A 121,300-nucleotide genomic window follows, 5' to 3' on the forward strand; every position below is an offset into this window, starting at 1 on the left:
GCAAATAAAAGATAAGTTTATGCACAAAAAGTCTAAACTCTTAGTGGTCAGCCGGTCTATGCTGAGGCTGGAGGGGGAAAGGAGCCAGTTTGTAGCTTAGTACAGTGCTCTGCACACAGTAAGTGCTCAATAAATATGATTGAATGAGCTTGTGTTGTCCTTTCTTGAGATTGGGTTGTTGAATTGTATTGTTTTGAGGAAAGCCCTCTAAACTGTAAGCTGCCTCTAAACCGTAAGCTCCTTGTGAGTAGGGATCATGCCTACCAACTCCATTGTACTGCACTCTCCCAAGGGCTAGTCTAGTGCTCTGTACACAGTAAATATCATGACAATAAAAATAATTGATTGATTGACTAAGGCTGGGCCTGAATTGTCCCTCACTAGAAAGCCTATGCTTTCAGCACAAGATCAGTTCCAACAGCATTTATTGAGGTCCTGCCTGCTGTGAGGAGAACCTTGCACTAGAGCCTTGGAGTACATATAAGAGAAGTTTCAGATGCAATCTTTGCCTATGAAGACTTTAAAGGACAGAGGGTGCAATTATCCATGGAATTCAGTCAAGCAGCCTAATAGTGAAGAAAAAGTTGTTCTGGGGAAAATAATTATCCAGATAGGTTTCTTCACTGACTAAATTCATGGGATAATCACCTAAATTCTTCATTTTGTCTGTGTAGAACTAGGTTACATTCCTTTGGGCATTAGGCAGAAACAGTGCCAGAACTACTTGTAACTCATGAATTCTTAATAGAGAGGACAGTAAAGAGGTATACGGGGTTTTTTGTTGTTGTTGTTTTTGAATGAACTGCTGTCCAATGACCAGAGCAGGCAGCTCTACAAATATGCAAACTCTTAACTTAAAATGCTGCTAATCAAGCTTCCTGCACCTTCTGCTCATGAATCAAAATAGTCATACGTTTTGCCTTCTGGGTGTACCTACCTGGAACCACAACTACCTCAACTGGACTCTTCCCCTATCCACAGTCGGCTTCAGTTGTGGCTCTCCATTTCCCTTGATGCAAGGACGACTAGAATAAAGCTGTTAGACTCATTGTTCTATAAAACATCCACCTGTATTAGAACCAACTTCATTTTCTGTTGTGCTTAGACCTTTGCTCCCATTCAGACCAAATTCTATTTTAATATTGACTTGCCCTGTTTGTTTCAGGAAGAGGCCAAGAAGCGGTTGGTCACGTACGCTTCATGGCCAACTATGCTAGAGGCAACCAGAATATTGGGAACAATCTTCTGGGGGAAGAATTGTCAGGATGGAGAGGGGGTCAGCCAACATAAATACTGTTTGGCTAGACATTTAACTGATGCATCTTTGGTGTGAAGGGAAGTTGTAGCATTTACAGAGTTGTTAAAGAGCATAGAAAATGGACAGTTTTATCGTTTGGGATTATTACCCCATCATCTCTGTTTGTTTAAATAAACTGGTCTCCTTGAAAAGCAAATGCTTTTTTTTAAAATGTTATACTCTCTATTTGACTACTATGTTCTGCTGACAGGGAAGGAATCAAGTTTAACTCTTAAATATACTGGTGGACTAATACGCTTACATAGTTCCTGCCTTAATGGATGAAAACATACTGTGAGTGAGCCCAGCTGGGCTAAAAATGAAAATACATAACTTTTAGTAGAGTCATTGCAGTATATGACTGCAGAGAAGCAGTGTGGCTCAGTGGAAACAGCATGGGCTTGGGAGCCAGAGGTCATGGGTTCTAATCCTGGCTCCATCACTTGTCAGGTGTGTGACTTTGGGCAAGTCACTTGACTTCTCTGTGCCTCAGTTACTTCATCTGTAAAATGGGGATTAAGACTGAGCCCCATGTGGGACAACCTGATTACCTTGTATCCCCCCTCAGTGCTTAGAACAGTGCTTGGCACATAGTAAGCACTTAACAAATGCAATTATTATTATTATTATTAAATAGCAGGTAAATCTCAACCTACTGAAATGAACATAGAGAATAAGTGGGAATGTTGAATTTATTTACATGTGTGAAATTTGACATTTATTTAACGATAAAGTTAACCCTCTACCTTCCAAAGAAGAAAGTGATCAATTAATCAATCAGTCAATCCTGTTTATTGAATGCTTTCTCTGTGCAGAGGACTCTACTAAGCACTTGGGAAAGTATAATACAATAAACTTGGTAGATATGATCCCAGCTCATAAGGAACTTACAGTCTGAAGGGGAGACAGGCATTAAAATAAATTATAGATAGAGAAAACGGCAGTGTGCAAGGATAGGTGCATAAGTGCTGTGGGGCTGAGGGTGGGGTGAATATCAAGTGCTTGAATGCAGTATTTGCTTTAATAGGTGAGGAAATGAAATTCCCCTCTCTTACCCTCAGTTCCTGGGAGGCTAGTTCTGTTCATGGTTGCCCCTTCCATGTACACTTGTATCCCCAGAGCTCCATAATGATGTTGATGATGATGACAATGATGATAACAAAAACATTTCTTAAATTCTTACTATGTAGAGGAAGTAGCCTGTGGTAGGGCAGTGGCGGGAGGGGAAGAGTCTGGGAGCCCATTGCCTCTGGGATTCTCCTGGAGTTCAACTTAGCTCTTTAAAGATGATGATGATAATAAATATTGCTACTTGTTAAGTTTTTACTATGTTCCAAGAGCTGTACTAAGCACTGGGGTAGATACAAGATAATCAGGTGGGACAAAGTCCCTGACCCACAGGGGCTCACAGTCTAAGTAGGAAGGAGAACAGGTATTGAATTCCCATTTTATAGATGAGGTAACAGGCACAGAGAAGTTAAGTGACTTGCCCAAGGTCACCCAGGAGACAACTGGTGGAGATGGGATTAGAACCCTGGTCCTCTGATGTTGCTGCATCCCTACCCCAGTTTGGATCTGTTGCACACAGAATCAGCCAGTCAATGGAATAATTGAGTGCCTATTGCGTGCAGAGTTGGTAGATGCGTCATTACCTACCCACAAGGACCTTGCAGTCTAGAAGATGTGGGTTTTTTTTCAATATCGCCCGAAGTAAGAGAATCGCTGTTCTATTAGCCTCAATAACTACTACTGATGGATGAATCCATCAGGGGATTCGTTAAGACATTATCTGGCCTTCCTCAGGGACAGCATGGTTCAGTGGAAAGAGCATGGGCTTTGGAGTCAGAGATCATGGGTTCAAATTCCGGCTCCGCCAATTGTCAGCTGTGTGGCTTTGGACAAGTCTCTGAACTTCTCTGTGCCTCAGTTACCTCATCTGTAAAATAGGGATTAAGACTGTGAGCCCCCCATGGGACAACCTGATCACCTTGTAACCTCCCCAGCGCTTAGAACAGTGCTTTGCACATAGTAAGTGCTTAATAAATGCCATCATCATTATTATTATTATTATCTTCTGTGCCCAGAGAAGAGGTGGATGCTGGGACCCTGCTCAACACTAGATGGAGAAACAAACTCATCACGCCACTCAGGTCCTTATTATCTGCACAAATGGAAGGCCAGAATGGAGCCTGCCTATAACACAAAACCAGAAAGGTGACCAGCAGTATGTTGAGGCAGTGGTGAAAGCAGCCCCATAACCCATCTGGTAACAGGAAAAGGCAGACTTGGGTCAATGGAGCTATGAGATAACCAACGAATGTTGCAACTGTGGGGTCCCAAGCACAGAAGATGTTGAAAGTAAAGCCCGGCTTGAGAGGACGAGATCTTTAAAGCTGCAGTGGGTAATAAAAGGAATTTTCTGGTTGTAGATAATGCAGAGTTAATGGAGCATACTGTGTACCACTGGAGGAACACGTAGAAGGGCTGGTGGAACTGGGAATAACTTCAAGTTGGAAATCAGGCCTGAAAATGATGAAAGGAGTTGTGCAGAATCATTCAGTACAGAAAGCAAATCCGGGAAATTTAAGGTCCCACTTGCTCTTTTCAGCCAAAGAAACTGAGCTTTTTCTCTAGACTGTAAGCTCCATGTGGGCCAGGAACATGTCTGTCGTCTCTTTTGTACTGTACTCCCCCAAGCACTTAGCATAGTGCTCAGCACCCCGTAAGAGTTCAATAAATATGATGAATTGATTGGAGCCATTTGCCATTGTAAAATCTTCATTTGCTCCCCACTTACACCTGCCTTGGTGCTATCCACCTTGGCATGATAGTCCATGGAAGAAAAGACCTCTTCCCTGCTACCCCCATCCCCTCCAAGGCCCTTAGGATTAATCTTGGCATATCTTTCCTAGAGGCCCAGCAGCTCTCTGGAGAAAAGGGGTACAAGTGTCTGCATACAAGTCCAATATATAAATATGCATACGGTGAGCTTAATAAATATTAATACATGAAGAGGAAGGTATTGAGTTTCCTATGGCTCAAATAGAGTACTTCTACTCTACCTTATATTTGTTAAAGCTCTTTCTCCTGGCAAAACCACCAATGACAAAGTGCAGTTTTTCTTAATTTTAGTAATTTTGTCCTCTCTCTTCAGGTGTTTTCTGATAAATGAATTTATTATAATTGGGCTTCAAGTAAACATTTTTCCAAAGCAGAAACCTTTTAAAATTCTTAGAAACAGGTAGAAATGTTAATTATTAAAAGAGATATTTTCTGAATTTGTTGATAAGGAAGGAACAAAAAGATACGTTCAGCTGGAACAGATGGCAGTTAGCCAGCGGGTTCAAAAAATATAATATACTCTGTCTTGTTTCAATCATCCTTTTGCTTGGTTTTGAGGGGGGATCTGGGTGTGTGCAGGAACACTGAGTACATTTGTTGTAAGTACAGGTTTGTGTTCTTCAAGCCTAAAGAAGGTGGGGAAGAAGAAGAAGAAGTAGAGGAGGAAAACAAAACATTGGGGAATGTTAGCCCACTGTACTTTTTTTTTAGGTTCAGTACAGGTTTTGTGATCCTTGTAGGTTTTGAAATTATATGCAACATTAATTTAGAGTTCCTTTTTATAATCTAGAGAAAATTGCTTTTTTTTTTCTCCTGTTCAGGCAGGTCATTCCCTGGGAAGGGCTAATCAATTTCCCTGTATCCTGCACCTTAGGGGACCCACACTTCCCAGCTGGTGGGATCCAGACACCTGCTGCTGTTTGGGATACCTGGGAGAGGCAGGAGGGGAGTTGGGCCCACAGCCCTTGTATATATATATTTGTACAGATTTATTACTCTATTTATTTTACTTGTACAGATTTACTGTTCTATTTATTTTGTTAATGATGCACATTGAGCTTTAATTCTATTTGTTCTGACGACTTTGACACCTGTCTACAAGCTTTGTTTTGTTGTCTGTCTCCCCCTTCTAGACTGGGAGTCCGTTAGTTGGGTAGGGACCGTCTCACAGTGCTGCTGACTTGGACTTCCCAAGCGCTTAGTCCAGTGCTCTGCACACAGTAAGCGCTCAATAAATACGATTGAATGAATGAATGAATGAATCTAGCTTCAATTCTATTTTGTTCTGACGACTTTAACACCTGTCTACATGTTTTGTTTTGTTGTCTGTCTCCCCCTTCTAGACTGGGAGTCCGTTAGTTGGGTAGGGACCGTCTCTCTGTGCTGCCAACTTGGACTTCCCAAGCGCTTAGTCCAGTGCTCTGCACACAGTAAGCGCTCAATAAATACGATTGATTGATTGAATGAATGAATGAATGAATGAATGAATGAATGAATGAATGAATGAATGAGAGTGAGGGGGCCGGGCGGGCCCGCCAATCGATCCCTCTTCCTCCCACCGCCCTGGCCGTGCCCGGGGCGGTGCCCCCAGCGCGGGGGGCACCGACGGGCAATGCAGGGGCAATAGAGGGCTCCCTGCCGGGGCGATTCAGGGGGCACTGACAGGGCAATGCAGAGGGCACTGACGGGGGCACTGCGGGAGCGATGCAGGGGGCACCTGCAGAGCAATGGAGGGGGCACTGAGGGGGCGATGCAGAGGGCACCTACAGAGCAATGCAGGGGGCACTGACGGGGCAAAGCAGGGAACGCTGATGGGGACACTGCGGGGGCGATGCAGGGGGCACTGACGGGGACACTGCGGGGGCGATGCAGGGGGCACCTACAGAGCAATGCAGGGGGCACTGACGGGGCAAAGCAGGGAACGCTGATGGGGACACTGCGTGTGAGCCCACTGTTGGGTAGGGACTGTCTCTATATGTTGCCAATTTGTACTTCCCAAGCGCTTAGTACAGTGCTCTGCACACAGTAAGCGCTCAATAAATACGATTGATGATGATGATGATGCAGGGGGCACCTACAGAGCAATGCAGGGGGCACTGACGGGGACACTGCCGGGGCGATGCAGGGGGCACTGACGGGGCAAAGCAGGGGTCGCTGATGGGGACGCTGCGGGGGCGATGCAGGGGGCACCTACAGAGCAGTGCAGGGGGCACTGACGGGAGCGATGCAGAGGGCACCTACAGAGCAATGCAGGGGGCACTGACAGGGCAAAGCAGGAAGCGCTGATGGGGACACTGCGGGGGCGATGCAGGGGGCACCTACAGAGCAGTGCAGGGGACACTGACGGGGCAATGCAGAGGGCACTGACGGGGACGCTGCGGGGGCGATGCAGAGGGCACCTACAGAGCAATGCAGGGGGCACTGACAGGGCAAAGCAGGGAGCGCTGATGGGGACACGGCGGGGGCGATGCAGGGGGCACTGACGGGGACACTGCGGGGGCGATGCAGGGGGCACCTACAGAGCAATGCATGGGGGCACTGATGGGGCACTGACGGGGACACTGCGGGGGCGATGCAGGGGGCACTGACGGGGCAATGCAGGGGGCACTGATGGGGACACTGCGGGGGCGATGCAGGGGGCACCTACAGAGCAGTGCAGGGGGCACTGACGGGGACACTGCGGGGGCGATGCAGGGGGCACCTACAGAGCAATGCAGGGGGGCACTGACGGGGACACTGCGGGGGCGATGCAGGGGGCACCTACAGAGCAATGCAGGGGGGGCACTGACGGGGACACTGCGGGGGCGATGCAGGGGGCACCTACAGAGCAACGCAGGGGGCACTGACGGGGCAATGCAGGGGGCACTGATGGGGACACTGCGGGGGCGATGCAGGGGGCACCTACAGAGCAGTGCAGGGGGCGATGCAGGGGGCACTGACGGGGCAAAGCCGAGTGGGCTGTCGAGGGCACTCCCGGGAACACTGCCGTGGCAATGCAGGGGGCACTGACGGGGACACGGCCGAAGCAGTGATGGGGGCACTGACGAGGGCCCTGCCAGGGCAATGCCGGCCACACTGCCAGGGCAATGCAGGGGAAACTGACGATGCAAAGGGGGCAAAGCAGAAAGTCAGAGGCAATGTAGGACGCGTCACCCGGGACGAGGCCGCGCTATAGGAGACACTACCAGGGCGCTAAAAGGAAAGAGGGTGAGGGGTGAGGCTGGGGGCTCGGGCGGTCACCACTATTCAGGGGCAGCAATCAATCAATCAATCAATCAATCGTATTTATTGAGCGTTTACTATGTGCAGAGCACTGTACTAAGCGCTTGGGAAGTACAAATTGGCAACATATAGAGACAGTCCCTACCCAACAGTGGGCTCACAGTCTAAAAAGCTTCTAGTCGGGAAGGATCTCGGCTCCGCCACTTGGCTGCTGTGTGACCTTGGGCCAGTCCCTTCACTTCTCTGGGCCTCAGTGGCCTCTTCTGTAAAATGGGGATAGAGACTGGGAGCCCCATGGGGGACAGGGACTGGGTCCAACCCGATTTGCTTGTATCCACCCCCGGGCTTAGTACAGTGCCTGGCACCCAGTAAGCGCTTAACAAATATCACAGTTATTATTATTATTATTATTCTGCACCCCCAAGTGCACGGACTTTCCCTCCCCAGAGAATTAGGACAAAAGCCCAACTGAACAGATGGGCCATTGACTGACTCCGGAGGCTGGCAGGGGCCGGACTGCTGCTGAAAGGACACGGAAACAAAATGCAGAAAATCCTTTCCCAGTACCCTTATTTCTCAAATCTTCCCATTGCGGGTCATTTATATAGTCAAGACTTAACACCTTTTCCTCCTTACATCACTTAGTTTATATTTGATGGTGAGTTTTGTCAGGGGAGGAGGGCTCAAACTGGTTCTGTCAAATGGCCTGGCTACTTTTTAAAAATATACTGAAATAACTCCAGTGACAACCATATTTCAAAAGAAACCCAAAGCAAAACAGCAAGAGGAGAGTAAGCCGCAGAATCGTGTTGACTAAAGAAGTCGGTCTTAAAAGAAGGATTGTGTAACAGTCTCCCTCACCAAAACTATTAATTCAGCTGATCCTTTAAAAACCAGTGACAGTATTTCTTGGACTCTCATTTAGTCTGTTTTCCACATTTTTATGGTTAAGTTTCCAAAAGGAAGTTCGTAATGACTTATGTAAGGGAGATATTTGCTGTTAATAATTTGGTTATATAATAATAATAATGGTGGTATTTGTCAAGTGTTTACTATGTGCAAAGCACTGTTCTAAGCACTGGGAAGGATACAAGGTGATCAGGTTGTCCCACGTGGGGCTCACAGTCTTCATACATGTATATATGTTTGTACATATTTATTACTCTATTTATTTATTTATTTATTTTACTTGTACATATCTATTCTATTTATTTTATTTTGTTAGTATGTTTGGTTTTGTTCTCTGTCTCCCCCTTTTAGACTGTGAGCACACTGCTGGGTAGGGACTGTCTCTATATGTTACCAACTTGCACTTTCCAAGCGCTTAGTACAGTGCTCTAAACACAGTAAGCGCTCAATAAATACGATTGATGATGATGATGATGATCCCCATTTTCTAGATGAGGTAACTGAGGCACAGAGAAGTGAAGTGACTTGTCCAAAGTCACACAGATGACAATTGACAGAGCCGGGATTTGAACCCATGACCTCTGACTCCAAAGCCTGTGCTCTTTCCATTGAGCCACTCTATATGGACCATGGTCCACCACCCGTCAAGCTCCTCTTCCAATCTCCAGTGGCCTTTGTAACATAAAATAAAGAAAAAAAACTCTCTCCTGTGACTGTGCATTAGAAGGACTTACAGGATATTTACTGCTAGCCCTGCCTGTCCCCCAGCCCTCTGGCCTCCCCCCCTCTTTCTTCCCTCCTCTGCTCTACCCCACATGCTTAACACTGTGTGCTCTGCACACAGTAAGTATTCAGTAAATACCATTGATTGATTGATTGCTTCTCCTTTCTCCTTCTCTCCACCACTCAGTGTGAGGCAGCTCTCCTGGAGGGCCCCCCTGCTATCCCATGGGATTGCCAAGGGGAGCAGTGCCAGCCTCATCATCATCAATCGTATTTATTGAGCGCTTACTGTGCGCAGAGCACTGGACTAAGCGCTTGGGAAGTACAAATTGGCAACATATAGAGACAGTCCCTGCCCAACAGTGGGCTCACAGTCTAAAAGGGGGAGAAAGAGAACAAAACCAATCATACTAACAAAATAAAGTAAATAGAAACAAAATAAAATAAATAGAACAAAATAAAAGAAATAGTCCTCACTCTGACCCTACTCTGCATCCTGGGGTCCTCACCCCATCCTCTCTCTGTGCCCTAGAGGCCCCCACCTTTCCCGGCCGGTGGAATGGCAAGATGGGTTGGAGGGAGCGAGGAGTGGGGAGGCTGGGGGCCCAACTCCCCTCCTGCCTCTCCCAGGTATCCCAAACAGCAGCAGGTGTCTGGATCCCACCAGCTGGGAAGTGTGGGTCCCCTAAGGTGCAGGGTACAGGGAAATTGATTAGCCCTTCCCAGGGAATGACCTGCCTGAACAGGAGAAAAAAAAGAGCAATTTTCTCTAGATTATAAAAAGGAACTCTAAATTAATGTTGCATATCTGTAGATATACAAGGGTTAGGGTTAGTGCTTAACCAAAACCAACATTACCAACAATAAAGTAGAGGAGTGATCCATCTGTCCAAATAGATATACAAGGGTTAGGGTTAGCGCGCAGCCTGGCTCACTGGAAAGAGCCCGGGCTTTGGAGTCAGAGGTCATGGGTTCAAATCCCCGCTCCGCCAACTGTCAGCTCTGTGACTTTGGGCAAGTCACTTAACTTCTCTGTGCCTCAGCTCCCTCATCTGTAAAATGGGGATTAAGACTGTGAGCCCCGAGTGGGACAACCTGACCACCTTGTAACCTCCCCAGCGCTTAGAACAGTGCTTTGCACATAGTAAGTGCTTAATAGATGCTATCATTATTATTATTATTATTATTAGAGTGATCCATCTGTCCAAATAGATATACAAGGGCTTAGTACAGTGCTCTGCACACAGTAAGCGCTCAATAAATAAATGAAAATACCAATACCAACATTACCAACAATAGAGTGGAGTAGAGTGAAAATGAATGAAAAGGGCTGTGAGGAGGGGAAAAGGCCCTACTGAGAGCTCACCTCCTCCAGGAGGCCTTCCCAGACTGAGCCCCTTCCTTCCTCTCCCCCTCGTCCCCCTCTCCATCCCCCCATCTTACCTCCTTCCCTTCCCCACAGCACCTGCATATATGAATATATGTTTGTACATATTTATTACTCTATTTATTTATTTATTTTACTTGTACATATCTATTCTATTTATTTTATTTTGTTAGTATGTTTGGTTTTGTTCTCTGCCCCCCCCTTTTAGACTGTGAGCCCACTGTTGGGTAGGGACTGTCTCTATATGTTGCTAACTTGTACTTCCCAAGCGCTTAGTACAGTGCTCTGCACACAGTAAGCGCTCAATAAATACGATTGATGATGGTGATGATGGGCTTAAGTACAGGGCTCTGCACACAGTAAGCGCTCAAAAAATACGATTGAATGGACGAATAGTAAGCACTTAACCAATACCAACATCATTATTATTATGTGCAAGTAAAACAGATGATAGAGTAATCCATCTGTACAAATAGATATACAAGGGTTAGGGTTAGTGCTTAACCAATACCAACATTACCCACAATAAAGTAGAGTGATCCATCTGTCCAAATAGATATACAAGGGTTTAGTACAGTGCTCTGCACACAGTAAGCGCTCAATAAATAAATGAAAATACCAATACCAACATTACCAACAATAGAGTGGAGTGAAAATGAATGAAAAGGGGAGGGAGGAGGAGAAAAAGGGAGCTCAGTGTGCCCCGCCCCGCGATGGGCAGGGGCGGAGGTGGGGACTCCCTCCTGCCTCCCTGTCGGTGTTGCATCATGTCCAGCACACAGTAAGCGCTCAATAAATAAATGAAAACACCAATACCAACATTACCGACAATAGAGTGGAGTGAAAATGAATGAAAAGGGCGGTGGGGAGGGGCAAAAGGGAGCTCAATGTCCCCCGCCCCGGCGGAGGAGGGCGGGGCGGGCCCGTGATGGGCAGAGGCGGAGGTGGGGGCTCCCTCCTGTCTCCCTGTCAATCAATCAATCAATCAATCAATCGTATTTATTGAGCGCTCCCTGTTGGTGTTGCATCACGTCCAGCACACAGTAAGCGCTCAATAAATAAATGAAAACACCAATACCAACATTACCAACACTAGAGTGGAGTAGAGTGAAAATGAATGAAAAGGGCTGTGGGGAGGGGAAAAAGGGAGCTCAATGTCCCCCGCCCCGGCGGAGGAGGGAGGGGCGGGCCCGTGATTGACACCTCTGGCGGGCGGAGGCGGAGGTGGGGGCTCCCTCCTGTCTCCCTGTCGGGGTGGCATCACGTCCAGCACACAGTGAGCGCTCAATAAATAAATGAAAATACCAATACCAACATTACCGACAATAAAGTAGAGTGAAAATGAATGAAAAGGGGAGGGAGGAGGGGCAAAAGGGAGCTGATGGGCAGGGGCGGAGGTGGGGTCTCCCTCCCGTCTCCCTGTCGGTGTTGCATCACGTCCAGCACACAGTGAGCGCTCAATAAATAAATGAAAATACCAATACCAACATTACCAACAGTAAAGTAGAGTGAAAATGAATGAAAAGGGGAGGGAGGAGGGGGAAAAGGGAGCTCAGTGTCCCCCGGCCCGCGATGGGCAGGGGCGGAGGTGGGGGCTCCCTCCTGCCTCCCTGTCGGTGTTGCATCACGTCCAGCACACAGTGAGCGCTCAATAAATAAATGAAAACACCATTACCAACAGTAAAGTAGAGTGGAGTAGAGTGAAAATGAATGAAAAGGGCGGTGGGGAGGGGGAAAAGGGAGCTCAGTGTCCCCCGCCCGGCGATGGGCAGGGGCGGAGGTGGGGGCTCCCTCCTGTCTCCCTGTCGGGGTTGCATCACGTCCAGCCACAGTAAGCGCTCAATAAATAAATGAAAACACCAATACCAGCATTACCAACAGTAAAGTAGAGTGGAGTAGAGTGAGAATGAATGAAAAGGGCTGTGGGGAGGGGCAAAAGGGAGCTCAGTGTCCTCCGCCCGGCGATGGGCAGGGGCGGAGGTGGGGGTTCCCTCCTGTCTCCCTGTCGGTGTTGCATCACGTCCAGCCACAGTAAGCGCTCAATAAATAAATGAAAACACCAATACCAACATTACCAACAGTAAAGTAGAGTGGAGTAGAGTGAGAATGAATGAAAAGGGCTGTGGGGAGGGGCAAAAGGGAGCTCAGTGACCCTCGCCCCGGCGGGGGAGGGCGGGGCGGGCCCGTGATGGGCAGGGGCGGAGGTGGGGGCTCCCTCCTGTCTCCCTGTCAATCAATCAATCAATCAATCAATCAATCGTATTTATTGAGCGCTCCCTGTCGGTATTGCATCACGTCCAGCACACAGTAAGCGCTCAATAAATAAATGAAAACACCAATACCAACATTACCAACAATAAATTAGAGTGAAAACGAATGAAAAGGGGAGGGAGGAGGGGGGAAAGGGGAGGGAGGAGGGGGAAAAGGGAGCTCAGTGTCCCCCGCCCCGGCGGGGGAGGGCGGGGCGGGCCCGCGGTGGGCAGGGGCGGAGATGGGGGCTCCCTCCCGTCTCCCTGTCGGTGTCGCATCACGTCCAGGCGGGGCGGCAGGGAAGCCGGAGCTCCTTCGGCACCGAGAGATTCCCGGCATGGAAAAGGGCGGCCCGATCCCCGGCTCGGCGGGGGGCGGTGGGGGGCCCGGGGGGGCTCGGCGCGGGTGGGGGTGGGTGCGGCGCCACTTGCTGGTGTTGCTGACGGTGTCCGGGGTGCTGGCGGGCCTGGGGCTGGGCGCGGTGGCGCGGGGCCTGGCGCCGAGCGGCCCGCAGGCGACTTACCTGGCCTTCCCCGGGGAGCTGCTGGTCCGCATGCTGCGCCTGGTCATCCTGCCGCTGGTGCTGTGCAGCCTGCTGAGCGGCGCCGCCAGCCTGGAGCCCGGCGCCCTGGGCCGGCTGGGCGGGCTGGCCGCCGCCTACTTCCTGCTGACCACCCTGGCCGCTTCGGCGCTGGCCGTCGCCCTGGCGTTCCTCGTCCGGCCCGGGGCCGGGGCCGGGGCCGGGGCCCTGCCGGCCGGAGCGGCCCTGGCCCTGGCCCTGGACGGCGCCCACGGGGCCCCCGCCACCAAGGACACCGTGGACTCCTTCCTCGACCTGGTCAGGTAACCCCAACCGGCCTCGCGGGGGTGTAAGTTCAGCGCTCACAGTGTGCCAAGCGCTGTTCCAAGCACTGGAGTGGATACGGGGCCATCAGATTGCTCCACATGTTCAGCACTTACTATGTGCCAAGCACTGTTGTAAGCACTGGAGTAGATACAAAGCCATCGGATTGCCCCGCGTGAGGCTCACAGTCTTAATCCCCAGTTGACAGATGAGGCACAGAGAATAGTAATAACGATGGTATTTGTTCAGCTCTTACTATGTGCCAAGCGCTGGAGTGGATACAAGGCCATCGGATTGCCCCGTGTGAGGCTCACAGTCTCAATCCCCAGTTGACAGATGAGGCACAGAGAATAGTAATAACGATGGTATTTGTTCAGCTCTTACTATGTGCCAAGCACTGTTCTAAGCGCCAGAGTAGATACAAGGCCATTGGATTGCCCCGCGTGAGGCTCACAGTCTTAATCCCCAGTTGACAGATGAGGCACAGAGAATAGTAATAACGATGGTATTTGTGCAGCTCTTACTATGTGCCAAGCGTTGGAGTGGATACAAGGCCATCGGATTGCCCCGCGTGAGGCTCACAGTCTCAATCCCCAGTTGACAGATGAGGCACAGAGAATAGTAATAACGATGGTATTTGTTCAGCTCTTACTATGTGCCAAGCACTGTTCTAAGCGCCAGAGTAGATACAAGGCCATCGGATTGCCCCGCGTGAGGCTCACAGTCTTAATCCCCAGGTGACAGATGAGGCACAGAGAATAGTAGTGATGTTGGTATTTGTTCAGCTCTTACTATGTGCCAAGCGCTGGAGTGGATACAAGGCCGTCAGATTGCCCCGCGTGAGGCTCACAGTCTTAATCCCCAGTTGACAGATGAGGCACAGAGAATAGTAATAATGGTGGTATTTGTTCAGCACTTACTATGTGCCAAGCACTGTTCTAAGCGCCAGAGTAGATACAGGGCCATCGGATTGCCCCGCATGAGGCTCACAGTCTTAATCCCAGTTGACAGATGAGGCACAGAGAATGGTAATAATGATGGTATTTGTTCAGCTCTTACTATGTGCCAAGCGCTGGAGTGGATGCAAGGCCATCGGATTGCCCCGCGTGAGGCTCACAGTCTTAATCCCCAGTTGACAGATGAGGCACAGAGAATAGTAATAATGATGGTATTTGTTCAGCTCTTACTATGTGCCAAGCGCTGTTCTAAGCGCCAGAGTGGATATAAAGCCATCAGATTGCCCCGCGTGAGGCTCACAGTCTTAATCCCCAGTTGACAGATGAGGCACAGAGAATAGTAATAATGATGGTATTTGTTCAGCTCTTACTATGTGCCAAGCACTGTTCTAAAAACTGGAGTAGATACAAGGCCATCGGATTGCCCCGCGTGAGGCTCACAGTCCTAATCCCCAGTTGACAGATGAGGCACAGAGACTAGTAATAATGATGGTATTTGTTCAGCGCTTACTATGTGCCAAGCGCTGGAATGGATACAAGGCCATCGGATTGCCCCGTGTGAGGCTCACAGTCTTAATCCCCAGTTGACAGATGAGGCACAGAGAATAGTAATAATGGTGGTATTTGTTCAGCTCCTACTATGTGCCAAGCGCTGGAGTGGATACAAGGCCAACGGATTGCCCCGCGTGAGGCTCACAGTCTTAATCCCCAGGTGACAGATGAGGCACAGAGAATAGTAATAATGATGGTATTTGTTCAGCGCTTACTATGTGCCAAGCACTGTTCTAAAAACTGGAGTGGATGCAAGGCCATCAGATTGCCCCGCATGAGGCTCACAGTCTTAATCCCCAGTTGACAGATGAGGCACAGAGAATAGTAGTAATGATGGTATTTGTTCAGCTCTTACTATGTGCCAAGCGCTGTTCCAAGTGCTGGAGTGGATACAGGGCCATCAGATTGCTCCACATGTTCAGCACTTACTATGTGCCAAGCACTGCTGTAAGCACTGGAGTAGATACAAAGCCATCAGATTGCCCCGTGTGAGGCTCACAGTCTTAATCCCCAGTTGACAGATGAGGCACAGAGAATAGTAGTAATGATGGTATTTGTTCAGCTCTTACTATGTGCCAAGCGCTGGAGTGGATACAAGGCCATCGGATTGCCCCGCGTGAGGCTCACAGTCTTAATCCCCATTTGACAGATGAGGCACAGAGAATAGTAATAATGATGGTATTTGTTCAGCTCTTACTATGTGCCAAGCGCTGTTCCAAGCGCTGGAGTAGATACAGGGCCATCGGATTGCCCCGCGTGAGGCTCACAGTCTTAATCCCTAGTGGACAGATGAGGCACAGAGAATAGTAGTAATGATGGTATTTGTTCAGCACTTACTGTGTGCCAAGCACTGTTCTAAACGCTGGAGTAGATATAATAATAATGATGGCATTTGTTAAGCGCTTACTGTGTGCAAAGCACTGTTCTAAGCGCTGGAAGGCCATCAGATTGGCCCATGTGAGGCTCACGGTCTTAATCCCCAGTTTACAGATGAGGCACAGAGAATAGTAATAATGATGGTATTTGTGCAGCTCTTACTATGTGCCAAGCACTGTTCTAAGCACTGGAATAGATACAAGGCCATCAGATCGCCCCACGTGAGGCTCACAGTCTTAATCCCCAGTTTACAGCTGAGGCACAGAGAATAATAATAATAATGGTATTTATTCAATGCTTACTATGTGCCAAGCACTGTTCTAAGCACTGGAGTACATATAAGGCCATCAGATTGCCCCATGTGAGGCTCACAGTCTTAATCCCCAGTTGACAGATGAAGTCACTGAGACACAGAGAATAATAATAATAATGGTATTTGTTAAGCGCTTACTATGTGCCAAGTGCTGTTCTAAGCACTGGGGGGATACAAGGTGATCATGTTACCCCACATGGGGCTCACAGTCTTAATCCCCATTTCACAGATGAAGTCACTGAGGCACAGAGAAATTAAGTGACTTGCCCAAAGTAACACAGCTGACAGGTGGCGGAGTCAGGATTATAACACACAACCTCTGACTCCCAAGCTCTTTCCACTAAGTCATGCTGTAATAGTAGTTATGATATTTGTTAAGCGCTTACTGTGCCAGGCACTATACTAAGCGCTGGGGTGGATATGAGCAAATTCATTCATTCCTGTATTTATTGAGCGCTTACTGTGGGCAGAGCACTGTACTAAGCACTTGGGAAGTACAAATCGGCAACATATATAGACGGTCCCTACCCAACAACAGGAAATCGGGTTGGACACAATCCTTGTCCCCCGGGCTCACATGGGCTCGATCCCCATTTTACAGATGAGGTAACTGAGGCACAACGAAGGGAGGTGACTTGCCCAAGGTCACCCAGCAGACAAGTGGCAGAGTCAGGATTAGAACCCATGACCTTCTGACTCCCAAGCCTGTGCTCTATCAATCAATCAATCAATCGTATTTATTGAGCGCTTACTGTGTGCAGAGCACTCTACTAGCTTGGGAAGTACAAGTTGGCAACATATAGAGACAGTCCCTACCCAACAGTGGGCTCACAGTCTAAAAGTCTATCTACTAGGCCTTACTGCTTCCTTGATAACTCAGCTCCTCCATCCCCGGCCTCTGCAGGTGGCCAAACTCAAGGCCCCGGCTCTCCCAAGCGCCCAGTCTGTGCAGAGGGAGCGCCCAATAAAGGCCGTGATCGACGTGTGGGAGGTCAATCCCCCGGAGTGGCTGGGAGGCTAAGGATTGCCCTGTCTGGAAACTGTTCAAGTTGCCGTTACCTCCTTATTTCAACATATGGCAAGGTGGAGTGCTTGAATTCCCTCTTCCTTTCAAGTCCAGTTATATCCCCGGAGTGGCTGGGAGGCTAAGGATTGCCCTGTCTGGAAACTGTTCAAGTTGCCGTTACCTCCTTATTTCAACATATGGCAAGGTGGAGTGCTTGAATTCCCTCTTCCTTTCAAGTCCAGTTATATCCCCAGAGGACTGGACGGCTTCCTTCCCCCCAGCGGCCCCTGGCCACCCCCCCCCCCACCTCCCATGTAGCCCCTGAGTGACCAGGTGACAATCCTCCCCTGGCTTTGAAGGTTGGCCGGCTAGGACATCCCCGGCCCCTTTTCCAGGACTGGACTGTCATTGTATGCAAGATTTAGGGGGACCTGTTGCCCCCAGGAGTGTCCCCTCCTGCTGTGCCCCTATTCCCTCTAAGTCTTGGGAAAATCTCATCCCTCAACAGTAGAGCCCTAGAGCAGATGACATATATATATTTGGGGGGCAGCGTGCGCTTGAAGTGTGAGTGCAGGAGATTAAGATATTTTCTGCCTTTCTGCTTTTCAAAGACCATAAGGAACCCACTATTCATATGTAACACCTTTCATTCTAGTGTTCGAAGGGCTGCAAATGATCTCTATCTGGACCTACTTCAAGATTTTTAACTGAATTTTTACATGTGGGGAGACTCAGTCCCAAAGAGGTGAATTGACAGATTCAGGCTCCCCTGGGTAGATAGAGGCAGACCTTGGACTGAGACCAGATGGGATAACCAGTCCTGAGCTCCATCAGTTCGCTTCCTGTGGAAGCATTCTTGTGCTCAGCTCACCAGAAGACCAGTGCGCTTTTCTGGCCAAATCCATCCAGGCACAGTGGCCCTCAACTGCTGTCCCGTCCTTGACTGTTGGAAAAAAGGATGGGGCTTTGCCACCTCACTCATGGGAGTCTTGCAGAAAAGGAAGTCTTTTAAAGAAGTGAAATAGAATGGTTCCAGCTACGAGTGCATGAGTCAGGAGAAAGGCCACAATCGTGCTCAGATTAATGTCTGGTAACAATAATAATAATAATTACTCTATTTATTTATTTATTTATTTTACTTGTACATATCTATTCTATTTATTTTATTTTGTTAGTATGTTTGATTTTGTTCTCTGTCTCCCCCTTTTAGACTGTGAGCCCACTGTTAGGTAGGGACTGTCTCTATATGTTGCCAATTTGTACTTCCCAAGCGCTTAGTACAGTGCTCTGCACACAGTAAGCGCTCAATAAATACTATTGATGATGATGAGGATGATGATGATGATGATAATGACTGTGGTATTTGTGAAGCACTGAACTAAGCGCTGGGGCAGATACATGGGTCCCACATGGAGGTTCACAGTCTAAGTAAGAGGGATCACGGGTATTGAATCCCCATTTTGCAGATGAGGGAACTGAAGCAAACAGGAAGTAAAGTGATTTCTCCAAGGTCACACAGCAGCCAAGTGGTGCAGCTGGGATTAGAACCCAGGTCCTCTGACTCCCAGACTCCCATTAGGTCACACTGTTTCCCTGATAATACTGCCGCTTATTCTAACTCTAACACCGCAGCGGGGGATTGTGATAACCTTCGGTGGTCTGGCGCTAATTTAGGTGTTCAATGGGGTCTTATAATGGGGTTATCTATATTTCAACCAAATGGGGTTAAAAAAAAATTCACCAAACCTTTTAAGTTGTACTAAATCTTTGACCCTGACAGAATCTTGCGAGGATGGGTTAATGCCAATTTTCTCACATTGTCAGCTTTTGTTTCTTCTATGTCTACTGTACTCTCCCATGCTCTTAATGCAGTGTTCTGCACCTTGCTCAAGTACTATTGATTGACTGAAGGGAAGAGGGTTGGGTAAGTTTGGTTTTTTGTTTTTGTTTTTGTTTTTTTTTATCTAGTTGATCCTTTCACCAAATTTGGCAAGATAAGACACTGGTAAGTTTCCAAGGATAGAGTGGTAGTGGTGTGGTGAAGACAAAAGTGAGATAACATGAAAACTCTTGGATATAAAAGCCCTAAATAGAAACTAAGGTAGCCAAACCTTCCAAAGCCCTTGCTAGAATCGGGTGTGGGTTGCCCGAAAGCTCTAGTGTAAGCCCTACCTGGCAGTGCTCCCTGGATCCAGTTATAAGTCTTTAAATTTTGTCCTACTGACTCTGAGTTGCATCTTGAACGCTGGAGAGATTCATGTATACCTGGGGCAGGGGGTGAAAAAAGGGGGACAGTAAACAGATGTCGTGGCGTAGCGGACTCAGGCCCCACAGAGGCCAGCATTTAAGTGATGTGAGGTTGTCATGGGCTTTGGTGAGTCTTGTTCAGTCCTTCAAGCTGATCAGTATACTAAAACAGATTGGCCCCAGGGAACACTGCCTCCCATCTGCTGTCAGATGAGAAGAGCAGGGTGGTTTTGTACAAAAGAAGCTTGAGTTCTGAGCCGCCCGAAAATGTTTCTTTCCCTAGCACTTACTTGCTTGTGAGCAAATATTTTGAAAGACAGGATTCCCAAGGGGAAGACACATAAATGGAGGCTTATTCTTCTTATCCACCTCCTATCCCAAGGTGCAGAGAACAGAGCATGGGAAAGGAAGACTCTCTAATTGAAAGAAATGAATGGTGCTACTCTTATTGTTTTCTGAGTATGAATGATTAAAGATGGTCCATCTTCAAAGCCTGAAATAAGTGAGAGTGAGTGGGCTTGGGGAGGAGGACAATTCCCAGGAACTTTGAACTTGGGGAATTTTGGGAGCACCACAGAGAAGATGACATTAATGTGTGCTTCTACCGCCTCAGCACAGAGTGGGATTAGGAGGGGGACAAAATGGTGAAGAGAGAACTGGAGACCCGAATAAAGATGAAATATTTCACATAGTTTCTCCATTTTCTCATTGAGATACAATCTTGTGTGCTTTCCTTAAACGTGATGTTCCTTTTCTTCTTTTTAAAGGTAACGGGCATCCAGCCCTGAGGCTAGAACATGGTCTTGGGACTGTGTTTGGGGGAGGTTCTTCATGACTCTCACCAACATAGCTGATGAGGGCTGAGGGCCGAGGGCTGATGACAGCTGATGTGCTGTGGGAGCTAGCCTTCTTAGCCTCACAGGAGAATTTGTTCCACATGAGAAGTTAATTCCCTTTATTTTTGCTACTTTTTTCCCCCCTCAAAACTAAGAGGGGAGGATTGTGTCTACCAGCTATATTGTACTCTCTTGAGCACTCAGTACAATGTTCTGCAAAAAGAGCATACCATTGATTAATGGGTTGAGATTTCCTAAGTGCCATGCAAATAGTGATGTCAGAAAGTAAAGGAAATTGCTTATTTATTTTGAATCAGGGGTATTTACTGAGCACTTAGCACTTGCAGAACACAATTCCAAGTGCTTAAGAGAGTATAATAAAGCAGAGTCAGTAGACCCATTCCCTGCCACAATGAGCTTACGAGTCTAGATGGGGAGACAGACATGAATATAAATAAATAATTTATAATTTATTACATATATTTAAAACCTGTCTTTCATCTTCTAGACAAGACAGTGATTATTATTAGCCAAGGTGTTTAAAGTGAAAAGGTGCCCAGGTCTTCTAGTCGTGCAAAGTTCGGTATCTCAAAAGAAGGAGTGAGGGACCCACACATACCCAATATTTCCTTACAGTTGCATCTTGAGTCTTATATTACAGGGCCCAGGAGTCAATTTCCTATCCAGGTAAAGAGATACAACCACTAAACTTAGCAAATTCGGAGACCTGAGTTTTGTGTCGAGGTCAGTTTCTATACCAGTTATCAGTAAGAATTTACTCGTGTGCCCACACAGGGACAAGGACCGTGCTGAGCATCCGTTAGAATATTTGTTTCATTCAGCAAAACTCTTTTTTAACATAAACGGGAGTTTATGTAGAACAAAGATGCAGCTAAACAAAAACTGCACAACAGAAAAAGTGTCCTATCATGAAGAACAGGAAGTGGTTTATAACAGTATAGTAAGACCCAAACAATGACAATTTCACAGGTAGCTGTGAAAGAGAAAGATCGAATGTATTTCTGAAAACTCATACTGGCTATGTGCAGTATTAGATTACAGCCCGTGTGAATTTAAGAAACAAAGTAAATTGTACCAAAGACTCTTTCATTCCCCACTGTGATCCCTGGGTCTGGAGTTCCAGCCGCCAGCCTTCAGAAAATGTCAAATCAGTGTCAGTTTTTGAGTGTCTGCTATGTGCGGAGCACTGCTGTAGAGGTTTAGGATTACACAATGGAAGGCAAATCAGTCAATCAATCAATCTCTTCTATTTATTGAGCACTTACTATTTGCAGAGCATTTTACTAAGTGCTCTGGAGAGTACAAAACAACAGAGTTGGTAGACACGTCCCGGTCCCATAGGGAGCTTACTGTCTAGAGTCAAAGATGTGGTCTCTTGCTCAAGAGGATTGTACAAGCTAACGGTGGATTCTGCCCCCAAAAGTATGTGACTTCTTGCTCTTGCCCTACCCGTGACATGGAACTCCTTCCCTCTTCACATCCAGCAGATCACTACTCTCCCCATCCTCAAAGCCCAAGAAAATCACATCTTCTCCAGGAAGTCTTCCCTGACTAATCACTCATCTTCCTACCCTATTTCCCTCTCTATTGCCCAACCTACACACTGGTGTCCTCACCCCTCCCCAATCCAACAGTGAATCTTTAAATTCAGTTGCTTCTTACTCTCTGTAGTTTCTTTTAATGTCTGCCTCCTGTCGCCCCCACTGCTAGTTTGTAAGCTCCTTGAGGGCAGGGATGGTGCCTTTTACTTCAATACTTTCTTGTAAGAAGTAAAAAGCCTGAAGGGCTTGGTATAGGGCTGTGCACAGACTAAGTGCTTAATGAATACCATTGATTCATTGGTTGGTTGACTATGGGACGTGATCTGGCCCACACAACCCTTCTTCCCACTCTCCCACGCCAATTGATCAGACATTGTGGGGAGTGCTCCAGCAGGGAAGTACCCAAGCCCCTCCTGGACCGTGACACCGGGCAGGAAAGCTGACCTTGGAGCCCCACTCCCTGAGATCAGTGTGGTAATGAACCGCCAAATCAGGGGATGAAAGCAAGCATGGTGTGAGTGAATCAGTGACTGGGAGGGCATGAAAGCCTACAGCTGGGGTTCCTTAGGCTTGTTTTACTGAGTTCAACTTTTTCCGGAAGGTTTATTGGCAATTACGAGCCCTTTTAGGCTGTTTATGCTGTTTAAGTGACTTGAAACTGGAGACAGAAGAGCAGGCTTAGCAGTTTTGAATATTTTTGGTTTGGCAAAGTAGGGCTAGGAAGCCCAAAGAAACAGTTATGCCTGCAGACTGATTTTGAGTTAAGATCTATCTGACATGGATCTCTGGCATTGGAAGTTCAGCCTTGTGCATGTCATATTACTGTGCATGTGTGACAGGCATTCCAGTGCGTCTCAAGGGAGAAAGTTGGGCTTTAAGAGATTATGAGATGGGCCACTCATTGGTGAAAAGTAGAAATGTGGGCAAAGGGGAACTGATATTCCCAGATGGATGAAGTTCAGGAAAAAGGAAGGCAAAATAAATATTTCTTGGAGATACTCTTTCAAAGGACAAGAATCTGTTCCCAAACAGGTTTGACAACCTACAGACCCTGCACTGAATTCAGCCCGCATTACCCATTTTCATGGCCAGTCTCAGATCAGTCCTTGGCTACTTTGGTACCATGCAGCCAAGCTAGAGCCGTGGAATAATAGCCCTTGCTCCTCCTAGGGGATCATGCCCACATCTGAGAACTGAACCCAGATCTTGATTCCAGGTATTAGTCTTTGGAAACCAACCCGAGCAATCAGCAGGAAGCACACTGACTTCAAAATGGAAGTAAGAAGTCTTTGATCGATCAGTGGTATTTATTGAGTACAATAAACAGAGTCCCTGCCTACAAGGAGCTTAGAGACTAAAGGGGAAGAAAGACATTAAAATACATTTCAGTGGATCTGTATAAAGTGATTTCCTTCAGTAACTCACGGGCTCTCTCAAATAAGCTTCAGGGTCTCTGCCCCATTTTCAGATTACTCAAAAAGCTCAATGTCCTAAATGATTTGTAATGGGACTTGACTTCTCAGTAGGCAACCACCCCCAAAGTAGACATTCAGTCAGATTTCAGATGAACAAAACAATAATAAGAATTGTGATGATGGCCATGCTGTCACCATGTGCCAAACCCTGAGGTAGATACAGGTTGGATGCTGTTCTGGTCACTCATTCATTCATTCACTCATATTTATTGAGTTCTTACTGTGTGCCAAGCACTATACTCATATAGGACTCACAGAGAGGGAGAGAGAAAAGGTAGTTAATCTTCATTTAAAGATGCGGAAACTGATGCTCAGAGCAGCCAACTGTCCCAGGTCACCCAACAGGCAAGTGGTGGAGCTGGATTAGAACTCAGGGCCCCTGATTCCTAGGCCTGTGCCCCTTCCACTAGGCCATGCTGCTTCTTTATGTGGAAAAAATGTTTAGAAAGCTAGGGTGGGAAATGTGATTACGAAAATGTAAAAACAAAGAAGTGCTAGCTCTAATACCATTTTTTTGGTTGCAAATTCTTAGCCGTATGTCTGTTTGAGTTTAATGATTTTCCACAACAAGCAGAATTCTCGGAAGATGTCCTTAGAGAATTGTTCTTTCTGGGGAAGATCATTAAACCCAAATTCTCTAAGGCCATCTTCCACAGAGGAGAAACACATTATGAACATGGGTAAATGGATTTGTTTTGGAGGAAGTGGTCATTTTGTTTTGAAACTTCGTATCTTTTGATGAATAAGCAGTGGGACAAAACATCAATTATGTCTCTCCTCTTACTTCACCCCTTCTCCTTCTCATTTCTCCTCTCCCTTTCCCCTCTCTCTTTCCCCTCACCTCTCCCCCTGCCTCTCTTTCCCTTTTTTCGTTTCCTTGCTCCTATTCCGTACTTTCAGTGAGTGAGGTGTCCGACACAGGGTGCTGGCTATTTGTATTTATTAAGAGTTTATTTTGTGCCAGGCACTGTACTAAGTGCCAGGGCAGATACAAGCAAACTGGGTTGGACATAGGCCCTGCCCTGCATGGGGCTCACAGTCTTAATTCCCATTTTACAGTTGGGGGAACTTAGGCACAGAGAAGTCAAGTGAGTTGCCCAAGGCCACACAGCAGATAAGTGGCGGAGGCGGGATTAGAACCCATGACGACCTGACTCCTAGGACTGTGCTCTATCTACTATGCCATGCTAGTGGGTAGATTGGTTTGGACAGCGTGGTACTGGAGTTGATACAGTCCTGGGAAGGAGCAACACTTTCTTATTGTTGCTAATGATTCCACATTTTTCTGAAAAACACAGAATTTGATTCTCTCTTCACCATCATTATTGTTAATGGTGTTTTCTGAGCACTTACACTGTTAAAGTACTGTACTTGGTGTAGAGGGGAAATTACAAAATAATAATAATAATGGCATTTATTAAGCACTTACTATGTGCAAAGCACCGTTCTAAGCACTGGGGAGGTTACAAGGTGATCAGGTTGTCCCACAGGGTGCTCACAGTCCTCATCCCCATTATACAGATGAGGTAACTGAGGCACAGAGAAGTTAAGTGACTTTCCCAGTGTGACACAGCTGACAAGTGGTGGAGCTGGGGTTTGAACCCATGACCTCTGACTCCAGAGCCTGTGCTCTTTCCACTGATCCGTGCTCTAAGATACAATTCCTGCCTTGAGGTTAACCTACAATCAATTTAACTGGGCAGGTGGGCAGACTGGGTTAGGGTTTCTCTGGAAAAGCTTTAGAAGTTGGAGGTGGGTTTTCAGATTTCTTTTAAGGGATGTACATTTAGCCCTGTAGGATTGGAGGAGAGGAGAATTAAAAACAAATCAATAACCAGTGTGTTTGATACCTTGGTCCTCCTCTACTCCCTAGCTGCTCTCAACCTGATTGTCATCTTTCTAAACAAAGAATAGTCAAACTTCCTTTTTTTGCCCCTGACAGCTAGAACTTTCTCTCTTCTCCAAGGTTGTTAGCTGACTTTTAGTTTCTCTGTAGACATTGTGGAACCAAAACCAGCTTAGAGCTCTGAAATAAGCCCCAAATGCCCCCGGCCCCATCCCATGAAAGAGGAAATCGATAATGTAAGGAGATGGTCAGTGGTTGCTATTTGCAGGCCTGCAAGTGGATGGACTTGATGACAATGCACCTAAATCAATCAATCAATCGTATTTATTGAGCGCTTACTGTGTGCAGAGCACTGTACTGAGCACTTGGGAAGTACAAGTTGGCAACATATACAGACAGTCCCTACCCAACAGTGGGCTCACAGTCTAGAAGGGGGAGACAGAGAACAAAACCAAACATATTAACAAAGTAAAATAAATAGAATAGATATGTACAAGTAAAATGAATAAATAAATAAATAGAGTAATAAATATGTACAAACATATATACATATATACAGGTGCTGTGGGGAAGGGAAGGAGGTAAGACGAGGGGGTGGAGAATTATTAAAGAATTATTTCTCCAGATTCCCAGCAACCAGAACTTCTAATGGAACCTGTTCCTTTCTGGAGGTTTGAGACTTGTGAACTCAGACCCTCACAGCAGGCTGTCTCTCCTGGAGAGGCCCACCTCCATTCCGAGAATTGTTTTCTGTTATAGGTTGGACAGGGAGAAAATTTTCTGTACTTAGTGAAAATAAATCCATAAGAACATTTCTCTATAGGGCTCTTTGATGCTCGACCTTTGAACCAAGCCATAGGAAGCTTCTTTGTAGCCCTGCTGGACCAACTTCCATCCTCCTTTTCTTTATTGTCCTCGGAATCTGGGACAGAGTTTACTTTGATGGAAAAACACACCATTTTTTTAGGGTCTGTTCTGAGGAACAGAATTACTTCTGGGTTCTGGCCACTGACAAGGACTCTGGGTTGGGAAGACACTTGCTTAAGCCTCTTTCCTCGCCTTTATAGGGCCAGCTGGGACAACCCAGGAAGACCAGCAGCATGGAGGCAGCAGGTTGTGTGGCAGTGAGGCAGTGAGAAGGGATATTTTGCAAGGTAGAGCGCGCGTGTGTGTGTGTGTGTGTGTGTGTGTGTGTGTGTGAGAGAGAGAGAGAGAGAGAGAGAATTGGATATTCCTTGTGAGCAGGGATGGATACAAGCAAATCAAGTTGGACATAGTCCCTTTCCATGTGGGGCCCACAGTCTCAATCCCCATTTTACAGACAATGTAACTGAGGCACAGAGAAATGAACTGACTAGCCCAAGGTCACACAGCAGACAAATGGCAGAGCTGGGATTTGAATTGTATTGCACTCTCCCAAGAACTTAGTACAGCATCTGCGTGCAGTTAGAGCTCAATAAATGATTGATTGATTGATTGGTTGCTCTTTTGCCAACCTGTGCCCCCAAATGAATGGTTCCAACTAGAAAATAAACTCATCAAGGGCCTGTCTCCCAACTCTGTTGTACTCTCTTGCACACAGTAACCTTTCAATAAATACAACTGATTGATTCAACTGGACCTCATTCTGCTAGGGGTTCCCCACAGGGGTAGCTGCTGGCAAACACTCCTGGCTCAGCTCTAAGCTGATAGTGGATAAGGAATAGAGCCCTTACTTGCTGTCTGCTGGGTGTAGAAACACTCCCAGACAAACCCATCTCTGATCATGTAATAGGATCTGGAGAATAAAAACATTGATTCACAAAGTGTAGGGACTCCCATGACTGGCTGGCCATACGAGATAAGAATATACAGCATCCCAGATAAAGCAACTTCTGGGAAAGTTGTTTCTGCTGGTGGTTGGTTGAGCAGACATTGCACGTGGCTTCACTTTTCCTCCTTCCTTATTGTTTGGAGGTGATTTCTCTATAGTTCTCCATTGAGCTGCTCTAGGGGTGGTTTGCTGAATACTCTGAAGGTCAGGAGACAAGGCCACTCATTCAGAAAGCCCTGCGGTTTTTGCTGTTCATTACTGCCTTTGACGACTGTGGAGGTTTGGTTAACAATAAACTATTTGACCTCTAAACTCCCCTCTAGACTGTTAGCTCTTTGTGGGCAAGTAACGTGTCTAGAAATTCTGTTATATAGTACTTTCCCAAGCACATAGTACAGTGCTCTGCTCACAGTAAGCACTCAATAAATGCCATTGATTGACTGGGAGTTGCTGATGCTCAAGGACACAAAAAGTAGGATGTCTTATTGGGTGAGGAGGCACTGAATAATATATTATTCTGTATGACCAAAACGTGAAGGTTAGCAGAAGTGGTTTAAAGTTTCACCCAGAAACATTAGCAGTTCTTGGATAAGAAGTACATATCAGGGCTGTTAACCAGATGAGGAAATAAGTGATAAAACAGCGAGAGGTAGTGTACTTGGAGGGAAGGGAGAAAAGAGAGGGAGGGAGCACATTGCATCAATGGGAAATACAGCAGATGATACACAGATGCTCCTTTGACTTTCTGGCCTCACCTAGGTGGGTGGTGGGGATGGGAGTTGAGGAAAGAGGTGGGAAAGGTGGAGAGGGGGAAGAGAATAGAGAGGGAGAAGAGTGGCCTAATGGTTCTCTAAGGTGTTGTTACTACTGCTTCTTCAAGAATGGGAATTCAAGGCCCTCAAGTAATTTCTTTCAATCTTTCCCGGATGAACAGTTCCAGGAAGCTTCAGTTCAAAGATTAGATCATACATTCCTTGAAGGTGGGGAACCCGTGCTTTGATTTCGGTGTACTCCCCCAAGTGTTCAGCACAGGCCTATCCCCTCCGTAGGCTCTTAATAAATAGCACTGATTTATGCAAAGACGCAGTTATCAGTCTGGAAGGTTAACTCTTGATTTGAAACTGACCTCTTTCTGGATTAGTTTATTTTCAGTCTTGACCTAAGGTCGGAGATCTCAAGAGATCATCTAATCTGTCCCTTCATGAATTAAATAATCTTTTGAGATCCTTTGTAATTTTGTGATTCTAGGGCTTCCCTGGATGACGGTAGGTGAAATGGGGGTGGGAAGACTGATCCAGCAACACCATTAACAAAGCGAAACTGGTATGCAAAATTTGCTCTTTCCCCTGGGCTCTCACTGCTGTTGCCAACCACATTATTCTTGGGGAGTGAGAGTTCCTCTTCCACCCTTAGTTTTCTTTGAGTGAGGCAGTGTAGCCTAGTGGAAGAACATGGACCTGGGAAGGTCTGAGGTTCTAGTCCCAGCTCTGCCCCTTGCGTGCTGTAAGATCGTGGCAAAGTCACTTAACTTCTCTGTGCCTCAGTTTCCTTATCTGTAAAGTGGGGATTCAGTACTTTATTTAGATAGTGAGCACCAAGTGGGACTGAGTCTGATCTGATTGTATCATATCTACCCCAGCGCTTAATATAACGCTTAATATAGTGCTTGGCGCATAGTAAGCATAAAACAAAATACCACAGTTATTATTACTGTGTTTTACAGAGGGTGCACAATGGACATAGGCCCAGTTCTCCTAGAACACGAGATTGCATTCTGGCACAATCTTGTGCTAAGGAAAACCCACACTTAAGAACTCACCAGTTCCCTGATGTGTGCTTATTCACAAACCATTCATTTTGACCCTGTGGCATGATGTGCCCAACAGGCTAGGATTGTCAGACCAACGTTCCCTAATTGCCTAACAACATTCTAGCCAAGAGGTATAATGAAAACAAGCATTATGGCAGACCTCAAAATGGGCTATGATGGCCTCCTCTCTGTCCTTGATGGGGCTGATGGTGATAGTAACAGTGGAAGAGGGAAGGAGGAGAAGACTGTTAACACAGAAACTGTAAATCACTAGCTTGCCCCTACTCTATCATTTGCCCGAGTAGGTGTGTGGAAAAGATGGGCATCTCTGTGGCAAACAACTGATGCAGTCATCAGGGAGAAAAGACCTTTGTGTGAAAGATTTTCCCCTAGATTCAGAAGCCTCAGGAGGAGAAGTATCCTGCTGTTTTGATTTTGTAAAATACCGATGGAAAAATGTCCCTCTTTACTTTTCCTACAGGAACCTCTTTCCTTCTAACCTCGTGGTGGCGGCATTCCGGACGGTAAGGCACAGATTTTTTTTTTAAAAGCCAGATAAGCTGTGGGGGGAAATGTAAGAACGGTTACTGGATTCTTACCTTTGCGAGCTGGGGACAAGGAAAGGTCAATGTTCGTTCACTAATAATAATGATTGCAGTCCTGGTTAAGTGCCTACTATCTGCCAACACTATTCTAAGCACAGAGGTGAATATAAGTTAATCAAGTCAGATAGTCATTATCCCACATGAGGCTCACAGTCTAAGAGGGAGGGAGAGTAGGTGTTGAATCCCATTTTACAGAGAAGCAGCGTGGCTCAGTGGAAAGAGCATGGGCTTTGGAGTCAGAGGTCATGGGTTCAAATCCCAGCTCCACCAATTGTCAGCTGTGTGACTTTGGGCAAGTCACTTAACTTCTCTGGGCCTGTTACCTCATCTGTAAAATGGGGATTAAGGCTGTGAGCGCCCCCCCCCCCCCCCCGCCCCGACAACCTGATCACCTTGTTACCTCCCCAGTGCTTAGAACAGTGCTTTGTACATAGTAAGTGCTTAATAAATGCCATCATTATTATTATTATTATGAGGAAAATGAGGTACAGAGAAATTCAGTCATTTTTTGAGCACTTACTATGTGCAGAGCACTGTACTAAGCACTTGGGAAAGTATAATACATCAATAAACAGACACTAAGTGATTTATCCACTAATCCACAGAGGTTTACAAGGGGATTTCCCATAGATATCCTTTAGTGGACCTGAGTCCTTTCTGTGAGCCTCATCACCTGTGTATGAGAGGCAGAAAGCTGAGGCCCAGATGCCTAGTAATCTTCATCACAGGCCTATCAGTCCTCTTCAGACTGGGCTGAATCAAGTTAAAGAGATAACTTGAGGGAAGTGTTAACTGAGCACACTTGTGGCTTCAGGACACGCAACATTGAAACAGCTGATGGAATAAGCAGCTTTATGCCGGCAGCAGTTTTTTCCCTTTCTTTTGTCACCTCAAACAAAGAACCACCCGGTCACTCAGGTTCTCTGAAAATGTGACAGGCTATCTCACAGGTAGCTTGTGGCACAGGTGGCAGGTAATAGCCTACAGTACAGAAACATTTGAAGTTCTGAAGTCAGATAGGAAGACAGTGAAATTTCTGAGATAATCAAGTACTAACAAAAAACTCGTCTTTGCTGGCTGAGCTAGGAGAAGATACCTATTTCTGCCTCAGTTTGGAGCAGGAAGAAAAAATCTCAAATTAGGATTTCTTTTTTTACAATGGTATTTGGTAAGTGCTTACTATGTACCAGGCACTGTACTAATCGGTAGGGTAGATACAAGCTAACCCAAGCTAATCAGGTTGGGCACAGTCCATGTTCCACAAGGGGCTCAAAGTCTTATTTCCCATTTCGCAGATGTGTTAAACTGAGGCACAGAGAAGTGAAGTGACTTGCCCAAGGTCACACAGCAGATGTAGCAGAGCTGGGATTAGAACCCAGGTCCTTCTGACTCCCAGATCTATCCACTAGGCCACTCTGCTTCTCACCTAAATATCAAATCATAGGAGTTGAAGGGAAAACAGAAGGTGCAGTTTAGATTTAATCTTTAATGGAAATGATGGGGCATCAAGTAAACTTTATGGCACAGTAAAATCCTGTTGAGATCAATAGCATTAATAATACCTTTTTGTTAAATAAGAACAGTTTGCAGTTCTCAGAGAATCTTGTTAGTCTAACCAAGGCCCCATTGCCTAGCTAAAGCTCATTTGAGATAACTATACAAAACTGCTTTTAAAGTGTTGTTAATGTTTCTTTTCCTCGAATCTGAGAACTGTGAAAACTAAAGCATCTTTAATGTTAATTTTTTTTTCTCCGCAGTATGCGACTGAATATAAGACAATCATCAAAAACACAACCTTTGGAAATGTAACACTGGAAAAGGTAAAGACCACTATAAAACAATCCACTGCTTTAAACTTTAAACTTTTTTTCTTAACAAAACCATGGAAAATTAGATGCTATGTGTTCTTTACGGTGATTAAACTGGTAAATTTGCTTGGGGCATGTGGTGTTCCAGGATTATATGTATTTGGTTTCTTTGGTGCTGGGCACAATTAAACTAATTCAAGGGGTTTTGCTTATAAACCCAGCCAGTTGTACTGGCCCTGGGTGAGTGTGGTCCAGAGGACGGCCACAGTGGTTGCCAGTGACCGTGACATCCCTAGTTGGCTTTAGATAAAGCAGAGGATGGTTATCCTCATCCAAAAGACCTGGTCTGGTACCTGGAACTCAGAGCACCTGAATTCTAGTGCCCAGTTGTGTGCTGATGTGCTGTGGGACCCTCCATCCTATGCCTTTGCTGTACCTGGCCAGAAATCCACTAAGGGCCATTTGGGGTCCCTGGGGGGACTGAATCCAACCCATAGGGCCTGTGAGTCCTAAGCCTTTGAATTGGCAAAAAATAGATTGGATTAGGCATTATAGCAGCCCCTTATCTCTTCTCCTCCTTGCCCTTCCCCTAGGCTTAGAATGAGGAAGTGTGGTACCGAAAGCCCAGAACTAAAATGACCTAGCCTCAATTCTGAGGAAGGGCTTGCACTTGAGTGCAGTAGCTTCATTCATGCTCTCTGAATACACTGCGGGAGGCTAGGCCCAATTCCCAGTAGTCCACAGGAGCCAAAACATCTGCGTGGCAGAGAGAGAGAGAGAGATTGGCACACCTCCAGTTCATCTTGGGATCACTTTCCATCCCTCTCGGTCAGAACTGCTCCCTGGGCTCTTCTTGGATTGGGGCCAAGTTGGGCATGGAGGAGTCTGGATCTGGTCATGTTGGATTTTCGGCCTGGGTGAGCTGTTACTGCCAGTATTCTCTAGATAAGGAGTGTTTTCTTCTAGGAAATAATATCTGTTAAAGTGTTTGTCTTAGTTTGGCTATGAGTTCCCTGAAACCTCTTTGGTTTCTGTGCTTCTATAGCTGGCAGTGAGAATCACAGTTGGAAATCTCAAACCCCATTTGGTCTAGCTTTCATTGTCAGAGGGCCAAATTCTGCTTTAGTACTGTAACTGATTCATTAGATTCCTGTTTCTTTTCTCTCTCTTCTTAATTATATCTCTGGGCCAGGAGAAGGAACAGGATGAAATTGTTTTTCACACTAAGGCCACAGCTAACACTCAGATTTTCATCTCCACAGATCACAAAGACTTTGAGAAGTCAAGCAAGCAGGGATGTGTCTAAAGTAACAAAGACAACAATGGCATTCTCACTGTAGAATCACCCAAAAGGCAAATAAATCCTCTGACTTGAGAATCTACATTAATATACTTGAAGCGTATAAATTGAGTTATTTGAGCAATTCTTATTATATGTGCTAAAGGTTACAGCTAAAGCACAGAATTAACTGTTGAATGCCGTTTAAAAAGTTGCTATTTTTTAGAGTGGGTTAAATCAGCCTAAAGAGGGTTCTTAAGGATGGCTTAATTAATTCGAGGAGCAGCTCAGGCTCAGGCTGGAAAGAGCTCAGGCTTGGGAATCAGAGGTCATGGATTCTAATCCCGACTCCACCACTTGTCAGCTGTATGACCTTGAGCAAGTCGCTTAACTTCTCTGTGCTTCAGTTACCTCATCTGTAAAACGGGCATGAAGACTGTGAGCCCCACGTGGGACAATCTAATGACCTTGTATCCCCCCAGTGCTTAGAACAGTGCTTGGCACATAGTAAATGCTTAACAAATGCCATATCATCATTAATGCTAATTAAGTGGTGGGCTGGATTCATCTAATTGTAGTACAGATTACTGAGTTTCTGGGACCGCTTAAGCTTTGCTTTTCAACAGGGATTCCTTCTTTTTGCTTTGTTAGACTAATTCATGGAATATTCAAAATGGAGAGTTTTGATTTGTCCTCTTCATCTCCATTTCTTTCATGTAAGACATCTTTGAATACTTAATGAACCAAAGGTCTACAGAGATACCCTTTTTTCCCCTGAAATGTGGACAATTCCCAACACTAGCTAACTTCATTATGCATTCAGCAAATCAATTTCTTTGGTTGTGAGGATGGGGCAGGTTCCAGTGGCCCACACCTCTAGTGAATAGAGTTCAGTGACAGTTTCTGCTCTGGAATAAGGAGATGGGGAGCTCAAAGTCACCAGATTATTCCCAACTGCCCAACTTCACTTTGCTCCATGGCGATGACGACATAGAGATTGACTCCAGTTGCTTTTGGGCCCAATATTTTTCAAGGGGGGAGGATTGATCAAACTGGAGTGGTACTCTGCGGATGCAGATACCTACTGCTCTTTTTACGAGATAGGAAATCAATCAATCAGTTGTTAACGGATTTGTATATAAGTGCTGTGGTGTTGAGAGTGCTTAAAGACTACAAATCAAGTACCAGGGTGATGCAGAAGGGAGAATGAGTAAAGGAAATGAGGGTTTAGTCAGGGTAGGCCAGGAGAGTCTCTGGAAAGCAGCTTCAGACTTTCAGATCTCTAGACCACTCTCCATGTGCCACTACTGTGCCCTCATCCCCTGCGCTGAAACTGTCTAAATTCCTAACTGCCACTCAACTTTGACTCTTGTGCTCCTTAAACCTGATCTCCAGCTCTCTTACTTTACCAATGTTTACTTAAATTAAAACTTTTCTTCCACTGAGCTGGCCCTTGACTTCCCAAAGGAGACCTTTCTGGTGCCAGTTCCACAGAAGAATTGGTGTCTTCATCTTCTTTCTCTCCATGTTGGTCCCATTGTTGTTCTTAGTTTCTACTGTGTCCCATCACACACTTCTGTTAATTCTGGCAGCCCACTGCTGCCTCACTGCTGGCCTCTGGAAACACTCCAGGTGAGCACAGCTAACCAGTGCATAGTAGAGTGCCTGTCACAGAGTAAGCACTTAACATATACCATTAAAAAAAAAACTATCTTTCTCCCTCCTCTACTCCTACCATACCATCTCACCTTCCTGGTTCAGCATGCCCTAGCCAGATCTTTCCTTTCCTTTATCCTCCTCAGCCCTCTACAATCTCCTTGCCCACCACTGGCCTTTTGATCTCTCCATTTCTAGTATCATTTGATGTTTCATCAGAGCCTTTGACAACCCTGCCCTCTAGATCAAGGGGTAAGGGGCCTGGCAACTGGCCATGAAATCTCTTTGAAGATCAAATGGAAATAAAACATGAATTGTTGGGGAAGACCCAGGGAGCACGGGGGAAGTCACGGTCCAAATTTCAACCAGCAGGAGGGCAGAATCCCCCTGTTGGCAAATATAACATCCTGTTCCGTTTCATCATCTGTGCGCAGCCTGACAGCTATTCCCCTTTGACCCCACAGATCCCCATTGGCACAGAGATTGAGGGGATGAACATTCTGGGTCTGGTCCTGTTTGCCCTGGTCTTAGGAGTAGCCTTGAAGAAGCTGGGCCCCGAAGGAGAAGAACTGATCCGTTTCTTCAATGCCTTCAATGAGGCAACAATGGTGCTGGTGTCTTGGATTATGTGGTATGTCATCACACTCCTCTGAATGCTCGTCCTGCTGAGTGGCCGATACAGGAGGGGCCTGGAGCTAGCCAATAACCTTGTAATTCAAAGATCAAATCAACTTCCTTCACCTTGGCTTTTAACTGAAATCAATCAATCAATCAATCAAATTTATTAAGCTCTTACTGTGTGCAGAGCACTGTACTAAGCGCTTGGGAAGTACAAGTCGGAAACACATAGAGACAGTCCCTACCCAACAGTGGGCTCACAGTCTAGAAGATGAAGGCTTTTCACTGTGTATCTTTCATTCACTGGTAACAAAGGATTTTATCATATTAACCTGTAAGCTTCTGGTCCCTGTGCCTTGGAAGTTAGATGGGAAGGGGGAAGCAGAGAAGCAGTGTGGCCTAGTGGATAGGGCTCAGGCCCGGCAGTCAGAAGGACCAAGGTTCAAGTCCCAGCTCCGCCACTTGTCTGCTTGGTCAAGTCACTTCCCTTCTTTGTGTCTCATTTACCTCATCTGCAAAATGGGAATTAAGACTATGAGCCCCATGTGGGACACAGATTGTGTCCAACCTTGTATTTATCCCAGCACTTAATACAGTGCCTGGAACATAGTAAGCACTTAATAAATACCATAAAAAAGGGAGGAATGAATTATGATAGTCAATATTTAACACGTGAAAAAGGCACTTGAAAATCATTGGCAACTGTAGCTACAGTAGATTCCAGAGAATAGAGGAGAAGGAAAGTCATGCCTACAGTCCTTGGTGTTTCTCTTTTCTGAGTTTTTTGGGTTTTCTTTTATGTTCTTTTCGAGAGGGAGAGATAGGGATGTTTGATTCCACATTCTGAAACATAGGAATGAGTGTCAAGGAAGGCATCCATCACATAGTTTCTCCAGGCATCCTGTGCCACAGTTGGAGAATCTTGGCATTTCTCATGTACTTCAATAATAATTATGGTATTTGTTGAGCGCTTACTATGTGCCAGGCACTGTACTCAGTGGCATTTATTGAGCCCTTCCTATGTGCAGGATCTTCTTTGTTCATACAAAATCCCCAACGACTCAAATTTGAGTCTTCTTAATTTGGCTTTCAGGGCTACTTGCTGGCTGACATTCTTTTTTTAATGGTATTTGTTAAGTGCTTACTATGTGCCAGGCACAGTTCTAAGTGCTGGGGTAGATACAAGCTAATCATGTTGGACATAGTTCATGTCCCACGTGGGGCTCACAGTCTTAATTCACTTACAGATGAGGTAACTGAAGCACAGAGAAGTTAAATGACTTGCCTAAGGTCACTCAGCCGACAAGTGGCAGGGCCGGGATTAGAACCCAGATCCTTCTGACTCCCGGGCCTGTACTCTATCCACTAGATCATGCTGCTTCTCTACATGGATCTTTCCTAATCAGCACTCAGAGTACTATTGTCCCAGGAAAAATTCAAATAGAAATTCAGATTTCTATTGAGGTCAGCAGTCCCCCCCTTCACCCAACAGTACTGGGGGGCTGGAGGACTAGAGGAAATGGGAGGGGGTGCAGTCAATCAATCAATCAATGGTACTTATTGCACGCTTACTGTATGCAGAGCACTATACTAAGTGCTTGGGAGGTTACAGTACAACAGAATTGGTAGATACTTTCCTTGACCACAAGGATCTTAAAGTGGAGAGGGGAAGACAGGTATTAAAATAAATTACGGACATGTACATCAGTGCAGTGGGATGAAAGTGGGGTGAATATCAAGTGCTTAAAGGTGCTTAAAGCCCAGGTGCTAAAATGCTTCAATACGGTTGAGGCTGATACTAAACACAGCTCTGATGCCAGCCCCAGCTTCACCTCTGGCTCCTTTTGTCCTTGGGCAAGTTACTAAAAATTCAACCATGTGGACATCAGCTTCCCTCTCCATAAAATGGGAACAGAAACCAATGAAAAGACCTACAAGTGAGTGCTTCAAACTTTCTGAAAAGATGCCTTAGATGGGGGTTCTCAAGTCAAATTCCTTTCTCAAATGAATTCTCATGTGTGCAGGTACGTGCCCATTGGCATCATGTTCCTGGTTGGGAGCAAGATTGTGGAAATGAAAGACATCGTCCTCCTGGTGACCAGCCTCGGGAAGTATATCTTTGCCTCAATTCTGGGCCATGTCATTCATGGAGGAATCATTCTGCCACTTATTTATTTTGCCTTTACGCGCAAAAACCCATTTCGATTCCTGCTCGGACTCGTCACCCCTTTAGCAACGGCCTTTGCGACTTGCTCCAGGTAAGTAGGCCAGAGCCAGGGTAAAGTGTTGCCAACTCAGCCCAGAATGGTTTTGTGTGTGTCTAATCCTGAAACCCTTTTGGATCTCATAAATCCAATCCTCCAACCATTCTAACCCAGAACATTCTGGCACTTTCATGGGGTGAAGACAATAATATTTTGGCCCATTACTGACCACAGGATGCCCATAAATGCTGCTTTCCTTTTGCCAACCTGTCATTTGTTTGCTGTGTGACATGAAGCAAGTCGCTTAACTTCTCATTGCCTCAATTTCTTCTTTTGTGAAATGGGGATAGGCCCCAAGTGGGACAGGCACTGGTCCAATCTGAGTAGCGCTGCACAAATAGCACAATTATAATTGTTTTTAGGTGGATTGATCATGTCTAGATAGACCATGTCTACCAGCTCTGTTGTGTTGTACTCTCCCAAGTGCTCAGTACAGTGCCCGAGACACAGTAAGTGCTCAGTAAATGCCACTGATAATTGATAGGTTGATTCTGCAATAGACTGGCCTGGCCAGAACTGTTTCTTGGCTTTGCTCTTTTCATCTCACTTTACCTATCACCAGCTCTGCTACCCTGCCATCAATGATCAAGTGCATTGAGGAAAAGAACGGCGTGGACAAGAGGATCAGCAGGTTCATCCTCCCCATAGGGGCCACCGTGAACATGGATGGAGCGGCCATCTTCCAGTGTGTAGCAGCGGTGTTCATTGCTCAGCTAAACAACGTGGACCTCAATGCAGGGCAGATCTTCACTATTCTGTGAGTCAGTCAATCAGTCGTATTTATTAAGCACTTACTGTGGGCAGAGCACTGTACTAAGGGCTCGGGAGTGTACAATACAACAAGACCCATTCTCTGCCTACAGTGAGTTTACAGTCTAGAGGAGGAGACAGACATTAATATAAACAAATAAATTACAGTTATGTACATAAGTGCTGTGGGGCTGGGAGGGAGAATGAGTAAAGGAAGCAAGTCAGGGGGATGCAGAAGGGAATGGGAGAAGAGGGTTTAATCTGGGATGGCCTCTTGGAGGAGATGTGCCTTCATTAAGGCAGGAAGAGGAATTGTTTGTTGGATGTGAGGAGGGAGGGCGTTCCAGGCCAGAGGCAGGACATGGCCATGGGCTCAATCTCAATGAGTCCTAGCCCTCAGAGGCTAGGTTTAGGCTAGTCATTCCAAGGCCAGCGAGCCCTTCCACACCCATTTTGGCTCCCCGAGTTCGGGAGTCAAAGAGATATGCCTGGGGTCACAGTTTTCATTTGCATTCTGTGTATGTGTATGTGCTCATGCATGCTTGTCAGATTTGAATCTTCACAGTGGTTCCTGTGTCAATCCACTGTGAAGGCTCAAGCTGAAATTGACAAGTTTGCCCCCTGCACAACAAACATCCAGGGTCACTGTCAGTCAATTAGTGGCATATATTGGGCACTTACTGTGTGCACAGCACTGTATTAAGGACTTGGAAGAGTACGGTGCAACAGAGTTGATAGACACGATCCCTGCCCTGAAGGAGCTTACAGTCTAGCAGAAGAAGGGTAACATCGTGTATGTCAGGAATGCCAGCTCGTTGGCCTGGTTAAGAAAGTTTTCCTGCCCCAACTGCCCAGTGCATGCAGTTGAAACAGGACTGAATCCCGTTTACCATCCCCTTAGTGTGACTGCTACTGCGTCCAGCGTGGGGGCGGCCGGAGTGCCCGCTGGAGGGGTGCTGACCATTGCCATTATCCTGGAGGCCATCGGGTTGCCCACCCAAGATCTCTCCCTGATCCTCGCCGTGGACTGGATTGTGTAAGTCCCGAGCCACTGGACCCTGGGAAGAGAGGGAGGGAGGTCAGTGCTCTGAGTGCTGGTCTGGACCAGCCAGGCCAGACACGGACCAGGAGGATGGAACGAAGGGGTGGACTCTATTATTGTCAGGCAGGCAGCTCAGAGCAGCTTCGGGGACACAGGCCTCAGGTAGGTGCTGGCGTGGATTGGGTGGACAACCTGACTCGCTAAGCCAGGGGGAAGAACCCATCCCTCGCTTGGCTTCTCACTCGAGGCCCACTCAGAGGTATCAATCAATCAATCAATTGTATTTATTGAGTGCTTACTGTGTGCAAAGCACTGTACTAAGTGCTTGGGAAGTACAAATTGGCAACATATAGAGACAGTCCCTACCCAACAATGGGCTCACAGTCTAGAAAGTGGGCTCACAGTCTAAACTGTGAGGAGAAGAAGCAGGGGAGCCCACAAATACCAGGCAGCAAATAGTCATGACAACAGTGTGAACTAGTGGTTAGAGCACAGGCCTGGGGGTCAGAGGACCTGGGTTTTTATCCTGGCCCTACCACTTGTCTGCTTTGTGACCTTGGGTGAGTCACTTAGTTTATGGAAGGAGCCGACAACTGGAAGTCAAGAGGTGGAGTACCAGCTCTGCCTCTGGCCGACTGTGTGACCTTGGACAAGTCACTTGACCTCTCTAGACCTCAGGTTCCACAGCCTCAAAATGGAGATGATAGATTGTGATTCCCATATGATAAAAGAACTGTGTCGGATCTATATCCTTGTAATCTAAACCAGCCCTTGGCGCCAAGCAAGTGCTTATTAAATGCCATAATTATGTACATCAGTATTGTTATGAGGATGACAAAAATGAAATTTTGAAGGGGGTTGGGGAGAGGGCCTGAAGCAGGGGTCTCGAGAGAGTACCAGTTACACAAAGCACAGAGCTGGGCTGCCATTTGTTCCAGTCAATCAACCAATTGATCAATCATATTTGAGTGTTGATGTGTGCAGAACACTGTACTAAGTGCTTGGGAGAGTATAGTATAACAGAGTTGGTAGACATGTGTCCTGCCCACATGAGTTCATAGTCTAGAGGGAGACCGGCAGCTCCCAGCTCTGTCTACACTCGGGGAAAATCTTCACCAGGATTGATTGAATGCCTTCTGTGGGCAGAGCCCTGTATTAGACTCTGGGGAAAGTATAGTATAACAGAGTTGGGAGACATGTGTCCTGCCCACATGAGTTCATAGTCTAGAGGGAGACCGGCAGCTCCCAGCTCTGTCTACACTCGGGGAAAATCTTCACCAGGATTGATTGAATGCCTTCTGTGGGCAGAGCCCTGTATTAGACTCTGGGGAAAGCTCCCCTATAATCACCTAACAAGGGAAGTTTAGGGGATGGGTCCCCTTTACCGGAAGAAGCTTTCGTTGGAGGAACTGATTGGAAGTGGAGTTGGCTCTCTTGGATGTCCATGTCCAGTTTTGTTGACTCTCCAAGATGTTTATTTTGTCCTCCAAGCTAGCTTGGGCTTGGAGAACAGACGTCGGGATAACGGGCTTCCTAGTCCGCTGTCCCGGCGACCGGTGCAGAGGGAGCGGTCCGAGGCCACCTTTCGAGCCTGCAACTCTTTACTTTCACTGTTGTACAGGGACCGCACCACCACCGTGGTGAATGTGGAAGGGGATGCCTTAGGAGCGGGCATCCTCCACTATCTGAACCAGAAGGAGACGAAGAAGGCAGAGCAGGAGCTCAGTGAGGTCAAAGTGGAAGCGATCCCGAACTGCAAATCAGAGGAGGAGACATCGCCCCTGGTGACGCACAGGAACCTGGCCTCTGCCCCCTCCCTCGTGGCCGAATCAGAGTCGAGAGAGTCAGTTCTGTGATCACCGTTGAGGCTCTGGCACGGAGGCAGAAGATGCTTTTGGCTGGACTTTTGCACTGCCGTCCTGGACCAGGGGCTTGTAAGACACTGAGGCCTCATTGGAAATGCAGTGGATCGACCCCCCGTTTAGTGTAGAGGCCTTGTGTTGGGGTGTATGGCCCAAGCAGAGAGGGTGGGGGGTGGGGAAGGGAGGGTGGTGTCTTTCAGAATGTTGCCAGGCCTCTTTCCAACTATATCTGAGTTACTGTGGCTGGGTGTGCTCAAGGGCAGTTAATTGTTCTGAAACAAAGAAAATGGAGGTGAGACACAGCGTGCCACATAATGCATATTCACACGTGGCCTGTTCGTTGAAGTTTGGAGGCCAGTAAACACATTCCCTCTGATCCCCAATAGATGCAGAGGGCCTGGTTTCCAGGGGAGCCGGCAAGGGAGTGGCATTTCAGTAACCCCCAGATAGTCCCCAATCCCCTAATGGGTGGCGTCAAAGGAAAAATAACATAAGACAGTTCCTCTTTGTCAACCCCACAAATCGGAAGCAACGTGGCAGTAGCTTCCAGGATGGCATTAGTTCAGAGCTTTCTCAAGACATTCAGTTTGGTCTATCACCCTATCCCCTAAGGCACTGTGCTGCCCCAGAAGCACCCCAGGAATGAGAGGGAGGATGCTCACAGCTTCCCTTGCCTCTGCTGATTGAGTGGAGCTGAATTTTCTCCCAGAACGCACAAAAAATAATATCTAGCACTTTTAAAGAAATTTCCACCTTCCCTTGATTAGCACTTGGGTCAATTTCAGTTGTATTTGATGAGAAAAAAATGCTGTGCTGAGAGCCTGTGTAACCAGTTTCATCATGAAAGGAAGATAGCATATTGTAGTCACAGGAGCCCACGTTGAGAGCCAGGGATCCTGGCTTCATCCTCTGACTCTGGTTCTTATTCACTGTGTGACTGTGGGCCAGCCACTTAACTACCCAGTGCCTCAGTTTTCCCACCTGTAAAATGGGGATAGTGATACCTGCCTCTTACCTCCCTCACAGGGAGTCAGTGAGGCAACTGAGATGCTTACGTATAAGGTTTTAGAGCTCTTTGGAAGATAGGTGCTCCTCCCATGTGCAGTATTACTAACAGACAAGTTGTAACCTTCAACTGCAGGATTAGTCGTAATAATGTTGACCAATTTTTGTACGCAAAGCTTCCTTCTGTATGTGTAACCAGCCTGCTTTGTGCATTTTTCCTTTCATGCTTTTCTACTGGGTCAGATCAGGCCCCGTTTTGGGATTTACCTAGCAACAAGAGGATTCAGCAGTGCCTCGAAGAAAAAGTCATCCATTGTTGGTCTCCTCATTTCTCTTATTGGAGAACGAAGGGACAATTCAGGAATGACCAGTGTTTCATTCTAGGACCATGGAGTGAGGGTGGTCTCTGGACGTTGTAGGATTTGCAGGGAGAACATTCTCCCTGAATCAAGCCCAAAATAGACTTGGATTCTCCCTTCCCAGCTGCCATTGGCCTGTGGGACAAGGGGAGGGGATTAGGCCATCTCGGAGTCTGCGCATACCAGTAACTGTCCAGCACCTAAAACCTTGTTCAGACTAAGCAGCTCGTTCCTTTGGACAACCCAGAGTTGCAGCTGGGCCACTGCCAGAGACCTTGGCCACATGCTCCTCTCTGGGAGCTGCTTTGCCTCTTGTGCCAGAGGAAGCCTGGCCCAAGGAGAATACACAGGATGGGGCACATAGAAGGATCTTCTCCACTCACATCCTGGAAGGCTCAATCTACTTTTGGTCAGGCCCTCAAGGGGGAAAGGGATAATTATGCTGATTGTTTTTGATCACATTTCAGCTCCCTCCCCATCCCCTAGAAGCATGTCAAAGAATTGGTTAGATCCTCTCAATCTACTTTCGGTCAGGCCCTCAAGGGGGAAAGGGATAATTATGCTGATTGTTTTTGGTCACATTTCAGCTCCCTCCCCATCCTTCAGAAGCATGTCAAAGAATTGGTGAGATCCTCTCCCCTTCCTACACAGTCTGGCGGGACATTTTTATTTTTACCAATGTCAGCAGTTCAGAACAATTCAAACTGAACCAGAAGGGAATATGTCATCTTGATTAAACTCTGAGTTTCCCAATACCTTAAAGTTAGAAAGGGAGATCAATACTGGGAAAGCAGACCTAGTCATTTGACCTGCTGGGCTCTGATCCTCGAAGCTGGTCATGAATGAAAGTGCTGTGTTTGTTGTCCTAGTAGGATTCAGCAAACTGACTCTTTTAGCCAGGAGATGAGAAAAAGGCATCTTCCGCTTCCACGGTCGATCTTCTTGATCAAAAGTCATCTAGAAGATTGCAGTGGAAGGTGCACATCATCTGACTGTGACAGGGCCTTCTGCCTCGTTCTTTTTTGACATTTGTTGCAAATGTTGCCTGTGTCTGTTTCGTGAATGTCACTTGCCTTAACGTGTAGCACAGTCCCCATCTTAAGGATACAGTGCTTCTGTTGGGGTTTGACTCTGTTTCCTATTTGTGTGTCACCCAGTGACACTGACATCTGGTGAAGTGAGATGTAACCAAGTCACTGCCTGAAGAATAAGTCCACAAAGGGGCATCCATCTACCTCCCACATAGAGCCTGGAGAAGTCTGAGTTTCCATGCCCTCATAAGGAATGTCGTATCCCCAAGAGTTGTGCCAAAACTGGAGCCAGGGGTTCCGCAGGCAGGCAAAAAAGGCAGACATTGGAATTCCACTGCAGAGCCAGAAGCATCAGCTACCAGTAGGTCTCTAGGAGTTCTTGCTAGTATTCTAGTAGTAGTAGTAATAATGACAGCTTTTATTGAGCACCCTCTTGGTGTGTTGCACTGTACTAGGTGCTTGAAGTACCCAATAAAGAAGTGACATATTCCCTGCCCACAAGGAGCTTACACCCAAGCTAGCACCTATTTCTGGAACCAAAAACGTCAGCACACCATTGCGGTGACCCTAGAATGGGTATCCAGGTAATGATAAATTGAGCTGGGGTCTTTCTTAAGGTCCTACACTGGCTCCACGCTCTCTTTACTCTGACTGGTGTGTGTCTGGGAGGTGAAGGGAAGAGGTGGGAACTTCGATTTCAGAAGGAGGTTGCCCAAGGGCTAGCTCCTTCCTAGCAAAGGGAACAGCCCGTCTGTCCCTAGACAAATCAATCAGTGGTATTTACTGAGTGCTTACTGTGTGCAGAGCTATCAATCGATGGTATTTATTGAGTGCTTACTTTGTGAGCACGCTGAACTAAGCACTATGGAGAGCACAGTACGACAGAGTTGGTAGGTATGACTCTGCCCACAAAAAGCTTACAGTCTAGAGGGAAAGACAAACATCAAAATTAATTTCAGCTACATGTGTAAATGCTACGGGGTTGAGGGCGGGATGAAAATCAAGCACTTAAAGGGCACAGATCCAGGTGCATAGCCATGCTGAAGGGACAGGGAGTAGGGGAAATGAGGGCTTAGTTGGGGAAGGCCTCTTGGAGGAGATGTGATTTTAGTAAGGCTTTGAAGGTAGGGAGAGTGGTGGTCTGTCTGATCTGAAGGGGGAGGGAGTGCCAGGCCAGAGGGAGGATATTCTAGCTACCCGGGTTTTTGTTGAGACAGTTGCCAGTTTAGGCCAAGGCAATACGAGTTGGGAGGAAGTAGACAAAGGGAAGAGTGAGCCAGCAGGGGACAGAGAGAAGGGGGGCCGAAGTGGAGCCCCACTACAGCAATGTTCAACACTTTGTCGAGAAGTGGTGAAATTTTGAAGCATAAAGGACTCCGGCCTGGCTGTCCCCCGAGCTACTGCAGCACAATCCCGGCTTCATTCATATGAACTGCTTGTTAGAGTTGGCACGACTGGGGCTTAAGACTTTTGGACAGCCTCAAGTCAGGCATGAAAACTAACCTCCCTGTGATCTTTTCTGTCCGGATAAAATGCTTAACCTCTTGCTAGGACGTCTTTGTTCTTTCTGGTAAATCTTTTCTCTTCTAGCAGGCGACAGCGAAGGGAAATTTTTCTGTGGGCCAGAAATCTGTCCGGGTCTAAGTCTAAATCCAGGGTTAAAAGTGCTGGCTGTGTCTTACGAAATCCAGACAGGTGTTGTAACACCTGCCCTCCTATGACATTTTTCTCTTTGGCCCACGAGCTCCAAAAACCTGAACCCTTGGCTCAGCCTCTGGTTGACAGCTCCAGTTAGGGCATCACCGGTGTTTTTTTCTGAAATCTGCAGACTCGCTACTCATTACACCCCACGGCACATTTTGGGTCCAAGAGTGGCAAGAGAGTCAATCAATAAGTGGTAAGTATTGAGTGACTACTGTGTGCAGAGCACTGTATTAAATGCTTGGTACTTTTCCAAGCCCCATGCAGGAGGCCGCTGATGGCCAAATCAAGTTTTGGTCCTAGGGCTGGACTTCAAGCCACTCCCACAGACCCCATCCTTAAACATTTCCAGAGGTCTAAAGCCCTTCAAAAGCATGATACGTTCCAGCTGTCTGAATTTCATGAATCCATTGTCCCGGGATCCTGAGGCCATTGGACAAGGACCATGACTAACTGGATTCTTTGCAGCTCACACAGTAAATCCTGAATGGTGATAAAAGAAAAACTAAAAATAAATACTGGATGATATTCTGTTAGGTTCTGGTTTAAAGCAGGGCTAAGGTAGCTGGAATTCTGAGTCTTTATTGGAGTCTGTTCCGGACAAGTATAGTTTAGGTCGGATATTTTTGCTAGGATGTCCACTTTGTACCCCAGTCAACAAATGAGCTCTTACCAGAGGATTGAGCACTGTATTAGATGCCAAACCTCTGGCTCCAAACTAGCACTGGAAGGGGGGCCAACCCAAGCAGATAAATGGAGTGGTTTTAAAGCCTCCAACCAGTAGTTTTCCTCAGAACACCTGAGCTCACTGTGGGCAGAGATTGTCGCTATTAGTTGCTGAATTGTACTTCCCAAGTGCTTAGTACAGTGCTCTGCACACAATAAGCGCTCAATAAATATGATTGAATGAATGAGTCTGGATAGGCATTGGCACATACACCAGAACTGGCATCAGCACTACATTTCAAGCTTTTCCCTCCTGACAGACTCTAGGGACTCCTGCTGCTATTATACTGTTCCCTCTAAATTGTAGGCGCTTAGCAAATTAAGAAGAATAAACTGTTGAAACAATGCGCTGGTTTTTCTGCATGATCTTTGGATTGTACCAGTCCCTGACCCCTGCCTCTCCAAGCCCCAGCACCAAGCAGCAAAGCAGACTGGAACAAACTGAAAGCTGAGGCCTAATGACGGGGAAATAGCTGGCAAGACACAGACCAATAGAGTTGAGCTTTCAAGTATAAACAGTGAAACTGCTATAGCAAATCCCCCATTGGAAATGAGGCTAAAAACCCGTATGCTATTTAAAAAAACAAAATTGGGGGATTTTTTCTTCAAGAGGATGCTTATTGTACTTCAGCAGACTCTCCTATTTTGATAATAAGGAAAAGGTCTGTAGAGCAGAGTGCTGTGGATTTAGGAACACAGTATCATTTATTTTCAACTCCTCTCAAAATTGGTAGTTTAAACCTAGACTGAAAGTTTGTTGAGGACAGGGATCATGTCTACCAACTGTATTGTATTTTTTTTCCCTAAAGGCTTAGTACGGTGCTCTGCACACAGTCAGTACTCAATAAATGGCATAAGGGAGAGAGCACAGAACTGGGAGTCAGAAGGTTGTGGGTTCTAATGCCGGCACCACCAGTTGTCTGCAGTGTGACCTTGGGCAAGTTACTTCACTTCTCTGTTCCTCAGTTACCTCATCTGTAAAATAGAGATTGAGTCTGTGAGCCCCATGTGGGACAGGGACTGTATCCCATCTGATTTGCTTGTAATAATAATAAATAATAATAATGTTGGTATTCGTTAAGTGCTTACTATGTGCCAAGCACTGTTCTAAGCACTGGGGTAGATACAGGGTAATCAGGTTGTCCCACGAAGGGCTCACAGTCTTCATCCCCAGTTTACAGATGAGGTAACTGAGGCACAGAGAAGTTAAGTGACTTGCCCAAGGTCACACAGCTGACAAGCAGTGGAGTTGGGATTAGAACCCATGACCTCTGACTCCCAAACGTGGGCTCTTTCCACTAAGCCACACTGCTTCACTATCCACCCTAGTGCGTGGCACACAGTAAGCGCTTAACAAATACCACTATTATTAATAAATACCACTGAAGAATTTAAAAAAAACTTTGGATTTGGGTTGGCAACCCAAATACTGCAAAGGAATTGTAGCGCTAGTTGAAAGATGCAACTTCTGATGCGTCTTCAGTAACTTCCTATTCCAGTTCCAACGTGAGCAACTGGCAGTCAAATGAATCCCAGTGTAACAGGAAAGTTCTCTCCAACTCTACTGGATGATTTTACATCCTGGAATTCATTACCAATTACTAACTTTCCGACACTTGCTTCCTTTTCCTCTTCAGGAAGGCCAAATAAGAAGGCAAAATTTTGATCCCCTGGCCAAACTGGGCCCGTACAATAAGAGGTGTCAATTTGAAAATTTCACCCTAAAAGTATTTGGGCAGCTGCTTAAAGGGAACTGGGTTCTGGAAAACAATGGTCAGCTTGTATTTGAATGCCTTTCAGTCACAAAGGGCTCAATTCAGACCTGCCTCCTGTCTTTCTCCTTGTTCTTCCATCCTCCCCCAAAGCAAAAGAGGATGTGAGTTGAGCCTAGTGCAGCTCTTCTTATGTGTGGGCATTATCTCTGTTGGCAGCAGCTACTACCTCTCATTTAGCGTCGAGATGACAGGCACAATAGTGGGCTTCATGGTTAGAAAGGGGCAGACTTTAGTAACAGAGAGAGCCATCAAATATCGAAGCTCTCTAGCTTTCTCCTTCTTACTACCCTTACCTCATAGAGGCCCCACATTCATAGAGTGACTGTAACAGCACAGATGGTCTGTAAGAATCTGAGTTGATAAAAATACTTCAACTACTGCACTGTTAACTAAACCAGCAAAGTGAATAAGGGAAGTTAGAACTAAAGCTGCTGCTTTAGCTTCTATCAAGATAAAGAAGAAGGAAGAGTAGTGTGGCCTAGGGAAAGAACACAGGTTTGGGAGTCAGAGGACCTGGGTTCTAATTCTGGTTCCGCTACTTGTCTGCTATGTAACCTTGGGCAAATCACTTAAGTGGGGCATGGACTGTGCCAACCTAATTAGCTCGTATCTACCCCAGTGATTAGTACAGTGTCTGGCATGTGGTAAGTGCTTAACAAATACCATTTAAAAAAAAATCATCAAGCCTTTTAATGTCACACCAAGACCTCAGACCCGAGCCCTTTTCATTGCAGGAGTTATAAAAGGAGGAAGCAAGTTAGTGTGTGCAAATTTTCAGTATATATATATATATATTGCAAAACAGAAGCCAAGTGGTGAGATTGACACACTTAGATGTGTTTTGACCAGATGAACCATGAAGTTCAGTGAAAACTAAAAAGTACCTGCTTCTTGACTAGTGGAAAAAAATCATTTGGGAAAAACACTGGTATTTTAGCCTGAATATCTCAAGTTAGTCTGCATTAGCCTTAACATCTTTAGAAACCACAGTTCAGCAGAAGCATTGTAGAGCCTATTCTAAAAGGAAGTTTAAATTAACACAGTCAAATTTCACCCAACCTTCTCCTGAGCAATCTGCCACATATTCATTCATTCACTCAATCACATTTATTGAGCACTTACTTTGTGCAAAGCACTGTACTAAGCACTTGGGAGAGTACGCTATAACAATAAACAGACACATTCTCCGTCCACAGTGAGCTCGAGACGTCTTAACAGTTAACTATTTACTATGCCCCAAGCATACCAAGTGCTAGCGAAGGTACAAGATAATCAGGTTGGACCCAATCCCTGTCCCATACAGGGCTCGTGGTCTAAGTAGAAGGGAGAACAGATACTCAGTGCCCATTTTACAGATGGGGAAACTGTAGCAAAGAGAAGCAGCATGATCTTTTAGAGAAGCAGCATGGCCTAGTGGATAGAGCATGGGCTTGGAAGTCAGAAGGACCTGGGTTCTAATCCCAGCTCCGCCACTTGTCTGCTGGGTGACTTTGGGCAAGCACTTCACTTCTCAGTGCCTCAGTTACCTCATCTGTAAAATGGGGATTAAGACCGTGAGCCCCATGTGGGACATGAACTGTGTCCCACTGTGAGCCCACTGTTGGGTAGGGACTGTATATGTTGCCAATTTGTACTTCCCAAGCACTTAGTACAGTGCTCTGCACACAGTAAGCGCTCAATAAATACGAATGATGATGATGATGACATGAACTGTGTCCAACCCAATTAGCTTGAACCTACCCCAGAGCTTGGTACAGTGCCTGGCACATAGTAAGTGCTTAACAAATACCATAAAAAATGTTAAGTGATTTGCCTAAAGTCACACAGCAGATAGGGGCTGATCTGGAATTAGGACCTGGTCCCTCTTAGCTCCTTAAGGAAGAAAAATACTGCTCTTTGTGTTTGGGAGCCAGAAGGTTGGAGGTAGCTCATCAGAAAGAGGATTTTAACATAGTGGCAATTTTTTTTTTTCAGAAAACTGAAAAGCCTTGCACAGTAACTGGCATGTAATTAGGCCCTTATGTTTAATGAGAACACAGCAGGAGATAAACTCTTCTGTTTAATGCTTCACATTGTATGCTGGGCTTGAGAAGAGGAGAATTGAATCCTCTTCCTTTATGAGACGCTTTGATGATCAATCATTTAATCAGTAGTATTTACTGAGGATACTGTGCACAGCACAGTACTAGATGCTTGGGGGGTGGGTGGAGATTACCATGGACTTGGTAAACATGACTCCTACCCTTAAGGAGCTTGCATTTGAGCTCAAATAAACTGGCCCTAGTTTTATGGGGTTCTCCAGGATATTCGCCCACTCCAAATCACCAGAGGTTAAAGGAGAGTTTTGTGTTAGTAATCAAGGAGACTGAGCATCCCGGTGCCGTGTTTATGTCATCTAAAACAGTGGTAGCAGAAGTGATAATGGTTTTTGAGTGCCCACTGGGTACTGTTTAGACCAAAGCTGGACTGCCAAGTAATAATAATAAAAAAAGTAATGATGATGGTATTTGTTAAGCACTTACTATACGTCAAGCACTGTTTTATGTGCTGGGGTAGATATAAGCTAATCAGTTTGGACACAGTGCCTGTCCCACATGGGGTTCACAGTCTTAACCCCCATTTTAAAGATAACAGAGGCACAGAGAAGTGAAGTGACTTGCCCAGGGTCACATAGCAGACAAGTGGAACTGTGATTACAGCTCAGATCCTGCTGACTCCTAGTCCCAGGCTCTGTCTACTAGGCCATGGTGCTTTCCAAGCGGGGTGGGTAGGAGAAGGGAGAACAGAGGTGAGGGAAAAATGAGGAACACACATTCACTGGGTGGGGAGGAGGCTGGCAAAACCCAGGGCTGGGGACCCCAGGGAAAGAAATCAAGCCTTGGCAGAGGAAGCCCTTTAAGCGCTCAGTACAGTTCTCTGCACACAGTAAGTGCTCAATAAATACAATTGAATGACTGGTGACATGGGGGCGGGGAAGAAACTGAAGGGCCTGTTCCTGCAAGGCCAGTGGCAGGAGAGAGTTTTTGTGGTCCAAGGCCCTGCTGTGGCTCCAGTTTCCAGCTTGCCACACCTTACTGGGGAGTGGGGGCTGGGGAAGGGGGTAGCTTCCCTTGCCCCCGAAGCCATGGGAGCAATATCTCCCCCAGCCCCAAATCCAAAGGGGACATTGACCCACCATCCCGTTGGGAATGGAGCCTGGGGAGAGCAGAAGTCTCAGTTTGGCTGGATTATCCAGGCTTTCAGGTCACGGCTTTAACTAGTGGGTCACAAAATATCCTCCTAGAGGGCATGGTACTCTGCTTTTCCATTCTACTAGAATTTCCATGTGCACATTTCTTCCCCTCCCCCTTGTGCCCCCGGGAAGACAGAGGGTCAGCAGGCCCTCACCAAGCCTCCCACCGCTGTTTCTGGCTCAACCTTTGAGAAAATCAGGAAGGACGGAAGGAGAGCTGCAGTCTGACAGGTGACTAGAAAAAGTCCCAGGCTCCTAAAACAGGTTGCAATTTGACAATAAGATGCTGGCTCTACCCTCTGAGGGTTTTTTTTTAATGGCATTTGCTAAGTGCTTACTATGTGGGAGGCACTGTACTAAGCCCTGGGGTATTTGCAAAATGATCAGGTTGGACACGGTCCATGTCACATGTTTGGCTCACAGTCTTAATCCCCATTTTACAGATGAGGTAACTGAGAAGTTAAGTGACTTGCCAAGGACACACAGCAGATGAGTAGCAGAGCTGAAATTAAAACCCAGGTCCATGTTCTTTCTACTAGTCTATGCTGCTTCCACTCTAAAAGTTGAGGATTTTATTTTAGAATACACTGTGGGTTGGGACTCTATCTCTGATATAATAATAATAATAATGGTATTTATTAAGCACTCACTACGTGCAAAGCACTGTTCTAAGCTCTGGGAAGGTTACAAGGTGATCAGGTTGTCCGCGGGGGGCTCACAGTCTTAATCCCCATTTAAAGATGAGGTAACTGAGGCCCAGAGAAGTTGTGACTTGCCCGAAGTCACACAGCTGACAATTGGCAGAGCTGGGATTTGAATCCATGACCTCTGACTCCAAAGCCCATGCTCTTTCCACTGAGCCACGCTGCAGAGGTCACCCCTTCACTTCTAGTTATTTAAAATGGCCATTTTTTTCCTGCCATGTTCCAGTCTGACTCCTCCAGAGGGTCAGTTCATCTTCTCTCAAGTGGGATAGGGTAGGGTCTCCACCTGTTAGAGAAGCAGTGTGGCTTAATGGAAAGAGCACAGGCTTGGAAGTCAGAAGTTGTGGGTTCTAACCCTGGCTCTGCCACTTACCAGCTGTGTGACTTCGGACAAGTCACTTAACGTCAGCTGCGTGACTTTGGGCAAGTCACTTAACTTCTCTGTGCCTGAGCTATTTCATCTGTAACATGGGGATTAAAACTCAGAGCCCTCTGTGGGACAACCTGATCACCCTGTAACCTCCCCAGTGCTTAGAACAGTTTTTTGCACATAGTAAGTGCTTAACAAATACCATTATTATTAGCATTCTCTGGGCCTCAGTTACCTCATCTGTAAAATGGGGATGAAGACTGTGAGCCCCGCATGGGACAACCTGATCTGTCTCCCCGTTTTAGACTGTGAGCCCACTGTTGGGTAGGGACTGTCTCTATATGTTGCCAACTTGTACTTCCCAAGCGCTTAGTACAGTGCTCTGCACACAGTAAGCGCTCAATAAATACGATTGATGATGATGATTACCTTGGATCTCCCCCAGTGCTTAGAACAGTTCGTGGCACATAAGTAAGCGCTTAGCAAATACCATCATTATTATTGTTACAGCTGGCCTGCCCCAAGCCACCTGGTTGCTAATTGCTAAATGCAGAAGCCCTGGAGCCAGGAGTTAACAAACCACAGACCTTTGAACTTGGTTCACCAGGGAGAAATGTTGTTCAGTTTGTTCAACAGAGCAAGGGAATGGAGTAAGAGGGACCCCCAGTGGTTTGGTGGCAAAAGCGGGATCTTTTCTTCATTTTTCCCCTCCTGCTTCTCAGAGAGGAGGGAGTGCCACGTCAGAACTTGCTTGCCCTATATGGCTCTGCATAGAATGAGGCTTAGTCACTGAGAACAGAATATTTCTCCCAACGTGGGCACAACAGCAGATTCTGCCGTATGCTCTAATCTACTGCTGATAGAACAGGATGCAAATCGTCTTATGCATAATCCACCTTGGGCATCAGCAATAAGAAAATATGCCTTCTCACCAAGGTGCTCCATTGAGTTAGTTACTGGTTTGTGCACACCCACAGGCTGGCTGTCCGTCATACCTAAATACGTTGGGGGCAAAAGACGTGAGGAGAGTGTGCTGGGCTGTTGATGATTTGTGTGTTCATTCATTCATTCATTCATTCATTCATTCATTCACTCAATTGCATTTATTGAGTGCTTACTATGTGCACAGCATTGCATAAGGGGGATACTTTCCCCCTTTTAGACTGTGAGCCCACTGTTGGGCAGGGACTGTCTCTATATGTTGCCAATTTGTACTTCCCAAGCGCTTAGTACAGTGCTCTGCACACACTCAATAAATACGATTGATGATGATGGTAAGCGCTTGGGAGAGTACATTACAACAGATAGACATTCCCTGCCCACAACGAGCTTACAGTCCAGAAGGAGCGTACGTGTGTGCTGTGGAGAGGGAGGGAGAGAGAGAATATGTATGTGTATGCAGGCAGTTTATTTTTCCTGTAGGAATGCTGGAAAAGGGAGATCTGGCACCTCTGTTACTGGAAAAGTGAGAAGCTGAAAAGCACTCAGAAGAGACTTAAAAACAATGAGAAAATCCTCAGCAGGAGAAAAAGCACCTAAGGCAGAATAAAGAGGAAGGAGGATTTTTAAAGAGCCAACCTGTTCCTGCCACCACCCAGGAATTGACTGTTCTTGGAACTGATTTCATTCAAAGATCTTATTCAGCCCTCCCCCATCTCCTTACCCTTTGGCTTCCAGTAGGGTCCAGCCCCAGAAACTTCCAGTTGTGGAACTTATTTGGTGGGTGGGGGAAGGGGGTGTGTGTTTATCTTGCTTTACCACATTCCTCAAAATGGTTACCAGGACCACTTGAGGTGATCCAGAAGATTTCCTTATGGACCTGGTGAGAAGGGCCAGCCGAGCCTCCTAAATAGACTGAAGGCAAGGGCTGATGGCAAAGACTGACAGAAAGCACAAATACCGACAAGAGTAACTAGAATAAACATTTGACTGTAGAGTTGATTAACAATGGCAAATATTTTTAAAAACTCAAGGAAGCAAAATATGTAATATAGCACAGCAGAAGAAGGACCAGCCTGGGTAACAGCAGTTAGAAATTGGGAGACCCTTCTGGAGCGGGGCAGCAGTGACAATAGTAATTATGGTACTGGCTAAGGGCTTTCTATGTGCCAAGCACTGTTCTAAGCACTGGAATGGGACCAGAGCCAGGCACTTTGGGGAGCTAAGGCTATTGCACAACAAGAGGACAATTTCTTTGCCCAGTATAGTGTGGAAGGGATTTGAGGTCACGTGGACCTCAGCCACTTACATAAAGATCCAATCATACCATCAGTAGGAGCACTTTGAAACCCAGAGGACAAAGAAAATGGGCCTTGGTATTTCACACAGGTTTAGGACTTTTTTTTACCCTCAGCTCCAGCAAGACTCATTGTTCCTCTGCCCCACATCCCAACCCTAAGACCTCAAAAATAATAATAATAATGGCATTTATTAAGTGCAAAGCACTGTTCTAAGCATTGGGGAGGTTACAAGGTGATCAGGTTGTCCCACAGGGTGCTCACAGTCTTCATCCCCATTTTACAGATGAGGTAACTGAGGCACAGAGAAGTTAAGTGACTTGCCCAAAGTCACACAGCTGACAATTGGCGGAGCCGGGATTTGAACCCATGACCTCTGACTCCAAAGCCCGGGCTCTTTCCACGGAGCCACGCTGCTTCTCTAGCCACCTCCCCTACCAGCCCCAGTGCAATGGGGCCATGGGGCAGCTCCCTCAGCACCAAGGAAAAAGAGGAGCCGCAGAAGGTGGAATGGAAAGATGTGGTTATCCACATTAATGACACCTTACTTTCTTGTGGATAATGCAAATGGTTTGTTCATGGAAACAGTACAAAACCCCCGGAACAAAACTCTAAAGGAGTTGAAAGCTAAAATTCCAATTGGTCCAATCAAAAAATTAGACATCTGATCTCTCTGCCTTAGACCATGCTGGTGATTTGACTGGTGAGAATGGAGCTTTTCCCACAGGGGGCTTACAATCTGAGAGGAAGGGAGAACAAGCAGTGAATTCTCATTTATCAAAGAAACTGAGTCATAGAAAAAATAAGTGATTTGCCCAACGTCACATGGCAGCATGCCAAGTGGAAAGAGGATGGGCCTGGGACTCAAAGGACCTGGGCTCTAATCCTGGCTCTGTCAGTTGCCTGCTTTATGATCTTGGGAAACTCACTTAACTTCTCTCTTGGTTTCCTCATCTGTAAAATGAGAATTCGATACCTGTTCTTCCTCTTACTGTGACTGTGAGCACCATGTGAAACAAGGACTGCGTCCAACCTGATTAGCAGCAGCGTAGCTCAGTGGAAAGAGCATGGGCTTGGGAGTCAGAGGTCATGGGTTCTAATCCCGACTGCCACTTGTCAGCTGTGTGGCTTTGGGCAAGTCACTTTTCTCTGTGCCTCAGTTATCTCATCTGTAAAATGAGGATTAAGACTGTGAGCTCCACATGGGACAACCTGATCACCTTGTATCCCCCTCCAGAGCTTAGAACAGTGCTTCGCACATAGTAAGCGCTTAATAAATGTCACCATCATCATCATCATTAGCATATCTTTCCTAGAGCTTAGAACAGTAAGTGCTTAAGAAATCATCCCAGACTGAGCCCCCTCCTTCCTCCGGGAAACCCAGGTTTCCCGACTGTCGGTTCTGAACTTCTTTCTACTAAGCCACATTGGTGGGAGGATTAGCTATGGCATTTAACACACCCAAGGGCTATGCTGATCATCTGATACTGGAATGAACAGTTGTCTTTCGGCCCTTTCAATTTACGTTTCTGATTTTCTATCATTTGTCCAGTGGATCAAGGCAATGAATTAAAGGCCAAACCCATCCATATGAACATCAGTCAACTCACATGAACTCACCATGGATGTGTCATTCCTTCCAGCTTGGGCCATCAGCCAACAATATCAATCATAAATTCTGCCTCCTCCTTGTAAATCAATAACCCAGAATCTAATCTACCCCTTTGGTCCATCCTGACTCCATCCCATTGTGTCCAACTATTCCCTTGGCCACTGGGCCCAGAGTTTTGGAGGGCAATGTTTCTCCCTGAACCAATGTCAGGGTGAAGACATATTTATTTACTACTACTACTACTACTAATAATGGTGTTTGTTAAGATCTTATTATGTGGCAAGCACTGTTCTAATCACAGGGGTAGATACAAGGTAGTCAGGTCACAGTCTTTATCCTACATGGGGCTCTCAGTTTTAATCCCCATTTTACAGATGAGGTAACTGAGGAACAGAGAAGTGAAGCAACTTGCCCAAGGTGACACAGCAGACAAGTGGCAGAGCCGGGATTAGAGTCCAGGCCCTTCTGTCGGGTCCATGCTCTATCCATTAGGCTAGGATGCTTCTCATTTATACCCCTCCCAGCACTTCCACAGGCTAGAGCCGAGAAGGGCCTGAATCCTGGGGTTGGGGGCATCACTTCCAGGATCGCGATGGGAGTCGGGGTCTCCGGGGTGACTGTGGGCATCTGTCACTTGTTCCATCAGAATAAGGGAGGGGCTGAGGAGGAAGAAGAGTACCCCTGCTCATGCCTCAGTAGCCAGAGATACCCCGGGCTCCGGAGGAGCCAATATCTCTGGCCCCCATCCTCGTCTGCTGCTTTGCTCCTCCAAGCTTCCAATTGCCATCAAAGGTAGAGTCCCGGCCCAGGAATACACTGCTGGGGCCATGTCTTCAAATGCCAGCTCTGCAGATCATCATCATCATCATCATCAATCGTATTTATTGAGCGCTTACTGTGTGCAGAGCACTGTACTAAGCGCTTGGGCAGTACAAGTTGGCAACATATAGAGACAGTCCCTACCCAACAGTGGGCTCACAGTCTAAAAGGGGGAGACAGAGAACAAAACCAAACATACTAACAAAATAAAATAAATAGAATAGATATGCACAAGTAAAATAAATAAATAAATAAATAGAGTAACAAATATGTACAAACATATATACATATATACAGGTGCAGTGGGGAAGGGAAGGAGGTAAGATGGGGGGATGGAGAGGGGGGCGAGGGGGAGAGGAAGGAAGAGTTTTTTGTTGGTTTTTTTTCTCTCCACTGGAGAAGTGGCCAGAGCTCTCATTGCCCCACGCTGTTTGTCCACTCCCATTGAGTTCAGCAGGGCTACTGGCTAGGTCTCAAGAGCAGCCACAGAGCAGGCAAAGACCCACCATCGCACCGGGCAAGTGGACTGGACCTCAGCACAAGGTTATCTGTAAAGCTGCCATAAACAAACCTCAGAGATTTACCAACAGTTTGGCCTAGCGGAAAAAGCCCGGTACTGGGGGTTTGGAGATCCAGGTTTCAAATCCAGCTTTGCACCAGCCTGCTGGGTGACCTCAATAAAATTCATCAGTCAATACGTTTATTTATTGAGTGCTTACTGTGTGCAGAGAACTGTACTAAGTACTCAATAAATAAATGCATTGATTTGTATAAATTGTCGGGAGAGTACAATATAACAGAGTTGGTAGACACGTTCCCTGTCCTCGGGGAGCAGGTAAAGTCACAACCTCGCTGGGCTTTCGTTTCTTCAACTGTAAAATGGAGATAAGATGGACTGTAAGCCCCTTCTAGTACTGGGCCTTTGCCTGATCTCAAAACTTGATATCTCTTCCAGAATTTAGTATACAGAAAGGGCTGAATGAATATCATCATTATTATTACCAAGCAAACCCACAAGAATGCACCCTAACCCTGGCACAGAGTTAGTAAAATAAACCACATGGCTTATTCTTAACACCTCATCTGTCAAAAAAAAAAAAAATTCCTACCTATAAGTGGCTGGTTGCTAGGCTTGTAGGCTGCTCTGTGGACTTGCATCATATCTCCTCAGTTCTACGTTGGAGATCTCTGAGAATTATAATGTGCATGATTGATTATTGCTCTGTACCTAACCCTAACTGGCTCCAATTGCTAACTGAAGAGTTTGGGGGCTTATAAGGAAAGGAATAGGCAGGGCCCAACGAAAGAAGATTGATTCTGAAGAAACTAAAGCAACCTGAATAACAGGACCCTAACACCACAGCTTGGGAAAGCATATTTCCCTCAGGATTTATTCAGCAATACCAGGAAAAACACAGTACTCTCTAGAGAGCAGCTTGACTAAGGTTTTAAGTCTTCACCAACCTGTTTGCCAAGGAGAAATATCACAGTCTGGTGTTAATGGTAAAAAATAAACGAGAAAGACTAAAAGAAAAATCAAGATGTTCTTCCCTATGCTCTGGATTTTAATGGAATAAAGAAGTAGTATATACACACACCAATTCCAAAATCTTCTTCTCTCCCTAACAGTTGGAGGCACATTTCCAAGTTCCCTCTTTCCACACCCATCGCGTTCATCAAACAGCGGTTTCCCTGTGCATCCTGGCGGGTCTGGTGCATTTCTGATGCATTCCCCACACAAGCTGGCTCGAAACCTCGGCTCATATACCATAAACCCATATACCATAAACCCATAACACCCATTACCACAACCATTTTCTTCCCCCGGGGCCTGCTCCTGAATAAGGAGAGGAAAACAACAAGCCCTGGGCTTGGGGAGGGGTTTGGTTGGGCTCACGACCCAGCTGCTCGAAGGAAACACAAAACATGGGCTTACCAGGAAAAACAGGAACTAGGAAAGGGTAGGGCTGGTAGAGGAAAAAGAGAAAGGGCAGACTTTTGAGTGGAGGAGCGGAGGGATGCACAGGATTGAGAAGCAACGTGGCTCGGTGGCAAGAGCACGGGCTTTGGAGTCAGAGGTCATGGGTTCATATCCCGACCCCACCAATTGTCAGCTGTGTGACTTTGGGCAAGTCACTTAACTTCAAGCTTTAAATCACTTTAACTTAATAATAATAATAATAATTGGCATTTGTTAAGTGCTTACTATGTGCAAAGCACTGTTCTAAGCTCTGGGGAGGATACAGGCTGATCAGGTTGTCCCACATGGGGCTCAGTCTTAATCCCCATTTTACAGATGAGGTAACTGAGGCCCAGAGAAGTCAAGTGACTTGCCCAAGATCACACAGCAGACATGTGGTGGAGTCGGGATTCGAACCCATGACCTCTGACTCCAAAGCCCGTGCTCTTTCCACTGAGCCACGCTGCTTCTCTTCAAGCGCTTAGTACAGTGCTCTGCACACAGTAAGCGCTCAATAAATACAATTGAATGAATGAACTTAACTTCCCTGGGCCTCAGTTACCTCCTCTGTAAAATGGGGATTAAGACCGTGAGCCCCCTCGTGGGGCAACCTGATCACCTTGTAACCCACCAGCGCTTAGAGCAGTGCTTTGCACATAGTAGGCACTTAATAAATGCCATTATTATTATTTATTATTATTTATTTTGTTAGTATGTTTGGTTTTGTTCTCTGTCTCCCCCTTTTAGACTGTGAGCCCACTGTTGGGTAGGGACTGTATATGTTGCCAATTTGTACTTCCCAAGCGCTTAATACAGTGCTCTGCACACAGTAAGCGCTCAATAAATACGATTGATGATGATGATTATTATTATTACTGGGTAGGGACTGTCTCTACATGTTGCCAACTTGTACTTCCCAAGCGCTTAGTACAGTGCTTTGCACATAGTAAGCGCATGCACCGAGCTCATGCACACATGCACACATGCACCGAGCTCATCTTCCTTCAGCTCCCCACAGCGCTTAGAACAGTGCTTTGCACATAGTAAGCGCTTAATAAATGCCGTTATTATTAATTATTTAGGCCCTACTTCACTCGGATGATCCAGCAATCATTCTCATGAACTTCCTGAGCAGCCACTGGTCTTAGAAGTCCTGTCCCAAAGTGAAATGATTCTATTTATTTTATTTTGTTAATATGTTTGGTTTTGTTGTCTGTCTCCCCCTTCTAGACCGTGAGCCCGCTGTTGGGTAGGGACTGTCTCTATATGTTGCCGACTTGTACTTCCCAAGCGCTTAGTACAGTGCTCTGCACACAGTAAGCGCTCAATAAATATGATTGATTGATTGCAGTGCTCTGCACACCGTAATTGCTCAATAAATACGATTGATTGGAGAGTGGGAGGGTGGAGACTTCACGATAATAGGAAGGAGAAGCGGTAAAGTTGTCAGGGTGATGGAGAGGGGTTGAAAAAGGGAGGGTGGAAGCGAGCCGCAGGGGAGCAGCTCCGCAGCCCGCGGGCCCTCGCCTCTCCAAGGAAACGAGCCCCAAGATGAGCTAACAAAAGCCTGCCCCGCTCCTCCCGGGGGAGCAGAAAATCGAGCCGGGAGAAGGGGGGAGGAAGCCGATTGGCGGAGCACTGTAGCTATTCGGAGCCCATCGGGACGCGGATTGGCCGAGGCAACATCGGCCCGGGAACCGTGCGACGGGATTGGCTGGGGGAGGGAGGCCCGTGGGCGGGGCCGGGGCGGTGGCCGCGGCGGCCTCGGGCTCGGCCTGGTCCCGGGCACGGGCCCTCCTGCCTGGCGCATGGGGCAGCGGGCACCGCTGGCTGCACGCTGGACGCCGCAGGGACCGTACTGGACGCTTCCAGGGCTTGGCAGGTAGTAGCCGCTGGCCGTGTTGTTGGGCAAGAGCGCGGGGATTGCATGCAACATTCCCGCACCGTCGCCGCCCCAGCCCCCCGGGCTAGGATGGACAGCTAATAATGACAATAAGAATAATAATGTTGGCATTTGTTAAGCGCCTACTATGTGCAAAGCACTGTTCTAAGCGCTGGGGGCGGGTACAAAGTGATCAGGTTGTCCCACGTGGGGCTTACAGTCTTAATCCCCATTTTCCAGATGGGGTAACTGAGGCTCAGAGAAGTTAAGTGACTTGCCCAAGGTCACACAGCAGACATGTGGCGGAGCCGGAATTCGAACCCATGACCCCTGATTCCAAAGCCCGTGATCTTTCCACTGAGCCACGCTGCTTCTCAGCAATGATAATAACGATGGTGTTTGTTAAGCACTTACTGTGTGCCAAGCGCTGGGGTGATTACAAGCCAATCGGGTTGGATATGTCGCCTGCCCCGCACGGGGCTCGCAGTCTCCGTGCCCATAATAATAATGATGGCATTTATTAAGCGCGTACTATGTGCAGAGCACTGTTCTAAGCTCTGGGGGGTTTCAAGGTGATCATGTTGTCCCACTGAGGGGGCTCACAGTCTTAATCCCCATTTTACAGATGAGGGAACTGAGGCGCAGAGAAGTACTCTCCTCACCGTGCCTCGTTTTCGCCTGTCCCGCCATCGACCCCCGGCCCACGTCATCCCCCGGGCCTGGAATGGCCTCCCTCTGCCCATCCACCAAGCTAGCTCTCTTCCTCCCTTCAAGGCCCTACTGAGAGCTCACCTCCTCCAGGAGGCCTTTCCAGACTGAGCCCCTTCCTTCCTCTCCCCCTCGTCCCCCTCTCCATCCCCCATCTTACCTCCTTCCCTTCCCCACAGCACCTGTATATATGTTTGTACATATTTATTACTCTATTTTACTTGTACGTATCTATTCTATTTATTTTATTTTTTTAGTATGTTTGGTTTTGTTCTCTGTCTCCCCCTTCTAGACTGTGAGGCCCACTGTTGGGTAGGGACTGTCTCTATATGTTGCCAACTTGTTCTTCCCAAGCGCTTAGTACAGTGCTGTGCATACAGTAAGCGCTCAATAAATACGATTGATTGATTGATTAAGCGCTTACCGTGTGCCAAGCACTGGGGTGGTTACAAGCAAATCGGGTTTCCCCTTTTAGACTGTGAGCCCACTGTTGGGTAGGGACTGTCTCTATATATTGCCATCTTGTACTTTCCAAGCGCTTAGTACAGTGCTCTGCACACAGTACGTGCTCAGTAAATACTATTGATTGATTGATTGATTGAATATGCCCCCTGTCCTGCACGGGGCTCGCAGTCTCCGTGCCCATAACAATAATGATGGCATTTATTAAGCGCTTACTATGTGCAAAGCACTGTTTAAGCACTGGGGGGTTACAAGGTGATCATGTTGTCCCACTGGGGGGCTCACAGTCTTAATCCCCATTTTACAGATTTGTTCTCTGTCTCCCCCTTTTAGACTGTGAGCCCACTGTTGGGTAGGGACTGTCTCTATATGTTGCCAACTTGTACTTCCCAAGCGCTTAGTGCAGTGCTCTGCACACGGTAAGCGCTCAATAAATCATCATCATCATCATCAATCGTATTTATTGAGCACTTACCGTGTGCAGAGCACTGGACTAAGCGCTTGGGAAGTACAAGTTGGCAACATATAGAGACAGTCCCTACCCAACAGTGGGCTCACAGGCTAAAAGGGGGAGACAGAGAACAAAACCAAACATACTAACAAAATAAAATAAATAGATATGTACAAGTAAAATAGAGTAATAAATATGTACAAACATATATACAGGTGCTGTGGGGAAGGGAAGGAGGTAAGATGGGATGACGAGGGGGAGAGGAAGGAAGGGGCTCAGTCTGGGAAGGCCTCCTGGAGGAGGTGAGCTCTCAGTAGGGCCTTGAAGGGAGGAAGAGAGCTAGCTTGGCGGATAATACAATACATACGATTGATTGATTAAAGTGACTTGCCCAAAGTCAGCAGACAGCTAGAATCCCGGGTCCCTGAAAGGGGCCGCGTGCCACCCTCGCCCTTCCCGGGTGCCCAACCCACCGCGCAGGGGTGTGCGTTTGGAAGGGAAGAGCCCTGGCATTTGCAACGAGGCAAGTTGTGGGGTTTTCCTTCCTTCCCCTCCCCGGAAAAGGATGAAGCTTGTCGTGGGTTGGAGGGGCTGAGCGAGCGCATTGGGCAGGCCCCGGTTTGGCTTGGAGGGCAGCAGCCACCTCCCTCTGGGTCCGGGGGGTCTTTACCACCATTTTGCAGAAGGCTTCGTGTGCCCACCCAAGTCTGCCCGGAGAGGGACCGTGGCTGGGGTTCGTGTCCCAGCCCGGGGACGGGTAAGTGGGTAAAAGATACATCGTGTGTGTTAATGTGTGTGCTTGTGAATGCGGATGTCCCGAGGGAGACAGAGGCTGGCTTTCTGGGCAGCTACTCAATTTCCCCCGGCTTGGCAACACAGAAATTAGGGTCCCTTTGACTCGTCTGGTGCTTCGTTTACTTTTCTTGCCCTGTGGGATTCGGGTGTTCCCAGGAATTGTGTGAGAGGGACTTGATCGCCGCTCTCGTGATCTGCCATCTAACAGAATCCCAGTCTGAAGAGTCACTATCGCACCACTTGTCAAATTGAAAAGGCTTTTGCTGAAATTAAAGGAGTAGTGGGCGGGGAGAGTGTGAAATCAGACTTTTTGCCTGTTTCTCTTAGGCAGACAGTGGTATTTATTGAGGGTGTACTTTGTACTTTCCTGAGCGTTTCAGAAAATAATAATGATAATGATAGTATTTGTTAAGCGTTTACTATTTCATTCATTCGTATTTATTGAGCGCTTACTGTGTGTAGAGCACTGTACTAAGCGCTTGGGAAGTCCAAGTTGGCAACATATAGAGACGGTCCCTACCCAACAGTGGGCTCACAGTCTAGAAGGGGAATACAGACAACAAAACATATTAACAAAATAAAATAAATATGTACAAGTAAAATAAAGAAATGAACAGAGTAATAATGGTACTTTCCAAGCGCTTACTCCAGTGCCCTGCACCCAGTCAGCGCTCAATCATCTATGTGCCAAGCACTGTTCCAAGCGCAAGAATAGATACAAGGGTATCAGGTTGTCCCACATGGGACTCACAGTCTTCATCCTCATTTTACAGATGAGGCAACTGAGGCACAGAGAAGTAAAGTTACTTGCCCAAAGTCACACAGCAGACAAAGGCAACGTACAGTACAATAGAGTTGGTACACATGTTCCTTACCCACAAGGAGCTTATAGTTATATAGAGAGAAGATAGTACAGATTGCATATGCTGTGGGGCCGAGGGTGGGGTGAATATCAAGTGCTTGAAGTGTACAGAAGGAATTAGCTAGTGAGGACTGGAAGAAAAAAAGTCTCAAGTTTTGTGTAAAATTCTTGTAAGTGATGTTTACCCTTTCCAACTTTTCTAAGCTTTTTCAAAAATAACTAGCCTGATGAAAGAACCTCTAGACTGTAAGTTTCTTGTGGGCAGGGAACAGGTCTATCGATGGTTATGTTGAATTCTTCCAAGTACGTAGTACTGTGCTCTAGACACAGTAAACACTCAATAAATATGATTGCGGTTAAAGTGTCCAAGATGAATAGATGTTCATCAGCTCCAAGGTGACAGCATACTTATGAGTATTTTAGTGTCAACAAGAACCAGAAGGCTGTGGAGGAAGAGGAGAATGTACAGAGGAAGGATATTCTTTGTAGTTAATACTGGGCAACAAACCCAGAACTGTGGTGGGAGAGGGAAGGAAGTTTGATGTGAAACAAAAGCATTAACAAACTAACCGGGAACAAAGGAAGCAGTTACACAGGGGGAGGTTGGGTGTGTTGTTTTGTAGAGCTAGGAACCTTTGGGTTTTTCTGGTGAGAGGGTGGCTCCCATGCAGTTGGAAGAAAAGACAGTTTAGGGGCTTAAGGAGAGCCGTTGAGTATGTGTGAGAAATAGAAATGGAGGTGGGTCATGTCTCCCTCATGTTGCTTTCGATCTAATAGAAGAAACAGTACAACTCAGCATGAGTATTTATGAGCTTAGAGGGATGAGTGGGTCATGGGGAAGCAGAGTGGCCTAATGGATAGAGCACGGGCCTGGGAGACGCGAGGGCATGGGTTCTAATCCTAGCTCCACCACTTGTCTGCTGTGTGACCTTGGGCAAGTTACTTAACTTCTCTATGCCTCTGCTATCTGTAAAATGGGGATTGAGACTGAGCGCCTGATGAGGGACAGGGACTGTGTCCAACCAAATTTGCCTGTATTGCCCCCCCCCCAGCACTTAGTACAGTGCCTGGCACATAATAAGCGCCTAACAAATACCAAAGTTGTTGTTATTATGGATCGGAGAGCCAGTGAAAGTGAATGGAAAAAGCTCCTTGGACTGTGATTTGAGAGGGGGCTGGGAGACTGCTTGGGCAAAGGCTTAATAACAGAAATTGCAGTATTAAGTATTTGCTATTTGTCAAACACTGTGCTAAGCGCTGGGGTAGATACAGTGTATGTAGATTGGACACAGTCCCTGTCCTGCAGAGGACTCACAGTACTTAAGTAGGAGGGAGACCAGGTATTGCATTCCCGTTTTATAGATGAGGAAATTGAGGCTCCTTGTAGATGGTGAGCTCCTTGTGGGCAGGAAATGTGTTTATCAACTTTACTATATTCTCTCCCAAGCTCCTAGTACAATGCTCAGCATATAATGAGTGCTCAATAAATACCGTTGATTGAGGCACAGAGAAGTTAGGTGACTTGCCCAAGGGCATATAGCAGGCAATTTGCAGAGTGAGGATTAGAACTCAGGTGCTCTGACTTCTAGGCCTGTGCTCTTTTCACTGGGATGGAGAATTAATCGCCAGTGCCAATAAACTGAGCCTGAAAAGTAGAGCTGTCTTGGACCATCCAGGGACCCCCTAGAACCCAGCCCGGGCTAGAAGTTCTACCCAAGAGTCCCGTACATGGGGAATCACAAAAGAGTGAGAGGTCAGAGTTCATCTCCCTTTTCCCCCTTCTCCCCATGACTCTCTTCCAGTGTTTTCTGGACATTTAGAACTCCCTGGCAGCATGCTGGTGATAGGGGCAATAAGGTAGCAGTAGTAGTATTTATTGGATGCCCACTGGGTGCAGATCACTGTCCTAAGTGCTAGGGGTGGACAAAATAAGCAAGTGCTACATTCCCTGTCCATAAGGAGCTTACCCCCCAACAGGGGAGACAGACATGAAAAGACTAGACTTATAAGCTCCTCCCTAGCCTGGAAGCTCCTTGAGGTGAAAACTGTGCTGACCACTGGGGTAGATACAGGCAGTCAGATTGGACACAGTCCCTGTCCCACATGGGGCTCACAGTCTAAAGGGGAGGGAGAACAGGTATTGAATCCCCATTTGAGAGACAAGCCAGTGGAGGCACAGAGAAATGACTTGCCCAGGGTCACTCAACAGGCAAGTGGCACCACCGGGATGAGAACCCAGGTCTCCTGACTCCCAGCCCTGTGCTCTTTCCTCTAGGTCCCACTGCCTCTCTCCATTTCCAGACTCTCCACATACCCATACGGTAGAGCCTGAATAATGGAGCGATGGATGTGCTGTTGGAGCACCTGCTGCTTTGACCAGGGGTCAGCACGGAGCCTGGGGGTGGTTGGAGGTCACGTGCTCAGGACATTGACCTTGAGGCAAAAACCTCTCCCCCTCTCCCCCAAGCCTGGAAGGCAGGCAGTCAGACTAAATTTAGTACCAGTACGTAAACTCAACCAGAATAACTGGGCCTCCAGACTGGCATCAGCCCCAAGCATTCCAGAGAATTTACTGGGCTAAGTAAAGCATATGGATGGATTTGTGGGTTTTTGCCATCTGACTGAGTGGGCAGGAACTGTTTCTGTTGCAACTTTATCTTAAGGACCCAGTTTCAGGTTTGATTTGTAATGGTTTAAGAAGTCAGGTTCACTAGTCTAGCATGTACCAAAATAGCAACAGGGAGAGGGAAGGAGGGAGGAGTGTGTGTGTGTGTGGGGGGGTTGTTGTGTACCAGGGGTGTGTGCATAGGCACACATGTGGTCAGTTCACCAACGCTGACCAGTTGGCTCAGGCCGGATCTCAAGCTGGGCCTGCAAGTTGGTGTGCGGGTGCCGGAGGGGTCTGGGATCCTGCCTGGCATCCAACCTGGGCTCGTGCCACTCCCCGTTTGGCTGTGTGGGAGGCGCTGGGTAGTAGGGCTCTTGGACTGGCACCTGCCTTAGCAGCATGGGGAGGGTAGGTTCTCACCAGCCTTAGTGGCAGGACCCAGTTAATCATATTAATAATTGTGATATTAGCTAAGCACATACTATGAACCAAGGGCTGTGCTAAGTGCTGGGGTAGCCACAAGGTAATCAGGTTGGATGTAGTCCCTGTCGCAGATGGGACTCAGTCTAGGTAGGAGGGAGAACAGGTTTTGAATCCCCCATTTTTCAGATGAAGGAACAGGCAAAGTGAAGTGACTTGGCCAGGATCACACAGCAAGCACATGGTGGAGCCAGGATGAGAATCCAGATCCTCCGAGCCCCAGCTGATCACTGAGGGAATCGTCTTTCCTGGTGCTGGCCGAGGCCAGGACGTGCCCCAGCTCTCTGGCCTCTCAGAGCCGAACACCGCTCTGAGAAAGGGAAGGAGCTGCAGCTACCAGAGTGTTCTGGAGTTACATCAGACGAGCCCCATGCTGGCCAGAGAAGTTCTTGCAGCCCAATAGGACCCTTAGCTGCTTCACTAGTAGAGCCTGGGGTTTGGGGGTAACAGATCCTGGAATTTGGAAGCCAAAATCATCTGGCACACAGGCAGTTTGCCATTATTGGCCCCCTTCTGCCTCACAAGCTGCTGCCTCTACTTCACCCTGTGTCATCCCATAGAGAATCAATCAATCAGTGGTATTTACTGAGCACTTACTATGTACAGAGCACTGTACTAAGCGCTTGGGAGAATACAGTACAGCAGAATTAGCAGACATGTTCCTTGCCCATAACGAGCTTACAGTCTAGAGAAGTCAGAAGGCTGGAAATGGGAGACACACTCCCCATCCTGTTACAGCACAGGTTCTAGCAGCCATTTCTGTCTCACTCAACCCCGAAGAGGCTGGGTTTCTTCTGGTCCCATTTCCAAGAGCTGAAATGCTTTGAGAAAAATGGGACTACAATTCCCAGTGGACTAATGGAACAATCAACTAATCAACCCACGGTATTTAACGAGTGCTTGCTGTATGCAAAGCACTGTACTTAGCACTTGGGAGAGAGTACAATGGAGTCAGTAGATAAAAAAACGGTTTCCCCTAACCTCCTTTTCCTGTTTCCTGTTTCCTGTTTCCGACAGGAAGCTGAAGGCTGCCTACCTGTGACCAGGCCAGAGGTGTCCCCGATGGGCCTGGGGCAGGAGGAGGAGGAGGAGGCCTGGGCGGAGACGCCTCGACATGTGAAACCCAAGTCCTTCAGGCGGTGGAATGACGGCGAAGGGGAGGACGATGCTCTGGAGCCGGTCCGAAGCGAGCAGCGGTTCTTGGAAGACGAGGGAGGAAAGGCGTCTCTTCTGGAAGCTGCAGATGGGCCCTGTGCCGGGACGGACGGACCTGCTCTCGCGGCCGCAGACGGTGCCCAGGAAGAGTGTTGGCCCAAGGTGGAAAGATCAAGGAGGGCTGAGGGCGGCAGAGTCAAAGCTGTTTCTGAGGAGACGGAGTCCCCGGCTGACGGGGCCACCCCAGTCCGCGCTGCCCGAGCCCAGGTAATCCCCCTGATTCCGACCTGTCGATCCAGTCACCAGAAGGCTCAGACCAGGTTCCCTTATTGTGCCCCACCCTTAAGTGGGTGAGGACACTGGGAAAATCGTCCCTTCTCAGTCAGTTTTTCCCAAACCCCATGGCCTCATACTTCAAGCTACTCCTGGAATGGGGGTACTTGATTGGCAACTCAGGTTCTTCTTTTTCTTGGGTTTGTTTTTTTTTCCTGTGTTTGTTAAGCGCTTACTGTGTACCAAGCACAGTATTAAGCGCTGGGGCAGGTACAGGATAATTAGGTTAGACACAGTCCATCTCCCAGTGACCCCGTCCATGGGAGGATCTCAAAGAGAGCCATCAGAGGACCTGGGTAAAAATCCCAAATTTGCCACTTGCCTGATGTATGACCTTGAGTAAGTCACTTAACTTCTCTGCTTCTCAGTTTTCTTAACTGTAAAATGAGGATCAAATATTTGTCTTCCTTCCCCCTTAGACTATTAGCCCTTCGGGGGCATAGGAACAGTCCGATCTGATGGTATTTTATTGCATCGACCCTGACGTGTAGCATACAACATCACTAAAATCCGCCCTTATCTCTCTTTCCAAACTGCAACCATGGTAATCCCAGCACTTTTCCTGTCCCGCCTTGATTATTGCATCAGGCTTGGTTGCTGACCTCCCTGCCTCCTGTCTCCCCTCTTCAGTCCGTGCTTTACTCTACTGCCCTGATAATTTGTCTATAAAACCATTCAGTCCATATTTCCTCACTCCTCAAGAACTGTTCTAAGTGTTTGGGCAGATACATGTTAATCAGGTCGGACACAGTCCCTGTCTCACAAGAGGTTCACAATCAAAGTAGGTGGAGGAACAGGTACTGAATCCCCACTTCACAGTTGAGGAAATGGAGGTATAGAGAAGTTAATTGCCCAAGGTCACCCAAAGTAGTAGAGCGGGGATTAGAACCCAGGCCCTCTCACTCCCAGGCCTGTGCTTTCCACTAGGACATGCTGCTTCTCCATAAATTAAGTTATTTCTTTGTTCTGGGCTGATATTTTTTTCTCTCTCCAAAATGGCCCCACAGGTGGAGGCGGCCCAGATTCCAGACGCCGCGGAACGATTTTGGAACGGGGTCAGACGCTCGGCAAGGATGCCGACCCTGGCCGATAGTTGCCGATCAGAGGCCCCACGGGGCCCGACCTCCAGCCAGAAGCCTTCCATGCCTGTTTCCTGTCTCTGGTCCACACGGAGGCCTCTGCCAGACGCAGTGGCATTTGTCCCTGACAAGCTGGTTCCCGGTCCCTGCATGTCTGCTTCCTCCCCATCGCTGCGCGGAAACCAAGCTATACGAGGACTCAGAGGTTTGCCCCCAGGTGGGAGCCCGAGCTCCTGGGAGCGCCTGCCCTCTGTGACCGGCCCCGCTCTGAGGAACCCTACCCCGCGGACTTCCTCCCGGGACTTTGCGGGGGCGGCGGGGGCGATGACCACACCACCAGCGCCCGGGAGATGCTCCTCGATTCAGGCAGATTACTGGGCCTGCGTCCTGCCTGACTCCCTGCCTCCCTCCCCGGACCGCAGCTCCCCGCTCTGGAACCCGAACCAGGAATACGAGGCCCTGCTGGACTTCACCTATCCACTGAAGCCCGGGCCCCGGGGGCCGAAGCCTCTCGAGGGGGCTGCGCCACCTGACCACGTCCTTCACGACTCGGGTGTGGACCTGGATAGCTTCTCCCTGTCACCGGAGAGCTCCCTGCGATCCCCGGGCACCTCTGCCCACCACCACCCTGGCCTCGCCCCGGGACTCTCCCCGTCGGCCCCCGGAAGGCCAGGCTCCGTGGGATTGACCGCCTCCGGCTGCCAGGGGCCTTCTCGGGCCTCCCTCAAGTGCCCCCGGCACCCACCCCCTGCTGCCCGGCGCCTTGAGCTCAGCTCCCCGGCACCTGGGCGGCTGCAAGGGGACGGGGCCGGCGGGGAGGAGGGGGTCGGCCCTGAGAAGCCCCGCCGGCGACCCCAGGTCCCGGCCGGGGCATCAGCGTGGGCCACGCAAGAGGGGAGCGACAGCGAGGAAGAGTATCTTTCCCTGCCTCCACGTCTGACCCAGGTGTCCAGTCTGGAGCGCTATCTGGCCGCTGCCCCCGGGGCCAGCCCAGAGCCAGCTAGGCAGAGCGGCGTCGGCGGTGCCGGGCCAGACTGGGCGGACTCTGGTGAAGGCCGCGGTGGAAAACCATGTGGAGCTCTCCGGACGTCGGGGCCCCACCCTGACCACCTCCAGCTCTTCAGGGAGGACGTGGTCATGCGTGGCCAGGGCCAGCAGGATCCGGCAAACCAGTGGGAGAGGCTCGTCTTCTCCTCTTCCTCCTCCCTCCCCTCTTCCCAGCCCTTCTCTCCCCTCAGGGATGTGCTCGAAGGGGTTTCCTGCTTGTTCACGGAGAAGGAGCAGCAGCAGCTACAGCAAGACAGGAACCGAGTCAAAGGGCCTCTGGTGTGGCGTATAAAGGTAAGAAGCCAAAATCTCACTTTTCCGAGACTCGATACGAGACAGTAGTGGTGATGTTTTCTGAAGCTTCCCTGGTCACGATGTACTTATGGGCCTCTCCTTATACTCAGTGACTTTCCCTACCTGTAGTTCCTTTGGGTGCTGTCCCCGACTTGAAGGTAGGGTTCATGTCTACTCTTTTGTACTCTCTCAGATACAATGCTCTGCTTAGAATTAGTATTCAGTAGATACCTTTATACCCCTCACAGGATCACACCTGGAGAGTTTCTAGTTCTCTACCAGTCTCGGCTATGGGGAGGGGGAAAGAGTCAAGCAGAGGAATACCCATTCCATTCCTAGCTTGGGCAATGGCTAGCGAGTGGAAGGCAATCTGCTACAAGTCAAAACTCACTTGTGCTGAGCAGCAGCAGCATGGGAGAGAGTCGACAGCGGAGACTCAAGTTTACTGTGCCGAAGGAGGTATTGGAAAACCACTTCCATATTTTTACCAAGAAAACTGTGGATCACTACCAGAACAATTGCAGATGGAGGCAGGGCATTCTCCTAGAGATGTGTACATGGAGTCGCTATGGGTCAGAAACGACTCAACAGCATAAGACAAGATACCATTGATTAATCGATTGATTGAACAGAAGAACGAGACACACTGCCCGCCCACAAAAGAGCTCACACTCTAATGGGGAGACGGTTATACAAATATTGACAAAAAGTAATGAGAATGATTTAGTGTATGTTTGTGTGTGTGTGTAGACACATAGGTGTTAGGAGTGGGTGTTTGGTTTCTTGATTTTGTCTTCATCCTCATTCTGTAGAATGTAAGCTAGGTGTGGGCAGGGACTGTGTCTAACAACTCTGTTGTTTTGTAATATCCCATGCGCTTAGCTCAGTGCTCTGTAAATGCATTGATTGATTGATCCTGGAGTTCCTATGTGAGGACTGCGTGGAAGAACTTGCTCCAAATTTACCCTGAACATGGATCGTGGGTTTGCGAGTCCAGGCTAGGGTGGCCAGTGTGGATTCGAGAACAAACCCCCATCTGCCCCATGACCTCGGGATGGGCCAGTTAATGTGGAGATCTGCTTCCAGACAGAGAGGGCATTCTCAGGTGGCAGCCTCGACCTGCCTCTGTCCAAATTCTGCTTTTACATTGGCTGCTCCACTGCCCTAATTCCCCAGGCATCAGGTGCCATTTTAGGTCAAAATCTAGGTTGAACCAAGATATGATATTGCCATACAACAAGATGAGAGAGTTCTGGTGGGGTGAAGTGATCCCTGAGGGAGGGACCTTGAGAGACATGTGACCACAGAAAAAACATTGGTTCATTAGCTCTCCTCTTTAAGGACTTTCCTGTGCTCCTCACTCCAGTGAGCTTCCACATAAAGGAAGACTCTCCCCCTCTGATATTTCTTACAGTGCTAGTTGGCCATTCAGGGTAGTAGCAATAGTAATAATAATAATAATAATAATAATAATAATAATAATAATAAATGGTAAAGTGCTTACTGTGTGTCAAACACTGTTCTAATCACGCTGGTCTTGATACAAGTTAATCAGGTCGCATCCAGTCCCTGTCCCACACTGGGCTCCCAGCCTAAGAAAGAGGGAGAACAGTTATTGAGTCCCCATTTTACAGAGGAGAAAACAGAGGCACAGAGAAGTTTAGCAGCTTGCCCAAAGTCACACACCAGGCCAGTGCAGAGCTGGGATTGGAACCCAGGTTCTCCGTCTCCGTGGCTCATGTTCTTTCCACTAGATCACGCTGCTTGCTTGTGTGATCTGTGCACATTTTTCACTGAGTGGCACACATTTTATCTGGGCTTTCAGTATGTTTGTAAACAGCCTCCTGGTCCTGTGCAGGGTTTCTTTACTTACTCCTTTCTGCTTTTTCCTGACTTTGTTTCTCATTTCACCCTAGCTGGTCATTAGCCCTCACAAAGCCTGCCTTTCATTAGAGTAATCACGTTTGTTGAACAAACATTTGACTGTAAATTAATATGCCAGAAATGTGGATGTGTGATACATGGTGGTGTTTTCTCTAAGTAGACATTCTGCAGTCAACTGGAAGGACTCATTCACTGGCTGTACAGAGTAGCAGAGATGAGTGACAACTTGATTCCACCCAAATCTAATATTTCAAGCCTCAGATCTTCGCTGCAGCAGTACCGGGTGAGGTTCTGGCTTGAGCATTTTTGTTTTCCTCTGGGAAGGAGGGGGTGACCAGGATTATTTCAGCACTGTCATCTTTAGTGACATTTAATTGATTTTTTTTCCCATTGGTAAAGCTCTATGAACCTCTTTTGGTGATAATCATCCAGTTCTCAATTTTACATTTCCTTAAAGCAGTTTTTGGTAGGTTTCCTTGTGAGATTCTTGGTTTTGCTGGTCACCAAACTGCCTTCCGATTCCACGGGTGAGACATGGCGGCTTGGCTTTGCCTGGATGAGAGCCGTGAGCAGTTGGCTCAGGCATCAGCCACTTCTCCGCCCTGGATGAAGGTTCTACTGTTCTGTCGTTCAAGCCCCAGCCGTTTCCCAGCCACCCTGGCACATCCAGTGCAGCAGGGACATGCTGGTTGTGGCAGGAATGTTGTGTATGGCCACCATTCGGGACTTGGTTTTGGGACACTACCTAGGAGGAAGTGTGAAAACCAAGTCCCCGGGGTCAGCTTGGGGAAGGGAACAGAGAGTCTACTCAGTCTCCCCCTCACTCATCAGTCTCCTCCTCACTCCTCAGTCTCCCCCTCACTCTTCCGTCTCCCCCTCACTCCTCCTCACCTCCTCTTCCTCCATCCCCACCTCCCCTTCCACACACTCCCAACTTCAGACTGCAAAGGAGGCCAGGTGGCAGATGAATTTCTGGTTGCCTTGGGCCAGCTCTGTGCTTCAGTTATCTCATCTGAAAAATGGGGATTAAGACTGGGACCCCCACATGGGTCAACCTGATTACCTTGTATTCCCCCCCCCCCCCGCAGCGCTTAGAACAGTGCTTGGCACATAGTAAGCACTTAACAAATTCCATTATTATTATTAATAATAAGTAAAATGGCCACATATCTAGGGTTCCTTCCTTACCATGCAAAGCCTCCAAGGGAGCCCATTAGGTCCTGCTTTCACCTGGGGGGACACTGCGGGAAGCCCCTGCAGTGACTGCTGCCCAAGAGTTACAGCGAGGAAGGAGAGGCACCTGGGAGGAGGCTACATGACTCCTTGTGCTCCTGAGCATCCATCCTGGCTCCCAGCTACAGGCCCTGTGGCCGGTTGTGACTTTGGGAGCAACACTCTGCCCTCTCGGCACAACTGGCCTGAACAATTCCTGCCCAGCATCCATCCTGGCTGCTCATCCCTCATATGCATTTTGAGCTGTCCTGAGGACATGGAAAGGTGGGGCCTGGATCCCAATCAATAAATAATCAAGAAGCAGCATGGCTTAGTAGAAAAAGCACGGGCTTAGGAGTCAGAGGACCTGGGTTCTAATCCTAGTTCTGCCACTTGTGTTCTGGGAGACCTTGGTCCAATCTCTTAACTTCTCTATGCCTCAGTTACCTCATCTGTAAAATGTGAGTTAAGACCGTGAGCCCTGTGTGGGACAGGGACTGTGTCCAACCTCAGCTTGTATCTACCCCATTGCTTAGCACAGTGCCTGGCCCATAGTAAATACTTAACAAATAGACATTATTACTGTTAATAGTAATAGTATTAAATCAACCAGGTGGGCCAGAAGCTCCCATCTGGTTCTGAGGGTGAGGACAAAATGAGGGAATGAATGAATGAGGGAATTATTCCAGTAATGACAATAACAAGGGCATATTTTAAGTACTTACTGTGTGCCAAGAGCTGCACTAAGCACTGGAGTGAATACAAGTTAAGAGGCTGGACAGAGCCCCAGTTGCCCAGCCCCAATATGGCCAGACCAAGGGCCAATTTGTCCTGGGAGGCAGTTGCTTCTGAGAGGAGACAAGTTCCATTTCCCCTACAGATATTATTTTCTGCTCAGGTCATCGTCCAATTGCCAGGTCCCTTCCTCACCATCCGAGTTTTTCTTTCCCCAAAATCATTCTGGCATTTATTAACTGCCCTGAGCTACAGGGTTATCAAAGTAGGGCTCACAGTTTCTCTTACCCTCATTGTACAGTTGAGGCCACTGAGCCCCAAAGAAATTAAGTGATTTGCCCAACGTCACACAGTAAGCTGGAGATCGAACCTGGATATAGTTCATTCCACTAGGCCTAGCTGCCTCCAGAAAGGTTCCTGAAAAACTCCAGTGCAGAGTCTTTATTCACAGCCAAATATTTACTCTTTTCCTCCCCTTGATATCCTTTCAGCAATTCAGGAGAGATATAGCCGAGCACCAGTCTCTGACGGAGGACGTCCTGCAGAAGGGAGAGAGCCTTCTCGCGTGCATGGTGGAAAATACTCCCGGTAAAGAAAAGGACACACTTCGGGTTGGGCCGGAACATTCATTCAGTTGTATTTATTGAGCACTTACTGTGTGCAAAGCACTGTACTAAGCACTTGGAACGTGGCTGTGGCTAGTGGCTGCAGGGAACAGGAGTGGCAGGATCCAGCTTAATCCGTTTTCCAATGATAGGAAGCCTGTGGGCAAGGGGATGGGCAGAAGCTGTCGGGCGGGCTGGTCCACCACGAATGGGGGATCTGCCTTCATTAAACAACGGATGAGCTTGGCCTCTGGTCCGATTTAGGAGGGAGTAAAGGAAACTCAAGTAGGAAATATAGCTCTATGCCTCTGAGCGAAGGCTGCAGTGTTGATAGTGGGTGAGGTGGGCAGCAGGTGGATGAGAGAGACACCCCAATAGCTGGGTTGGAGAGACTGGCACTGGAGCCTCTGACCCACTGGGAGAAACCTCCTCCCTTTACTGTCTTTGCCTAGCTTAGGTGTTTGCTCTTCTACTGTAAACTGTTGACATTTATTGAGCCCATCCCTCTCTTTTCCTTCTCCACTCAGAGGTAGCAAGGTTTCCTGTATGCTCCTAAAGGCAGTGTGTTGTTCTTGGTCCTCTTTGAGGACACCACTTACAGTGATGTTTATCTACCAGTGTGAGGGTAGAAGAGGGTCCTGCTTCCATTCAAGAGTGGATTTTCTAGTTTGCCAAGACCTCTAGCTTCTGTTCATTCTCTTCCTCCTCTTCCCACCGCCCCCCAGGTACCTTTCTTTTGGATTTAGCGCCTCACAAGCACTTCCAGGAGAGGTTAGGCAGGGAGAGTAAGGGAAAAGAGATGAGCCGGGCAGTTTTGCTTCCTCCTCCTCATGGTGCTGGTGAAAAGTTGGTTCCTGCTGGAGGAAGTGGGATTATTTGGGCGCTGTTGGTGCATTCCCTGGCCTGAGGGGCAGTGGGGATGGGGAGGTTTGGCCAAAGCAGCTTGATTAGACAGTAACCATTCCTCTCCATCATCATCATCAATCGTATTTATTGAGCGCTTACTATGTGCAGAGCACTGTACTAAGCGCTTGGGAAGTACAAATTGGCAACATATAGAGACAGTCCCTACCCAACAGTGGGCTCACAGTCTAAAAGGGGGAGACTGTCCTGAGGCAGGGGTCTTTGCTCTTGGGCTCTTTTGCCTTGGTCCTGAATAGAGTTTTGGTGTACTTTACTGTTTATTTTCACGAATTAGCTCAGCCTGCCTTCCCCAAAAGAGTATAAACACAGAGGGTGGGAGAGGTGAGGAGGCTAGGGCAGACTGCTGCAGGGGAGGGGAAAAACACACACACACACACACACACACACTCTCTCTCTCTCTCTCTCTCTCTCTCTCTCAAAGCGGGGGTGATGAAACAGGGCAGGGGTAGGGAGAGATGGGGAGGGGTGGGAGTGAGAGATAGCAGCAGCAGTGCGAAGGGACGGGGGCAGAGGGAAGAGGGAGTTGGTCATGGAGAGGACAATAGAGCTAGCTGCTGGTACTTTTTAAGCATTATTATATGCCAGGCACTGGTCCAAGCTCTGGGGTAGATACAAGTTAATCAGGTTGGACACAGTCCAGCATAGTTGGACAAAGGAGAACTGAACAGCGGATGGCAGTGATAGCCCAGGACCCAGTAGGTCCCACCTGCCTGCACCTCCCCTGCAGCAGCCTGCCCTAGCCTCTGAGCAGAGATAGGCTTCCCCATGTCAGTAGATGGTACAGAAAATGCAGTCTGTTCAGTGTACTCACCTGATAGCTTTCATCTGAAGCTGCAGGCTGCCAGGCTAAGTGAATCCAAGGTTTGGAAAGCCTCCAGGCCGCTGACATCCTCAAAAAAACCCAGAGGAAAATGGTACCACACCCCACTCGGGCACAAACTCTTCCAAGGAGAAAAGTGTCTTTCTATATAAGAGCACACAATCTTTTGGACATCTCTGGTCATTGGCCGGTGGCAATGCCTGTCCTCTCTCCCCTTTAGTGCTGAAGAGCGCCCTTGGACTGATCTCCAGGCAGACGGGCAGGCTGGAGGAGCACGCTGAGCGGTTGTACGACTCTGTGCTGGCAACTATGGACACCATGGACGACCCCGACCCCGTAGCCAAAGGTGAGCTTGCCCCAGGGAACTCTGACGGGAAACCAGGAGAGGGACAGACTCTTCTGGGTCTCTGTTCTTTTTTCAAAAAAAGGAAAAAAAAATGGTATTTGATAAGTACTTACAATGTGCCATGCACTGTACTAAGCAATGGGGTAGAAACAAGATAATCAGATTGGAGACAGTTCATTTGCCACATAAGGCTCAGTCTCAGTCCCCGTTTTTACAGATGAGATAACTGAGGCACAGAGAAGTTAAGGGACTTAACCAAGGGCACAGAACAGACAAGTGGCGGAGCCAGGACAAGAACCCAGGTCCTTCTGACTTCGAGGCCCATCCTTTATCCAGTAGGCCATCCTGCTTCTCAATTACTCCACTGCAGGCTGGCGGCTCCCACCCCAAACACCCTCTCTTCTGAGCTGCCCGAAACCCACCATTTCCAGGGTCAAGGTAATGGTGAGGGAAAGGTGGAAAGCAGATAGCTTAGGGCAGAAGGGAACCTTAAACTTGGATTCTGTGAGCCAACAACAGCAATGGATGTTTTCCTTGTAGAAAGGTAATTTGGTCAAATGTGAAAGGACATTAGTGAATGAAACAGCAGTTAACTGGGTAAATAATTATGAAGTGTTTACTATGCATCAAGCACTGTTCTCAGCACTAGGGTAGATACAAGTTAATCAGGCTGGACATAGTCTTGGTCCCACATGGGGCTTACAGTCTAAATAGGAGAGAGAACAGGTATTGAATCCTCCTTTTACAGTAGAGGAAACAAAGGTTCAGAGAAGTTGTGATTTGCCCAACTGCCCACAGCAGGCAAGCTGTGAAGCTGGGATTAGAACTCAGGTCCTCTGGCTCCCAGGTACACGCTCTTTCCACCACACCATGCTACTTTACAGAATCAGTCGAACAGTTGTATTTATTGAGCGCTCACTGTGCAGAACACTGTATTAAGCGCTTGAAAGAGTACGATGCAGCAGAGTTGGTAGACAAGTTCCCTGCCCACAAGGGGATTTGCAGAATGTATCCTTCTTAGAGCTGGTCTCCATCCATTAGCCTATTAAACGCCCTTTTCACCGTAAACACAGAGACACAATTACTTTTCCTCTCCTCTAACACTGCAGCTGGAGGGAGAGGACATGGGCAGGGTCACGTGGGTTTTGTGAGCCAGAGACTAAAAACTGCTCCGCCTCCCTCCCCTCTGACCAACTCCCCTCCATTCCACAAATAGAATGGATAAACAGGAGAAAAAAAGGAAGGTTTATTTTGGAGGGGGTACTGTTTTGTGAAGACCAGACTCATTCTTGTGAGAAGGGAGAAGTACAGGAGGCAAGTGGCAGAGCAGGGACTGGTATCCAGGTCCTCCGTCTCGCAGGCCTGTGCTCTTTCCTCAAGGCTGCACTTAAGTAAATGGTTATTTCCAGGGGAGAACTCCCTACTTATATGAAGTACATGAGGTATTCATTCATTCATTCAATCATATTTATTGAGCGCTTACTGTGTGCAGAGCACTGTACTAAGCGCTTGGGAGGTACAAGTTGGGAACATATAGAGACGGTCCCTACCCAACAGTGGGTGTATGGGGTGTGAAGATGCCAGTATGAGTGGTTGTACCCTCTGGATAAAACTCACTGTCTGTGGGTAAGCCATCTAGGACAGAGAGAGCCCATTGGTTTTTGTTTTCTTTTAAATGCTGTTTGATAAGTGCTTACTATGTGCAGACACTGTACGAAGTGCCAGGGTAGGTACAAGCTAATTAGATTGGACACAGTAAATGTTCCAAATGGGGCTCATAATCTACCCATTTTATGGATGAGGGAACAGAAGTCCTGGGAAGTTAAGTGACTTGCCCAAGGTCACACAAGACAAGTGGTGGAGCTGGGCTTAGAACTCAGTTCCTTCTGATACGAGCTCCTCCCTCCCATTGGATCCCAGTGGGCTCTTCTCTCATGTTTTGATGATCACAACATGCCTCACTGAGGGATTTTTCCCTGAAGAGAAGCAGCATGACCCAGTGGAAAGAGCTCCAGGTCTAGGAGTCAAAAGACCTGTGTTCTAACCCAGGCCCTGCCGCTGGTCTGGTGTGTGACCTTGGGCAAGTCACTTGTCTTCTCTGTGCCTCAGTTTCATCATCTGCCAAACCGGGATTAAATTCTACTCTCTCCTGCTTAAGATGGTTAGCTCTGTGTGGGATAGGAACTCTCTAACCTGATTATTTTGTATCTACCCCCAAGCACTTAATACAGTGCTTGGCACAAAGTGCTAAATAAGTACCATAATTAATAATAACATGCGTCGGCTACAGCCACTCTGATTTTGAATTCCCACCCACTAAAAGGCTAACTGATCTGCAAAATGGGGATTAAATTCTACTCCCTCTTACTTAGATGGTTAGCACCATGTGGGGCCTGATTATCTTGTTTCTACCCCATAGTAAGTACTTGACAAATATCACAATTAAGACCCTTTTTCCTCCCACTCTGCATTTATGCAGTGCAGACATGGAGAGCAGAGACTCTTCCAACTCCGTCCCAGACTAGCTCTATGCAAACCATTCTTCAGATGCATCACTTTCACCTGGGCAGCAGAACTAATGGCTCTCTCTTTCAGGGAACCCTGCCAGCTTAAATGGAACAGCCGCTGAAATCTGGACCGGAGAAGAGCCGGTTCTAGTTGGAAGTCCGAGCGGGAACCCTTTTATGTCGACAGACCAAGCTGGCGATGAGTAGGAAGAAACTCACCGGGGTCCTCCAGGCTTTATCTGAAATTCTCTTGTGCGCATTTGAGGGCTGGCTGCTTGATTCACCTTATGTCTGTTTTTATTTCAAACACAGCCGGCGACAACATGGAGTGGGGAGGTGGAGAAAGAGGCGTGAGTAGAAATGGTGATGCTATGCTGGCCCTTTCTTCACTTTTGAGATACTGTATGACGTGCACTTTACTCAGTAGAGAGAGCTAGTTCACCAATGAGGAGGGGATGGGAAGGGGAAAAGCATAATTTCTTCCTTTTCCACGACTAGGAAAGGCAGCTTCCCTGTGCTCAGTCCATTTCTCAGGATCAGCCTGTGGGCTCTGCAAGCAGTGGTGAGGCTTCCCCTTTTTCTAGTGAGTTAAGTGCTGAACCAAACAGAAGAGTTGGGATGGGTAGGCCAAGCAACTTCAAAGAGGTTGTTAGCCAGACTTTGGATTTTTTTTTTTCACTTCCTTGCTGGTTCCTTTCGGAAAAGTACTAATGTTGTGTTCGAAGTTTGTCAGCCATCCGGAAGTGTGAGATTCCCAGGTCCCCTGTAATGGGCCTGGGAAGCCTTGGCAGCCCTGGGTCTCCTTTGGCCCCATCCTTCTTTCCCCCTCTTGGAAGAGTAGTCTTTTTAAGCAGAGGGAAAAGCAGAGAGAAGGAGCAGGTTTCTGAAGGGGGAGGGAAGGGTCTGAGAACTGAAGACCCTTGAGCACCAAACCCAAGCTGCCACTGAAGGGAGACCTTCACCTCGACAGTCCCCACTGCTTTTCTCTTGTGCAGTAAAAAGATCCCAGCCATTATGTGGTGTGGAGGAGGAGAGAGAGAGGAAAAAGAGGAGGAGATAGATGGCACACCCCTGAGGGTCAGATAGCTACATTCCTGAAAGCTGAGGCGGTAAATAGTAGGCTCTCATATTAGCCACGGCACTAGAAAAAGAGGATGGTTTGTTTTGCAGTTTACTAAGTTTGTAATATGAAAAGGGTGATAAAATGGGGATTATTCCTTGTGAATTGAGAGCACTTGCACAAGTAACTGAAGGACCCCCAAAAGGCAGGCTGGGATCATGTAGGTAGTGGAGACCTAATTTCCTAAGAACTGAAAGTCAGTTTTAGCCAAGAGCACACACACACCTACACAACAAAGCCGGGAGGGAGCACTTGAATCACAATTTGGTGTCAGGACCCTAGCCTGAATGCCAGTTAAAAGGAAAAAGGCCCTTGTCACTGAAGAAAAATATAATTAGAGATTTCTCTGGCAGAGATACATTTTCATCATTTTTAACCTTTAGCTGCAAGTATTTTCAGTCAGACTTAGAATCAGCAATACATTTTCTCCAGGAAATTTACAATCATTTGATTTACAATAGTGTACCCTGAACCAAAGCTCCATCTTGAACAGTGCCTTTCACTCTTCCCAGCCACAAAGCAGACTAGCTACTTTTCCTTCAAGGGAAAGTTTGTTTACTGACATGCTGTGTAGGTTGGTGGTAATTGGTGCTATGGTGGTCCTATTTCTTCATAATGTACTACATGGAAAAAAAGTGTATGTATGCAAATTGGCTCAGCCATACAACTCTAATCTAGTGAGTATTGCTGTTTGGAAGAGCAAATGATTGTTTGAAGCTTATAATGCTTTTAGGACCAGGGCAACATTGTCGCCAAGCAGGCCTAGGGCAGAGGCTAATACTTAAGCACCTTAAGCAAGGACAGCATGCATGCAGACAGGGGGCTTCTCAGTTGGAGCAAGGCTACAGTTACAGCCCACTGAGCTAAGGTAATGTTTGTTGAGGAGGCACTCTTGTCCCAAATGGCCTCGTAGTCGAGGCAGGGATCTGTCTGCACCAGCCTTTGGGTCCACTCCACTTTTCTGGGCAGCTCCGACTTGCAACTGGCAACAAAGCTCAGTCCTGGCTAACAGGAGAGGTCGGGGAAAAGCGTAAGGCAAGAAATCGTCTCACTCTGCATTGGTGAGACGGTTAGAAAGTCAGTATTGGACCCAATTCTGTTGTCCTTTCTTTATGGGGCAGCCACAGCACCGGAACAACAAATGAGATCAGAACAGGGCCCTTCCCCCAAAGTTCAGGAGTTGTTTCAGAAGTGGGGCTTAACCTGCAAAGACATGAAATCCCTTAACTCTAAGCTCCTTGTGGGCAGGGAATGTGTGTTCCAGTTCTGTTGGTAGTGCAGTCCGGTATTCTGCTAAGTGCTCACTAAATACCACTTATGGATGGACAGCCTTAAAGCACTCTCCATTGCAGGTTTGTGTATTGGCCCTGTACCACATCTTCATCCCGTACTACCTCCAAAGAAATCTTACTGTGCTGTTAGAAATCAGGGGCCCAGAAGATCTAGGCCAAAGTCTCCTACAGCCCAAACCAGAAAACCAATAGATGTTGCAATGCTGGCAGTTGGGATTTACTAATCAGGAGGACTTGAAAGTGGAAGAGCCATTGAAGACTGTTTACAGGGGCCAGTGGGTAAAATGTCAAACAAATTAAACAGGTGGGAGATTGCCCACCCACAGCTGAATGCTGTGAGGTGAGCTAACGGGGGAGTGACTGAAACATGACCTAGTCCTCGAATGGAAGCTGTAGAGGACTTGGTTTGGTTCTTGGCTGGGGAACCCAGGTCCCCAGGGTGGCAGGGGAGAGACAGGCAGAGCTGGGGATTCTCAGGGTGGTCTTTCTCCAGGACCTGGTCACACCTGTCAGCCACCACTACTCCTCAGGGACTGGACAGTTAAGGGGTAGAAACACAGTGAGCACATAAGAGTGTGACAACCCACTACTATCCTTGCTGCCTTAATGAAACAGATTTCCCAAGGCATTTGTCAATGTTTCCTGCTTCGCTGGCCATTGGTAGAGATGGTTTCCCCCTATTCTGATGATTACTAGAAGGAAAAAGAGGCAGGAAGTTAATGATTTGAGGTTGGAGCCCTTCAACTTGAGGTAGTTTTTTTTTTTTTTTTAACTACAGCTTTAATTGCCACTTCTAGTAAGGAATCTAGAGTAGAATCCTTAGCACCCTGAAATGGAGTAAAAAGTAGAATATCTTTTCTTCAGATTGCCTTTGTAAGCCAGAAGGAACAAAGAGAAAAATCCATCTTCAGGTCAGTGGAGGAAAAGAAAAAAAAAGGGGAAGAATTAGTAATGGTAAAAATGAGTTTGCCCTAACACTAGTGTGAAGGGAGTTGAGCACTGGCTGATATCATTCCCGAGAACTAGGACAGGAAGGTATAACCAAAAACATGTCCAAGATGGCATGGGCCAGGTGAAACCAGGATTTTTCAGGAATGCTCTATTCAGTTAAGATCTCATGAGACAAGTAAAATATGATTAAGTGCTTATGAAGTAATGTTTTTACAAATGCACCAGTATAAACTTAATAGCATAGGCAACTCCTGCTGTACATAAAACTGGATTTTGTCACATTTTTAAGGTCCTTGACATTTTAGTTTCATTCAACTTTACTGTAAGAGGTAGTTTCTAAACATATTTTCTGTGGTATATTAAGGCAAATAGGATGGCTGTTTGGTGCAAATTTTATCAACACGTACTGTGTTCGATTTTACAGCAAAGCTCAGTTGCCTTATGTAATGTGAAGAGAGCCAACAAGCACATCTATAATACAAAGAAAACTACGATTTTATTGTGAAATTCTCAGATGGAAAATTCAGTTGAATATTTATTCTTTTTCATTTCATGTTACAATAATCTCACCACTTATTTTTGTACCATGTATTTTACGATTGCCTGTTCAGTAAAAGTTGTAAATTTTACTTCTCCATTTTTCATTTTTTCTTGAGATTCTGCCATGAAATGCCTTGATATGTCTGCACCCCACCCTACCCCTGCATGACAAAACTGTTGAAATATTTCCTTCGTGTTGGAGCAACTTAGTCACCCTAACACTTCACCTTAGAATGAACACGTCAGGAAAGCGCTTTCGGTTCACTGTTTAAGGAGTCTTTGCGCCTCAAAGTTTTTTTTTTGGGGTGCAAAGTGTCATCCAGGCCCCTATCCTTATCCCCCTAACTCACACCCCCTTTCAGAGGGTCTGCTGCCAGTCCCGCCCCCACATTCTGCCTCCCCCAGCCCCTCAGTCTCCTCTACGTAAGAACGGGCCCTAATGATTCATGAAATTTGTGAGAGGACTAAACAAATATTGAAGATAGTGCTCTAAACTTATTTAATAAAGTTGAAACAATATTTGATTAAAGGAGTATGGAAGCAACAGTATATAAAAAAACATACTGGCAAAATTACATCACTTAAATTGTTAGTTTGATCACATATTAGGAAAGATACACTGTTTTCCACCTCTACTACAGATGCATTAACAAAAGTATTTCTAAATGAAGCCATTTAGAAATGGCTTTAGTTAAGGATCAGAGATTACAATAGGCTAAATATTATACATTCAGAATGTATCTGCCTTCCATAAGTACCACCTTTAGTCTTTTTTCAGACTGTCCAAGTTTGTCACCCCCCCAGGATGGTATACCTGCCTGTGTCATATCATTGGTGGGGTAGATTAGCTGGGATGCTTATCTGATGCTACTCTAATAGGTCTAAAGTGCCTTGGCTTTGCACACTAATGGCTGTTTGGAGCACAATGCAAGCCAAATTTCTCCTTAACCGTAAGAATTAAGACAATACTTATCACCATACAGTTTGATATTACTTCCAATAAGTACAATATTTATTAAACATTTCTTCGGTTGTTTGTTACATATTGTGCAACAAATTACAATATTCTGCAGCCACAAATTATATGCAGAGTATGAAGAAACTAGTAATCAGATAGTGTAATCTTTCCATTTATAACTCTACAAGAAAGAACTAGCAAATCAGATCTTACATATAACATCTCACTAAACTTTTATGCATGGAAAGTGACAGACACGGTTGTGCTGTTTGATACAAAATGGCTGAACTTCATCTTCAGAAGACTAAACCCGACATCTAAACATGCCAATATAAACAACAAAATATATCCTAACCAACCACGGGAAACAGTCTGATATCAGGAAAGCAACAAGGATTACACACATTTTTATAAACCAGCACACAGAGGTTTAAAACAGTTCTGAAAATGAAGTTAGCTGTCTTGAGTCAAGGGAATAAAAAAAAAGTCAGTATTGACCATTTACAATCTCTGACCTTTGTGGAGACGGTAAGAATCTGTTGTAGTGCAGCTACATACAGTACAATTCAGGCAATTTTGTTTTTTCACTTGGGTTCAGATTGCAAATTCACTGTTGTGAGAAAAGAAGGGAGGCAAATTTTAGCAGCAACCCCCACTAGACTGCTTGACTGGAGTGCTCTGGATTTTAACATTGGACTTCTCGGCACCACCAGCTGTCGCTCCGGGGCCCATTCGTTTTTTAATCTCGGCCGCCATGGTCATGAAAGACTGTTCTACGTTTGTGGCGTTTTTCGCGCTGGTTTCCAAAAATGGAATTCCAAGAGAATCTGCAAATTCCTGCAAGAGCATAAACAGAGCATAAAGAAAGACGAAAAATTACCCCATGGTTTCCCCTTCTTTCCTGATGCACAGGAAGGACCTCTTAAAACCGAAACTGAAATTGTCACTTAATACATAGCCCTTGCTTGATTAGAATGGGGCTTATTATAGATGTCACTTAAGTATTTTTAATATATGTTCTTGGTCCCCTTCATCTTAGAATTTGAACTTTTCTTCAAACTCAACATGTGACATTTTTGGGTGAGCCCTCAAAACACTGGGAAAAGGGAATTATGACACCTGAAAACTACTGCTCAAAAGGAAAAAGAATTGTTTCTGGTAGAGGCAAGCGGCCCACAAACTGACCCAGAGGTAACAGCGTACTTTGGAGAATTCAGCCATAGCACCCAACTTTCTCACAAAGAAAAGCAGCTTCCTTGCCTGACCTGGATGGTCATGTGCTCTCAACCACTATCTTGGATTTGCAATAACCTCACGCAGCTAGGCCGTACCCCAGGGTACTATGGCCAGTGAGTTTTGATAATTGTGCTAGCCTTGAGGGTATTAACCTTAAACACCTCTGGGCTGAGAACTCTCCCTGGCCCTTCCCACCCGTCCCCTGAAGCTTGGGTCTGAACCATATACTGCAGAGAGGTGCTCTCTTTTGCCTCTCCCCAACAATCCTCTGGTTTTTTTCTTATTCTTTTTTTTTTTTTTAAACCTTTCAGTGGCCCATCCAAGTTAAGAATGTAGATCCAGGGTGCCTTAGTGGTCTGAGTCGTGGAACTACTCTTCCTCCTCCACGTGGCGGCCACCAGTTAGAATACCCAAACTCTGTTGCAGTGAACCACATCACAGAACAGAGAAAGTACCAGTTAACATAAGTCACTTACCTTTGCTGTTGTGTAGTCTACTACTTTCTTTGTGGTCAGGTCACATTTGTTCCCTACCAGCAACTTGTTAACATTTTCACTGGCATAACGGTCTATTTCCTGCAACCATTGCTTTACATTATTGAAGGATTCCTATCAACAAAGACATTAAAAACCATGACTATAACACACTCATTTAGGCACATTAAGCAAATGTTCCACACCAGACCGTGGACAAAGCAGCAATGCAGAAAAATATATATATATAACACATATCCAGCTGTACTGTTACACACCTAAGTCACCACAGCCATCAGGAAGAATAGCGGCCAGGTGGTGCAACAACCCATACCATGCTGAAACTTAGGGGATGAAGGAGTGCAGCTTCAAGGCACCTGCCATAAAGGGGATGCCTTTTATTTTATTTTATTTTGTTAGTATGTTTGGTTTTGTTCTCTGTCTCCCCCTTTTAGACTGTGAGCCCACTGTTGGGTAGGGACTGTCTCTATAATGTTGCCAACTTGTACTTCCCAAGCGCTTAGTACAGTGCTCTGCACACAGTAAGCACTCAATAAATATGATTGATGATGATGAACTACACACAGATATGGATAATGGTATGAAACGACAAAAAGTGCATATCATCTTTGGACCATCAGGCATGAAACTTGGCCGTAGAGCCAAATCACTGTAGATTTAATGTTTTGAAGAGGGGCGGGGGAGCGACAAATATGTATGAAATTGTGAGTGGCACTATAAACGAAAAACTCTTTTTACTATTTTGCTGAGGTTTCCCAAAAAGATATCTGTGATTAGTCTTACTTGGAAATCTGTCAGTAGCGATTCTCTATGAGCTGCTCAGGTGTAACACTGCATGATCCTCTGAGCCAGGCCTTTCCCAGACTAGTTCCAGGGTCCCAGGCAGCCTCACTAACAGCAGAGGGGCCTGGGGCTCGCTGGCCAGAGGACGGCCACATGCCCAGTCATGCCTGTGGCCCAAAGGCATCACCCTGCACGCCCAAAAGCACCGCCTACACCCAGTGGCACCCCAACCACCGGGCCAGCTCCTCACACTTCCCCCAACCCTCCAACAGGCATGTTAAGGTGTGTCTGAAGCAGGCCCAAAGCCAGGCGGGTTTGATGGCAAAGCTCAGCCGCGCCCTGCAGGTCCATCAGGCTCGGGATTCCGGGGCACTTCGGAGCAGGTCCAAATCTTCTACAGACTCTCCAGGGTTTAGAACAGTACTTGGACACACAGTAAATGCTAAATACCACAATCGTATTTACTGAGCACTTATTATGTGCCGAGCACTTACCGTGTGCCAAGCACTGTATGAAGCACTTGGGAGAGTACAATATAACAGAGTTGGTAGACACATTCCCTGCTGACAATTATTATACTAGACCCTCTCGAGAGACACTCATTCATACTGAGAAGAGGCCAGGGCAGGCAATCATCACAGTTCCAGCTCAAAAGTTCCATTTCAGTCGACACACCGTATTTTAGTGCCTACTGTCTACTAAGCACTGTTAGCAGTCATGATCTGTGCCCTAAGGGAGTTAAGAATTTAGCTGACAAAAATGGTCAGATTACAATTTTTTTTCCAACTTATATGGCATTTTCTAATGGAGTAACAATCCGTTTCGTGGATTCTGAAGTGCTGGATTGGTCACTCAATGACCGAAAGGAAAATGCTGTATCTCTTTTCAGTTCCCAGCAGAATTCCTAACAGGTTGCCCTCCAACTTGTAATTTGGAATTCTTTACCTACAACCTTCAGGCCTCTGAAATGATTAGCTTTGATTTTACAGTTCAGTATAAGATTAAAAATTCTTAATTCAAAAATTGCCTCAGCTCCCATTTCTAAAAAGATTGGAAAAAAGCCCAATTATCATTTTCATTTTTTATGGTATTTGCTAAGCACTTACTATCTGCCAGGCACTCCACCAAGAACTGGGGCAGATCTGGGTTGGACATGGGGCTCAGAGCCTTAATCCTCATGTTACAGATGAGATAACTGAAGCACAGGGAAGTTAAGTGATTTGCCCAAGGTGTCACAGCAGACATGTGGCAGAGCCAGAAGTAGAACCCAGGTTCTTCTGACTCCAAGGCTTGTGGTCTATCCACTATGCCACACTGCTTTTGGCCGCAGGTATCATTTATGCAAAGTGATATAAATCTGACACTCCAGATTTAGGAATCAATCAATCGTATTTATTGAGCACTTACTGTGTGCAAGAGCACTGTACTAAGCGCTTGGGAAGTACAAGCTGGCAACATATAGAGACGGTCCCTACCCAACAGTGGGCTCACAGTCTAGAACCTCTAGATACTTTTCTAAAAGAATGTCACGAGGATCAGCCCTCATCCATGAATCCTGGGCTCATCGCTAAATTCTCTTTTTTCTGTCCCATCAATGATCCATTTAAAATCTGTAACTGCAAATCTCCTGGCTTTCTAGATATCTAAGTTTTTCTTCTAAAGAGACTTTAGCCGAGGCCTTTCAGCCTGCTGATACACAAATCAGTCATCCTTCTTGTGTTCATCTCCCTCACCTCTCTCTACTCCATTCCATGGCCTTTCCCATTCTCTTCCCTTCCCCACTCCTCTCTTGCTGCACACAGGGATACTGCCTGCCCTTTCTTTCATCTCACCTCCCCTCAAACTCTAGTACACAACCCTCTTGAGCCTTACTTTGGGCACACAGCCCCACCCTGTGACAACCAGACTTGGGGTTGATGCTGAAGAAGTAGAGCTTCCTGGGTAAAGGCAAGATGACCCCCTTACTGGTGGGTTAAATGTAATGTAATCATCGACCGCATTCCTGGAGAGGGCCTTGGCCTTTTCTCCTCCTGAGGAACAGGAGAGATATCAACTAGTAAGACCACAAACCTCCTCCAAAGTAAACTATGAATGGAAGTTCCTTACTATGAGAAATGACACTTCCACCTGTCAATTTCATTGTGAAGTGTAGCACTGCCCTCTAGAGAGCTGTAGGACAAGAGGCAAAGCAAATGGACAATGGCAGTTTTTAAAGTCACCACAAAACTAAGCCTGACCAAAATGCAATATACAAATTTCAAAATTGGCCAACCAAGTACAATGACTCTCTCTTCAAGAAAATTTTTCCTCCCAGAACCTCTCAGCCTCTCCTTAGGAATCACCACCTCTAAATAAACCAAGCACTGGAGCATCCGCCTCTTTGAGGATACTGAGCCAATGCCTTACAGCCCTCACTGGACTCCTCAAGGGAGCATACGAAGGACATAGTCTAGAAGTCCACGCATTGCTGATGGCCTGACCTGGGCACCCCAAAGGAAACAGCAAGAACAGTGGGCTGGCTGTTATCACGATCTTCTAGAGCCTCAACCTGGGGCTGTGCTCCCCCTGCAAAAGAGCAGCCACACACCCTTCAGACAGTGAGCATGCTTGAAACACTGGTGAGCATACCAGGGAAAGGTCAATCCTCTCAACACGGTTCTCCAAAGGTTAAAGGAACATGAATTCAGGTGTCCCTTGCTTTACAGGTGGTTTCTGAGTAGAGGCAAGGCAAACCAAATCCATGGTGAATCAGTTCACTAAAAACTTCTGGTGGAACTGGGCTGGCCTGGACCCTCCTCTGAGTTGCAGTTCAACTGACTATGGAGTTTCCTAAAGCCAAGTCAGCCTGAGCCCAAAAGTGCAATCTGTTCATCTTTGCCTTTGTGCCGGGGTGGGGAGGAGAAAAGATATATGGGCAAGTCCAGAAACCCAGGGACTCTCTTGGTCTCCTTTCCTCTACCCCAAGCTGCTTCTCAGCTCCCTCAAAGTCCTCCCCTTCCCATCTGTCTTCTGGGACTCCCCAGCTCTCCCTCCAAAACTCCAGCCCAGGGAGCTGGAAACCTCCTCCATCCTGTGGATTTCTAGGAGATGTAGGTACAAGGGCAATTTGAGGCTTGGGGAAATTAAGGAAACAGTCTTGCTGTGTTTCCTGAAGCCCCCCTGAGCTGCCGCTAACCAGACAACATGCACATACTTCTCTCACTGCCTGAACGCTAAACCAACAGAGTTGAGAATACCCCAAGTTGCAAGTGACACCGCACATCTCCAAACTACCCTCACACACAATTTTTTCTTGAAAATGCTGCCGATCCCAAGACGGTCCAGAAGTAACACGGGTGATCGACTGACATTTACACAAAGTGAAGTTCTGTATTTGCACTTGATTCTTGAAATGTAGATCTGGCATATGTGAATAAACTATAGTTTTAAGTGGTTATGGTGGAAAGTCAATCAAAAAAAAATCACCGGTATCTACTGAGCACAGAACACTGTACTCCTCTGCGCAATTTAAAAAAACCTATTCTACTCTCATTCAAAGACAAGTCTATTTGTAAACGGAGTAATGATTGAGTGCTGGAGCCTGGCAAAAACAATATATCTCTGGGATGTCTTGCAGCACTCAGAAGTACCAGCAAACTCTGGGTTGCAGCCGCCCCTCAGTAAGCATAGCTTGGGAACACGCGCTACCTGTGGACACCTCAGCATACACGTACCCTATCCCAACATTACAGCCAATCATTGTAGTTAAGTCAATTCCCAACCCAAAGCTTTACTGCCCTCTCTCCCATCCCACCCCTCTGAACATCCCCACTCTGGTCTGCCTTCTACCTCTCCACCCAGGATTTTGTCTTGATCATCACTAGCTATAAAGCCTTCCGGCTCCGATCTCAGGGCTTACCTGATCCGTCACATCATACACAACTATGATGCCATGGGCTCCTCTGTAATAACTGGAAGTGATTGTTCGAAATCTCTCCTGGCCTGCTGTGTCCCACTGTTCCAAAATAAAAAGACAGTCACACCTTGTTTTAATGCATGAGTGAGCTACCTTGTTTTAACAAACAGTTACAGGGGGGTTCAAGACAAGTACAAGAGACCATATTAATTGCAGTTTGCATAGGCATCTGAGCCTTTGCATTGGATTTTAATAAGATGACCTGTTGGGGATTCTTCTAATACACTGAGTCTGGTGGTGAAATTATTATTAGTATCATTAATAACAATAACAGTAGTAGTAATGATTGTGGTATTTGTTAAGCTTTTACTATGTATCAAGCACTGTACTAAGCATTGGGGTAGATACAAGTTAATGAGGTCAGTCAGTCCCTGTCCCACAAGGGACTCAGTCTTAATCCCCATTTTACTCAAGATGGAATGGAGGCCCAGAGAAGTTAAGGTCACCCAGCAGACAAGTGGTGGAGCCGGCATTAGAACCCAGGTCCATCTGACTCCTGGGTCTGTGCTCTATCCACCTAAGCTACGGTGCTTCGCTATTGATCAGAAGCAGGATGTGGAAGTAGCACGTTTCGGGTTATATAGGTAGCATCAGTGCAGAATACCCATCATTAGCACTTGCTTCAAATCCAGCACAGCACTGGGTACAGGTTACCCTAGCTAAGTACATCAAGACTGCCAGCCTGTGCAAGTGTGCACCTATCCACCTCGCCTTCTGTCCAGTTTCCCCAAAAGAAGCTGACAACTCAAGGACAAGAGTGGGAGGGCAGAATCCCACTGGAGTGCGGTAGACTCTTTATGGGTCAATGTGTCACCTTTATATATTTCCATTTGAAACTGCCCTGGAGGAATAATCGTAAGGAGCATCTGCTAAACGCAAGTGACTGAACTAAGTACTGGTGAAGCACAACCAAGCACAAAGCAGGTTCTCAGCACAAAAGGAGCTCAAACAAGAGAGCCGTGAAGTCTAAAAGCACACTCCATAGAGGTCAGGAGACGAAGCTTCTAGCCAGGAACCTAAGTAACCAAATTGCACTAGACAGCAATTTTGATAAGTGCCCAAGGCATATTATACAGAGTCAGTAAGAAGCACAGTGATTTACTCTGCATGCATTTTCCCCTTGCAAGAATGATTACAACCTTGATTTAAACTCTCAAAATTGTTTGCCCATTGAATGCAAGGGAGAACAATTTGAGATGGGGCCTAGTCAAGCATAAATCTCTTCCTGACACCACTAATCCTGAAGTTAGTGAGTAAAAGTAACAAATCCAGCCAATTTAAAAAGTCTTATTCACTCTGACTGGGCAGCTTTAAAAGCGACCTCTATAGATTTGCAGATGTTATTTTCCTGAATCACAGCTCTCTGTATGTATTAACATGTTAAGGGTATTAAACTAGGCAACTTCTCAGTCGACAAGTGTTTGAGCCACAGACTGCCTAGTGCTGTAGTATGTATGCATGCTAAATTACCTGATTACCTAACCATAATTCCCAGACGAGGGTAGACACTTACTATTTGAAGTTTGATTGTTTTTCCATCTAATTCTATAGTTCTTATTTTAAAATCCACACCGATTGTGCTGATATAGCTTTCTGTGTATGTATCATCCTAGAGCAAAGAAAAGAAAGGTTAATGAGTAAATTTTCCTTGTTCTATTTAAAGTTACAGAATGCAATAAAAACTCCAGTGCTAATAGTTTTAATATTGGAGAAAAGTTTTCCTTAATCCAAATCCACATTGCTTATAGCACCTCAAAACAATTTCTTAAAAGCTTGATGAGTGTTTAGAATATCATTAGGTCTTTATCATCTTCCCATGTCTTAATCTTCTGGTGTCTGGTTGCTAAATTATACTGGTTTCTCTCACATGGCTGATTTCTATTACATGTAACCATTCTCCAATTGTGTTGGCTAAATATTCAAAACAATTAATCGGTTGTATTTATTAAGCGCTTTGTGTGCAGAGCACTTTACTAAGTGCTTGGGAAAGTACAATAAAGTTTGTAGACACAGTTCCTATCCACAACAAGCTTACAGTTTAGAGGGGGAGAAAGAGATTAATATAAGTAAAGAAATTATGGATAGGTACTTAAGTGCTGTGGAGCTGAGGGAGGGGTGAATTAAAGGTGCAAGGGTGACACAGAAGGGAGTGGGGGAAATGAGGGCTTAGTCATGAAAGGCTTCTTGGAGGAGATGCGCTTTTGATAAGGCTTTGAAGGTGGAGAGTGGTCATCTGTTAGATAAGGGGAGGTGGGGAGTTCTAGGTCGGAAGCAGGATGTGGGCAAGAGGTTGGCAGCGAGATAGATGAGACTAAGGTAGTGTGAATAGGTTGGCATTAAAGGAGTGAAGTGTGCGGGCTGAGAAGTCAGGGAGGTAAGTTAGGAGGGGGCAGGGTGACAGAGCTTTAAAGCCGATAATAAGGAGTTTGAAGAGGCAGTGGATGGGTAACCAGAGGTTCTTAAGGAGTGGGGAAACATGGACTGAACATTTTTGTAAAAATGATCCGGGCAGCAGAGTGAAGTATAGACTTGCGTAGGGAGAGACAGGAGGCACAGAGGTCAGCAATGAGGATGATGCAGTAATCAAGGTGGGATGGGTTAAATGCTTAGATCAACATAGTAGTTTGGATGGAAGGGAAAGAGTGGATTTTAGCAATGTTGTGAAGATTGAATCGACAGGATATGGTGACACACTGAACATGTCACACCATACCTTCTTAAGAGTACGCACGCTTGAAAAATTTATAATCTCACTAGATGGTTTTAAGCCACAGGTAGCTTTGCCATAGGTAATTTTAGATTTATGTAGGAGATATAACCAGAAAAAAATTGTTAGAGTTTATTCTTTCTTGTTCATCAGCACAACCCTGCTGATAACCCTAACAGCTGAGTAAACACATAGAATTTCAGAAAGGACCAAACTGCTGTCCTTAAACTCTATTCATGTCTCTTCTCTTTGTACAGTCTTTCAGTAATGTGTTGTTTTAATTGAAAGCTTCACAAAAAGACCTGGTCCCATAAAAATCAATTGAGACCAATATATTAACTAGTATTTGGGTAGAACTTGGTGGATAAATTTAAACCCAACCTGAATCATATACCCAAATAAAATACTTCTGGCAGCTCACTGATGTCAGAGTTGTAATTCTAGTGTGTGTTTTTTTAAATCCATTTTTGTGTAAACACAGCAATTTTACTAGTTGTTTTCTTGTATAGCTCAGCTCTCTCTCTGTCCTCATTCTGTAGAGGAACATGGACCCTACCTTCACAGGTTCAGTCTGGTCATCCCTTTGGTTCACTCTTAATAAAAGCTACTTTGATCAATCACTACTCAGAATTGGCCCAGATCCAAAAACTCTGATCACCTACTTAGCTCATTCTTCATTAAACTTGCCTCATTAACTTAGTGAAATTAAGCAAGACAACTACATTTCTAGGTTATTCCCTAGAGGGAGATCACATTTCTACATTAACTTATATTTTCCCTTATTATGAAGTTTAGGTCTATGCCTCAGGTGTTCCATTTTTTCTAAATGATATTAAGTTGCACCTATTGCTCAAACCAAACAAATAATTCCCAGAGTCTTTGTGAGCTGGACTTTTGCCATGAAGGGCTCACCTGCCTCCCCAATTTAAGAGTGAACGAAGAAAGGAAATCTTAAAAATGTGATTTCCTCTGCCTCCAAACTAGGTAGAACTTTCATATCTCAAGACCTGGCTACAGGAAAAGAGACCTTGACACTATTAGTCATTCATTCTCAGCCACCAAACCAAGCTGAGCGCCTGAAGCACTTCCTGAAAGTGGAAATCAAAATTACTTTTTAGAGATCTCAGCTAAACCCAGAGCTCATGTGAGAAATTACAAGATTCAATGACTTTTTAAAGAGCTTGTATTTATACAGCATTTAATGTTTTGCTTAAAAAGGTCAAATTTCTTCAAGAAGATGCCCTTTTAATCTTTACACCCTAATCGCAAAAATGGGAATTGGAATTACCTCCCTCTGCATTAAACAATAGGTTAGAACAGAGGTGCCAAAATAGTATCTTGGGAGATGAGTTATATTACTTGTGTAAAATCAGTGAGGCAGACCATGAATAGAAGTTGAGCCAGCTCTGATGGACAGATCATATTGACTCATCTTTTATTTGTGCTGGGAAAGGCAGAATATTTGGGAAGGGATTGGGGGAAGGAAGAGTAAAAAAAATAAGAGGGGCGTGAAGCGGTAAGGAAGGATGTGAATGAAAGAGCACAGGGAAGATTTGCAGTTACATTTATCAGAACAAGAGTCAACTGTCCGTTTGTCAGTTTCACACACTAGAACACTGTAGCACTGTTGTTTGAGTTTGTACCAGTCCCCACTCTTTCCTTTTGCTCTATTAGAAGTTTTACTATAAAATACTCTTATCAAGCCATCATCAGTGTAGTCCAACTATTTCCTCCTTGTCTACTTCAGATGGAAACAATCACTGTTAGTTCACCTCAAGTACATTAGGCACTTTGGCTTTACAATATGAAGTTAATTGAAGACAGAATCCTTAGAAAGCACAATTTCTTCAAATTAAAGCAGAACTAGTGTTTGGCAATGAAAGATATGCTGGTCTGGTGAAAAGATGTCTATGCAGGGGCCCTCAGATGCAAATTCTAGGAATTCATTTTAAATCATGTGTTATTTCTCCCCATGCCCATGAAATCTCATTAAAAAAGTTATTTTCCTTCTGAACTAATTTGTCTTGTGCTTACTGACACCATCATTGCCTCAGATACATAGTCTCAAGCCTCATTTTAAAGTTGAAGTAACTGAGGCACACAGAAGTTCCGTGACCAAGGTCACACGGCAGGCAAATGGCGAAGCCGCTCTGACTTCCAAGCCCTTTCCATTAGTCTATGCTGCTTAAAGGGAAGATCAATCAATCAATCAGATCAGACCAGGTTCTTCAGGGGTCATCCTGAAATAACAGAGGGCAATATTCAGAGAGAGGGGGACAAGCTTATAATTTTTCTTTCAAAAAGTTAACTCCAGGAAAATACATCTGCATCATAAACAAAGATATTCAAATTCAACTTACTGCAAACCTAAGAAGAAGGCAGGATTTCCCAACACCAGAGTCTCCAATCAGAAGTAACTTGAATAAATAATCACTGTAAAGGGACAAAACAGAAAAAAAAAGAATAAAACTGCTAAGTTCAAGAAAAGTGGACCATCAGCAAATGTGACACACAAGGATTAGAAGAGGTACACTCAATGACATAAAAAGTTTGATAAACCATGCCAAAATAACCTTGCCTGTAACTCCTGATTAAGGAACATCTTTCATAAGGAGAGGGATTTACAGAATAAGAGGGAATGTATTTAAAAAATAATACAGAACTCGAGTCACTTTTGCTGGGCATGCTCCTCTAGAGTTAAGGAACACAACTGTTCACTTTCCAGTGCCTCTGCTTTGAAATCAATGTTATTTCTCCTTCAAATTCCATTATCAAGCAGCATGTCAAGTCACAATTCCTCATACTGCATTTAAGATGGTAGTTTTTATTTTCTTCTCTACAATTCCTCTTTCTTTTCCCTCTCCCCCCACCCAAGTAGAATGTCTGTCTTCTGGAATTTCATATAATTCTTAAGCCTAGGAATGTAGTTAAGATAAAAGCTACTTTGGTGCGTGTCTCACTACTATGCTGGGCTTCGGTCTAGGCATGCTCGGAGAGCACAAGGACTCTATCCAAGCCCAAGTCTCAGATGCCAGGCCTGGTTCAAACATGCTTCCTAAATCTTGGGGCTAAAATTGATATCTGGAGTTGGAAAATAAGGGTGGGCTGCCCAACCAGCAAAGCCAACAGTACTCTACAACAGTAGCATAAGCATCTTGATAAGGTTTGAATCTGAGTGCCTTCCACTGGCGCTAGAGAAAGAAGTTTATTTTGTTTTTATGAAATTTAGGTTATTCACATTATTTGTATTACTATTATCTTTAAGTTAGAAATGTCCTGTAATTAAGTTCATGGATTTAATAATAATAATAATTATTATTACAGTACTTGGTAAGCACTTTCTATGTGTCAACCACTGTTTTATGTGCTGAGGTAGATAAGTGAATCAGGTTGGACACAGTCCCTGTCGCACAGGGAGCTCACAGTTTAAGTAGTTAAAGGAGGGAGTAGGATTGAATCCCCATTTTACAGATGAGGTAACAGACACAGAGAAGTTAAATGACTTGTCCATGGTCACACATTGGACATATGGCAGAGCTGGGAATAGAACCCAGGTCCCCTAACTCCCAGGCCTGTGCTTTTTCCACTAGACCACATTGCTTTAAAGGAGTAAAAACTACCAGAAGCGATTTAAATTACTATTTGAAAGTACTTTCATGTATTCAGGAGCCAGTACCATCAAAACAAACACTTATGGAATTTTAAAGAAAAAAACAAAGCACAAATTGTCTGTAGGAACTAAGGAAGTTAGGCATAAATTGCCAATCTTCCTACCCAGTAAAGATAAATCTGACTGCAAAATAGAAAAATCAAGAAAGTTCATAGTTTGCTAATATTTTAGATTTTACTCTATAACAAAAGACATTGTAAAAAAGTTCAGTGTTACTTATCAGGGAAATTTCTGCCTTCCAGTTCTGCTAGAGCAATACTGACCTACCTTTCCCGAACTGAGACCCCTTTAATATTGCTGCTGAAGCTTCACAGGTTCACACTGCTACCCACCACCCACTTGGAAGCAATGAAGGGAGACAGCATAATAATAATAATTGTGGTATTTGTTAAGCGCTTACCACATGTCAGGCACTGTTCTAAGCACTGGGGTAAGTACAAGGTAGTCAGGTTGGACACGGTACCTGTCTCATATGGGGCTCACAGTCTTCATTCCCAATTTACAGATGAGGGAACTGAGGCACAGAGAAGTTAAGTGACTTACCCATGATCACACAGCAGACAAGAGGCAGAGGTGGGATTAGAACCCACATACTTCTGGTTCCCAGGCCCATGATCTTTCTACTAGGCCACACTGTGTGTGTGCACATGTGTACACCTGGATCAATTCATGACACACAGACACACGCACACAGACACACACCTCCAGCATGCCTATACATACAGCTAGGGTATACATTAGATGACTGACGTTATATTCTGATGTAGAAGTCTACAAAAACTGCAGGCAGTCCCTAAATTCTTCTGATGAAAATGGTATATTCTGCTACACAGCTATGTACCCAAGGGTAAATTACAACTTGGCCAGAAGACCACGACTATGCCCTTTGACACTCTGTGAAGAGTAAGAGATGACGTGGGGGACGGAAACCAGAGACTAGAGAGGTTCAACAAGCATTTGCTATTTGCACAGCTTTTCTGTTAATGAAGTACAGACAATACTATACTCTAGTCTACTAGCAACTTAAGCACTTAATCTTGAATTCTTTGCCTAGATCACTTCATGATCTAAAGAGTAGCCAACCTAGCACTGAATAATAAAACTGAAACATCTCCCCTACAAAAATGTCTGTGTTTGACATCAGAAATTTCAAACAGCTATAACACCTTTTTATTTACGGTATTTGTTAAGCACTTACTATGTGTCCAGCGCTGTTCTAAGCACTGGGGTAGTTACAAGTTGAAAAAAAATCAAATGTATTTGAGTGTTTTACTATGTGCACAGTGCTTTACTAAGTGCTTGGGAGAGAACAATTCAATGGAGTTAGCAGACATTTCGCTACCCACAATGAGTTTACAGACTAGAGTCAGGTTGGATATAGTACCTGTCCCACAGTCTCAGGAAGAGGGAAAGCAGGTATTGAATCCCCATTTTACAGGTGAAGAAAATGAGTCACAGAAAAGTTAAGTGACTTGCCTAACAGCAGGCAAGTGCCAGAGCTCTGACTCCTGGGCCCATGCTCTTTCCACTAAGCACGCTGCTTCCTGTGCCCTAGTAATTTACATGCATATGTATTTTAAGCAATCTCCACTTTTATACATTCCCAAGTGTAATTTACTAGTTTGAAACAAAAATCACTAGACTATAGAAAGCCTCTCATCATTCCACACGTAGGCTATGAAATGCGACGAGACCTAAGAATTTGCAAAGACAAGCTGTGCACTAGAACAAGGAAAGCAATAACAGATGGGTACTTCATTCTTTCCTAAAATACAGAATTGGCTAAGCTTTGCTAACATGACAACTATATGATGGAGAATGGTAAACTCTCCCCCCAAAAAACATTTGAACAGCAAGTTAACACACATGCTGTTTTAGTAATGCTGAGCTATTTTTAACTTCCAACAGTGCTTCAATCACCCTACTACCTCAATTCTCTTTAAGGTGGCCCTGCTACCAATCAACAGAGAAGGCAGGGGGTTAGGAAAGGTGTCCTCTCTCCTTACATATGTGCAGTGTGGAAGAGACCATCTTTTTAACCATAACCACACCCAGATGAAAGTTCACTGTCAGTCACAGGGATAAATGCGACAGGGATAAGTCCCTTTCTCCTGCCCTTAAGAAATGGAGTTTGGCTTCACAGGATACCACATGAGAAAACTTGGTTATAGACTAGGAATTGGACTTCCAACACTCCTCTCTTTGGAAACTTTATGTGCAAAATACAGCTAAGGAGAGGAAGGTGAAACCACAAAGTTCTGATTATTCTGATTTTTTTCCAACACAAACCTTTCTCTACAAGTTTCTTAATGTCATCCCCACCAACTGGGCAACATTCCACTCAGACTTCCTTCGCACATCAGTTTTATTTTAAATACACTTCTTACATTCACATGGCTAAAAGGGTTACAAATGAAACTGCTGCAACAACCTTTTTAAAGTTCATATTAACAATTTCTTCAAGTTAAATTTTAAAGCAAAATGATCTGATGTAATAATACAGATTTTTGGTTAATTTTCCTCATCATAATGTGAAAATGAACAAATATTTCCAATGCCTGTTTTGAAAGACTAGAGATTTGGACAGAACTTTCTTAGGAGACCAAATTCTGCTACACTATGAATTTACTTTAGTCAACAAGTGTGCTATTCAGAATATCACTCAAAACAAGTCCTTTATCTCTTGACCTAGAAAAAAAAGTTTGTCAGATTTTCCATGGCAGCCAAAATAACCAATTCTGGGGAAAACTGTAGGCATAGGTAATCTTAATTTCCCACTAGATTCAGAACCCCTCCAACTATGGCTAAACAGTCAGGGAGAGATTAATCTGAAAAATGGCTAAAAATTTATTTTCATTATTCAAAGCACCAGTGCTAACCTCTTACAACCATTTTGAGTTATGCCTGTTTTGTTCCAAGTACCATTTTGGCACCAGCCACACCTACCCACATCAGCATGCAAAGCGAAAAAGCCCAACAACGGGGCAGTGAAAACAGAAGACAACTCTGAGTCATCTTTAGCAGCTGAAAGAGGATGGAGGAAGTCAGTGCAGCTGGAGAATTGGTGGCAGAAGCTTGCCTTAACAGAGAGGAGCTCGCAACCTAGGGTGGCAGTGAGAGACAGTGGGACAGGACTTGGTGAAAGAGTTGGGGGAGGCAGACACCATGAGGGCCAATGCCCTTCCTTATGTGCACTGCTCTTTTAAGGTGTTTCACTGCTAGTGAGCGCATATTTTGTCTTCCCTTTATAATTCTTAATTATGGTACTTGTTAGCATGATACTAAGTGCTACATGAAGTGCTGGGGTGGATACGAGATAAGGTAGACAAGATTTAGCTTGGGGTGAGTGCGCAGCCCTGAGAAGTTCTTATTCGCCCCAGAACACCCTAGTATGGAGAATCCTGAGGACAGCAGGTTGGTTTTAGACATCCCAGGGTTCAGTTCAGGGTGACTGTGTCCATCTTGTCTCAGATGTTTCCTTAGGTTTTTTTCCTAATGGGAATAATTTAAGGCCAAACTGGACCTCTTGAACCAGCCTGCTACCATCTGGGACAGTCAGGAATTGAATTGACGATCTGTCGGAAGGCATGTGGTCAATTGCTGGTCACAAACTGCTCAAAGGTCTCTTTCTCTTGAGGGAATCCATAAAATAAAGGCTGGTCCGGGACTCCAGGCTAGAATCTCAGAGGGACTTCCAAAAATCCTTCCACTCTCCAAGACTTCCTAGGCGCTTCAAGGAAGGTTAACACCGGAACATAAAGAACCTTGACAAAGGGCTCCCTACTACCGCATTGGCTCCCTACTACCGCACTGTCCAAGAATGGAAGGAAGAGTAGAGTCCGTTGCCCACCCTCCCCAAGTAGTTAGGGAAAAGGTAAATTACCTTGATTCCTGAAGAGATGACACAGAGGTTTTTGTTGATCCTGCTTCTCAGAAAGGTAAGACAGATGGAGGCAGGCTAGCTTTGAGATAGAGAAAACTCCCTCCTGAAAGCAGGGTTAAACTTCAGACAAGACGACTTCCAGTTCCTCAGTTTCTAAGCCACTATCTGGCCAGAGAGAATTGGTGAAACCATATACTTGTGCTTTCAGATCTAATGTATTAACCCATCTTTCGAGAGACAAATTTGCCAAATTGTCCTTCATGTCAGGTTATCTGGTTGAATTAACATTGACCTACAGAAGCCTCTGGTATGGACTCTAAGAGGAATTTATGCATGCCAGGCACAGAATTTGCTGCAACTTCAATGGCTAATTTACAGGTTTAATCAGTCACAATTGTCCTATTAAAGAAATTTACAGTACCCATCCGTAGAAAAATCTATATTGTATGTATTTTTATGTTTAAGAAAAAAATCCACATCTTTCAGTAAAGATCTGACAAATGTTAGGTTTAACATCCAAATTGTAGAGAAGTACAAAACTGAAGCGGAATTCCATCTCCCTAGGTATAAGGTGGTAGAACCAAGCTGGTGTCCCTGGGAGCTGCACTGGATGCAAGGAAATCACTTTCTGCCCAACCCCATCCTTGCCCCTTCCACTTCCTTAAGGTTGTGGCAGAGGATGGGGGGAGGGGAGGGCCTCCAGCCTACACCCCAGTGGTTTTTTGTGTGTTTTTTAGGGCATTTACTAAGCACTTACTATGTGCAAAGCACTGTTCTAAGCGCTGGGGAGGTTACAAGGTGAGCAGGTTGTCCCAAGTGGGGCTAACAGTCTTAATCCCCATTTTACAGATGAGGTAACTGAGGCCCAGAGAAGTTAAGTGACTTGCCCAAAGTCACACAGCTGACAATTGGTGGAGCTGGAATTTGAGCCCATGACCTCTGACTCCAAAGCCCGAGCTCTTTCCGCTGAGCCACGTGGATCACAGAGGTCCAAGAGCACCTCAGGGACTGCCATACAGGAGTGGAAGGCTCAATATATAGCCAAAGAACTGCTTCAGGTGCCCTTCTAAACTAGCTACGGGCCCCAGAAGCCATCTCCCTCCCCACTTCCCCCAGTTCCACAGAGTCAATCAATCATATTTATTGAGCGCTTACTGTGTGCAGAGCACTGTACTAAGCGCTTGAAACCAAACAAGATTCAAAAAACAGCACATCCTGTTCTCCTATCATACTGGGATTTGCTCTTGCAAAATCCCACATTCCGGAAAACTCAAACAGTAACACACATTCTGATGCCACATGCAGGCAAATGTTTTTTTCCAAAAGCATAACATGCTGTATGCCACATGCAACCTCCTCGAGACGCTGCATGGCTTAGTGGGACTGGGAGTCAGAAGGACCTGGGTTCTAATCCCAACTCTGCCACTTGTCTTCTGTATGACCTTGGGCAAGTCACTTCACTTCTCTGTGCCTCAGTTGCCTCATCTGGGGATTAATACTGTGAGCCCCAGGTGGGTCAGGAACTGTCCAAACTGATTAACGTGTATCTACCCTAGACCTTAGAACAGTGCTTGGTACACTGCAGTGCTTCACCAGTACCATAATTAACTGGAAACTAAATTGATTGCCTGGTATTGAGAACCTTATATTTAACTCGGGAAACAGACTGTAAGCCTAAAATATCAATGCTTTAGTACAATACCTTAAGTTATTTTAAAAATCCTTAAGAAATGAGGAAGAGCAAAGTGTGTGGGGGTCGGAGTCGGGGGGAGTAGAAAGGGTTCCGGTGATCAAATATGACAGTTTCTATTCCTGGCTACACTAAATATGTAAGCAAAATATTGTCTTCCCATGTCTGTAATCATACAGGTGTTGTGAAAATTACATCTTTCGTAAAATGCCGGTAGTACTATACCCTATCAAATCAGTCACAGTAATTGAGTGCTTACTGTGTGCAGAACAGCAGTTTGTGCAACAAATGATTAAAATGAAAAAAAAAAAACCAAGAGAACAAAAAGTTCTCTCCAAAATCCGTTAATAGGACCAGCAAAGCATTAAGGAACCTGCACTACTGTGCAATCCAACTATTAGGAGAATGACTGTAGGCATTCTAGTTCCTGGAAGTGAGTTTTGCCTTCTAGTTTCAGTCAATCATATTTATTGAGTGCAGAGAACTATACTAAGTGCTTGGGAAAGGGTAATATAACAGCAAACAGACATTCCGTGCACACAACGAGCTTATAGTCTAGAGAAGGAGATAGATATTACTGTAAATAAATAAGATACATAAGTGCTGTGCGGCTGGGTGCGGTGAGTAAAGGGAGCAAGTCAGCATAAAGCAGAAGGGAATGGGAGAAGAGAAAACTCCTTAGAGCACTTAGGGAAGGCCTCAAACTCCTCGTGGGCTTGAATTGTGTCTACCAACTCAACTGTACTGTACTCTCCCAAGTGCTTAGAACAGAGCTCTGCACACAGTAAGTGCTCAATAATACCACTGAGTGATTGCAACTGTTCTCATACTGGAACTCTTGACCATTAATTAGTTCCTCCAAGTACTCTCTTTTCTTGATACCTCAGTTCATGCTTGCTGCACTGGCCAAGTAAGCCTGCTCATCATCTTCTGTTATCAAGCCACTGAATAAGCCATTCCAATTGCCTCAATGTCCTTTCATCCACACTGCATTCATAATCAAATAGTTTGTGCTTACCCCCACAAATGATACATTCTTCAAGAGCAGGGTTACATCTTACACTTCTGTAGGATCCTGAAGACAATTACCTGCAGACAACGGCCATTGAATCTTGACACTGAAAAATCTACTAAGATGAAGCCTTCCCAGACTAACTTATCTTAATCAATGGTATTTGAGTGCTTACTACACGCAGAGCACTGTACTAAGTGCTTGGGAGAGTAAAACACAACAGAGTTGGTAGACACATTCCCTGCCCACCAGGAGCTTATAGTCTAGAGGGGGAGACAGACATTAAAATAAATTACAGATATGAACATAAGAGCTGCGGGGCTGAGGGTGGGGGTGAACATCAAATGTTTGAAGGGTACAAATCCAAATGCAAGGGTGACATAGAAGGGAGAAGACCAAGTTTTGTACGACCATAAGACTTCTAGAATGTAAGCTCCTTGGTCAGGGACTGTGTCTACCAACTCTGTTATACTGTACTCATCCAAGCACTTAGGACAATGCTCTGAATTGACACTGATTGAGAAAGAGTAGGGGAAATGAAGGCTCAGTCGGGGAAAGCTTCTGGGAGGAAAATGTGATATTAATAAGGCTTTGAAGGTGGGGAGAGTGATGGTCTGGCATACATTATCGGGGAGGGAGTTCCAGGCCAGGAGGAGGATCTGGGCAAGGGACTGGCAGCAAGACAGATGAGACCAAGGTACAATAAGTGGGCTAGGTTGTAATAGGAAATCAGCGAGGTAAAATAGGAGGGGATGACTGAGTGCTTTAAAGTCCATGGCAAGAAGCTTCTGCTTGATGTTGAGATGAATGGGCTACCACTGGAGGTCCTTGAAGAGTGGGGAAAACACCTCTAATTACCTAAGTATACTTTCAAAAACCTTACATAAATTTTCATTTAAATGTTTAAGTCTTACTGTATATATGAATGGATTTTGTGTGCATTTTGTCCAGTCTTACCCATTCTAGCCTAAGTTCTTCAAAGGTAAGATAGCTTGCCACCATCACCCAAAGCACCTAGCAGAATGATGCTGAATTAGGAGTTCAAAAAATTCTGATGATGATGTTCAAGTGAGCGCTTGTTAAGCGCTTAACTGTGTGCCAGGCACTGTTCTTAAAGCACTGGGGTAGATACATGTTAATAATGTTAACTTGTTAAGAAGGCCTTCCCAGACTGAGCTCCCTCCCTATCCCCCCCACCCTACCTCCTTCCCCTCCCCACAGCACCTGTACATATGTTTGAACAGATTTACTACTCTATTTTACTTGTACATATTTACTGTTCTATTTATTTTGTTAATGATGTGCATCTAGCTTTATTTCTATTTATTTTTATGACTTGACACCTGTCCACATGTTTTGTTTTGCTGTCTGTCTCCCCCTTCTAGACTGTGAGCCTGTTGTTGGGTAGGGACCGTCACTATATGCTGCCAACTTGTACTTCCCAAGCACTTAGTACAGTGCTCTGCACACAGTAAGTGCTCAATAAACACAACTGAATGAATGAATGAATGAATACACAGTCCCTGTCCTGCATAGGGCTCACAGTCTTAATCCCCACTTTACAGATGAGGTAATGGAGGCACATAGAAGTGAAGTGACTTGCCAAAGGTCACCCAGACAAGTGGCAGGGTCAGAATTAGAACCTAGGTCCTTCTGACTCCGAGGCCCATGCTCTATCCACTAGGCTACACTGCTTCCCGATTTGGGCAAGGTAACTGACTTGCCCAAGGTCACACAGCATACACATTCTGGCTGCACCACTTTGCTGTGACATTGGGTAAGTCACAACTTCTCTGTGCCTTAGTTCCATCACCTATAAAATGGGGATTAAAGACTGTGAGCCCCTTATGGGACATGGACTATGTCCAAACTGATTACCCTGTATCTACCCTAGTTCTTAGTACAGTGCCTGGCATATAGTAAGCACTTAACCACCATAAAAAAAAGTGGCAGAGCTGGAAGTATAACCCAGATGCTCCGACTCTCAGACCTGGGCTCTTTTTACTAGATCATACTGCTTCTAGGTTAAGTGGCTCCCTCAATTTTTCAGTGGAGAAAAGTAGATGGTCAAGACTGGAAATGGAAGGGTTATAACAAAAACAAAGCATCAAATACTCAAAATGACTTGAAATAGATATGACCGGCTAGGCTGCAAAATCAGATCCTATTATACTTCTGGATTTGCCCATCAGTAAATTAATGACTTGCGAAAGGTCCTAAGGGTCCCCAGGTCCAAGCAGATTCGCTCCTAACATGTAGCTGGATCCTCAATACATACTAACAATACTGTAGCCATGAAATGCTACGCATACAACACGTTGCTATTAGGGCTGCAGAATGATGTACATATTTTGCTTCTCTATGGACTAGCAAAGATAATTAGAACTACTGAATCATTGACCTTGCCCTAATGGACAAATAAGTTTCAATATTAACACCTAAACCTGCATTCATTCATCATGGAAGAAATCCCACAATCACCCCTCGTGGAAATGATGCTGGAGAAGACAAAGACTGACAAAAGCTACTATTGTTGTCAGGCTATAATTTGCAGTTCTATTATTACTGGAGTGCTACACCAACATCAAAACCACCAAACAGGAGGCATAGGCATGGTCTTTTAGGATTTTTATACCCTCCACCCCTCATTCCCAAAGCCTCGTGCTAAAAATTATGGTTTAAACTCTCCAAAAAATGTTACACATTACTGTCAAAATAGTAGTAGGCTGACAGAAAAAAATAATCACAACTTCTACCACCACTAACGTAAGTCTACCTAGTATATACAAATGATTAAAGTCATTGGAATATCCATTTAGGAGAGTAGACCGGGAAAGGGTGATCATTTTAAAATGAATCCTTTTTTTTCTGGAAGAATTAGTCACCCCATTCTAGCTAACACTTGGAAGATTCTAGTCTGTTTTCGTTTCTCTTAGGGGTGTCATTCTTATTCCCCTAATCAAATCACCTCAAAACCAAGCAAGGTTACTTGTGCATGCCAATAGGTAGTTATGATGCATTTAGTTATCTACTTGGGACATTTGTAAGGCTCAGACTGAAATAAATCCCGAAGAAATGTATGCTTATGGTATATGTGAATCACTGAAACACAGAAATGAGATCACAAATTTCCTAATTTTTGAAGTTAAAATCTATTTTATCCAAACTTTCAAAACGAGACTAAAAGCCCAAAGTTATCTCCCAAATGAGATTGCTAGGGATATGCGTGCAAAGTTCCACGACCCCCGAAAAGCCTTATTAAAAGCACATCTCCTCCAAGGGGTCTTCCCCTTATTTCCTCTTCTTCCACTCTCTTCTGTTTCCCCTTGCACCTGGATTTGCACCCACTATTCATCTCTCTCAGCCCCACAGCACTTTTGTGCATATCAGTAATTCATTTATATTAATGTCTGGCTCCTTGTCTAGACTACAAGCTCGTTGTGGGCAGGGAATGTGTCTACCGATTCTGTTGTACTCTCCAAAGTACTTAGTTCAGTGTTCTGCACACAGTAGGAGCTCAATAAATATGACTGATTGTTCACAGATGCCAAGGTTGGGCACAGCAGTGTCCAAACACATAAACAGAAGCTGACACTACTACTAAAGTGGAGACCCAAATTATTTTTGAAAACAAAAGCCTTCTCCACCTTATCCTGCCAACACCCAAATCACCCACCAACTAACCATTGTTTCTTTTTTCCTTTGGGAACCTAGTATTCTTTTCCTTTGGGATCCTAGTATTCGCTCTCAAACCCCAGTTCCTCCTGCAATCCTTAAAAAGTCACCCCATAGTTTTACAGCAAAGCCGAGATATTTCCCTAGGTACCTCTAAGCTCTCTTTCACAAACTAAACTAGAGATTTCAGCCCCACCCATTACCAGGAAGCAATGCACTGGTCTGGTCACCCTATCCGTTACCAGGAAACCAAGCAAACAAAAAATGCTATTCCTAAGGTTTTAAACTAAGGAATAAAACTACAAAAGTTTATTTAAGCAATGAATGGATAAAAACAGGTAAGCCAAATTACCCATATATACACTTTGGGGCATTTCCCCCCAGATAGATTTAAATGGAACGAAAAGTCAATCAATAGTATTTATTTAGTATATATGTATATATGTTTGTACGTATTTATTACTCTATTTTACTTGTACATATCTATTCTATTTATTTTATTAATATGTTTTGTTTTGTTCTCTGTCTCCCCCTTCTGGACTGTGAGCCCACTGTTGGGTAGGGACCGTCTCTATATGTTGCCAACTTGTACTTCCCAAGCACTTAGTACAGTGCTCTCCACACAGTAAGAGCTCAATAAATACGATTGATTGATTGATTGACTATGTACCATTTGCTAGCACTGTGCTAAGTGCTTGCTTGAGAATACAATAAAATAGAAAGCATGCATTCCCTCAAGGGGTTTACACTCTAGAGGGGGAAACTATAACTAGTATGTGATATCAGTTACAGAGAGTTTTAAGTTATAGAGAGTTTTTTAGACTGTGAGCCCACTGTTGGGTAGGGACTGTCTCTACATGTTGCCAACTTGTACTTCCCAAGCGCTTGGTACAGTGCTCTGCACACAGTAAGCACTCAATAAATACGATTGATTGATTAAGTCATTTCAAAGACCTTTGAAGTGCTCTCAACAAATCATGAAAATATATAATTCTTAACAGACTTCTTAAATTGGGAAGCAAAATGGAAGTTTTTTTTTAAAAAAAGCTCAGGGTAGGTTTACAACAAGAAGTAGGCAATAAGTAAGCTAGACAATAGTCTGCCTGTAAATGTGTAATCAAAAGCAAATAATTGGAGCATCTCAAAGTTAAAATGTAGATAAAATAGGAGATATAAAGTTTAGGATGACACAAAAGCACCTTCCATTGGTAAGGGGGGTGGGTGTGTGTGTGTGTGTGTGCGCGTGTGTGTGTGTGCGCGCGCAAATGATCATTCAAGGATTAATTTGGGGGTTTTCATTTGGGTAAAAATAGGGCCTTAAATTGTAAATATTCACTTAAAAAAAACAAACAAATCCAGGAACAACAGTAAGATATTTCCCCAGCCCATATGATCCCTGCAAAGAAAACCTGGGCAAACAGCGGGTGGATTGCCCAGGTAGTTCTCCTGGCTGGTGGGGGTGTTGGTGCTCCCTGTGAGGGAGCAGTAACCACAGCAGGTTCAGCTCTCCCAGACCAGATTCTTCTCTAGAGGGAGGGGCTGGGGGAGTGTGGTGGCTCTGAGAATGGGAGCCTTCCAAGGGGCAGGGACTGTGTTTAATTCCCAACTGTGTATTCTCTCTCGATGCTCAGTACAGTACTCTGCGCGCACTAAATGCTTAATAAATACTACTACTACTCTGAACTTTACAGCCCAGCAGCAAAGCAGTCATTTCTCTCTGTCTGGGTTCCTCCAAATCCTAAGAACCATTTCTATGGCTTATCCGTGAGGTCCAAGGAAAGCAAGAAAGTAAGGGAAAAGTTGGGAAAGGGCTGCCTGAAGCAGAGGAGCAGAAGGCAAGCAAACACACACAACATAATCTAAATTCTCAGGTGTAATCCAAATCCTTTTTAGAAAATTTATCGGTAGGATAAAATGAAAGGGCTACCCTACTGTTAGGGCATGAGTATAGATGGGTTTTGGTCTAATTCTCCCATAACACATGTTTTTATCACATATAATTGGAGAGAACACTGTTGGGGATACAGGGAATGTTCTTCTGGCAACATGTGTCAGTATTTAATATGCTGCCAAGTCAAATAGATAGTTGTGGCATGCACGCTGTACAGTCACAATGTGCACTGTATAGACTAAGCTCCTTGTGATCAGGGATTGTGTTCTTCCAATTCCCAAGTGCACAGTACAGTGCTGTGCACACTAAGTGCACAAAAAATACCACTGATCAATAATAATGTGTTTTTCTTAATGTAGGGTTCATTCTCTAATAATGTGGGAGGTATATTCCTGAAAAACCCAGCATTAAAGAAAAACTGCATTACAGAACGTGTGTATGTGCCCAACTGTTTCTCCCGACATCACAATCTGCCAAAAAGACCTTTCCTCGATGACATTCTATGCAATCTGCCTCCTAAAAACATATACTAAGGAAGAACTGACAGTATTCAGAGGTGGTGATTTCTTCATGATCAAAAGGACTGAAGTTTGAACTTCTGGAACAAGAAACAGCATCAGTACCTGTAAAAATGGGACATTAGCTTGGAGTACAGCTCTGAAAAAAATGCCTTAGAAAGCAGATATTCTAATGTAATTCAAGATTATTTTTTCCTTAGAACGCATGCAAGATAGAAAACTTAAGTATTAGTTAAGGAGAAAAATAAGTAAGACTCCACATACCAATATAAAGTAGTTGGGCTCCTGAACAGTATTACTGATTTACGGGTCAGTGGGAAATTGAGAAGCTAAGCTCTAATGTCTCCAAGCTGAAATCTGGGACTACAAGGAAGTCAAACTCCAGTGAAGAAGTCTCCAAGGAATTGGGTGGGGGATATATTTCACATGTGGGTATTTAATCACATCTTGGTGAAATTGTATATTTTAAAGATGTACTATACAAAATGCCTGTTCTTTATTCTACAGATCAAAAAAAGTCTCTCCTAAAAGTGCTCAAAAAAAATCAACCAATAGTATTTGGGCCACCTACTGTCCGCACTGCACTGTATTAACAGCTTAGAAAAGTAAAATAGTAAAAATTAGTAGTCATGGTCCCTGCCTTCAGGGAGCCTGCAATGTAGCAGGGGCGAATGAACACTAAAATAACTTTTCAACTAACAAACCCTTGGCAGGAAGGCCTAAAGAAGTGGCAGCGGGGCAGACTTTCAGACTAGGGAAGAGCTTGAGTGAGGTATAGTCGGAGAGCTACCTTGGGAGGAATTAAATGAGCAGGATGGGAAATAACATGTGAGGAGATCAAAAGTTTAAGAGAGATGGGTGACACTAATCCTGATAAGCAAAAGAGGATGTGGAGAGAAGTGTGCTGCAAACACTTCAAAAAGGTACAGGCAACTGTTTGGTGCATAGATTGGCAGTATGGAGAGAATGGAGACAGGGAGACCAGTGAGGCTGATAGAGTAGTATATTTGCAGTCCACTGACTTAAAAAAAAACTAACAATGGTGTTTATAATAATAATAATTAACATTAATATTTGAGAACCTATTGAGTGCAAAGCACTGTACTAGGTGCTTGGGAACATTTCACTCTTCATTCCAGATAGCACTTTCATGACAGTAGTGTAAAAGGCAAAGAGGGTTTTCCTTTAACTCTTAATGGAAATTTAACTCAAAGGGAGGAGAGGGTGCAAATCACATCCATTCATAATATAAAAATCTATCAACAGGGTAGATATGTCTTTTGTGCGCAGGGAATGTGTCGGTTGTACTATACTCTCCCAAGCGCTTAGCATAGTGCTTTGCACACAGTAAGTGCTCAACAAATACAACAATGAATACAGGCAGCTTCCCTCTATCATCTGAAATGGATCTCTACATTAGAGGGCAGAAAAATATTTGGGTGATCAGACTATTACTTTAAACACTTTTTCAATGCCTTTAATAAGCATGTTTTCAAATACCCCTGGGTTTTTCCATTTTAAAATCAGCCTGTTAAAGCTTTGTTCTCTCAGACTCGGTAGGCTTGAAAGGCTTTTGACCTTTTTAGTAATTACAAGACCTAATATTAAAATCAGTCTTTTTAATTTAAGGAAACAAAATGAAAGCAGGACAAACAGGTGCTTTCATTTTGCATAGAAAGTAAGATGGCAAAACATTTATCCTTCTATAGACAGGCACACAGTCCTTCAGGGAACTCTTGAATTAAGACTTGATTAGGAATGCCACTACATCTGGGTACTGAATTTCTCATTTTTGTCCAGTTCCTATAATATCAGTTTCTGTAATCCTTAGGGCAACAAATACCCAACATACATGCCAATTTTAATTTTGAGTATGGGGGGTGAAAGTGGGATGAGGTTTTGAATAGGGATGAGAATCTGAAATGGATGGCCTTTAAAATGGTAAGAAAGCTGATTTTTGGGTCTCTTTGGCCCTGATTAGAAACTGTTGGGTCTTGCTAGAGACTTGGGATGTGCAAGGTTTGGGAACCTAGCCTTAAAATTAAAATATCTAGAACTAGACAAATTAAAGTAATTGAACATATATATTCACTAGAGCAGGAAATAGGCGTAAATAAGTACCTAACTGCTAGAAATAGCTGGTGACTGTACAACTTGGGTTGCTGGGGAAGGCCAAGTGGAGGATATGGAATTTTATATGCATCTCTGGTGCTTGTGATTATATATGTTTATTCAATGTTTTAGATTACCCCAGTTGTAGATATTTTAATGTCCATTTCCCCTGTTGGTATGTCAAGACCATATGGGGACTTCTGTATGTTATATTTTCCCAAAGCACATTTGGTAAAGTTAATTATGCTCAGTGCGAGCTCAATATTATTTCTGCTACTGTGAGTATTCATCTTTTTCCAAAAAGACCCAGATCTTCAGAACTCCAGAGATTTAATGTATCCTGTGAGATAACATACTTCTTAATTGTTTGGTTTCCTGTCTTTTCTTAGAGTCTGAAAATTAACGCTGCTCTCATTTTTCTCAGGAAATATCCGCCCATTAGAACTGTATTTTTTTTTACCAAGTTATTACACTGCCTTGAATCAAGACCATTTTGTTCTAACTCAGAAAAACATTATGAAAATGAGAATCAGAATACAGCTTTCAAATCCATCACTGGCCCATTGCTTCTCATCCTGTGAGAGAAACTTCATAGTTTGTAGACTCTGATGAAATCAAGTTCAACCACAGAATGCATGAGGATCGCACAATCAATGCAATTCCCATTAATATAAGGCTTACTTAGAATTACATTTTACATATTTTCATCCGATGCACTTTTCCCATACCAAATTCAGTGACAGGCAGACAGCATAAAGAATGTAAGCTGATGCTGGATGAACTAATCTGTATCCTCTGAGCACTTGATATTCACCCCACACTTCTGTACCCAGCTATAATTTAATTTATTCTATTAGTGTCTTTCTCCCCCTCTAGACTATAAGTTCACTGTAGGCAGGGAACACGGCTGCCAACTCTGTTGTACTGCACTCTCCCAAGCACTTAGTACAGTGCTCTGCACACAGTAAGCGCTCAATACCATTAACTGATTTCAACTCAGTAAAAAGGTATAAACAAAAATCTTACTCTTTGGCATTCAGAGAACCAAAAACCATTATCAGGAAAAGTTGGGTTTTTTGTTTGTTTGTTTTAAATGGTATTTGTTTAAGCGCTTACAGTGTGCCAGGTATTGTACTAAGCACTAGGGTAGATCCAGGCTAATCAGGCTGAAGATAGTCTGAGTCCCATGTGGGGCTCACAGTCTTTACCCACATTTTATAAACGAGGTAAGTGGCACAGAGAAGTTAAGAAAAGTAAAGTTTGATTGGGAAGAACGAAACCTGAGAGCAGGGCAAAGGCTATCCTCTGCCAATACAAAGCAAAAAGAAAAATTTTTAAGTCACTCCACAAGAAAAACATCTAGCCCATTATAGCTCATGTTCCCATGGATTATGGAGCAATTGAATGTATACAGGCTTCTTCACCAGACCCATAATATAAAATGGGGCATAACTGTCTAAAAACTGGGAAAATCAACAGGTGTCACAAAGCAATAATTTTTCCATTATTAACTAGTTATAAAGAAGTTACAACGATCTTGTTTTCAGGACTACCCTCTAGTCAGTCCAGGTACTCCAGATGTAAGTGCAAGTCAGTGTAGACTGCACAATTGTTTTTTGAAAAACCTTAAGAGTGGGGGAATGGCAACAAGAAATTGAACTCCAAGGTGATTTTGGGTCTTAGACATTGGATTTCAACATGAAAAGCATGGGTCATGGAGAGCCAATGAAGTCTATACTCTCTAACATATTAAAACTAAATAGTTAACTTCTCATTAGGATTTCACATTCAGTATTTTACTGAACACAGAGTTCTCTTTGCCTCAAAATTGGGGAATTTGCAGAAAGGCAAGCTTTCTAGTTTGGTCAATTTTACCCACTGAACTTTATGAGCAGCAATTTAGAGATGCATTAATTGTGATATCTGTACCTCTGCCACAACTTTTAGACATTAGGTTAATATACCTAAATTTAAGTAAGAAATTTTGAGGGGCAAGAGAAGAGATCATGTAGATGATCTTCCCTACAATGAATGTCAAATGAACCAGAACGCAAGCAGTTTACAATCGAAAAGAGGGTATGGAAAAATGAAGTGGAATTACTGACAAGTTGGCTTGACTTTTCCATTAAATGTCATTTCCTCCAGTCCCAAACCATTTTCATAACCTGCAGTAGAGAAAGATTTTCCAAGGGCTTCCTCTTTCAGAGCTCCGAATTACCATTCTGGACGGGGTGCAAGACAGTAGTCCATAGGTTAACTTTCAGTGCTAGAGAAACCATGAAAAGATGAGGAGACCTGGGCCTGCATTTGTGTGAGGATATTTTAGCTTAAGGGGGGCGCGGGGGGGGGGAAGGCTCTTATTTTAGTTGAACTAACACTGCATGCATTAGCTCTAGCTTATTTCACATAAACTCTGAGAAGTACTTCTTTCACCTGCTTCTCTATGCTTTCTCAAAATAGGAATGGGGCTTGTGAACTGAAGAAACTGCCAGAGCAGTGGAGTAAGTTTAGTGCCTCTGACTCTAAGGAAGTGGAAAGTCAAATGTTCTTCCTTGTTGCTAGGTAACCGTTGGGGAATGGTTTGAGACCCTCTCCCAAAGTCGTTAACTTGGTTCCTGAAAAAAGGGTTCATAAGGGCATGAGAAAAGGTGAAATACCAATTTTGCAACAAGCCCCTTTAAGCAGAGCCTCAACTCGAAATATGTAGACTTCCAATCAAATCCCACTTTTTTCCCCCTCAGCAGATTAATGCATCCAAAGCAGATATTTCAGAATCCAAACCACAGTGTTACAAAACCTGAACTCAGAATGTATTTTGCAAGACCCATGTGATATCCACATGACAGTCAACTAAATTGAGGGGTGGACTTTTGGGTGCTGTTCAGCAGCAATCGGTTAAAAGAAGCAAGCCGGTCAACTTTTGCAAGAGACAATAATTTTCACCAGGATTTAAAAATATCTTGCCATATCGACTCATTCTTGTTCCCGCCTACCACTGCTGACCATGTTAATACCCGAACGAGCTTCAGCCAACTCAACTCCTGAGCATTTTTACCTTTTATACTGCCCGCACGAGAGATTACTTGGGAAGAAATCTCCACGTTTCCCTCAAGGAAAAGTGAAAACTCATTTACCAGGAGACGAGCCAGGTGTGTGGCTGCTTCTCAATTAAGAGAAATGCATTAACTTTTCATGACACATCATGAAACCTCATTCCCTCTCTGCGAGCATTCAGGGTGGTAATTCAAAACCTATAGAGATCACCCACAAAAAAAAAATAAAAAGCCCTGTCGCTGTTTCCACTTGTTTTCCTGCTTGCTTTTGCCTGGCACCATAATAATAATGATGTCACTTGTTAAGCGCTTACTATGTGCCACACACTGTTCTAAGCGCTGGATTCAACTTGTGCCCCTCGCTCCGTACGGTGTTTCTTTCTTCAAAGCACCCAATAGTGTCTGACAAACTGAATTCATTTTTTTGGAAAACGGCCCGATTCTTAAAAAAGGCAGGTGGTGAAATAAGTTGTTACAAAGCTCCAGTAGACGAATCACCAAATCCAGAGGGTGATGGTAAAAAAAAGGGGGGAGGGCGAGCCCTCCTTTCTCCACCCCACAACCCGTTGCTGAATTGTACTTTCCAAGCGCTTAGCACAGTGTTCTGCACATAGTAAGCGCTCGATAGACACGTCTGAATGAACGGGTGGTTTCTCACACTCCCAGAGAAGCGGCCTTGTTACCTGCAGCCTGGCACAGGGACAGGGGGATGGGAGGGAGGGGACAGTGTCGCGACAGAGGTGGACTGCGGTCGTGACAGCGAGGGCCCCCCCCAAATGCCTACAGTGAAGTAGCGTTGCTGAGTGGAAAGAGCCCGGGCTTTGGAGTCGGAGGTCGTGGGTTCAAATCCCGGCTCCGCCGCTAGTCAGCTGTGTGACTTTGGGCAAGTCACTTCTCTGGGCCTCAGTTCCCTCAACTGGAAAATGGGGATGAAGACTGGGGGCCCCCCGCGGGACAACCTGATCGCCTTGTAACCTCCCCGGCGCTTAGAACAGTGCTTTGTACCTAGTAAGCGCTTCATAAAGAGCCCGGGCTTTGGAGTCAGAGGACGTGGGTTCAAATCCCATCTCCGCCGCTTGTCAGCTGTGTGACTTTGGTCAAGTCACTTCTCTGGGCCTCAGTTCCCTCATCTGGAAAATGGGGATGAGGGCTGATCACCTTGTAACCTCCCCGGCGCTTAGAACAGTGCTCTTAAAGCATGTAGTAAGCGCTTCATAAATGCCATCATTATTATTATTAATACAGTGTCCCGACCTCTGCGGGGACCCCCACCCCTCGAACGGCTGCCCCTGAGGGGAGCCCCTCTCCCCTCCCCCTTGGCCGCACGGGGTTCAGGGCAGGCTCATCGGTTCCCCGGCCAGATGTCAGCTGTGTGACTTTGGGCAAGTCATTTAACTTCTCTGTGACTCAGTTCCCTCATCTGTAAAATGGGGATTAAGACTGTGAGCCCCCCATGGGACAACCTGATCACCCTGCACCCCCCAGCACTTAGAACAGTGCTTTGCACATAGTAAGCGCTTAAATACCATTAAAAAAAAAAAAGCAGCGTGGTTCAGTGGCAAGAGCCCAGGCTTTGGAGTCAGAGGTCATGGGTTCAAATCCCAGCTCTGCCAACTGTCATCTGTATGACTTTGGGCAAGTCACTTCACTTCTCTTCTAGACTGTGAGCCCACTGTTGGGTAGGGACTGTCTCTATGTGTTGCCAACTTGTGCTTCCCAAGAGCTTAGTACAGTGTTCTGCACACAGTAAGCATTCAATAAATACGACTGATTGATTCTCTGGGCCTCAGTTCCCTCGTCTGTAAAATGGGGATCAAGACTGTGAGCCCCATGTGGGCCAATCTGATCACCTTGTAAACTCCCCAGCGCTTAGAACAGTGCTTTGCACATAGTAAGCGCTTAATAAATGCCATCATCATTATTATTATTCTCTGGACCTCAGTTACCTCACCTGTACAATGGGGATTAAGACAGTGAGCCCCCCCGTGGGCCAACCTGATCACCGTGAAAACTCCCCAGCGCTTAGAACAGTACATAGCGCTTAATAAATGCCATCATCATTATTATTATTATTCTCTGGGCCTCAGTTACCTCACCCGTACAATGGGGATGAAGCCAGTGAGCCCCCCCCGTGGGCCAAGCTGATCACCGTGGAACCTCCCCAGCTTTTAGAACAGCACCTAGTAAGCGCTTAATAAATGCCTTCATCATTATTATTCTTATTCTCTGGGCCTCCGTTACCTCACCTGTAAAATGGGGATGAAGACAGTGAGCCCCCCGTGGGACAACCTGATCACCGTGCATTATTATTATTCTCTGGGCCTCAGTTACCTCACCTGTACAATGGGGATGAAGACAGTGAGCTCCCCGTGAGACAACCTGATCACCGTGGAACCTCCCCAGCGCTTAAAACAGCACACAGTAAGCGCTTAATAAGTGCCATTATTATTATTCTCTGGGCCTCAGTTACCTCACCTGTAAAATGGGGATGAAGACAGTGAGCACCCCCCGTGGGCCAACCTGATCACCGTGGAACCTCCCCAGCACTTAGAACAGCACCTAGTAAGCGCTTAATAAATGCCATCGTCATTATTATTATTATTCTCTGGGCTTCAGTTACCTCACCTGTACAATGGGGATGAAGACAGTGAGCCCCCCGGGGGACAACCTGATCACCGTGCATTATTATTATTCTCTGGGCCTCAGTTACCTCACCTGTAAAATGGGGATGAAGACAGTGAGCCCCCCCACCCCGTGGGCCAACCTGATCACCGTGGAACCTCCCCAGCGCTTAGAACAGCACACAGTAAGTGCTTAATAAATGCCATCATCATTATTATTATTATTCTCTGGGCCTCAGTTACCTCACCAGTACAATGGGGATGAAGACAGTGAGCCCCCCATGGGCCAACCTGATCACTGTGGAACCTCCCCAGCGCTTAGCACAGCATATAATAAGCGCTTAATAAATGCCATCATCATCATCATTATTATTCTCTGGACCTTAGTTACCTCACCTGTAAAATGGGGATGAAGACAATGAGCCCCCCCGTGGGCCAACCTGATCACTGTGGAACTTCCCCAGCGCTTAGAACAGCACCTAGTAAGCGCTTAATAAATGTCATTATTATTATTCTTCTTCTCTGGGCCTCAGTTACCTCACCTGTACAATGGGGATGAAGACAGTGAGCCCCCCCCCCCCCGTGGGCCAACCTGATCACCGTGGAACCTCCCCGGCGCTTAGTACATAGTAAGCGCTTAATAAATGCCATCATCATCATTATTATTATTCTCTGGGCCTCAGTTACCTCACCCGTACAATGGGGATGAAGACAGTGAGCCCCCGCCGTGGGCCAACCTGATCACTGTGGAACCTCCCCAGCGCTTAGAACAGCACCTAGTAAGCGCTTAATAAATGTCATTATTATTGTTATTATTCTCTGGGCCTCAGTTACCTCACCTGTACAATGGGGATGAAGACAGTGAGCCCCCCGTGGGACAACCTGATCACCGTGCATTATTATTCTTCTCTGGGCCTCAGTTACCTCACCTGTAAAATGGGGATGAAGACAGTGGGCCAACCTGATCACCGTGGAACCTCCCCAGCGCTTAGCACCTAGTAAGTGCTTAATAAATGCCATCATCATCATCATTATTATTCTCGGGGCCTCAGTTACCTCACCTGTACAATGGTGATGAAGACAGTGAGCCCCCCGGGGGACAACCTGCTCACCGTGCATTATTATTATTCTCTGGGCCTCACTTACCTCACCTGTAAAATGAGGACGAAGACAGTGGGCCAACCTGATCACCGTGGAACCTCCCCAGCGCTTAGAACAGCACCTAGTTAGCGCTTACTAAATGCCATCCTCATCATTATTATTATTCTCTGGGCCTCAGTTACCTCACCTGTACAATGGGGATGAAGACAGTGGGGGCCCCCTCCGTGGGCCAACCTGATCACCGTGGAACCTCCCCAGCGCTTAGCACCTAGTAAGCGCTTAATAAATGCCATCATCATCATTACTATTATTCTCTGGGCCTCAGTTACCTCACCTGTACAATGCGAATGAAGACAGTGAGCCCCCCGGGGGACAACCTGCTCACCGTGCATTATTATTATTCTCTGGGCCTCAGTCACCTCACCTGTAAAATGGGGATGAAGACAGTGGGCCAACCTGATCACCGTGGAACCTCCCCAGCGCTTAGAACAGCACGTAGTAAGCGCTTAATAAACGCCATCATCATCATCATTATTATTCCCTGGACCTCAGTCACCTCATCCGTACAATGGGGATGAAGACAGTGGGGGCCCCCTCCGTGGGCCAACCTGATCACCGTGGAACCTCCCCAGCGCTTAGAACTGCACCGAGTAAGCGCTTAATAAATGTCATTATTATTGTTATTATTCTCTGGGCCTCAGTTACCTCACCCGTACAATGAGGATGAAGAAAGTGAGCCCCTCGGGGGACAACCTGATCACCGTGCATTACTATTATTCTCTGGGCCTCAGTTACCTCACCCGTACAATGGGGATGAAGACAGTGAGCCCCCCGGGGGGCAACCTGATCACCGTGCATTATTATGCATTATTATTATTCTCTGGGCCTCAGTTACCTCACCTGTACAATGGGGATGAAGACAGTGGGGGGCCCCCCGTTGGACATTCTGATCACCGTGGAACCTCCCCAGCGCTTAGCACCTAGTAAGCGCTTAATAAATGCCATCATCATTATTATTCCCTGGACCTCAGTCACCTCATCCGTACAATGGGGATGAAGGCAGTGGGGGCCCCCTCCGTGGGCCAACCTGATCACCGTGGAACCTCCCCAGCGCTTAGAACAGCACCTAGTCAGCGCTTAATAAATGTCATTATTATTGTTATTATTCTCTGGGCCTCAGTTACCTCACCTGTACAATGAGGATGAAGAAAGTGAGCCCCTCGGGGGACAACCTGATCACCGTGCATTACTATTATTCTCTGGGCCTCAGTTACCTCACCTGTAAAATGGGGATGAAGACAGTGGGCCAACCTGATCACCGTGGAACCTCCCCAGTGTTTAGCACCTAGTAAGCTCTTAATAAATGCCATCATCATCGTTACTATTATTCTCTGGGCCTCAGTTACCTCACCTGTACAGTGGGGATGAAGCCAGTGAGCCACCCCCCGTGGGCCAACCTGATCACCGTGGAGCCTCCCCAGCGCTTAGAACAGCACCTAGTAAGCGATTAATAAATGCCATCATCATCATCATTATTATTCTCTGGGCCTCAGTTACCTCACCCGTACAATGAGGATGAAGACAGTGAGCCCCCCGGGGGACAACCTGCTCACCGTGCATTATTATTATTCTCTGGGCCTCAGTCACCCCGACCTGTAAAATGGGGATGAAGACAGTGGGCCAACCTGATCACCGTGGAACCTCCCCAGCGCTTAGCACCTAGTAAGCGCTTAATAAATGCCATCATCATCATTACTATTATTCTCTGGGCCTCAGTTACCTCACCTGTACAATGGGGATGAAGACAGTGGGCCAACCTGATCACCGTGGAACCTCCCCAGCGCTTAGCACCTAGTAAGCGCTTAATAAATGCCATCATCATCATTACTATTATTCTCCGGGCCTCAGTTACCTCACCTGTACAATGGGGATGAAGACAGTGGGCCAACCTGATCACCGTGGAACCTCCCCAGCGCTTAGCACCTAGTAGGCGCTTAATAAACGCCATCATCATCATCATTATTATTCTCGGGGCCTCAGTTACCTCACCTGTACAATGGGGATGAAGCCAGTGAGCCCCCCCCGTGGGCCAACCTGATCACTGTGGAACCTCCCCAGCGCTTAGCACAGCACGTAGTAAGCGCTTAATAAATGCTATTATTATTATTATTATTATTAATTATCGTCCCTTCGCCGGGTCCGGCCCCGCACTCACTATTCGGGATTCATGCTGGACATGTCACTGCAGCCGCCGCCGCCGCCGCCGTTAAAGGTGCTAACCGTGTCCGCCTCCCCGACGACGGGAACCGGGGGGAGATGAAGAGCCCGTTCCTCAGAGCAGCTCCTCCCGTCCCCTCAGGCCCCACGGACCCCAGTCGGCGCCGCTCAAAATGGCCGCCGCCGAACCAGGAAATAGGGACGCCTCAGCCCGACGGTCCTTCCCCCGGCCCCGAGGGCGGCCCCGCCGCGCTGCACGCCGGGAGATGTAGTCCGCGGACTCCGCGGCGGGCCCCGCGGCGCGGCCCCCGGGACTCGCCTTCCCGCCCAGCCCCGCGCGCCGGGCGCCTGCGCGGTCCGCCGGTTCCGCCCTCCACCCCCCCCCGGCGGAGCCGGCCCGCGGACTCCCCCTGGCGGATTGGCTGGGGCTGCGACGCCCGGTGACGTCATCG

At 45.9% G+C, this 121,300-nt stretch overlaps 3 protein-coding genes and 1 non-coding gene across 4 annotated transcripts; 3 read left to right on the forward strand and 1 right to left on the reverse strand.

Annotated features, from left to right (window-relative positions):
* The first annotated feature begins 8,332 nt into the window (after nucleotides 1–8,332).
* SLC1A4 (solute carrier family 1 member 4) lies at nucleotides 8,333–40,669 on the forward strand. Its single transcript, XM_038750847.1, has 10 exons — nucleotides 8,333–8,341; nucleotides 9,623–9,689; nucleotides 12,917–13,472; nucleotides 29,247–29,289; nucleotides 31,128–31,190; nucleotides 34,578–34,744; nucleotides 36,756–36,989; nucleotides 37,558–37,752; nucleotides 38,647–38,781; nucleotides 40,409–40,669. The coding sequence occupies exons 1-10, from the start codon at nucleotides 8,333–8,335 to the stop codon at nucleotides 40,641–40,643; spliced, it is 1,704 nt and encodes a 567-aa protein (XP_038606775.1). The 3' UTR covers nucleotides 40,644–40,669.
* Nucleotides 40,670–60,009: 19,340 nt separating this feature from the next.
* CEP68 (centrosomal protein 68) lies at nucleotides 60,010–83,361 on the forward strand. The gene is made up of 7 exons (XM_038751865.1): nucleotides 60,010–60,062; nucleotides 67,446–67,850; nucleotides 68,924–70,336; nucleotides 72,381–72,503; nucleotides 74,659–74,755; nucleotides 76,737–76,862; nucleotides 79,458–83,361. The coding sequence occupies exons 2-7, from the start codon at nucleotides 67,491–67,493 to the stop codon at nucleotides 79,574–79,576; spliced, it is 2,238 nt and encodes a 745-aa protein (XP_038607793.1). The 5' UTR covers nucleotides 60,010–60,062; nucleotides 67,446–67,490; the 3' UTR covers nucleotides 79,577–83,361.
* On the forward strand, nucleotides 70,575–70,717 carry LOC119932618. Its single transcript, XR_005452364.1, has one exon. It is a non-coding gene; the product is annotated as a small nucleolar RNA SNORA7 (small nucleolar RNA).
* Nucleotides 83,362–83,745: 384 nt separating the features above from the next.
* RAB1A (RAB1A, member RAS oncogene family) lies at nucleotides 83,746–121,011 on the reverse strand. The gene is made up of 6 exons (XM_038751864.1): nucleotides 120,847–121,011; nucleotides 95,766–95,838; nucleotides 92,212–92,307; nucleotides 90,642–90,737; nucleotides 85,943–86,074; nucleotides 83,746–85,067 (listed from the first exon to the last, which is right to left on the reverse strand). Exons 1-6 carry the CDS (start codon nucleotides 120,867–120,869, stop codon nucleotides 84,870–84,872), a joined length of 618 nt encoding a protein of 205 aa, XP_038607792.1. The 5' UTR covers nucleotides 120,870–121,011; the 3' UTR covers nucleotides 83,746–84,869.
* Nucleotides 121,012–121,300: the final 289 nt, after the last annotated feature.

This window comes from Tachyglossus aculeatus, chromosome 9, assembly GCF_015852505.1.
Source record: "Tachyglossus aculeatus isolate mTacAcu1 chromosome 9, mTacAcu1.pri, whole genome shotgun sequence".
Taxonomy (NCBI): Eukaryota; Metazoa; Chordata; class Mammalia; order Monotremata; family Tachyglossidae; genus Tachyglossus; species Tachyglossus aculeatus.

Coding starts and splice junctions, on each gene's coding strand:
- SLC1A4 (XM_038750847.1), top strand. Junction 29,290..31,127: donor TGGTGGCGGCATTCCGGACG/GTAAGGCACAGA, acceptor TTTTCTCCGCAG/TATGCGACTGAATATAAGAC. Junction 31,191..34,577: donor GAAATGTAACACTGGAAAAG/GTAAAGACCACT, acceptor TTGACCCCACAG/ATCCCCATTGGCACAGAGAT.
- CEP68 (XM_038751865.1), top strand. CDS start 67,491: ATGGGCCTGGGGCAGGAGGAGGAGGAGGAGGCCTGGGCGGAGACGCCT. Junction 67,851..68,923: donor TCCGCGCTGCCCGAGCCCAG/GTAATCCCCCTG, acceptor ATGGCCCCACAG/GTGGAGGCGGCCCAGATTCC. Junction 70,337..72,380: donor CTCTGGTGTGGCGTATAAAG/GTAAGAAGCCAA, acceptor TTCTCTAAGTAG/ACATTCTGCAGTCAACTGGA.
- RAB1A (XM_038751864.1), bottom strand. CDS start 120,869: ATGTCCAGCATGAATCCCGAATA. Junction 92,308..95,765: donor GCCTTCTTCTTAGGTTTGCA/GTAAGTTGAATT, acceptor TCTTTGCTCTAG/GATGATACATACACAGAAAG. Junction 85,068..85,942: donor TAGACTACACAACAGCAAAG/GTAAGTGACTTA, acceptor ATGCTCTTGCAG/GAATTTGCAGATTCTCTTGG.